General features: G+C 36.5%; 6 protein-coding genes and 1 long non-coding RNA gene across 10 annotated transcripts; 3 read left to right on the top strand and 4 right to left on the bottom strand.

The window, feature by feature from the left end:
- Positions 1-2,356: 2,356 nt before the first annotated feature.
- Positions 2,357-24,338, bottom strand: LOC133867441 (galacturonokinase). Its single transcript, XM_062304207.1, has 14 exons — positions 23,986-24,338; positions 23,430-23,543; positions 23,128-23,199; positions 19,171-19,214; positions 17,919-18,072; positions 15,524-15,589; positions 14,230-14,309; positions 11,499-11,598; positions 8,920-9,071; positions 8,120-8,160; positions 7,990-8,018; positions 6,860-6,929; positions 6,648-6,737; positions 2,357-2,827 (listed from the first exon to the last, which is right to left on the bottom strand). Exons 1-14 carry the CDS (start codon positions 24,160-24,162, stop codon positions 2,583-2,585), a joined length of 1,434 nt encoding a protein of 477 aa, XP_062160191.1. The 5' UTR covers positions 24,163-24,338; the 3' UTR covers positions 2,357-2,582.
- A 10,945-nt stretch (positions 24,339-35,283) lies between these two features.
- Positions 35,284-36,126, bottom strand: LOC133867061 (protein SMALL AUXIN UP-REGULATED RNA 12-like). Its single transcript, XM_062303740.1, has one exon. It carries the CDS (start codon positions 36,033-36,035, stop codon positions 35,562-35,564), a length of 474 nt encoding a protein of 157 aa, XP_062159724.1. The 5' UTR covers positions 36,036-36,126; the 3' UTR covers positions 35,284-35,561.
- A 13,460-nt stretch (positions 36,127-49,586) lies between these two features.
- LOC133865881 (isoamylase 1, chloroplastic) lies at positions 49,587-73,694 on the top strand. Of its 2 annotated transcripts, none has more exons than XM_062302391.1 (18): positions 49,587-50,073; positions 51,436-51,618; positions 51,800-51,892; positions 59,517-59,669; positions 60,630-60,721; positions 61,262-61,403; positions 61,484-61,591; positions 62,787-62,872; positions 65,423-65,494; positions 65,603-65,729; positions 67,487-67,573; positions 68,324-68,416; positions 68,673-68,831; positions 70,316-70,399; positions 71,447-71,527; positions 71,611-71,693; positions 71,796-71,913; positions 72,978-73,694. In XM_062302391.1, the coding sequence occupies exons 1-18, from the start codon at positions 49,699-49,701 to the stop codon at positions 73,239-73,241; spliced, it is 2,400 nt and encodes a 799-aa protein (XP_062158375.1). In that variant the 5' UTR covers positions 49,587-49,698; the 3' UTR covers positions 73,242-73,694. The 2 variants fall into 2 exon arrangements, with proteins under 2 accessions (XP_062158375.1, XP_062158376.1); XM_062302392.1 differs by having other exon boundaries at positions 72,940-73,123.
- A 1,469-nt stretch (positions 73,695-75,163) lies between these two features.
- On the top strand, positions 75,164-76,649 carry LOC133867474 (uncharacterized). The gene is made up of 3 exons (XM_062304253.1): positions 75,164-75,400; positions 75,494-75,698; positions 75,953-76,649. Exons 1-3 carry the CDS (start codon positions 75,290-75,292, stop codon positions 76,327-76,329), a joined length of 693 nt encoding a protein of 230 aa, XP_062160237.1. The 5' UTR covers positions 75,164-75,289; the 3' UTR covers positions 76,330-76,649.
- A 1,619-nt stretch (positions 76,650-78,268) lies between these two features.
- On the bottom strand, positions 78,269-90,742 carry LOC133866665 (ethanolamine-phosphate cytidylyltransferase-like). 3 transcript variants are annotated; one of them, XM_062303268.1, is made up of 10 exons: positions 90,534-90,742; positions 89,467-89,904; positions 83,518-83,753; positions 83,011-83,168; positions 82,358-82,429; positions 81,490-81,557; positions 81,211-81,331; positions 79,612-79,674; positions 79,393-79,515; positions 78,269-78,908 (listed from the first exon to the last, which is right to left on the bottom strand). In XM_062303268.1, exons 2-10 carry the CDS (start codon positions 89,817-89,819, stop codon positions 78,837-78,839), a joined length of 1,266 nt encoding a protein of 421 aa, XP_062159252.1. In that variant the 5' UTR covers positions 89,820-89,904; positions 90,534-90,742; the 3' UTR covers positions 78,269-78,836. The 3 variants fall into 3 exon arrangements, with proteins under 3 accessions (XP_062159252.1, XP_062159250.1, XP_062159251.1); XM_062303266.1 differs by having other exon boundaries at positions 90,529-90,740; XM_062303267.1 differs by lacking the exon at positions 90,534-90,742 and adding an exon at positions 90,360-90,503.
- An 18,108-nt stretch (positions 90,743-108,850) lies between these two features.
- LOC133867342 (uncharacterized) lies at positions 108,851-111,083 on the bottom strand. Its single transcript, XR_009900039.1, has 2 exons — positions 110,497-111,083; positions 108,851-109,421 (listed from the first exon to the last, which is right to left on the bottom strand). It is a non-coding gene; the product is annotated as an uncharacterized LOC133867342 (long non-coding RNA).
- Positions 111,084-113,829: 2,746 nt separating this feature from the next.
- On the top strand, positions 113,830-114,598 carry LOC133866886 (uncharacterized). The gene has a single exon (XM_062303542.1). The coding sequence runs from the start codon at positions 113,850-113,852 to the stop codon at positions 114,378-114,380; it is 531 nt and encodes a 176-aa protein (XP_062159526.1). The 5' UTR covers positions 113,830-113,849; the 3' UTR covers positions 114,381-114,598.
- Positions 114,599-123,693: the final 9,095 nt, after the last annotated feature.

Below are 123,693 nucleotides of genomic sequence, written 5' to 3' on the forward strand. Positions count from 1 at the left end.
CACTACAAACAGCACGATGTCTGCAAAATTAAAGATGGCAAGCTTATCATCATACAATGAAGGTAAGCTTTTATATATATATATATATATATATATATATATATATATATATATATATATATATATATATATATTTTTTTTATGGACTTGAAGTCCAGTACACCTATTAAAATCACAGTACTATTTTGTGCTATGGCCTATGCATGGGAAATGCGTGTATGAGTATGATAGAGACTAGTTTTTATGGACACTCCTGTTTTTATTATTTTATATTATTTTATTTTATTTTTTTGTCTTGTTTGCAATGAAGCAATACTGTACTTCAAAACATGATTTGAATTGGTTATGTACCCACCTATCATGAGACTAATCATGACAAATAATTAGGTTTTTTATTTTTTATTGAAATTTTTAATGCAATATGGATAATGCTCTTGTGCATAAGACCAATGGTTTGGATTGATTATATACTTCCCTATCGTGAGACTAATCATGGTAAACTTGGATGATTATTTTATGAACTGCAATTTTACTAAGGTCCATACGGATAACTGATTTTCTCTATCGGTAAATCATTATTTTGATAGGATACTCAGGACAGTAAAGAAATTGTTAAATACTCTACACTTGATGACTAAGTCTTATCCTCTTGATAGCGAGTCATTTTAAGTCGTATTTAAGTATTTTGCTTTATCATATGTATGAGTTCATTGTGTGTAGAACTCTAGCACAAAATTTTGAGATGAACAATTTGCGTAAAAGTCTATTGTGCATGTGACTATAGCATGAGAAATATGATGACTATATGAGTGCTTTTTTTTTTTAATACATACATAATAAAGTCTTGTTGTGATGGTCTTAGTTTTGGGAAATCAAGGTTTGTCTCTCCCATTATCTACATCAAAACTCTGATGGGGACTAATTATGAAGATCGGTATGAGTCTGTCATTATCAATTTAGCTATCATAAATCTTGATTTGGCTTTGAGGGTTGAGGCACCTGCTGAACTTACTAAGAAAAGTTCAGCTGAAGAGAAGACCTACTATGAACGTTGGGGGCATTCCAATAGGACTTGTCTTATAATTCCAATAAACTACACATACGTGTTGTACATATTCTTACAGAACATATGTTAGCAGATCCGCTAATGAATAGGTTGTCTCCTAGAGTGTTTCAAGAGCATGTGACTCATATAGGTTTATTAGAGTTTTCTGTTCCATTGAGCTAGTGAGAGTTATGTGCAGTTTATTTTTGTGTATTATGACTACTCATTTTGTGTTGTCATGTATTGTTTCGCGCGCATTTGAATGAACTATGACATTGGTGTTGTGATACGAGACATTGTGTATGAATCTCAATTGGCTTCATATGAATATGTAGTGATCACTATTGTACTATTTGTGTTTTACACTTGAATTCTATGTTTTGACCACGTGATTGTAAGTGCTTGTTGTATGTTATGCATCCTCTCGATGTATTATAACTTGTCACTTGCAAACACTTTTGGAAAAGACAATGTTTTGAAATGCATATTTGCGTTTGTTTTGTTTGTAAGTGACTTATGATGTCCAAGTGGAAGACTATTGTATTTACTCCTATTGAGTGGACTAGCATAGTCCCTTTTTATTTTGGGTCCATAATGGGCTAGACATATTATGTAAGCACTTGAAGAAGTCATGTACTCTTACCCTATAAATAAATGGAATTGGCCCATTAGACTTTATTAGGTCATCTGAAAATTAGGGTTGAGAGACTAGACTCCTCCACACACACTACAAACATGACAACGTCTGCAAAATCAAAGATGGCAAACTTATCATCAAACAATGAAGATACGCTTTTATATTGTTTCTCACATGCTATGAAGTAAAATAGATTAATATAGATTATTTCTAACAGAACTCACATGTAGTCCCACATATTCAATTGTGGATTTACAAATTAACATATTCGTATTGATATGACACATTAATAGATTCTTTCAACTAAAATAGATTAATATAAATTATTTCTAACAGAACTCACATGTAGTCCCACATATTCAATTGTGGATTTACAAATTAACATATTCGTATTGATATGACACATTAATAGATTCTTTCAACTTTTCTAACGGTATGAGCTAATTTGTTTTTTTTTTTTTTTTTTTTTTGGCTTACCCCAAAGAGTGAGTAATCACTTTTTAAACTTACGGAGCTATTTGTCAAACACCAAAGTGACAAAAAATGCATTTATTCCTTATATATATATATATATATTGACAAAGCTTCTTCAAACTGAAATGGAAGAATTCTCTAACCTAATCTGTTAAACTAATATGGGTTCAAAATGCATGTGAACCCATATATACATATAATTTGATTCTTGAATAACAATAATAATAATAATGAATTACAGAAGCATATATACTCAACAACACAAGTTGTTTGTTATATTCTTCAATACATATGAAACTAAAGACGTACCGATATATAAAATAAAATAAAAATAAATAAAAAACCCAATACAACCAACCGTATGAATGAAAAATATATTGCAAACTTGACAAAGAATAGATGGAGGAGTAGTTGATCTGATGCTTGTCAGATTACACGAGCAGAATCTGATGCATCGCATATCAAAACCGCTCTTTCTGGGTTGATTTGGGCAGCCAACTTCGGTTGGAGCTTGAAATACTCCTCCCTGACAAATGAAGCAGCTTCAGCTGCATAGTCAGCATCTACAAATGCAACACAGCAACCTCTGAATCCAGCGCCGCTAAACCGCGCCCCATATATGCCAGGAGCCCTCAAAATGATCTCGTACAGTTGAATCAGTGGTTCAGAACCTCAACAATCACAAAAGATTGGATGGTCATTTATTACTTGATAATTCACACCATTTTACAGGCCAAAACAATATAATTAGTACCCATACGGGCAAATCCTGTCATTTCAATCTGAATTCCCCAAAATTTTTAATGGTTGAATTGAGAAAGCATTGAAACAAGATTAAATCTCATTATTAAAATAATATCTAAAGATTTAACTGAATCAACATGAGTCATGAAATATCTGCAAACAAGCCACGATTAAATGAGATTTTGAACTGATTGAACTTTAAAACAGATGCATATAATATATATATATACACACGTGTGTGTGTGTGTGTGTGTGTGTGTGCAGTTGAAAAAACAAAAAATGCACTGTTGCTATGTCATCAACTTATAGCTCTTGGGAAAGTTGCAACAAAAATATTTGAGTTGGTAAGTGTTAGAGGGATGAGGTGTATCGGTGAAGTGTTCCTATGGTCGAAGAAGGATAAGGTGTATTCTAGAAATTGGCAAGGTGTCCATATTCCACAAAAAGAAAAAAGAAAAATACACTTGAGTCTTGACCTTGACTTATTATTTGTGTTACATGTCTCTGGTTTTCCCTTTAATTTATTATCCATTAGCATGATTACTAAAACTCTTCAGTGCTATGTTTTACAATTTCTTTGTGTATATTTTAGGATCTCCAGATGAAGCAGATTATTTGTATGAGGCATGAAGTTGGTGGCATTTATTACCTTGACTTTGCACCTATCTAACTACCTCGGGCACTCCAGTCCTCTCTATCTCCCTTTCAATGTCATTTTCGTTGTGGTCTTCCTTTTTTGAAGCATTAAGTTAAGAATTTTAGTCATGTGTCTTCTTTTCATTGTGAGTTTTGAGAACTTGGCAAACACCGTCATGTTTCCTTCCCTAATAAGCTTCCTATTCGGGTTTCTAGTTCTTTTGAGGTAATACATTCTGATGTATGGGGATCACTAAATGTTGCTTCCAATAAATTTCACTATTTTGTAACATTTGTGGATGATCATTAATCTTGGATCAAGGTGTTATTTTTTATGCAAATCTGAGTTATTGTCTATATTTCAACTTTTTCATAATGAAATTAAAACTCAATTTAAGACGAAAAGTTCCCATCTTGTGGTCTGATAATGCCAAAGAGTAAAAGTCTACTTCTTTGCTACATATTTGTCTAGCAAAGGTATTATCCATCAAACATCTTAAGTTCACTCCATAACAAATTAGTGTAGCCGAACGCAAGAATCATCTTTTATTGGAAGTTACCTGAGCTCTCTTATTTCATATTGCATAATCCCAAATGATTTTGGAGTGATGCAGTTCTTATTGCATGTTATCTCATCAATCGAATGCCGTCCTCTATTCTAGATAGCTCACTCCTCATTCTATATTATTTCCTTCACTCCTTTGTTTTCTTTACCTCTGAAATTTTTTGGGTGTATCTGCTATGTGTATATTCTTGGTCCCGACTTTGATGAACTTGATGCTCGCACTACTAAATGTGTATTTCTTGGTTATTCTCAAATCCAGAAGGAATATCGTTGTTATAGTCCAATTCTAAGACAATACTTCACTAGTGTTAATGTTACGTTCCTTGAGTCTACACCATATTTCTCCGCTATCGCTTCTCGTAGTGATTGTTTATTAGTCACCCTTCTCCGCTCCATTTCCTATCCTGAGTACCTTATCCTGCTCTCCTTCAGAGTCATTGCCTCCACAATCTCCCGTTCCCTTACAAGTATACTCATGTTCCTTGCAGGCACCTGCTCTTATGCCCGCCAATTTCATCATCAATCTTCAAATCCTGTTGCCCCCTCTGGGCCAGAATCGTTGCCTATTGCTCTCCATAAAAGTACCCGCTCTTAATGTCACCAAGCATCCCATTAGTCACTTTGTTTCATCTCACTTATTGTCCACTTCTTTTTCATGCTTTACCTCCCAACTCTCTAGTATCTATATCTCTTAATACAGTTAAAAAATCACTATCTGACCTGGGTTGGAAGAAAGCAATGAAAGTGGAAATGGAGGCTATGTATCAGAATAGAACTTGGGATCTGGTTCCTGTTCCACCTAGCACAAAGATTGGTGATTGCAAGTGGGTGTACAAAGTGAAGTTTAATTTGAATGGCTCCCTTTTGAAAGCATAGTTAGTTGCCAAAGGTTACAAACAAACTTATGGTATTGATTATGAGGAAATATTTTCTCCAGTTGCCAAAATTTCTTTTTTTCATGTGTTGATTTCTCTGGTTGTTAATCTTTGACTGGTCGTTATTTCAGTTGGATGTCAAGAATCCATTTCAACATGGAGACTTACTTGAAGAGGTTTGCATGGAGCAACCACCAGGATTTGTTGCTCATGGGTAGTATCAGGAAAGTGTTTGTAAGCTAAAGAATACCTAGTATGGTTTAAAACAATTAACAAGAGCATGAATTGGAAAAGTCATTGTGGCAATATTGGAATTGGTCATCACAGATGCAAGACAGATCTAGAATTCCATTTCCATACTGATGCAGATGATATTGTGATTACTGGGAATAACTCACGAGGTATTTCTAGATTGAAACAATTTCTGTAGCATCAATTTCATACCAAAGACATTTTTTCAAGCAAACTTAGAAACTTCCTTGGTATTGAGGTTGTTAGGTCTCAAGCAAGTATTAACCTCTCTTACCGGAAATATGTACTTGATTTGTTAGATGAAACTGGCATGTTGGGTGCATGACCTATTAATGTTCCTATCGATCCAAATCAGAAACTTTTGAAAGACGAGAGGGAATTATTTGAAGATCCCAATAAATATCATCGACTAGTTGGAAAGTTGAATTGTTTGGCGTTGGACTGAACCTTGACCTTGCCTTTGGGATGGGTCCTAGCTTTGAACTGAACCTTTGGTTTGAACTTGTAGACGAATCTTCCAACCTGGGGCTTGTGCCATTGGTGGCATGGAAAGGCGCTCCATACGAAAAAGAAAAGAAAGTGGGCAAGACGCCAAGCAAAGACCTTGACGCACGTGACAATTACTAGACCAGATATTTCTTGTGCAACCAATATAGTGAGTCAATTCTTTGACTCTTAAGAGTCCCACATTGTGATGCCATTACTTGTATTGTTCGTTATCTTAAGCAAGCTTCTGGTCTTGGTATATTGTACAAGTGAAATGGGCATCTCAAGGTAGAAGTTTTCATCAATGCAAATTGGACAGTTCTCCCTTGAATAGAAGATCTACCACAGGTCCACAGGGTACTGTACGTTCTTAGGGGGTAATCTAGCTCCTGGAAAAGTAAGAAGCAGATTTTGGTGGGATGATCTAGTGCAAGTGAATTATAGAGCAATGACTCATATTGCAAGTGAACTAACATGGTTACAACATTTTCTTCAGGAAATTCATCTTCCAGCTCTTCTATTCCATTGTTTTGTGATAATCAAGTTGCTTTGCATATTACCTCTAACCCTATGTTTCATAAAAGGTCTAAACATATTGAGGTTGACTGTCATTTCATTTGAGAAAAGATATTGAGTGGAGAGAAGCAGTTCTACTATTAGTTCTGCTTTTATAAGTGGCAAATGGAACCAGCCATAAACAGCTAGCGCTATTCCTAAAAATGCTAATATAAGGAAGACATAAATTGGAGAAATTAAAAAAAAACTAAAAGTAATTATGAAATATGCTTTCAATTTTTTAATTTGTCTTTTACACACACATATAGACTACTTGCAATAGAAACAACGAAAGCGGGAAGAGAGGGGAGAGGGGGGGGGGGGGTGCATGGAGACAATGATGAACAGCAGCTATGAATAAAGGAGATTAGGCTATACCACATTCATAGTTTCTGATAGAACTCAAACCCGATGCTGTAATGAGCTTTCCAAAATCTTCCAACTTGCCCAAAGCCCAAGCTTCAAGTCCTGAAATAATCATTCTCTCAACTAGCTATTAGTTATACGACAAAAAATAAAACAGAAATAAATAGAATCCAAGACTATGTTCACCATAAAATACTATTGAAATCACATTAAAAGGGTTATACCTTTAATAACCCGCATATTCTCTGAGAAATAATGCTCTGCTCTCTTAGCTAGATTGGATTCTAATTGGGACTATTGGATGAGAGAGAAAGAGAGAGATGAGAAACAAATGACAAACTGAATGTAACAAACTATGCTAAGGTAAAATAAACCAGACTTATTGATAAAATAAGGAGTCAATATGGCATGAGGGAACATTATGAAGACATCACCAAAATAACCAAACCAAAAAAAACTAAATGAAGTGAATTTTTAAAGTTCATGTCCGAATAAATGTAATCAATGTAATCAAATATCTCTTTTATTCACAATTTGATATTTTTCAATGTTTGTGAATGTCTCAAAGCTGGACCAATTATTTCAGACTCCTTTTTCTCCTCTCAGCACTTCCCAAAGACTTTTTCGATAGAATGAACTAGAACAGATTGGCACAAGATGAGGAAATGCTCTTACAAAAGAACTTCCATAATTACATTGTTAACCCCTTCAAGCTTTTCACACTTGACAATAATGACAACAGATCTTTTACCTCAGAACCATCACCAACCATAAAGTAGTAAAGGAGATCTCGGAATTGAACAATACAAAATAAGATAAATAGTTTCCATTGTTTTATGCAAATATTTTTGGCCAGAAAGGTCAATGCATTTCGGGTAAATTTGTAGAAGATCCATTTAATGTGCAGTCCAAATTCATCTGGTTCAAGAAACCTAATAATCATTGTAACACCGTTCAGTCAAAGTCTATCTAATGTACCAAATAACAATTTTTCTTTGGTAAATTCTGATAGTTTTACTATATCCTATATTTCGTAGATTAATAGATATATCCTAAACCAACGCTTAATCTATTGTAATGAATGACATTTAGATATTTGAAATTTTATAATAAATGTGTTTCTACATCCATACGTCAATGGCTAACATTCTTTATGCTTGTACCCCAAAAAGAAAGAAAAGTGAAAAAGAATGATGGTTAATCATAAGCAAATATGTGTATTATACGTATACTAAAATGCAAGATTAGTCTTATGTACATATCCATATGCATACACATTTATATCCATATAAAAACCAGAACTTCAAGGAACTAGTATAATCAATGCAAAAACCTCTGACATTGATGTGGTTACCTTGTGAGCTTCATAGGCCTCCGGTTTAACTATTACATTAAGAAAAGGAAAAGGAATCAAAATTAATCTACAAGCAACCAAGAAATAAAATTCTAAAACTTGAGAAGGTTGTCAGGTCAAAATACTTAACCATTTGACAGAAGAGGCTCCATTTTGTGGTTTCCAGAAGCACTGTGGAAAGAAGAAATAATATTATAGTCTAGAACTAGTATACTCTAAGCAGTGTTACGATTTTTCTTGTTCTTATCCCAAACCATAAAAAGCTTCACAACACTAGAGAACCTGAGCACTGATAAAGAAAAGAAGAAGAAGAAGCCGGAAAGCCATTGTATGGACTGCCTGTGCGATCATATGGACCATACAGACAGTTGGTCCAGCCGAATTACCCAACTAGTCTTCTTTGGGTTTGGTTATGAAATTTGACAAAAACCAATTTTTTGATTGTCAGAAGCACCTGAACTCATCCAAAATTTGCTTTCTGGTCGCATTTGGGACAGTTTCAGCAGTCCCTTTGAACTTTGTGAGTGTATTAAAAGTCCATGGTACCTTGGTTTATATCTCGTTATGGTTAGACATCAATTAGTGAGTCCCTTGCCTATTTCCCCTCAATTTCTAATGGAGTTTGGTATGAGATATAGGATGGACAGCAGTTGGTTAATCATTTGAGTTGTGGTTGGTCTGATTGTTTCTGGTTCTGTCAGTTCTTAGGAGATTTACTGGTTAAATGTCTTGTAGAAAAATTGTGCTGTTGTGATTGCTAAGCCCAGAAAGTCTATCAAGGGTTCTTTTTCTGAACTAGATAAATTCACAAAGGTGTTATAAGAGTGTTATAAGATATAGATGAATATTCAGCTGTTCTAAAACAACTAAACAATGCTATAGATTTCTCAAAGTAGCATGTTCTAGAAAAAACAAACAAATAGATCTTACTGCAGAATAATTCTTGCAGCCTCTTGACACTCTGCAACTCGGTCATTATATCCAGGGTTGTTAGTCAAAGCATGCTTCAATCCTGAAAAGGCCAACAGTATTTTGTATGCTTTCTGCAGCTTCGGTGGGTGTACGAGCTTATGTTCTTTGGTCTACAAATGCCAAGAAAGATTCAAAAGACAGCATAATGCTAACAAATAGATGCTAAGAGCATATCTCTTATCTTTCAAAATTGAGGCAGAATAGCATATATCTGTAGTTCAAATTTTAAAGAAATGGCTCAGATTAATGAAAACCCATACTAAAATGCAAAAGAAGTATTTTACCTGTGCGAAAGAGATGCCATACTTTGAGATGTAGACACACACAAGGCACAAATCAGTAAGTATATATATATATATATGCACAGTTAGTACTAGGTCCCACTTTGATTGACTATGGGCTTAGTTACAACCGTATTAATTCGGTGATGCCTAGAGCAAGGAGGTAGTACTATGTTAATTTAGTTTTATCTAATCTTGGAAGTCAGGAGTATTTCTGCAATTATCAGAACTAGATATGATCTATACTTGTAGCCCATGATTCTTATTATGGGTTTCACAAGTTAGTAGCCTTTATTTGGGTTTAGTAGGTAAAAGGCATTAAGTCCAAGTCCTTACTAAGGTTAGGTATAATTTTTTGAGTCTATTTAGTAGACTCCTGTGTAACTACTATACAACTGGATGAAGTGGTAACATGGCAATAAGAATCAGCCCTTGGATTAGCACTTGTTAAAAAAATCAATTGTTGATTCAAGTATTGATTTTTACTGTCACGTCATCCAATTGTATGACAGCATACAAAGAGTTTACTAAATAGCATTACTCTAATTTTATATAAAATGTTTGATGAAACATTTCCAATCCAATAAAGAATGAGTCCATGAGAATTTCATAAAAGAGTACGTTGGAGGATTGTGTTATGTAACTCTATTTGAGGTGCAACGCCGAGAAAATCTAGGTTTGATGCTTTTGTTTATCTTCCCCTTCTCCTTCCCATTTTCTATTTAGTTTTTTAGTAATTTCCCTTCAAATTCCACCCGAGACTAGATCTGATTTTACATGTATTCTTTCTCTAAAATCCTACTCATAAAAACCCCAAACCCTTTATCCATCAATTAGCTTCTAAGCTAACCAAATTCAATTTTACTGTTATTGGGTACTGTTCACAGCACCAGGAACAGCAGCTGACAACTTATGTCTTTTCCGTTTTGCCCTAAAACCAAATCCCTTTCCTTGCCTAAATTCCCAAATAATTTTCCTAGATATCCACCGAAAAACACTAACCTAAACAACCCTAATTTTGCTCAAATGCCTGCTGCAATTAAAAATCCTTCAACCATTAATCCTATTTCCAGCCCCTTAAAACTCTTCAAACTTCAGTCTTTTCCTAACTCAGATTGGGACCATAAACTCTATTCTTCATGGTGCCCATGCTTTAGAACTTAAAAAGGCACAATCATTTTCCCTACCTATCGATTAACCCTAGAAACATCCAGAGCCTGGTATCAAAGCATTTGCCCACTCCCCTACCCCACCTCTCTTCCCTCCCCAAGAGAAAAATCCTGACTCCACCACTTCTTATAATATTATAAATATTATACATCACTTCTCCAAAACTCTAGAGGATGCTTATTAACTATGGACCAATCAAGAGATCCTGAATAGGCTTTTAACCATTAAACTCACATTAACTAAATTCAATTGTTGGAGAAGAAAACAACATAAAAATTGAAGTGTACCAACTTAAGACTTGGTCAAAATAGATGAAACAACAAGAAAGGAAATACAAAGCATGTATTGACCATACTAAGCATAGTGCAGAAATCTCAAAAGAACCTGAATTCTCCAAAGAATAAAATTTGAAAAACCAAAAGCACACGTTGAAAAGGGCTAGAAATTAATTTCTATACACTTAAGATTAAAGTTTGTTAACAGATATTAAATTTTAGGCAAATGATAGATTTTCCTTTTACAATATTTGTTTGTACAATAATTTTTCTATAATTTGAATCATGTATTGAGAATTTTCATGAATTATCTCTACACTCACAGCAATACAAGCAATTTCGGTTTGGGACGTAAAAATTCCCCACCTCATGATCATTCTTAATGCAGCAGCCACAATGCAGGCCTTCTAATTAAAAATAACCCTTATGTTTAGGAGATAACAATAGGTAGACTTCACTGGATCAATACATGAATATGTTAATGGACCTCAGAGTCAACTCAATGCAACTAAAATGAAGAACAAATGACATTTGAGAAAGGTTAGCCAAAAAAAGAAATAAAATAAAAAGAAAAAGAAACATTTGAGGAAGACATAACAAAACAAAACAAGAAAACATACACTGAACTTAATATGCACCCAGAAAAGTTCATATACAAATGTAGGAGCACATAAGACAAACCCAGAACACATCAACATCACAGAAATAGAATCTAACTCTTCACCTAAATAAAATCATCTGTTGTTTCTGAGATAATTTAGATTTATGGTTTTTTAGAACATCTTATATGGCAATAGAGTTTATAATTTACCTTACAGTTCATGCACGTTAGACAACCACGGCTTGAAAGCAATATGGCTGATTGATCCAATATGCCATTTCTCAGACCCAAATATTCATTTTCGATAAGCCTACATTTGCACAAAATTACACTTTAGAAATGGCTAGTATGATTAAACAAATGGGTATTATTTTGATGGTGGCAACTAAATACCGTAAAATACATAATACTGTTGTTCAACAATTTTCTTTTTCTCAAAGCAAAAAGAGGACTTCTCAATACTTACTTAGAGAGAATATATGCAGCCCCTTCATCCCTAAGCTTCCAAGAGAAGCCATGCATTTTTAATTAGCCAAAAGAAGCCATCCATTTTTAATTATCCAAATTAATATTCAGGGTACATTAGGGATATTTCTGCCAATTCTAGTTTGAAGGAGTTTTAGGATTATTGGTCTTTTACTAACATTATTGATTCTCTTAGTTTAACTATATATCTGTAACAAGATGAACGAAAACATAGAAACTTTACAGCATCTAGAGAGTACTCATGATATTATGTAAGTGCTAGAAGTAAGACTTGAGTTGTATAGTAAGATTGAGAGGCGGCTGGCTAGCTGGAAGCGGTTGTATCTGTCGAAGGGTGGTAGAGTTACCCTTATAAAAAGCACTCTCTCTAATCTTCCTAGGTACTTTCTTTCTCTATTCCCTATTCCCTCCAGTGTTTCTAGTCGTATAGAGAAGTTGCATCGAGATTTCTTATGGGGTGGCATAGGTGAAGAATTTAAATTTCATCTGGTTAATTGGTCCAAGGTTTGTTCTCCTATTTCAAATAGCGGTTTGGGCATCCAGAATCTAAGGATTTTCAACAAGGCTCTTTTAGGGAAGTGGTTGTGGCATTATGCCCATGAGAGAAGAGTTTGGTGGAAATCTGTTGTGGATGCAAAGTACAGTTCTACTTGGGCTGGTTGGTGTTCTGTGAACCCCCCTGGGTCACACGGAGTGGGGCTTTGGAAGAATATTAGGAAGGGGTGGAGTTTGCTTTGCAGCCATACCAAACTTATTCTGGGAAATGGATCTAGGATTCGCTTTTGGGACGATGTGTGGTGTAGTGAGGTGCCTCTTAAGGAAGTTTTCCCAGTTTTGTGTGACATAGCGCGTGACAAGGATGCACATGTTGCAGACCATTTGGTTGTGGTGAGCGGGTCCTATCAATGGGATGTTAGCTTCTTTCGAGCGGCCCACGACTAGGAGGTGGATGTATTGGCCTCCTTTTTCTCTTTGCTATACTCTACCAGAGTAGATTGTGATGGGGAAGACCATATCTGGTGGTCTCCTTCCCACAAAGGAAAATTTGATGTTAGATCTTTCTATAAGGCTCTTACTTGCAAAGAGGCTATTCATTTTCCTTGGAAAGTATTTGGCGGACCGAGGTTCCTTTGAAAGTGGTTTTCTTTGCTTGGATGGCAGCGCAAGGGAAGATCCTCACCTTGAACAATCTCAAAAAGAAGCGTGTCATTGTGATTGATAGATGTTGCATGTGCAAATTGAATGGGGAGTCAGTGGATCACCTTCTTCTCCATTGCGAGGTTGCATGCGCTCTATAGAACGCCATCTTTAGTCGCTTCAGTTTGTCTTGGGTTATGCCTCTTCGGGTGATAGATTTATTCGCATGCTGGTGGACGGGTGGTCGCTCTCGGAGGGCAGTCGTGTGGAAGATGGTCCCTTGTTGCCTTTTGTGATGCTTGTGGAGGGAACGCAATGATAGACAGTTCGAGGACAAAGAAAGAACTATTGAGGAACTCATTTCCTTTTTATTTCATTCTTTGTACTCTTGGTCAACTGCGTTCCTCGCACCTTTAGTGTTTAGTTTTAATAATTTCCTTGTTTTGTTTTCTTCTTCCTCTTGATGTCTTTCTTGTATACTTCCTGTGTACTTGATTGCGTTTTACGATTTTTATTAATATTTCTCTTAATATTTCTCTTACTTATCAAAAAAAAAGACTTGAGTTGTACATATCCCAGGTATATGAGTGAAAAAGCTAGACAAAGAGGTGCTTCTTTTGACTATAAAAAGTATTTGCATCTTCCCCTGTAAGCAACGAAGTTTAAAAGTCATTTCATTGTTGAGAATTCTTCTCTTAAATCGGCTTTTTTTTTACCAACAACAACTCTAGTCTTATCTTCCAAGGTGACTGTTTAATGTAAGAGCTTCTAGATTGCAGTGGAGATAGATAAAAGCTATAAGTTAATGGTAAATCTCTAGTATGATTTGGACCCAGGACCTACGCTAACTCCAACCCACTCTTTAAGCCTCAAGTAAAAGCCCAAGGGCAACAAAATCTAAAGATTTATGGTAAATTGGGATCAACTTTTTTTTAAAAAAAAAAAAAAACATAAGTTTTCACTGATAAAAAGTTCATTTTCAAAACTCTTTTGAAAGCCTTTTTTAGGGTGAGCTGTTGGCTTTGAATAAAAGAGGGAACAAGTATTCACATAGTTTGCAACCACTTTGTCTCTCCCTCCATATTATATCTCCCATTTCAACCAATATTTCACGTGTTGGGCCTCACTTATTGTGGGGGGTTTGAGTCCACATGCGAGGAAGAGTTAAAATAAAATAAAATAATTAAATTTTCTTTTTCCTACTAGTTTAAGCTTTTGGGACTACTAATGATTTAATGCATGTATGTGATTTTCAGTTGATAAAATAAGGATAACAGATATAACATGAGAAGTATATTCAGATGTTTAAGAAACCTACTTATCATAGTCAATGTTTTCAGTAGGAGACACCCTTATATTATTTGAACTTTCAAATGCCAGCAGGTAAGCTACGCCAACCTGTCAAACATGTAACTAGATGGATTAACAATTTTGAATACAAAGAAAACGCACTCAAAAGTTTTCAAAGCCAACAGCTATATAGCATTACTGAGGAAATCTTTTACTTTTACTATGTAAGTAGTGATATACAAAGAGGGGCAAGCCACTTTCTCTGAAAGACTCCCACTCTTTTTCTCATCTTATGATTCCACAACATGGTATTAGAGACTAGTGTTTCTCTCTGATCTCTTTGGCCTTGTGTTCAATTCTTAAGGTCGTGCTTTCTATTAACTTCTGCCTTTAGCCTGGCAGAAGGTAGTGAATTCAATTACCCTAGAGTTCACAGTTGGGTTCCCTTCTTGTCACGAGGAGAATAAGCTGGCAAACCAGCAGATTGAGAGAATCCCTAAAGATACATTCTAATAAGCAGTAGAACTAATAAAGAACTTGATTACAACAAGTATTTATAGAGAATTCTTTTCTCCCACTTCCACAAGAAAGGAACAATGCAAATTCCTACTTCAGCCAGGAAAAGGAAACAGGACACAAAAATATAGAAACTGCCTAAAAATTAAAATTAGACCGGACAAGTAAGAGGTGGTTTGCTAATAATTCCTATGTGTCAAATAGTCACCAGCCACACAAGTCACTTGCTATACATCAACTTTGCACGTACAAGGCCTGCATTTGGTTTAAGGTAATTAGGCTGGCCCACGCATCAATGAAGGTCTCATGTGTCTTAGCTTGGCATACACTGTTGGGCCCACTTCTTATTAGCTTAAGCTTCTAGATTAAACCAAAATTGTTAAAAAAAAGAAACCTCATCAACCCTTCCACCTTATGTTTTAGCAGCACGTCATCTTCATCAGCTTCTAATAATAAAGCATTACTTTTGGGTGGGAGCAGTAGGGCAGAAGTTATTGTATTCTACTGGGAAATCATACAGCAAACCTACACACCAAGGCCAACTAAAACTCTTACATAATTAGCTATAGTGTGTTAAACTTGATTTCCTTAATCATAAGCCCTGATTTCCGCACCTCCTCAAAAATAAATAAGTAAATAAAATGAAGATAAGATAGGACAGCTCTATAATTTCTGCTCAGAAAATGAAATTATTTAACTGACATTGTGAATTTTTTTTTTTTCTGTTACAGGATTCTGTAATCTATGAATTTCTCAACTGTCAACATGCTTGAAGAAATGTAAGTAAAAAGAAAACAGAAGCTTACAGCAGCGGAAGAGCTAAGGCCTGAACTGTCAAGACCCTCAGAACCACATATGTATCCTGTGAGACCCTGCAACAATTTCAACAAATAATCTGAAAATTGAATTCCAAAACTGCACAATCTTACAATTGGTGTGTTATTTGTTTTCAAGGATTTTCCGAGAAACTTGACCAACAAATAGTTTTATCACCTGCCTTGAAAAAATCTTCAAGTTCAGAAGCTGGATTCCTAAAGAGGTTCAAATGTCAAGTTCGTATAGCTTTTGATTTGGGCCTGAAAAAATGGCTATGGGATAAATTTGTCCAAAGTCATATCTGTTGTATTGCTCGAGTATGACATCAGGACAAAACCGGATGCCATCTAAAGTTGCTTTCTTGGTCTGGTCTCAGGTGTTGGCTAAAAACTTAGATTGATAATCTTGTTTCTAGATGGTAGATTATTTGAAACAGATGGAATGCAAATTTAGTAAAAACATGAGTCGAAATAAAGGGTTGGTAAGATTAGAAGGTCAAGCGATACCGAAGAGTGATTATTTTTGGTACTGTGGTCAGATTGTACATTAAGATGGAGATATAAATTGAGGATGTTTCTTGTAGAATTAAATGGAGAGATACATTTGGCGAACATTGTGATTGTAGGATACCTATAAAATTAAAGAGATAATTTCCTAGAGTAACAAAAAGCCTATATATGATCTATGGTTCAAAGTATTGGAAAATCAAGAAACATGCTCATAAAATGAGTATAGCAGAGATAAAGATATCAAGATGGATATGTGGCAACGCTAGTAGAGATAGGATAAAGAATGAAGTCACCGTGAGAAGGTGGGGATGGCACTAATTGAAAATAAAACAAGGGGCATATAAAAGATGTTTTGGACATGTACAACTAAGACCCTTTTTGATAAGTACTTTAAAAATTTTGATAAGTACATGTACAACTAAGACCTACGAATGCATTAGTAAGAAAGAGTAATTACTTCAATCTGAAAGTAGTAGAAAGGATATGAGGAGGAAGAAGAAAAACAATGTGGGCAAAAGGTATAAGGAAAGATATGATTGTCAAAGAAGTAACTACAGACATGACCCAAGATAAGGTAGAGTGACATAAAAGAATCTGTGTATCGAAACCCAGTTAGTTGGGTTAAGACTTATTTCGATTGAGTTCAGTTCAGTTCAGTATGTACCTTAACATATGTAAGCTTTTTTGAAACCCAAAAAGTAATAACTCATCATGTTTTCCAGTCTCCTTTCTCTATGATATTTTCCACGTTATACCTTCTTCCCCCGGCCATCTTTTAGAAGATTGGCATCAGTATAAGTTGCCTCCTAACTTCATAGTTTTGTCTTTTGACAATCTTGTTGTCCATTTGGATGAAGTGAGATTGGAAAATGTTATATGATGTGAAGTTTGGTTTAGTGGGAAAAGGCGGATTATTCCCTAGCTGCTCATCAACACTAAGCCAACCTATATCCCAATCATTGTTTTCAAATGTTCGCATATTTTGTTACTTATCAAAAAAAAAATGTTCGCATATTTTGGTCATCTTTAGTTGTTTGCCACCTAGCTTCATTTTTTCTTTAATGCTTACATTTACCTTTTAGACATAGTATGTGAATTTTTGAACTAATGAAATATATTACCTTCCATATTCTAGTTGAAAATAAGCTGATAGAATTGCTACTCTTGAAAAAAAAATTAACTCATTTCCTTCCATAAAATTTATATTCTATCATCACTATTATCCATAAAATTCACAGAAGAATCACTATCATAACCACCAGAAGAGATGAGTTTATAGCGAGAGTTTTTTTTTATATATAAGTAATAAAATTCAACAAAAAGCGCAGAGGGGCGCAACCCTAGTACACAGAAAGTATACGAAAGTGCCCCTTATCAGAGGAAACAAAGAACATGAATGTAAAAACTTAGCGAATATAATACAACTCAGGCTATGCGCTGAGACCCAAACATATAACATATATTATCCAAGTGAATATAACCCTCCAAAACTTAATTAACCTGTTTTCTGAACATTAGAAATACCAAACCTAGTTACAACCAGCATAAAGGAAAGTAACTTGACTATAATTACCATAAAAAGTTTAATTTGCAAATGTTTGCTACCCAAACAACTTAAATGGTAGTTTTACTTTCCACTCAATATTATATCAATAAATAACAATGAACATGAGGCTTACATCCTAATTAGTTTCTCCATATTTTCAGTAGAATAATTATACATATCCCAAAGCAAACATATAGTGCCATAATGTGCGAACGTGCCCTATTTCATTCTTCCTAGTTTCATTACATAAAAGTTTTAAACTACTGTGAAGAACAAGCTTATCATAAACAAATGAAGAAGTTCAAATGAGACCAAAGAAATATCTTTAACCTGCACAAGCTCTTTTTCTCCACGCTTCAGTGCATATACAGCTCCCCTAGCATAATTTCCCCAACTACATTCTTCCTGTGATGTGGAAGAATCATTTGCATAGACCTTGCCATTTTTCCGAATCGTGTGTCTTGGGTGCTGAGTTTCGTCAACTCTATAAGAATCATAACAAAAGGCAAATGAAATTTAATATTGGCCACATTATAAGATGTAATGTCAAGCAAATAAGACAAACATCACAATCATCAATCCTTATTAGCAAAGGAATAGAAGGTCATATGAAATGGGAATTGCAAATGCAGATAACAGAGATTACGATCAACTAACACCATTACGAAGGCACTTTATTATGACATGCAATTGACATTCAAAACACTATAATGCGGAAGCCATTCGTAAAGATCTCCAAAGCCAACATCACATTCACTAATGTATCCACAATAGATCCTACATATCAGAAGAGTAATTTTGGCTAGGTCTAGTTTTATTATAAAAAATTAAGATTCTAATTTTACGTGTATTTAGATATTTTACAGATTTCAGTTGTTTATTTGAAGTTAGTCGTTTTTTACTTATGAGTTTAGTTTAGTTTATTTTATTGTTATTTGGGTCTAGTTTGAGTCTATTTTACAATTGTTAGGAACTCTTTTCCCTTTCTATTTAGGTGTTCTTAGTTTTTCACATTGTATTAGGTTTTTACTTCTATAGTTCTATATAAGTAAGCATTTCAAATACAATTATCGAGATTTATGCTTAATAAACAGCATATTTTGCTTTCTTTAATTGTGAGATTCTACTTAAATCCTTCTACTCCTAGAAGGCCTTCTTGAGATTCCAAGGCTCTCCTCTCCACCTCATCCTCTCCCTACGTTTCTTTAAATTTAGAACCACAACAAGCTTAAACTCATTCTAAAAGTCCTGTTTATAACCCTTAACATAGCCCTCTTCAAAATATCAAATTTATGGTTCGCTATTCTGTTCATGAGTATTGTTAAAGAGCAATCTGACATCACAAAAGAAAAGGCAAAATGTGTGTCAACCAAAATTTTTATCATTGATATGTATCTATCTTGCTAGTAGTGGTCAATTTCATCATTTGCATGGCCTAAACATGTTTGAAACTCAATAAGTTCAAGGAAAGATGCACTAAAAAGATGATAATAATACCATATTAGGAAGGTTGGACTACTGGAACCCAATATAAAAAGCAAACAGAACAATTAAGAAGATGATTATATGAATAGTCCCATACCTGAACCTAACTTCTCCTTTAAATTGTCCTGAACGCAATACAACCTACAACAATCAAATCAGAAAATGTGAAAAATTTGTTGGAAATTTAAAACTCCTGATACATTATGCTTGAGTCGATTATCTCCAAAGAATTTCATTCGATAAAATAGAAGGAAGAAAAAAAAAAAATTAAAAAGACCGTAACAAGGTGAGGCTTCTAGGAAACTTGGATTATCCACAGATATGGATGAGGCTATTCTATGTCGGATTAAATTTGGATAAGTTTTAGTTTCTTTTTCTTTCATAGCTGGCACTAAATGAGGCTTAATTGCTTGACCTTGATACTATACTTAAAATGCTTTGGGTCTTTTCGGGACAGGCTGGTAGATTACCATCAAATCCACTAATAAAGCAGGTCGAGAGCAGATTTTCCCCTTTTACATGGAAGTTCAATATCAAAATGCGTGGCTTTTTGGCACTCTAGTGACGTAAATTTGATATCCAAAATGTTCAAATTTTGATGTGAAAGAAATCAAATCCATAAAATTAGGAATGGAATCTATAATACTGAAAGTAGTATATATATATATATATATTTTTAAGTAATAAAATTGAATAAAAAGCGCAGAGGGGCACAACCCTAGTACACAGGAAGTATACAAAAGTGCCCCTAATCAAAGGAAACAAAAGAACATGAATGTAAAAACTCAACAAACATAATACGACTCGAGCTATGTGCCGAGACCCAAACATATAACATATTAAGCACATTTTGATACAAGTCCACAACCGGTAAATCCACATCTTCAAATAGCCTTACATTCCTCTCACGTCAAAGACCCCACATAACACACAAGGGAACCTGCTTCCAAAGACACATAACATGACCACGACCTAGCGAAGTGCCCCAACCAATCAACAAATCCAGCACTCTTCTTGTCATGACCCACTCCACCCCGAACAAACTATAGAAAGAGCTCCAAACAGCCCGTGCCACATCACAATGAAGTAGAAGGTGATCAATGGATTCTCCATTCTTCTTACACATACAACACCACTCTACCACCACTATTTGACGCCTACGCAAATTGTCATATGTCAAAACCTTTCCTAATACTGCTGTCCACACAAAAAACGCCACCCGCTTCAGACCCTTAACACGTCAAATACCCTTGCAAGGAAAAGAGACCGCCTCTTGACAAGCTAAGGCTCTATAGAAAGTCTTCACTTCAAAGCTCCTCCTCTTAGAAATATTCCACACCAACCTATCACCCTCTCCATGCCGAATCCGAGTAGAATATATCTACTCATAAAAGGAAAGAACCATTCCCACCTCCCAATCATCCATCCTTGTCCTTCTATAAAATATTTAAAAAGTCACCTAAAGATTACAAACAAAATTCAGAAGATCTAAAAATCTAAAAAAGAAGAGACATGTACACCACTGAAAGACAGCATCCACACATACAAATATTGAAAAATAAAGATCTAAGCTCGAGTTCAACACCGTTAAAAGACGGACATTTCCTCTCTCTCTAAATAATCCACATAATGCAAAGACGAGTTGCATTGCATACCAAACTAGTATTATGCAGCCTAAAAAGTCCTCTCCAATCAAAAGACACATCTCTTAACTTCTTGGGAGCCACTATTGAAAACAAAAGGCCACAACTCAATAGCAACTAAGCAATGAAGCAATGGATAATCAGCTAACTCCCAGTTGGATGTACACAAGTTCATTGGAAAAATAATCCTTTTAATGAGGTTATCCAGAGTTAGAATTTGCCCAACTGTCCAGAGAAAAAAAGTTATCTTCTTAGGAACTTTAATACACCAAATACTCTTCCAAGAAAAGTGCACACCACCAGATCATTTTATGCCTTATAAAAAGATGGAACCCCAAACATTTTTTTTTTTTTGATAATTAAAGTATATTTCAAACAAGTGCAGAGGGGTGCAACCCAAAGTACACAGGATGTATACATAAAACTCCTAATTCAAAGAGAAACGAGAGCACATATATAGAAAATCAAAATAAGAACACTCAGACATAGATTGTATCTTCACTCTCCACATAAACAAGGTTTGTATCACCAACTTCTTCAAGTTAATCAAACTAATCTCACAATCTTCAAAACTGCATACATTCCGTTCCTTCCATAGACACCACCATATCCCAAACATATTGTTTCACTAAAGCTTCCAAGATCGCATAACCCCCCCCCCCCCCAAAAAAAAAAAAAAGAAAAAAAAAAGAGTTCAGAATATAGCCCAAGAGAGAATCAACTGGGTCTAATTCCCCATCTTAGAAAGCTCAAACAATTTTGAGATTCCATTAGGGGGCCTTCATGTCTTCTAAGAATCCCAAAACAAGAATTAGAATCATCCTTATCCACAAATATTAGAAACAGATAGGAACTGATTCTTTTATTGCCACATTCCCACACTACAAATCATGCCAAAATCAAACCTTCCTACCATCCTGTACCAAAACTTAGCAAACCCAAAAAACCTCTTTCATCCTACCCTAATACTTTTCCAAAAACTACAACCATAACGCCTCTCACCAAGCCTGTCATCAAATGGCCCCCAGCTCCATTCTACTGTTATTAAGAATCTCCATAACTAAGATTAAGGGTAAAGGAGAAAGCGGACCCCCTGCCTCAACCCTGTAAAACTCCCAAATAAAACACAGTGGCATCTATTAATCAAGATGCAAGAGAAAATCCACTTTTTTTTATTTCTCATCAAAACCAAATCTATAAAGTATTTAAATCAAACTATCACAGTTGACATGATCATAGGACTTCTCAATATCTAGTTCTTCAAGGGAACATGGAATTCAACTTCTTATCATGCAGCAACACATTCATTGGCAATAGGTACTGAGTCCAAAATCTGTCTCCCCTCTTCAAAGCATTTTGGTATCCAAAACCAGCTTCCTCAACATTCTTTTTAGTCTACAGGCCAATATCTTGACCAACAGTTTATACACACTCCCAACCAAGCTGATTGACCAAAACTTCCTGGTGCTTCTAGCCCCCTATTTCTTAGGGTCAAGAGTGATAAACAACGCATTCACAGATTTTTCAAACCTACATGTTTCATGGAATTCTTGAAAGAATCCCATCATGTGTTGCTTGCTCTAATACATTCCAACAATGTTCAAAGAACGCCAAAGCGAAACCATTCGGACCTGGCACTTTGTCCCCCCATCAAATCTCTCTCCAACCACCTCTATACTCGGAACCAATATGGAGAAGTGCAAGCCATCCACCTCGGTCTCCAATAAACTGACTCTTTAGACAGATTACAATAGAACTGAACAATCTCGTCCTTCACTTCTGCCTCATCTGGAAGAACAGTGTCATCAACCTACATTTCTCCAAAAGAATTAACTCTTCTATGCTAGTTCGCCAATCTGGGAAAAAAATTAGTGTTGCTGTCCCCTTCTTTAAGCCAAACTGCCCTGATTTCTGTCACCAAGAATGTATTCCATCTTGGACAGTCTCTCTAATTCTGATTTAAGTTCTTCCCTTGTAAACCGCTTCTCTTGAGACGACTCTTCTCCCCCTTCCTTCATATCCAGATTATGAATAGCAGCCAGAAACTTGCTCCTTCTAACACCAAAATCACCAAAAACCGGCTTGCTCCAAATTTTCAGATCATGTATTAAAGCCTCGAATTCCTGCTACCACGAAGGCCTTGAACCATTCTCGTGCTATTTTTGCAAACCTCTCCGCTTATGACCACATATTTCCAGATCCTTCAACATTTATAAGGCCTCTGCACTTTAGTGGCCTCACATAAATGTGGCAAGTCGGAAGGGACATTGGGTATTTTCACTTGTTGATTATGATGGTGACTCATAGTGCATGCCTAAAATGTCATGTAAATACAAACGAACTGCTGAAATTTCCAAATACCCCTCACCCAATTGTTGACGTTAGCTGTGTAAAGAGTATCTTACTCTTACCTGAGTATCACCAGAAGGAATAAACCCTAAAAGTATTCCCTTATCAATTGTCATGGCTGCAACAGTCCCACCCTGTAAACAGAGGCCAGATAAACATTTGTATGTAAAGAAGTTATAAATATTGAAGTCAACAAAAGGAAAAAGCAACTCAAAAAATGCGACAGTAAAATAAGTTTGTTAATTCTGATGCCAAGTCCTAAAGAGTATATGCTAAACAAACAAGGTTTGAATATATATCTAAACACAGATCACAAGCACATTCTAAACAAACAAGTTCGCAAGCATGAATCATCAAAGCCAACCTGATGATCAATGTGAGCTCCCAATGGACAAATCCGATAAGGAGAGACTACAACTCGAACTTCCTCAACACCTCTCCCAGCCATTTGTGATACAATCTTTTTAATATCATTTAACTGCAGCACATAAGAATAAAAGATGTATCCTTAGCATCACAGAATGAACAGCCAGAGGCCAAATAAGTATGTGTTGATCATGAATCTAGAATGAATAATAAAAAGAATAACGGGAAATGCAGCGAATCTCAAATGAACGCCAGACAAATATCATCGAAGTTCAACCCACATTGAAGAGTTTTACATGGAGTTGTCTGGTTTCAAATTGCTAATAAAACGACCAGCAGCCAGCATTGATGTTCAAGCTGGTGATTTCTAACAGAGCAGTGCTATAAAACCAACAATGCACCATTCAAACAGCAATCAAACTATAATAATGAGCAGATCGGAACGACAACAACGAACCCAGAGTAATAATTCACAAATCAAAGCAAAAGAAAAGAATCCCAATAAGAAAGAAACCACAATGCGGGCGAATATGAAGCAACAGATCAAGAATTACCTCCTCTTCAGATGGCCAAGACAACACACCCATCTTCCCAAATGCAATCCTACTGTTTCCAATCCGATTGTATTTCAAAACGGAACTTGTTTTACAACAATACAAAAAGTAGACTTTCTTTATTGTGGCTGAGACACAGAGAGAGAGAGAGAGAGAGACAGACAGACAGACAGACATTAGAGTGCCAGAAAAAAGCGAAGGAAGTAGACAAAAGGAGAGGGTGGTTAGTGTAGCGGCAAAATCGGTTGAAATGTCAATTGGGTCATTGATCTCTCTCTCTCTTTCTTTTTTTCTTTCTTTCTTTTTGGGTGGCGGGGATAAAACTCTCTGTCTTTAATATCTTCAAAGAAGAATTCCCATTCTTTAGGTGTACATTGTAATACATCGGTGTCTTGTCAATTTTGATAAACATTTTTACCTATTTTTACTCGAATGGATTAAATTTGGAAACAGTTGTCTTTAGGGGTGTTTTTTATTTTTTTAAATTACCACCCCTCCAGTCGGGTGAGTCCTCAGTGTGATGCAACTACTCCCAATCATTTGAGGGGTAATCGATCCACCCCGAATGAGTAGTACAACCAATCTTTTACTTATTTTATCTTTTGAAGTAATGACGTTACTTAGCTGAGTTAGCTCATAGACCTTTTTTAAGGGTTAAATATAAAACTAGTCCCTATACTTTAGATGAATATCAAATCAGTACCCGAATTTTCAAAAGCTATAAAATCAATCCTTATTATGTCTACTTTTGTTAACAGACTATTTTTTCTTGGGCGATTCTTGTTTATGAGTGAAGAATAGTGATTTGTTTTTGAAAAAAAGTAGAGAAGAATAGAGAAATCTCGAAATTTGTGTAATAAATTTTAATTCAATTTTAATTTTTAAAAATTCAATTCTCAAACGTGCCATTAGGCATTTAAGAAAAATCTCGATCCGGCCGACTAATATAAAACAAAGTACGAGAAATAATTTCATCACTTTTAGAAAACTGATTTGACACACACCAAAAGCAAATGGCCTACTTTTATGTTTGTCCCCTTTTTCTTTTTCTTTTTTTCTTTTTTAATGAACCGCCTAAACTCCCTGAATAGCAAGGTAAGTTAAATAATTTCAGACTTTATACACATATTTTTTTTACCTTTTTAATAATAATGTAATTTTTAAAATCTTTATTAAACTTCTATCGATCATTATTAAATTTTGATCAAATTATAATTTTAAAAATCACGTCATTATTAAAAAAATATAAATATGACATCCAAAATTAAAAAAATAAATTGTACCTCCTCGGCATGAAAAGTTTGGCACGTCAACCAGTTGTTTGAAAACATCCAATCAACTGTTTAACAAATGGTGTACCGGACGTAGTATGCATCCGCATCTACTGCATAAATAGAAAAGCTTTACTGAACTAAATAGTAGGCATCCACGGGAAAACAACTACGGAACTACCAATTTCAAACTATGCTCCGCGTGAAATGATTTTGATATTTTTAAGTATTTGATAAGAGCAAAAATAATTGACAACGGGAATTATTTTTAATTTGATCGTAAATCGTTTTTTGAATTTAAACTCTTCATTTTTGCACGCACGTTTGTAAGAATCCGTCACTGCCGAGCATTGAAGTTTGTTGGTAGCCTGACTCTACCACTAAAAATCTCTGAATTTTGGTATCTGATTGTCGAAATTGGATTGCATTGACCAGAATCCAACGACATCGCTAGATTATAACGAACCAAATTCATGCCAAACTAGCTGAAAATGGATTCGTATGGCAGAAATTAGGTCGGATTTGGGGAAACTGGCCGGATCTTTCCATGGTGACTCCTCAACTGAGCAATTCGGATCATGGCTACGGTTTCCGCCAGTTTACAACCGTTCACACTCGGGCAAAGGAGGTTTTGGAAGATATTCTGAAGGTCCATCTCATCATCAGACTCCTTCTGGTGAAAATTTTTGTCCAGCTGCAGAAGGTAGCAAACATGGGGAATCGAAGATGGAGGTGGCCGGCATTTCTGAAAGCCAATCGAAGCCGCCTATTGTGGAGGGAGAAAATAGTGGACGTCAGTACGTTCCATTCGGTTCGAGAAGGACTGTGCAGCACAACATCCGGATATCACGGGCGGGGCGGATGAAGCTGAAAGCATATCAATTCAGGTAGGCCCGTTGATTGAGGAGAAAAAATTATTTGGACCTGTTGGATTGCGGGATTCTCCTTCTGAAGATATCTTTGTTTTCAAAAATTCAAAACATGGTTATCCGGTGGAGGGCAGTTCTGGAAGTTTCAATAAGGGGGGAGTTTCTATTAAATCTGGGCTGGGTTCTGGTGGGCCTTCTCATGATATGGGGTTGGTTAATGTACCGGTGGTCCAAGGGGAAGTAGGCTTGGCTGATCCAATTTTTGTTTCCCCAACTCCTACGATCAAAACAGGGGTGTTTTCAAAAAAAAAAAATCCGGGTCAGTTATCTGTTTGGGAATTGAATTTTTTGAAATCAGAATTTAATTTATGCGAATTTTGATGTTTGATTTTGTGAGATAAAATTTAAAAAAATTTGAAAAAGTTGAATAAAATATGATTTGTTTTCAAAAATAAGTAGAGAAGATTAGAGAAAAATGCTAATTCAACCTTGTTGCCAAACAAAGTGTACTCTAAAGGAAGGATAAAACTTGCCAGGAAGTTTTGGTGGATAATGTTGGTACTAGAATTGGCCAGAAAAGGAGTGTTGTCAATAATGAGGGGATTGGTTTGGTAAAGAAAGGAAGGTTGACAGATGCAGCATCAATAATTAATAAGGCGGCGGCTGAGGCCCAGCTCCATGAGTTGCCTAGCTGAAATTGCCGGGAGCTTGAAAACCAACGGTCAGTTTGTGTGATCTTTGCCGGATGGTGAAGGAAAAGCGTCCCAACATGGTTTTCTTAATGGAAACCAAACTCCAAGCGTGTAGGGTGGAATTTTAAGTTCTTAAAATTCGCTTGGGATTCAATGGTTTATGTTGCGTTAACAGTATTGGAAAAAGCGGTGGTTTAGCTTTGTTTTGGTAGGAATCTTTTCATGTAACTATTCAGAATTACAGTAGGAATCATATTAATGTTGTGGTTCATTCGAATGTATTTGATGTTGACTGGAAGTTTACGGGGTTTATGTGAACCCGGAGGCGTGGAAGAGAAGGGAATCGTGGGCTCTTCTAAGGCATCTTGAGTCTCTCTCCGGGCCCTTGGTTGTGTTGTAGTGATTTCAAGGAGATTATTGATGCATCGGAAAAAAGAGGTGGTGCAAGACGATCAGGTACTTAAAGGGAAGATTTCAAAAGGGCGTTGGAAGATAGCCAGTCGTTGTGTGATATGGGTTTCAACGGATCACGTTTTACATGGTCCAACAAGCGACATGATGATTATTATTTTACAAAGGAGAGACTGGATAGAGTGGTGGCTAACCCAGAACTGGCGTCAATGTTTCCTTTTCTTCTTGTGGATGTTCTTGCTGGAAGAACTTCGGACCATTCTCCTTTATTTATTCTGCTAAAGGGTCACGCTGGTGGGCAACGTAGGAGCAAGAAATTATTCAGATATGAAGCATGGTGGCAGAAAAAGAATGGTTTTGCTAAGGAGATTAAAAAAGTTTGGCAGATGAAGGAAATGAATATCAACACGTGGGGGGTTTTGAAGTCTAAAATCTCTACCACCCAAAAGGTGTGTCTTCAATGGAAACAATCCAACATGGATCCCACGGCTGGCTTAATTGAAAAGAAGACATTGGAGTTAGGTGCTCTTCAAGGGGAGGCCGAAGTTTCTGATTTGGAACATATAGATCTATCACAGAATGAAGTGAATGAGCTAGTTCATCTGGAGGAGCTGAAATGGAGGCAGATGTCCAGGCAGGAATGGCTTAAAAATGGAGATAAGAATTCAAAATTCTTTCATGCTTCGGTTAACCAAAGACGGGCGAATAATGGGACAACTAAAATTCAAGATCCTGGAGGAACGTCCTATTCGGAACTAGCCGAAGTTGTTTAAGCTTTTCTATACTAGCTATTACAGGTCCCTTTTTAGTGCTATGGGGGCCGGAGGAGTGGGGAGCTGCATCTTGGGCATTGAGAGGAAAATAACACCGGAAATGAATGAGGCTGTGCTCCAACCGTGTTCACTTGAGGAAGCTAGTTCGGCGCTGCAGCAAATGGGGCCTTTTAAATCAGCGGGTCTTGATGGTTTTACGGCAGGTTTTTACCAGCAGAATTGGAGTGCAATTGGTGATGAGGTTTGTAGAGCTATATCTTCTTTTAATTTATTAGGGTGGGTTTTATGGATGAGGAGGTTTATGTCCCTTACATCGTTCTTATTCCTAAAAAGAAAAATCCTGCCTCTGTCATTGATTATAGGCCGATTAGCCTTCGTAATGTCCTTTATAAAATGATATTAAAATCACTTCTAAGGTTTTAGCTAATCGCCTTAAAGTTGTTCTCCCATTTATTTATCTTCGAACCAGAATGCATTTATTTCGGGTTGGTTGATTTCGGATAATATTTTAGTAGCTTATGAAACTTTGCATTCTATGCAAACGAGACATTGGGGCAAGACTCGTTTTGTGGCAATAAAACTTGATATGAGCAAGACATATAACAAGGTAGATTGGAATTTTTTTGATTGCACTAACGAGGAGAATGGGGTTTGGAGAAAAACTATGTGGGCTTATTAAGCAATGTATTTCGTCGGTTCGTTTCTCTATTTTTATTATTGGGCAACCTATGAAGAATTTCAAACCGACGAGAGGAATTCTTCAAGGAGATCCAATTTCCCCATATTTTTTTGTTTATTATATGTGCTTAGGCTCTTAGTTCACTCCTCACTCAAGCAGCAAGCTCCGGATTGCTCACAGGGGTTCCTACTTCTCCAAAAAGGCCTCGTTTGAATCATCTTTTCTTTGCAGATAATAATTTGCTGTTTTGTAGGGCTACTTCTCAAGATTGGAAGAGATTATCTAATTTGTTGGAGTGCTATGAAAAGACTTCGGGTCAACAATTGAATAAGGATAAGACCTCTATTTTCTTTAGCTGAACTACAACTCAAGCGGATAAGGAGTGTATTATCCAGTTATTGGGTGTTCCGAGTACCCAAAGGTATGACAAATATCTGGGTCTCCCTGCTCTTATGGGAAAGTCTCGAATGCAGGAATTTCAAAGTATCAAGGATAAAGTATGGAAGCAACTAAATGATTGGAAAATAAAATTTATACCCCAAGCGGGAAAAGAAATTATACTCAAGGAAGTAATTCAAGCAATTCCAACATACAGTATGAGTGTATTCCTGTTACCTTTAGGGCTGTGTGATGAGTGTCAAATATTGTATATTTGGACCCCTTAATTTCCATTGTTAAATCTTTAGTTTTGTTATTTTCTGATTTCTTGGTTAGTTTTAGTGTTTCAATATTTTGCAGGACTTTGAGATAAATTGTAGTATTTTTGTGGCATTTGCAAAGAAGCAGAAGAAGAAGTCTTTAGAGCCATTCAAAGCACGGGTGTTAGGGTTGAATAAAATACAAGAATGTGTTGATTGATATGGTGAGGTGGGTTCTAAAACCTTAGTATTCTTTTTTAATTGTTCTTATTCAATTTTAATTTAGTTTATTATTTTGCTTTATAAAAATTCAAAAAATTCAGCACTAAGTGAAAATATGATTAATTTAATTCGAAATAAATTTTTGCAACGCAATTCCCTACAGAATCGACCTCGAACTTGCACACACTATATTGCAAACGACTTGTGCGCTTGCGAGTACTTTTAAAACTCACATCACTGTGTACGAAGATTAATTCTATGATGCATAAATTTTGGTGGGGACATAACGACAATAAATCCAAGATTCATTGGATAAGTTGGAAGAAGATGAAGTTTCCAAAATCGAAGGAAGGTATGGGATTTCGGGATTTGCGATGTTTCAATAAAGCTTTATTAGCAAAACAGGGATGACGGTTAATCCAGAATCTTGATTGTTTGGCTGGTAAGATTTTAAAGGCGAAATATTTCCCTAGAGGAATTTTTTTGGAGGCTAATTTAGGAAATGTACCTTCTTTTGCATGGCGTAGCATTTTCGGTGCAAAAGATCTTCTTCAAGAAGGTCTTATGTGTAGGATTGGGGATGGTAAACGGGTGAAGATATGGTGGGATAAATGGATTCCACTTCCAACTTCTTATTCAATCCAATCTCCTAGGTTGGTACTTTCAGAGGATGCTTCTGTAAGTGAGCTTATTGATCAGGACTCAAAGCGGTGGAATGGGCAATTAATTATGTCTATTTTCGCGAAAGATGAAGCTGAGGTTATTTTAAAAATTCCTTTAAGTCGATATGGCCATGATGATTTGATGGTATGGAGGGGGACTACTACGGGAGAGTTTTCAATTCGAAGTGCTTATCATGTGGACAAAGAAATGATAGAAGCTTCTAATGAAAATTGCTCTTATCAATGTGACCTCTTTATTATTTGGAAGAGGATTTGGGGATTGAATGTTCCTAATTCCCTAAAAAAAAAATTATGGAAGGCCTGCCATGATACTCCCTACAAGGGATAATTTAAAGCATAGAGGTATTGATCTAGATGCTTCTTGTATTTTTTGTACTTTTGAACGGGAAACTGTGCTGCATATTCTTTGGTCGTGTCCCTCGACTTCTGATGTTTGGGAGGATTGTGGTAAAAAAATACTTAAGTGCTCAAATGCTGGTAATCCGTTTGTGGAAGTTTTGGAATTTATGTTTGATAACTTTATTCTTGAGGATGTTGGAGTTTTTTGCCGAGATTGCACGTAGACTTTGATTTCATCGAAATGATCGATGTTGTGCATGGAGGCTTGTTCAAGTTGTTCACTCACCCGAAGGAAGTTGTATGCATGGCAAAAGGCATGACTGATGATTATCGTAGAGCCCAAGTCGCTGGTAACGTGGAGATGGATTCAGAGAATGTGATTGTGGCTAGTCACTACAAAAAAAAATTGTTTTTTGCCACTTGCAGTTCGCCACATGTATGGTCACTGTACACGTGGCGAACTGTTGGCCACGTGCAAGTGGCCACGTAAATACACGTGGCAGATCCGGGTGACATTAACTACACAGTTGGCCGCGTCTATTAAAATACACGTGGCTAACAATTGGCCGCGTGTATTTTAATACACGCAGCTAAATTTTTTTTTTTTAAAAAAAAAGAAATATATATATATATTTTTTGGGTTAGCCGCGTGTATTTTAATACACGCGGCTAAATGTATTTTTTTAAAAAAAATATATATATATATATATATATATATTTTTTGGGTTAGCTGCGTGTATTTTAATACACGCGGCTAAATGTTTTTTTTTTTTTTTTAAAAAAAAAAATTATATTTTTTTGGGCAACGTATACTTAATATTCTGGAGTTTTTTTTTTTTTTTTTTTCCTTCGACGTCGAGAGTGAGAGAGAGATACAGAGAGTGCGACAGAGAGTGAGAGAGACAGAGAGAGAGACGTCGACGTCGGGAAGGCCGTCGGGAAGGCCGGCCACACGGTGGTCGAGGAGCTGGCCGGTGGTTCGCGCCTGACGGAGAGTTGGCCGATGGTGCGCGTCTGACGGAGAGAGAGAGAGAGAGAGAGAGAGAGAGAGAGAGAGAGAGAGAGAGAGAGAGCGAGAGAGAGAGAGAGAGAGCGAGAGAGAGAGAGAGAGAGAGAGAGAGAGAGAACACTAAGAGAGAGAGCGAGAGGGAGAGAGAGAGCGAGAGAGAGAGAGAGAGAGAGCGAGAGGGAGAGAGAGAGAGAGAGAGAGAGAGAGAGAGAGAACAGAGAGAGAGAGAGAATTGAGAGCTTGAGAGAATATATATATATGATATATTTCAAACTGGTGCAGGTAGGCGCGCGGGACAACTCCCACGCACCTACCTACACCAATTTTGGCCACGTGGCCTAAAGCCACGTGGCCAAATTCTTTTTTATTTACATTTTAAATATATTTTTATTTTATATATATATATTTATATTTTAAATATATTTTCAAAAAAAGTTGGCCACGTATATTTAATACACATGGCCAATTGCAAATATAAATATAAAAAATTAAAAATATATATATAAATATTTTAGCCACGCGTATTTATTACACGTGGCTAATTGGCCACGTGTAATTAATATACGTGGCCAATTGCAAATATAAATATAAAAAATTAAAAAAATATATAAATATTTTAGCCACGCGTATTTATTACACGTGGCCAATTACAAATATAAATATAAAAAATTAAAAAAAATATATAAATATTTTAGCCACGCGTATTGATTACAAGTGGCCAATTAGCCACATGTAATTAATACACGTGGCTAACTGTCATCTAGCCACGTGTATTTATTATACGTGGCTAATTGCATGTTTTTTGTAGTGAGTGTGGCACAATGGATTCCTCCTCCAGTGGGTATGGTGAAGGCAAATTGGGTCGTGGTATTAGATTCTAAAAATGCAAAGCTGGGTTTTGGAGGAACGGTCCGGGATTTTGGTGGAAATGTGAAAGCGGCTGTTTGTCATTCAGTTAATATTGTGGCTGATCCAGTACTTGTTGGGGAGGCTCTTGCTGCTTTATTTATGGTGGAGCCGTGGAGGTTTGTAGGGATAAGGGGCTTCTTCGATCATTTTAGAGGGAGATTCTTTACTTGTGGTGCAGGCTATAAATCATTCAGGGATAAACTGGAGTAGGTATGGGACTGTTATAGAAGATATTCAAGACACTCTAAGAGGAATTCCAGTTCTGGAAAACATGTCATAGTAAACGGCAAGGAAACAGGGCTGCTCACACTTTGGCTCAAGTAGGAGTACAACAGGTTCTTAGTCGTCGTTGGTTTGACTGTAATCCTGAGTTTATTCACACTGTTGTTGCTTCAGAGAATCCATCTCTGATTTTGTAGAGCTGTTTAGGCTATGTTTGATTCACATTTTTAATGAGATATGTATATTTTCTTCAAGAAAAAAGTGTAAATAAAAATGACACCAAACACATTTAAATTTTTTTAGCAATTAACTTGTTAACATTTTGAGATGTGTTCGGTGTCATTCTCTTGTACATCGCTTTTGCAAATCGACAATTAAATCTGTGGGACCCTATGTATAGTGCAAGATAACGAAATCAAACATTTTTCTGACATTTTTGTATAACTAATATGGAAAGAGTAATGCTACTCTTCACACCTATTTATTACACTATCACACTTATTTCAGACCGACTGATGTGACGTGTTTTAAATGACTTTTCATATTTATTACTTAAAACACACCACATATATCATTGTGAAGTTGGTGTAGAGTGTATTTATAAATTAAAAAAAAAAAAATGTGGAGTACTTAAATTGTTTCACACCTAAATTGACTGTGTTTATTAATCATTTTTAGAGAATACATATTTATTTAAAAAAAAAAAAAAAAAAAAATTGGTTTGATGTGGCGTAAAGATAAAAATAATTGTGTATATTTTATTAATATTTTTATTTTAAAAAGGAAAACAAAAGGAATAAGAAAAAAGTTCTATCAAACCAAATAAAATAAAATAAAATAAAATAAAATAAACGTAGAGATAGATAATGCTTAATAGTAATTTTGTAATCTTAATAGGACTTTTTAGACTTTATAATAGACATAGGTTAAAAATGCTTTTAGCCAGTTTTAGGCCGCCTTGGTCACCTTTTTGCAAAAATGGACCTTTACATGTACATCTTCCAAATTGAAAGGAACAATAACATGCCTTGATTGAATTTGAATAAGAAAGTCATTAGAATATTTCATCAATATAGAAATGACAAAGAATTACGTATGCATAATGCATGGTTATGGTTGGTCATTTGAATATATGGGCTCCCCCCACCATCCCCTGAGCTGAACAACTCTGCAGAAAAATCCATAAAACACAAAAAGGCAGATGGGGCCACAAAATTCCAATTCTGCTTATTATTATTTTTTTCAGTCTTTTTCGTGAAGAAGAAAACACAAACTTTAAATAAAGTTTTTTTGTTTTTTTGCCGGGGAAATAATTCACTTGGTTATAAGCTTTGTAGTTGGGTGCATGGACGGAGCTGAGGTGGTTGGTAGGGGCTATGGCTAGGGACGGAGCCAAAACCTTTTATGAGCCAGGGCTAGTGGTTAAAAAAATTTCTTGAAAGGGCCAATAAACTAAATTTTTAGTTTTTTACCTTTTATATATATATATATATATATTTAAAAAAAAAATTCAACCTAATTTTATTTTTAACGAAATTGGGGGGCCGCCCCCCCCCCCCCCACAGGCCATGCCCCCAGTTCATTTGAAAGAAAAAAAAAAAAAATATATATATATATATATATATATATATATATATATATATATATATATATATATAATAAAATTTTTTGTCCTACCCGTCAAAAATGAATTAAAGTATGAGTGCATGTCGAAAATAGATGAGTAAATTTCTCAGCATATTTTTTTGAAAGTTCGTTCTTGAGTGCTGAGAACTTGAGAAGATGGAGATTTAAAAAACAAAAAAAAAAAAAAAAAAAAAAAGTCTTGAGAATATTGATCTTTGCAAGAGTTGAAATATTAATGAAGAAATTTTGGGTTAATAGGCAGTTCAACCACGCCGTGAAAAGCACCGCTCCACCATGGCACCATATTGTTTGCGTAGAGTTGAAAAAAAAAAAAGAAAAAAAAAGGGAAAAAGGTAGAAAAGATTTTTTTTTTTTTTTCAAACACAGAAAAAACTCAAAAAAGACGTTAAAAACTTGAAGATAAAGAAATACCAAATCTACCCAATATATTTTATATTTATACTTTGATTACATATTTTAATTTATTTTTTTATTTGACTCCCTCCCAACCAAATGTCTGGGTCCGTACTTAGTTGGGTGCATCTTTCTAGCTTTCTAGTGAGAGCAGCTGTCAGCTTTTTTATGCAAGAAATAGGAAATTTCTCTTCCCGTGAGACTGTGAGATCCTCCTTTGTGAGTGCTGGGGCTAGAGGAATGGACTTTGTCTCCTTCCTCCTCCCCTCTCCCCTTCTTTCATCTGTACTCTAATTTTTTTCTTCCTTTTTTTTTTCATTTTCTTTCTTTGATTTTTAAGCCAGGTCTACAGTCCCTACCTCCTCCACCATCACCTTCTCGTCCCTTCTCCGTCATCACCACTCCGGTAGATCTTTGGTTTTTTGATATTTTATGACTTCTATGGTTTTTCAGCGCTGAAAAGCATTTTTAACGAAATTATTTATTTTAAAAAAAAAATTATAAAAAAGGAAAATGACATGGGTATTATTAGCAAAGAGCATCAGCATAATATCCTAATTCTCATTACTCTCTAAAATTTCATCATCATCAAAGTAAGCATCAGCATAAGTTTGATGCCCAGAAAAGCCTTAAAAAAGACACAGAGAAAAGTTCAACAACATCTCATTGAAGCCCATCACATGAACATTAAAACTATTTATGATGAGTTCAAGGATGGTTAGAACTAAACCCCCACCCCCACCCCCACCCCTAAAGTGATATTAGATCGTCGTATTGTCTACCAACGTATACATTTCCAAGAAACAATTCAAATCACTGTCAAACCCTAGCTTTCTGCAAGAGAGGAGTACTGACCATGTACGCATACGACGTCGCTTCTCTGCAAGACACAAAACCCAGTTCGGAAACCATCTTCATGAACTCCTCCAATCCAAATCTACCAAATCTACCCTCATCTCTCTCCAAAATCTTCAAAACTTCTGCGAAAAACCCAGCTTCGCAGGGCAGAACCAGACCGCCATTACCCTGATACCCAAACTCTTCCTCGGCTCTCTCCAGCAGACCCACGAACACCGGGAGGTTCAGGAACCGGGTGGGGATCACGAAACGGTTGCGTTCCTGGCCAACGTACACCGCGAGATAACCGGGCGAGGGGCGCCGGTTCGTACCGGAATCGGAGGAGCAGGACGGGTCGGTCCGGAACCGAAGGCTCATGTGCTTCCACCGTTGCACGACTTGCTTAAGCCGCACGATTTGGCGGATCTTATCGACCCTTTTCGCGGTACTCGCCATGAGAGCCAGAGAGAGAGAGGTCTGCTTCTTGAGGAGTTGGAGACAAATTGAAAGTGCCGACTGCCGAGGAAAGGAGGATGGGAAGTACACTTGTGGTACTGAAGAGTACTTATGAATCAAAATTGGACATGAAAAGACTAAATTGCCCTTATGGGATTTTAAATTTTCTGATTTAGGGTTTTTATTAGATGCAACCCATAGTCGTGAGATTTGGCCATTATATATTATGCTGAACTTCTTTTTTTTTACAAATTAAACTCATGATAATGAATTTTGTATGTTAAAGTATCTTAAATATATGGTTGAAATATATTTTGACTTTTTCAAAAAAAAAAAGAAAAAAATATATATATTTTGACTTTTAAAATTAAATTGGGTCTTGTATAAATCATACAAATCGATTAATTTTCAAAACAGGAAAATATGTGAAGGATTTAAAAAATTAAAATAGGAGAATGACCCAAGTGTTCTAAATATTTCTCTATATACTTTAAACTAAATATTCTTTTTTATTGACGAAAGCCAAGTTTTGAACTATTTGCATTAAAATTTTACTTTAATTGAAAAGAAAAAAGAAAAAGTTTGAAAGAGAAAGAACATTAAAAAATAAATAACTTTTATTTTTGGGCTTTTTGTATTTGAAATGCATTAAAACATGCCTTAAGTACTAGTAAAATTTAACATTGTGCGAAGAGTTTGTTAAATTTAACATGCATGTTTTGTAAGTTTTCAATGTGAATGCTCTCAATGTTGGGTGTCTCACCCCTTCCTCTTGTATTTTATTTAATATAATCTCACTTTAAAAAATTAAATTAAATAACACTCTAGTTTCTCTTTCTGTCGGCATGAATTCAAAATCACATATAATGATTTTGAATTATGGCAGAAATTTCCAGATTCTAGCCAGTACGGCCGGAATCCTGTGATGTCGGCGGAATTCGGCCAGTGCCGCGCGGATTCTAGCAATCGAATACCAAAATTTGGAGATCTTCGGCGGTAGATTCAGGCTACCAACAAATTCCAATGCCCAGAGGTAGCGGATTCCCATAAACGAGCGTGTAAGAATAAATAGTTTAAAACTGTAAATCGTTTTCTAAAAATTAAAGAGGCTTTTACGATCAAACCGAAAATGATTTTCGCTGATCATTATTTTTACCTCCACTAAATACTAAAAAATACCAAAAATACTTTATGCCAAAACAAAAGAATAATAAGTTTTTAAGTAACAGAATTGAAGGACGTAATACGCTTGATTAGGAGCGAAAGGACGATATTATTGTTTAGTTAAATATTTTAAATTTTATGAACAAAAATCAAAGTTTAACCAAAATTTAACAACAAAAGAAACGATGGGAAAGAACGAAAGGAGAAGTACGTCTTCAATTCTTAAAATTTGTAGGAAGCTATAAAAATTAGCCTTGAAAAGCAAAGTAAGTCAAATTTTGCTGATTTTCAAAAGAGAAAATTCTACTCGAGGGTACCAAACTTTTATCCTTTTCAAAATAAGGTATCTAAACTTTAAAACTTTTCAATTTAAGGTATTTATTTTTTTGAAAGTCTCAATTAGAGGTCTTTCGTTAGAATTTTTCGTTTAATTCTATCAAAATTTTCATAATACCCCTCTTTTTTCTAGGAAAAAAAAAAAGAAAAAAAAATTGCCATGATCTAGGTTTTGGTTAGAGTTTAATGGAATTTGCAAAAATTTACATGCCTAAATTTTTGAATTTTTTTATATATTTTTTTTAAAAAAATAAACACAAGGGTATCATGAGATTTTGATATAATTTAACGAAAAATCTTAACGGAAGAGCCCTAATTAAGACTTTCTGAAAAATGAATACCTTAAATTGAAACGTTTTGAAATTCAAATACCTTCTTTCAAAAAGGATGAAAATTCAGCACCCTTAAATAAAGTTCTCCATTTTCAAAATCTTGATCATTCAATACAATTAAGACCCCTGTTCTAAAAGAGTACTAGAAAATAAATAATATTATAAATTATATTTTTATCTCATAATTAAGGCAGGCCAAACCTTTGCTTCGGGGTCCATGGCCCGCCCTAAATTTTTCTTAAAGCTATTATAAAATGGTACATTTGGATGAAGTGAACCCTGCAATTGCTAGTGTCTTACGTTGCACCACTCTTTTCATAATTAAAGCCTTTCAATACGAAAACAGATTTTTAAACACTCTTGAGAATAACTTTTTTCTTGTGAAAATGTAGACTAAAAAGCTAATATATTAAGGTCTCGTTTAGTTTGCGAAATGATTATTCCATTAAAAAAATAAATAGCTATTCTTAGGAATAGAAAGTGGCGGAATGGAATGACTATTCATAATCTTTAGTTTGGTAAGAACTCATATATTTTAATTAGAATCTAATCAAAATTACTAAAAAAAACCTCACATTTAAAAAAATAAAAATAAAAAGAAAATCGAATTATAAAAAAAAAACAAAAAAAAAAAAAGAAAAGAAAAAGAAAACCCATGGTCAGTCTCCCACCCATTGGGGTGGTCGGCCGCCCACCAAGAGGCGGGGGTGGCTGCAACCACCCCCGAAGTGGTCTCCGGGAGTGGCTTGGCCACCCCTAAAATATTCATCGGGGGTGGCCGAAGCCAACCGGGAGTGGGCGCGGCCACCCCCAAAAGCTTCGGGGGTGGTCGCCCCACCCCCGGAACACCTCGGTGGTCCACCACTAGGTGTTCTGGGGATGGTGCGGCCACCCCCAGCTCAATGGGTGGCCGGCCAGCCAGTGAAGGGTTTGATTTTTTTTTTTGTTTTTTTTTTAAAAATATATAAAATATAAAATAAATTGTTTTTTTTTTTTTCTGAAAAATATTACATTTATCCCAAGGAATGGCTATTCCTCTCATTTTTTAGAGAAATATGTATTCCTCTTAGTAAATGAATAGTTATTCCCATTGGAATAACTATTATAAATAATAGACCCTACCAAACAAAAGAATGACTATTCCATAGGAATAGTCATTTCATTTCAGGGGTCTATTCCGCGAACCAAACAGGACCTAACACTTTTTCTTTTCTTTTATCCTCGCAATGCTGATGTGACTTTTACAATTATTATTAAATTAAAATTCAATAATAATCCATCATAAATCTAATGATGATTTTAAGAGCCACATCAATTTGAAAGGATAAAAACCTAAAAAGATAGTCCATATTATTACTCATAGTAAATACAAGGATTTAAAAGAAAAGAAACTAATGCTATAATCGATCTAAAAATGAACATTTTCTTAAATATGGAATGCTTAACTAATGCTCCCAATAATCTAAAGATGAGAAATAGTAGAGTTGGAAATCTATGGGAAATATGAAAAGTTAATTAAAAAATTAAAAATAAATTGAGAGATTTGTTACCTAAGTTGGAAAATTGTCAAAATTGGTCTGTGGTCAATGGCTCCGCTTGAGCCCTATGTCGAGTGCAGCTCGAACAGGGCCTCTGTGTCCCACTTGGGTAGGGGTCTAGGGGATAGCTCGAGCGCTTCTACAAGAGAAATGATATACACGTTCTTACCCTTATACTCTTAAATAATTATCATTAAATTTTGAATCTAATAATAATTTTTTTACTGTTTTAACGCCATGATCAGCTGGTCAAAGAGGCCCAATACATAACCAAGAAGGTCGATGGGTGCATTACATTGGCAAACAAGCGTGCTGTGGTTCACTCAGTCCGATGGATTGGACCAGTGTGGTTTTTAAAGGGAGAATGTGTACTATCATTAAATTTAAATTTTGCCATATTTCCTTTTAGAGTTTTGGCATTTTGAAAATGGCATCAACTACTGCTTCATTTGTTTCGACGTATAATGTTTTTCGTCGTAAAATATTTTCAGCGATTGTTCCGTTTGTTTCGGTGTAAAATGATTTCTGAAAAATTATTTCGACATTTTACTTTGTTTAGTAAGGGTGAAAATAATAGTCAACGAAAATCATTTTTAGTTTGATCGTAAAAGCTTTTTTATTTTTTGGAAAAATATTTACGATTTTAAAAACCGTAAATCGTTTTTCGAAATTAAACTTTTCGTCCTTACACTTATGTTTGATATCTGATTGCCGAAATCCGGCAATAGTCGGTCGTCGGAATCCAGGAGGTGCCGAAATCCGGCAACATTCGGCCATAGAAATACTGCCGGCGTTGAAATCCAGCGACATCTAGCCACCGTCGCCAGATGCCGGCGGACTTGATTCCGGCTGAAACTGTCCGGAATCTGGCCATAGTCAAAAGCCGGCCAGATCTGGAGGAATTTGATAGGAATCCAGCCAAACATGCTCGCCAGAATCTGGCAACGGCGACCAGACGTTGCCGAATTTCGGCGGTAGTTGCATTTTCACCTTTCGTAATTTTTTCATGGAAGCCAAACGCCGGAAAATATTTTCGAGAAAATCATTTTTTTCTGAAAAATGATTTCGTCAAAAATATTTTACGATGGAAACCATTTTACGTCGAAACAAAAATCATTTTTTTGAAAATAAAAATAAAAATAATTTTTTTTAAAATAATTCTCAGTGTTTGGCTCATACGAAAAAATCACCAATGACGTAAAATAGAATACAACAATCGTCGCCGGAATACGACCAGTAAGGCCGAAATCCGGCTATATTAGCCGAATTTCGACTGTACTAGGCCATTTCAGGCCAATTTGGCCGGAATTTGGTCTTTTAGAATCCAGCGCCGTTGCCGGATTCCGGCCAATACGGCTCAAATCTAGTCCACATCGCCGGATTCTGGTGACCATCGCTGGAATTTGGCAAATGCTGTTAGATTCTGGCAAACAGATACCAAAATTTGGGGATCTTTAACGGTAGAGTCGAACTACCAACAAACTCCAATACTCGGTGATGGTGAATTCCCACAAACGTGTGTGTAAAAATAAAGAGTTTAAATATAGAAACCGTAAATTGTTTTCCAAAAACTAAAGAGGCTTTTGGTCAAACTGAAAATAATTCCCGTTGACCATTATTTTCGCTCCCACAAAATATTGAAAAATGCCAAAAATATTTTCCAGAAAACATTTTACGCCAAAACAAATTGAGTATAAATTGTAAAAATGTTTTTCATATGCATTTAAGAATTACATACTCTGCTAATTCTCACATTGAAGATGAATATTAGTTTAAGAAAAATGTTATTTCAAATTCTTTGTTTATGCTCTGTTTGTTTCGGCGTAAAATGATTTCGGCATTTTACGGTGTTTAGTAGAGGTGAAAATAATGGTCAACGGAAATCGTTTTCAAAAATTAAACTCTTCGTCCTTACACCCACGTTTGATATCCGGTTGTCGAAATTCAACAATTGTCGGTCGTTGAAATCCAGTCGGCGTCGGAGTCCGGCAACATCCGGTCGTCGGAATCCGGCAACATCCGGGCACCGTCGCCAGATGCCGGCCGAAACTGGTCGGAATATCGTCGGATTCCGGCCATGTTCAGAAGCCGGCCAGATCTAGCCAAAACGGCTGGGATCTGACCGAATCTGGCCAAAATGGCCGGGATCCTACCGGATCCGGTCATTGATCCTGCCGGATCCGAAAGAGACTAGTTGGATCCGGCCATTTTGGCCGGCGTTGCGGATTCCAGCGGCATTTGTCAAACTCTGATTTTCGCATTTCGTAATTTTTTCATGTGAACCAAACGTTAAAAAATATTTTCGAGAAAATAATTATTTCTTAAAATGATTTCGCCGAAAATATTTACGTTGAAACAAACGGAGCATTAATCAAAAGTTTAAACATTCTTCTCTATGTTCTCTTCCGTACATTTAAAAAAAAAAAAAAAAAACTCTGTAGGACCATACCAATAGAAGTTCTCTAGTATAATGGACTGAATTTAAAAAATTTATTCCAAAATTTTAAACCCAATTCGGACGAAATATTTTTGCAAAATAGGCCTCACTTGTTTTTATTTATTTATTAAAATAGGCCTCACTTGTTTTTATTTATAGATTAAAATAGGCCTCACTTGTTATTTTATTTTGTTTTGGGTTCTATTACGCTTTTCGTGCTGACTTCTCACGTGCTCTGAAAAGTTGAAAACATTATTAATTTAATGAACACAATAAAAAAAAAAATCCAAATTTTTCGGAGTTCCGACCCAACGTGAAAGTGAAACAAAAAGATTGTCAAAAGTAGGCTTCATCGGTACTTGTTATACTTTATGGAGTAATCCTCGCATCCTTTTAGATTTTAGGGTTAAATATATTTTTATCTTTATAATTTAAAAAATTTAATTTGTCTTTATATTTCATTTCGTATCACAAATGTCGATGGTATATCGTTTATACCTAAAAATGGATATAGTACTTTTGTGTCAATTTTTCATTCAAAAATTAATTGAAGTTCACGTCAGCATCCTTAAGAAACTGACACATGTTTTATGTCCTATTAAAAATAAAACAATTAAAAAACTAAAAATATTAAAAAAATACTTTTTAGAAAAAAAAATAATAATTAGAGGGGTGGCTCTAACCATCCTTTACTTATTTATTTATTTTTTATTTTAAATTTTTAAATTTGTTTAGTTTTTTAATTTTTTGTTAGGCATAAAGACACGCATCAATTTTTTAAAGCTGGTGATGTGGACTTCCGATAAGTGTTTGGATGAAAATACTATATCCGTCTTTAGCCATAAATGAGATACCATGTGTGATACGAAATTAAGCACATTGGACAAAAATAAAGTTGTTAAACCACATGGGGTCAAAGGTATTTAACTTAAATTTTGCTTTCTAATTTCAATTTTTTTAAAAAAATTAAATAAATAAATCACTTTGAATTCGAAATAAAATCTTCTCAATTTTATTAATTTCATTTGAAATTGATAGTATTTTTTTTTACAATAAAATTTAAAATTAATATAACTAACAGTGTACCTTATGTCAATATTAAAACGTATTTTAAAATTTTAAAATAATGTACACTATGATATGTACAAAATTTAATTATTGATCATAAAACAAATACTAAACCCGAGTATAAAAATTTAGTGTAAAGAGGAACGGTACTTTTTATTATTTATTTATTTTTGTTTTAGGTTATGTTTCGCTTTTCATGTGGCCTTTGACCGGATAGAAAGTTCACCCAATCAGGAGTGGGCATCTCTTTCGCTTCGTACAAAAAAAAAAAATTAATTAATTAATTAATTAATTAATTAATTCAAAGATTACAAAAAGCAAAGAACTAAGCATATTGGTGACCGGAGATTGCATTTGAAATCTTTATTTCCAACTTCCTCGTCTGAATTAATTTCTCCAGGGTGTGTAAAGCTGATGAGTAGATTCCCACTTGTTTGGCTTGGTTTTTTTGCATAGCAGCATGAAAAGCACTTGCAACTCTGGTTTTTTTTTTTTAAAAATTAAATTAAATTTTTCTTAATTTTAGAGAATTAAGTTATTTTTTGTTTTTCTATTCAAATAAACTCCACAACAATTTTTCTTATATTTTTCCTATACCATTTAAATATTTTTTTCAAATAAATGTTAGGGGAAAAAGAAAATCATTTAAATGTTTTGACACATAAATGCTAGAAGAAATAAAGAGGAAAGAAAAAACCTTTTTTTTTTTTTTTAATAAAAAAAATAGATATAGAAGCAAAAGTGCTACCTTATATTTATGAAAATGAATCTAGATTTAGGGAGACTGTTGCTGATGTTCTTTAGTCATTCTGTTAGTTTTTTTTTTTTTAGCGGGTTTTTTTGGTCCTTATTTTGCTGAAGGGAAAAATTAAATTAAATTTCTAAGTTTTCATGGGATTTTAATTTAGTACTTAAATTTTTACTTCTGACCATTAAATCATTAGATTTTTTTAAAAAAAATTTCAAATAGATCCTTCCATCAACTTATGTCATATGATACCAGTTAATTAATGTCACATAATTTTCATTTTTTTTTAATTTTCATTTAAAACGTCATGATAAATTTGTTTTTTTTTTTTTATTTAAAAAAAAAAAAAAAAAAACAAAAACAAAAGAGAGGTAGCTAGCCACGCATGTCCATATGAGATCATTTCTTACGCACGAGTAGCATAATAGATATATAATACCACGCGTGGATGATTTATCAAGTTTTAAATGAGTTAATATAATTGTTTATAAGCATTTAATACATTTTGTCTATTTTAAATTTGCCTATTTGTAGTGGTCAAGAATGAAGATTTCCTTTACTATTAACTTTGTTTCAATTTTCATTATTAATATTTAATAATTGGAAAGGGGCTGCTTCATGCTTGCATTGGTATGGAGAGTAGTTAACGTCGTTTGAGTTCATGATTTCCAAAAGTCCGATTTAAAAAAACTATTTAAAAATATATATAATCACGATATCAAATGAAATGAATAGCATTATTCATAAAAAATAATGGTTAGAATTTAATATTTGTATATTTAACGGTGTACATAATGCTATATCATTTAAATTTTTTAAAAAATGTATTAATATTAATATTATATACATTATTAGATGTATCAATTTTAAATACTGACTATAAAATAAAGAATAATGATTCAATGCCACCTAAATATACAACTTTTCACCATCTTACCTATGTGGCAAGGTGGTCCCCCACTACTTTTTGAATTTTTTTATTTTTTAAAAATAAATTAAAGTGGGGGACCACCTTACTACATAGACAAGGTAGTGAAAAGTTGTATATTTAAGTGGTAGTGAATCATTACTCTAAAATAAATACTTTTTCATTTCATTGAAATGAAATGACGATCCTATTCCGCATGAGACATGTTACGTGCACATCTTTTGTACATCAAAATAGAAAAGTGATGTACAAGAGATGTGCAAAAATCATTTCTCATTCCACATAGGTAACACTTTGTCATTTCTATATTGACAAAGGATTCTGATCGCTTTCTAATTCAAATTCAATGAAGACATCTTCTTGTTCCTTTGAATTTGAAAAATGTACAAGCATTTTGTATTTTGGATTATGATTTTTTTCAAATTATTTTTCCGAATTTGAGATTATTCGGACAGATGATTGTAAAATAACACTTATGAAACCCACTTGACCTGATAAGTGCTTTGGCAGTCTAATTTATTTTGTGTGACAGCTAGCACATTCGCGAAATCGCAATCCTTAACGCACCCTAATTGTCCTAATTTTTTTTTTTCATTCAAATTTAATTGTAAGTTTTTTTTTTTAATAAAAAATATATAGTAAAATTAAATTTGGACCATTAATAAACTATAACACATATGTTATAATTTTTTATACTACCTAAGCTAAATTCAAAAAATATTAAGCCAGTAAGCAATCTAATGTTGTTAAGTACCTTTGTGTACTTCGACCGAGACAAAATCTCTGCATTTCAACTAAATGGTAAATGGTCATCATCAGGGACGGAGGCAGAGAATGTTTTGAGCAGGGGCCAAAGTATTTTGTGCTTTTTTTTTTTTTTTAAAAAAAAAAAAAAAAGTCAAGTATTGTATTTGACTTTTCCATTATCTATAAATAAATTTACATGCTTATATTGAAGTCTTTAAAAAAATAAGAAAAAATATTTGTAAGTCAGAAATTAACAAATTCACATAAAGAACAACAAAATATAAAAGCTTTCACGTGTCAAATTGTCAAATTAATTGTTTAGACTTATAAATTATAATAACTAATATTCTCAATATTTAATAATCATAATATTCAAATTACAAAATCATTTATATTAAGAATTGAGCTTAGAAAACTAACATAAAAAAGTGTGACTTGTCTTGAGTGGTTTTATACTGCTTTTGTATTGCGAAGTAATTATTGTTTTGTACCGTAAAAATTAAATTAAATCAATAATTTTTAAAATTAAAATTTTATAATACTATAAAATAAAAACTAAACAATTAATAATGAGTGGGCAAAGTCCGGACAAATGACTAGTGATTACTCTTATTCTAATTTCACATTTTACGAATCAAGAGTGACAAGTTAGTGCCTAGTGCCTAGTACCTAGTGGTGATAGACACCAGTACACAGTGACTGAGGACATAGACTTCCTGAGTCTTCTAGACTTTATTTTTATTAGTAGTTGTTTTAATCACTTTATTTTTTTTTCTCCTCTTTATTTCTTGTTTTCTCCTCTTTTCTCTTGAGTCTTTTCTCTGACCGACTTACTCTCTAGACTCTTCCTTGGTCCACACTCCAAAGACTTCCTTTTTCCAATTCTTCCAAATTTCCTATCTTCTTCCTCCAAATTTCCGCCACTATCTTCTCAGTTCTGATGATCTTCCTTGCTTTTTTTTCTTTTTTTAATTCTCTTCCCTTGTTTTTTTATCATAGGTTCCCAAATTCCCAATCTCACTCGGCCACTCTCAAACCCAAATCTAAATTGCCATTACCTTGACTAATCTTCTCAGTTCTCATATTTTCTTTTTCAGTTCACCTTATGAGTTATGGCTTATAATGACCAGAATTCCAGAAAAAATGAAAAAAAATACATTGAAGTTAGGGTTTTGAGAACTTACAAAGCTGAGACGAGAGATTGGAACAATATGTTGCCCCCGTCACCAATTGAGATAAAACGAAGCGGAAGCAATCTGCCTACGGCTACTGGCCGACTGCCGGTGGGAATCACAGTCCAGTGACGAAGGAGGTTAGGGGAGAAGTCAGGACCTAGAGGTCGATTGTTTTCAATTTTTGTTCAAATTGTTCTCTAATTTTTTTTGCTTCTGGATTGTAGTAGAGGAATTTTTGTTTGGGCTTTTATGTTTAATTGGGTAATGCAAAAAAATTAGTTGGGTGAGGCCAAATTATTTTAGTGAATAGGGCCAAATTGTTTATTGGTATTTATTGAGAAGGGGCAATGGGCTGAAAATAATTTTTTTTTAAGATTTTTTTTTTAAACCTTATATAAAAAAAAAAAATCAAAAATTTGGGGGGGGGCCATGGCCCCTACCGGCCCCCCCTTTCCTCCGTCTCTGGTCATCATGCCTTTTTCTTTTTTCCTTTTGTCTTTTTTTTTTTTAACAAATAGCATGTGCTATCATTAATTCTGCAAAAAGTTCATAGGCTTACAACTTAAAAGTTCATAGGCTTACAGTTGCCTAAGCATAATACAAATTTTACAAGAATAACATTTAAGCTTCTCTTACAATAATGTTCACTCTCTGAAGAAAAATGGCTGATCTAACAAATAGCCAACAAAAATTCTCATAAAAATTGATCCAAATATAAGCAAGATGTGACCAGAGAAATAAGAGAATAACACAAACACAAACAAACAAAAACACCCAAAACAAGCTGTCGGCAGTGGGAGAAGAAGGCCAAAGACGCCGGACGGCGGCGCTTGTAGGTCACGCCCCATCACCGGTACCACCCAGGAGACAATTCGACCCCGTAGAATTGGTTACTATTGTGCACGGCTTGAAAAAGGCGGAGCGTGGCCCTCACGCGTACCAAAGAGTAGAAAGTTCCAAAGCGCGTGGGTACTACGCGCCGATTACCGACGACCGACAAAAGTAATCAAGCTTGTATGCTCTCATTTTGGAACAAGCCGTGTCTCAAATACAAAAAGAGTAATTCTACTTTCTATACTTATTTATCTTATTTATTTTATACAAATTGATGTGATATGTTTGAAGTGACTTTTTTTTTTTTTTTTTTTTTTTTTTTTTTTTTTTTAAGTGGTTGACATGAAAAATTATTTAAAACATGAAAAGTCAGCTACTATAAAATGTGTATAATAAAAATAGTTTTAAAGAAGAGCTTTACTCATACAAAAATACAGTGATTTCTCACCCAATGCCTCCAATCAGCCTAGTGATTGCACAATTGCACTGCAACCTCCCATGCAGTCCAAATGGATATTTACTACATAGATAAATGTATGTGTAATGCTATATGCAAAGAGTAATGCTACAAAGAGGATTTTAGTCCTCTCAAATGTCATATGTTTTTTAAAATTACCATTGAATTTAATATGATCATTATTGAATTTTGGTCCAATTGTATTGTAAAAGTCACATGACATTTGCGAAGAAGTCCTCCTTTTAGAATTACTTATATGCAAAACTCATATTCATTTTTATTCATAAAAGTGATGTGACTTTTAAAATCATCATTGAATTGTGATAAATCACTATTAAATTTTGATCAAATAATGATTTTAAAAATCACATAACTTTTAAAAAATAAAAAATATATAAAAGTCTTGCATATAACATTACTCTATATGTATTAACATGATAACATCAACGCTCCCCTATGCTCTTCTCCCAACGTCATAGCTCAACCCAAGAAATGTCAAATTTTCTTTTAACAAGTAATAAATATTTAGGAGTGACTTAAGTATACAAGAGGTTATTCCCAAGGGGTAGCTCAATCGGCTGGAAACCACGCCTCATGAAGCAGATATTAGTAGTTCGAATCCCCATCTTCCTCTTATGTGGACATGTTAAAAAAAAAAAAAAAAAAGTATACAAGAGGTTTACAATATTAATAAAAATTTGGCCAGTAAAAATAAGTAAGTGATAAAGATTTATGAGGAATGCTACATGTACTTAAACTTTTACAAATGGAGCCTTACAAAATTATGTGGAGTTTATTCATTAGAGATGATTAAAAAAATTAATAAAAAATAAATACTACGAGTACCAATGAATAAGTTTCACATCATCTTAGTAAAGTTTCATTTGTAAAAGTTTAAGTACATGTAGCATTTCTCAAGATTTATTAGAAAAAAACATACCCAAGCCATTGTTAGAATATATATAATAAGAATATGGGTAATGGTATTTACAAGTCTCCTATTGTGACGACTAATAGAAAAATACTAGTTACATTTGCGCTATTTCCCCAAAAAAATTAGTCAATTTGGAACGTCCATAGAATTGCTTATAAAACATAGTTTCACATAGTAAATAAACAATGCGGAACTTAGTACTCATGAGTATCTTTATAAAGCACACATTTTATGTGGGCTACTCATCTCTTTCCAATATGAGACTGGAGTATTATACCTATCACTTTTTTATCCCCAAATGTGACATAACTTTTAACATCAGCATTAAATTTATGGTAGATTACTATTGGATTTAGATCAAATGATAATTTTAAAAGTCATGTCATATTTGGACAAGGATAACTTTTATGGACAATTTTACCCCTCAAATAACACTAAATTGGACGGGATCCAAATGCGTCACATTTAGGGATGAAATAGGGATACGAGTGTTTTATAGAGTAGCATTACTCTAAGGATATAAATATTTATCATAAATGAGAATTGAATTACCTAAATAAAGCTATTTTATTAGAATTAAATAATGATTGGATTACCTAAACCAAGGAATTTGATTAAGATTTGAATAGATTCAAGTAATTTTGTAAACTCTATCATTGAAATAATGACCCAGCCCGTCTATAACGGTCAGAATCCCAGGTCCAGACCCTGAAACAATTCGAGCTGGACTATGCTGGCCCATCAGGTTTCCGGGCCCAAAGATAAAAGGAGAAATATCATCAAAGAAAGAACTGGTGGTTCCACTAGTATAATATCATATAATATAGCGCCAACGAGAAAGAGAAGACAAAATACAATCCCAGCACTCTCAAAACGAACTCCGTAGGCTTTCAGAATTCAGATCACACTCACTCGCTAATGGACAAGTTTAAACTCTGAGAGTATCTCTTTCGCCGAGCAAGGAAATGGAGTTAGCTCAATGCACTTCCCGCTTGCTATGCGCCGCTAAGCTCAGTCATCGAGAAGCTCGACGGCTAACCAACCCGAAGAGGACGGTCTCGAAGCAAAAGAAAACCGCTCTCGAATTGGAAGCGCGCGTTGGTAGCTCGAGAAGGACTTTGGTGGCTGTGAATGCGAAAGCAAGCGGCGGTGCGGCCGAGTCCGATACTAGCACTGCGGTGGTGACCGGGAAGCCCGAATCGTGGCGGTTTCAAGTGTCCCAAGGCTATCCGATGCCGTTTGGTGCCACGGCTCGCGACGGCGGGGTTAACTTCGCCATTTACTCCGCCAATGCGGTCTCCGCCGTTCTATGCCTGATCAGTCTCTCCGATTTACAGGACGTGAGTTTTAACCGATTTCTCCGTCTTTGCTGTTCTAGTTGTGCTAATATTCCACTTTGCGATGCACCGATTACTAGGACCTTGAATTTGAGTGATTTAATTGGTGAATGGAACCGTATTGCTAAGCTACTAATATCTATAAAGTAGGAAAAATTACTAATTATAATCCTTCCCGAGCGAAGCCATTATGGATATCTTTGCTTATTTGTGATAATTATGATCAAACTGAATGTTGTTGCTCAACTATGTTGCCTCCAAAATGACGGTGCTATCACTGCAAACGGAGTGAATCAACTGACGGTATTAGTGGATGTGTGTGTGAGACGTATTGAATTGAACTTCACTATGATTTTCCTAGTGAAAAAAGAATTTGCATCAAGTTCTTTTTTAGGTGTTTTTGGAGAGGTGAGCTGCATGTTTTTGATTCTCTACTGAAAGGGAGTGTACTTAGTTGGATGTGCAACCGCTCAAACCTCCGTTAGGTGGGGGTCATAAATGCACCAAAAATAGGACTATAAATCATTATAGGTGGTTGAACTTATTTGGAACGAAAGTTTTGAGTAGGACTGGTTAGTCATTATAAAATAGTTTAGGACTCATTAGTTCTTTTGAGGGAAAGTAGGTGTTGGGGTGCAATAGTGCCGCTTTGCTCACGTGGACGACTCTTAGAACATGCTTTGCGGGGTGCGATTTCGAATGCCATAAAAGTTTCTGGCTTCCCTCATTGGACACCAATTGGTTTTTAGATGAGATAGTCAAAGGCCCGATCTAACAAATGATATTAGAGCCAAGGTCATGGGTTCAAGTCGCGGGACCGTCACGTTGAGGGAGGGATTGTTGGGGTGTAACAGTGCCACTCTGCTCATGTGGACGGCTCTTAGAACATGTCTTACGGGGTGCAATTTTGAATGCCATAAAAGGTTTTGGCTTCCCTCACTGGACACCAATTGATTTTCAGATGAGATGTTCAAAGGCCCAATCCAACAGTAACACTTATTTGTTCTCTTCCCAATTATGAATTACGGTATTTTGAAGACAACATATTGTCGTTAAGAACAAAAAGTTATGGATGTATGTCTACTTAATGAAATTTGTGAACCGTTATATATCTTGGAAAACCAACAAATTTTTATGGCCTTATATTATATTTTGTCATTCTAAGGAGTTGTTGCATGTTGTAATCAGCAGTGATATTTTCAAGTTTTGAATTTTACTAGAGCAGCTTTTGAAACAGCTGGGTGTACTTTATTTTGATTAATTTGCTTGATTCTATTTTGAGAACCCTTACTTGATCTTATGGGTCTTTAAGTCTCATGGTTTATTGTGTATGTATAACAAGTTATTGTCATTTACCTGATGCAGAATAAAGTGACTGAGCAGATCTCTCTTGATCCGTTGATTAATAAGACTGGTGATGTCTGGCACGTATTTCTAAAAGGAGACTTCAAAGATATGCTTTATGGCTACAAATTTGATGGAGATTTTTCCCCAGAAGAAGGACATTTCTATGATTCTTCTAGGATTCTATTGGATCCTTATGCAAAAGTAATGGCTTGCATGAGTTATTTAAATTGTTGGTTTTTTTTTTCTTTTCTTTTTCTTAAGTGAGGCAGGTTATTTGCTTCCTATGTCTAGATAGTATGATTTACGCATGATTGTTTTTTTTTTTTCTTAATCCAGGGTTTGCCTTTAAAATGCAATAGACTGATTTCTTTCATTTGTTTAGGCAGTTATAAGCAGAGGGGAGTTTGGTGCTTTGGGACCTGATGGTAACTGCTGGCCCCAAATGGCCTGCATGGTACCTTCTTTTGATGATGAGGTACTATAGCTACATTTACTTCAATAACTGTGGCTTTCTTTTTCTTTTTCTCTCTTTTTTTTTAGAACTATTAATACTTTGTCTATTTTTCTTTATGCTCTTCATTACTGTTGAGGATCTTAAGGCACATATGATATATTTGTTGAAGATTTGCTGAATATTTGATCCACCGTGATTATTGCTTATTTATGTTTATTTGATTACGTTGTAATGCTTTCCATATTAGGTTCTAAGTTTTTTTTTTCCTATTTAACCAATGTGTAGATGTATGGAACAAGACATCAATAAGAATTATTCTCAATTCCTTTTTCTACTTGGTATCAGAGTAGATGTTCTAAATTTGAATTTTGACTTCGTTATTTATCTCAAATTTTAATTAAATATTTCACGTGTTGGGTCTCACCTATTAAAAGAGTGTTTGAGCCCACTAGTGAGGGAGAGTATTAAAGTATTGATTAAATGATTAAATATATCTTTCTATCAGCTAAAACTTTTGGGACAAGTGGTGATTTAGCAATGTTGAACTACTACATAAACATGTGACACTTTTCTGTTTATAATACTCTGTGGTATAGGATCATGATAATTGGTTATAAGATTAATTTAATTAACTAAACTATAAAAGAATTTCATGTAGTCAAAGCAAATACTTAAGAGAAAATTGGATATTGAAATATTAAAGTAAAGCTAAACGTAATTAACGTGTTCTAAACTGGAATATTACAGTAAATATACATTGAGATAAAGTTTAGTTGCTGACATAAGATCCTGGATTTTTTTTAAGGGATTTCAAAATTTGACCTACTGCTGTTCAGGCTTTGTGCTCAGAAAGCTAAGAAATTTTGGTTAAAACAAAAAGATGCTATTGAAGCAGCTGACATCCTTGGTACACTTTGGTATATCTTATCAGCTGTTATTGAATTGGAGTTGAAGCATTATTTTGAATTGCTAATAACGTAAGAGCACCAAAACTTTGCTGGTCCTTTGTGTGGGTAGGGAAAATCTTTATTGAGATGCTTATTAACAACTTACCCTTGATGCTGATTAACCATTTCTAATTGAATTTTTGTCCCTTACTCTCATTTTATTTGTCCTTTTTTTTTTTTGAGATATCTCATAATAGATGTCCACTTTCCAAAATCGATTTTGAGAATCATAGGACTTTCCTAACCTTCCCATATTTTTTGGAAATTAATTACGTGTTAGCTCACGTTAAAGCAATAAATGATGTTCTCTTAAGTAGTTCGTTTCACAATAATGGACAAATAAAATGGGGTTGAGGGAGCATATCATTTTATTCTATTTCCATTTAGTTTTCTCTACTCAAATCTAAGATTCAAGGAATCTTTTTAACAATTGGTGTTGTCAAAATGAGTCTTTCAAAATGGGGCAACTGGAAACAAAATAAAAGATAGAATAAGAAGGGAATTCCTAAGAGGGAAGTTGGATTTTGACCAATTAATGACAGGATGAGTGAAACTTTTGGAAGATGGTTCATCTATGTGCAATTACTAAGATAATGTGGGTCACAGTGGCAAGAACAAACACAATGGCCTTTAACTTTAGGGAAATTTGGTTAAAACTCTATAAGTTTTCACGCGATTTCAATTTACTCCCTTGGGTTTTAAATCTGACTTTTTTAACTCCTTAGATTTTCTATTCATTTCACTTCGTTAATGCCACGCAAGCAGTTTTGTCACCTCACATGCGACATGTTATTTATTTAAATATCAACATTTGAAGAAAAAAGAAAAAAGAAGGGGAGGGCCTCCACCCCCAGGCCCCAATAGTGGGGTGGCTACCCCCTCAGTTGGGGGAGTTTGGGGGCCACTGCTCAGTTGGGGGTGGCCACTCGAGCCATCCCTCCGTTGGGGGGTGGCCGTGTGAGCAACCCCTTCTGCTGGGGGTAGGGGTGGCATTTTCTGATTTTGATTTTTTTTATGAAGTAAAAAAGTATTTTTCCAACATGTGGCATGTGACACGGAATACTACTTAGGTGGCATTTTTTTTTTTGATAAGTAATAATAGTCTTATTGAAAGCGTAAGGCGCCCCTTAGTACACTGGACGTATACAAAAGGAAACACCTAACTAGAAAGAGAAAAACGAACAATAAAATCAGCATAGCTGACTGAAATAGGGTACAAAAAGGCCATTGACCAATTATACAAAGTAAGCAAAAAAGACTCTAACACCTCCTCCAGGGAACCCTCCAAGTTTTCAAAACACCTTCGATTCCTTTCTTTCCACACGCACCAAAAAATGCAAATAGGAACCATCTTCCAAATTGTAGCACTCAGAGGTCTCCCCGACTTCCACTAGCCTGCCAATAGGTCTATCACTCTTCTAGGCATTACCCAAGAAATGCCAAACCGAGAGAATATGTTATTCCACAGAGTTGACGCCACGTCGCAATGTAGAAGAATGTGATCCACAGATTCCCCGTCTCTCTTACATAAACAGCATCTGTCTACAATGATCAAATGCCTCTTCCTAAGATTATCCACAGTAAGGATCTTTCCTAGTGCAGCAGACCAAGTAAAAAAGGCTGCCCTTGGAGGTGCCTGAGTCCGCCACACACACTTCCAAGGGAACCAAGAATCACCAGAGCAAGTCAAAGATCTGAAAAAAGACTTGACCTTGAATAAACCTTTCTTGGAAGCCACCCACCAAAGTCTGTCTGCCCGATCTCTGTTCACTCTGGTTGCATGTAAGACCTGGAAAAAAGAAGCAAACACATCCACTTCCCAATCATGCGCCTCTCTGACAAAGCTCACGTTCCACTGAGTTGAACCGCCCAAAACTTCCACATTGTCTGCCACTGACGCATCCTTCACCCGAGCAATACCAAATAAATCAGGAAAGACTTCTTTCAAAACCGAGTCTCCGCACCACAAGTCATGCCAAAATCTAATCCTTTCCCCGTCCCCCACCTCAAATCTGGTAAAACCGGAGAAGGTCTCCCACCCTTTCCTTATATTCTTCCACAACCCCACTCCAAAAGCCCCTACAAGCTCCTGGGTGCACCAACCACCCCACATGCTACCAAACTTGGAATTTATCACACCTCTCCACCAAGCATCTCTTTCCAACCCAAATTGCCATAACCATTTCCCTAACAAAGCTCGATTGAACATCACCAAATTTCTTATACCCAAACCTCCTTCTGAAATAGGAGTACAGACCTTCGCCCAATTCACCAAATGAAATTTAACCTCTTCACCCAACCCTCCCCATAGAAAGTCTCGATGCAATTTTTCGATCCGAGCCGCAACACTCCCCGGAATAGGGAATAAAGACATATAATAGGTAGGAAGATTGGAAAGGGTGCTCTTAATAAGAGTAACTCTGCCACCCTTGGAAAGATATAACCTTTTCCAACTAGCCAACCGCTTTTCTATCTTCTCAATAACTCCGTCCCATATACGTGTGGACTTATAGGAAGCCCCTAAAGGAAGACCGAGATACTTTGCTGGTAAAGAAACAACCTCACACCCTAGGATGTCTGCTAATCTTTCCCCTTGTTCAACATTCCCCACTGGAATTAAATTGGATTTTGCCAAATTGACCTTCAAACCCGAGATTGCTTCAAACAAAAGAAAAAGACTCCGCAGATTCTGTAACTGAGATGTGCGAGCACTGCAGAAAATCAATGTGTCATCGGCAAACAAAAGATGTGAGATAGAAACATTACCCACTAAGAATCCTTCCAATAAACCCCCATTGACCGCCTGTGTAATCATACGGCTCAAAGCCTCCATAACAAAAACAAACAGCAGGGGTGACAAGGGGTCCCCTTGCCTCAAACCTCGAGAACTACTGAAAAAACCATTAGGAGAGCCATTGACTAGAACCGAAAACCGCGCAGAAGAAATGCATCGAGCTATCCATGAACACCATTTTCCCCCGAAGCCACATCGCCTCAACATATACAAAAGAAAATTCCAATTAACATGGTCATAAGCTTTCTCCAAGTCCATTTTACAAATGACACCTGGTTCCCCTGATCTGACACGGCTGTCAATGCATTCGTTGGCAATAAGGACTGGATCAAGAATCTGTCTCCCTTTGATGAATGCACTCTGGGATTTGGAGATAACCTTCTCCAAGACCCCTTTCAGTCGGTTTGCCAACACTTTGGCAATGATCTTGTAGATGCCTCCCACAAGACTGATAGGTCGGAAGTCTTTGAGAGAGTTAGCTCCAGGAATCTTTGGAATGAGAGAAATAAACGATGTATTCAGACTCTTCTCAAACGCACCTCTCTCATGAAAGTCAGAAAAAACCTCCATAATGTCTGGACTCAATACTTCCCAGCAAGCTTGGAAGAAAGCCATGGAAAAACCATCAGGACCTGGTGCCTTGTCTCCCTTCAATGCGAACACTACCTTCCTAACCTCCTCCTCCTCAAAAGGTCTTTCCAGCCAGCTAGCCTCTGACTCCAGGATAGTGTCAAAGGATAGATCATCCAACGAAGGCCTCCAACTGTACTTCTCAAAAAAGAGAGTATGATAATAGTGAACCGCGTGGTCGCCTATCTCTGTCTGATTAGAAGAGAGTGAATCACCGATCATTAAAGAATCAATAGAATTGTATCTTCTGTTTGAGTTGGCTATAGAATGGAAATATTTAGTACATTTGTCCCCTTCCTTTAACCACGTTACCCTCGACTTTTGCCTCCAACTAATCTCTTCCAACAGAGAAACCCTCTCTAATTCGCTGACAATCTCTGACTTTTTTAGTTGCTCCTCCTCGCCCAAAGCCCTACTACCTTCAATAGAATCAAAGGCCTGAAGCTCTTCAAATAGCTTTCTCTTATTTCTCTCCACGTTACCAAAGACTTCTTCATTCCAAATCTTCAAATGTTGCTTCAGAGCCTTAAGCTTGCAAGCTATAACGAAACTGGGAGTACCTTGAAACGAATAGGAATCCCACCACTGTTTCACCAAACCCACGAACCCATCCGCCTTAAGCCACATATTTTCGAATTTGAATGGCCTTTTACTCCTAGTAGTGTCGCTGCAATCAAGAAGAATTGGAAAATGATCAGAATAAAGGCGGGGAAGTCTCTTCTGGGATTTCACAGAAAACCTAGATTCCCAATCAGGGGAAACAAGAAAACGGTCAATCCTTGACCAAGTGGGAGGGTCGCCAGAGAGAGACCAAGTGAAAGAACCTCCAGCGAGAGGGAAGTCCATCAAGCCCTGATCATAGATAAAAACACCAAAATCCCTCATGCCAGACACACTGCCTTCTCCAGAACGTTCACTAGAAAACCGAGTAATATTAAAATCCCCCCCTATACACCAAGGCAAGATCCACCAATTGAGCATCCCAGCCAGCTCATCCCAGAGCCTCCTCCTATCAATATAGTGATTCGGGCCATACACCCCCGCAAAAGCCCACTCAAATCCGTCTGCAATATTCCTAAAAGAAACTGCAAGCGTGAACTCCCCCAAGCATACATCGACCTTCTCCACCACCCTCTTATCCCACATGATCAAGATACCCCCTGAAGCCCCACAAGAGTCCAAGCTGCACCAATCCACATAATTACATCCCCATATGCTGCGCACAAAGTTTCTCGATGGACTATGAACTTTGGTCTCTTGAAAGCACAAGATGTCCACCTTCCATTCTCTGAGCAAGTTGCTAATCCTTAGGCGTTTACGCCTATTGTTCAACCCCCTCACATTCCAAGATAGAATCTTGGGCTTCATGGCACAACAATGAGACCCCTAGCCCTCCTTTTCCCACGATTAGAGCCAGAGCTCTTAGTATCGTAATTTACAGTTTTGGACGGAAGGAATGAAGTGAAAAACTCAAAAAGGATTTGCCACATAAATAGTTTTGGACGGAAGAAGTGAAGTGAAAAACTCGAAAAACTTAAGGAGCTAAAATTCGAATATAAAAACTGAAGGAGTAAATTGAAATAGCGCGATTACTCAGGGTGTTATTATGAAATTTCCATTAACTTTCTTGGAAAGGTTTTATTTAGAAACGATTGGCAAAAAAAGGATCTTGGAATTGACTTTAACTAGCAGGTTTGTGTTAAGTCACCGTTTATCCCAAAAGCTTAAGTTGATAGGAAATAGTGAATTTAATTATTTTAAATTCTAGCACTACTCTTGATGGGTGAGCCTAGACTCTCCCTCAATAAATGGAACTCAACACATAATTTTAACTAAAATAGGGGTAAATTGTGAAATTAGGGTTTGAATTCAGGATCACTGCTTTAATACCAGGTTAAAATCATTTATCTCAAAAGCTTAAGTTGAGATGAAATAGTGAATTTAATCATTTAATTTACATTCTAACAAAATGTGGTTTGTTGGCTTGAGTTTTATTTTTAAATGTGAAACATTATCAAACCATTAACCTTGAGTGTTGATGCCTATTTATCCAATTTGGGGTCTTTTGAAATAAAATATAGATAGTAAGGGTTTTAACAAAGTTGCACATATACAGACACAAACAGTTACCATGTAGGATCAAATTACACCTAGGTGAAAGTAGCCATTATAACACACTTGATAGCTTGTTTGGGAGTCATAATTATCAAAGCCCACAATTGGATTTTGGCCCCTTTGCTAATCATGCATGCCATAGATCATATTGATTCTGCTGTAATTATATGATGACAAACCCACATTTCTTAACATATGGGTTTAACACTAACATTTTCTATTTTAAGCACTGAATTCATGGGACAACTAATTATCAAAGATGACATGAGCAGAAGTAGTGCAGAAGGAAATGATTGTCAGAGATTTAATGGAGAATATGGCCATAAATACTACTAAATGGTGAAAGAGGAATTTAGGTAGCTTTAATTAGATTGGATTAATGCTTAGTTGAGTTGGAGTTTATGCATGAAACAGCTCATAATCTCTGATTGATGTGATATTTGGCAAGCATGACGGCTCAGGAGAAGATGTAATCTGACAGTTAAAATGACAACTTATTATGCAAAAAGTTAATGAATGATGTGATAATAGCAAGTTTTACACCATTTGTCATTTGATGCAGCATCTTTCTCTCACCTTTCATCTTTATCAAACTAGTGCTTAAACCATAAATGAACTTGGTACTCAGTTGGTCTGTGTGGAATGTCTTCTATGAGAATCTTGGGGCATTCTCTATCTGGCAGTATTCTCTTAAACTTTTACATGCATTGCAACAGTTTGTCTGAGTTCCATTTGCTGGGACTGCATCGGAGGGTGGTTTCAGCCTAGGCTAGCTTGATATAGTCTTTCTGCTTGTTTCCTGACTGCTTAGAATTTTTCTGGCAACCTGTTTCACCATTTCTTTTTCTTTTTTTGGTTTTTGAGTGATACTGAGTTGGGTTTGAGATAAGAAGCTAGAAACTACTGTGAGATCAGCTAATTGATACTCCGTACTTAGTATTTCTGGTAAAAAAAATTTTTGTTTTTACCTCATTAACTTTTGGAAATTAAAACATTAAAGCTGGATTTTCCCCTTCAATTAAAGCTGTAGTGTTAAGTTCTCGTTATTGCAAGAACTGTTTTAGGTAAAGTAGCACTCCTACAAAGAACTTCTAGTGTTACATTACAAATTGTCTCCAATATGAAATTAATTATTTTTTCTCCCATTTCTTGTTTTCAGTTTGACTGGGAAGGAGATTTACCTCTGAAGTACCCACAGAGAGATCTTATTATATATGAAATGCATGTGCGAGGATTTACAAGGCATGAATCCAGCAGGACTAAATTCCCTGGTACATACCTTGGTGTTGTGGAGAAGCTTGATCACTTGAAGGTATGCTCCAGAGAACTAAACCAAACCTGTAAGGCTTTCTAGGAAAGTTTATTAAATAAAGTGAATATTATATGTACTTAAAAGTCCAAAATATATTAGTGCTGACAATCTTATTTTGCAACCTTGTAATATGTTCTTTCTGCAATTACCGTCTAAAAGACTGAAAGGAAAAGGGAAATTATAACTGATCAGTTACCAATAGATGAAGCCTCCATAAGGATTTTGGTGTAGTGTGTTTTTCATTGAGATCAAAATCCATGGTGGATTCAGAGTGAGATACCAAACAGACTCTGCACCCACAAGAAATTTAGGTACATTGTCACGGTGATTGTAACTGTCATAATGATTTTTTGTTTCTCTAGAGAGTAGGGGGCAAGGGACACCAAGGGAAGGAGCAGTCCTGCCATGCATAGGGGAGGAAAAGGGGGGGAGACAAAAGTGTGCTTTACCTTATAAGGCCTACAATGTGGTTGCACTTGGTGATGGTAAGACTTAGTAATGGACGGTGAATGTTTTTTTTCCACCATGCTTTGAGCAGGAGGAAATCTCTCATTTTCCTGTTGATTAGAAAAAGGTGCCCTTATCATAAGAAGCATAAATTAATGGATATGGACAACAATTTGATCCACTCACAGAAAATCTTTAAAAGTTTAGGTTACAGACATGATTGGGATAAGACAACTGATAGATAAATAAGTATATAACTGTACGTATTGAATGTATATTCTGACATCAACTTATGTGAGATTTTGTAACTGTAGCCCATAATTTATTTCAATTAAAATGATTGCTTGAGTACTTATCAAAAAAAAAAAAAAAAAAATGATTGCTTGAGTTATACTTCCAACAACAAAATATATTCGTCTGTTAACAGCTGAACTTCGTTAAAGTCATAATAAAAATGTATGATCATACACTGTTAATTACTGGTGTCTTCAAGAGGTAGTGTTTATCTTGCAGGAACTTGGTATCAACTGTATAGAGTTAATGCCATGTCATGAGTTCAATGAATTGGAGTATTTCAGCTACAACTCTGTCTTGGGTGACCACAAGTACAATGCTTCTACCTTTTTAATTTATAACAATGATGTTTTCAAACTCTAATTTGAAACCTTTTTTTTTCTTTGGTGGCATGCTGCATTTTATTAGTTAGTGTTTGTAGCTGAATAATGAATCACATGTCACAATCTGTGGTTTATACCAGATGGCTAAACCGAGGGTCATGTGGCCATTGACATATGTCATGTCTCAACTGATTATGGGGTCAGGACTTGGTCCCCCCTTTTAGGGTCCATGAGCTTGAACCCATGCTTGTGGTTGTCAACCCATCGTAGCATTGGGTACCTTCTTGGGGTTGGCCATCAGTCTGCAGCATGCTCAAAATAGCATCCCCCCCCTCCCAGCAAAAATAATCTGAAACTGTTAATCTAAAATATTTTATTAATACGACAATGAAAAGAATGCTTTCCCTCAAAATGAGGTAAAAACAACAATTTTGTTTTTGAAATAATGATTTTTTTTAAACAAAATTGAGAAACATGTTGACACATTTTAGTCATATCATTTATAATACAATATCATTTCTTGTCCAGGGTGAACTTTTGGGGGTATTCAACTGTCAATTACTTTTCACCAATGATAAGATATTCATCTCGTGGTATGCATAACTGCGGCCATGATGCAATAAATGAATTCAAGCTGCTTATCAGAGAGGCACATAAAAGAGGAATCGAGGTGGCAACAATTGCAATATGGTTTAGCATTTGTTATTATTATTATTTTTTAAGTTTTCAATTCTAATTCTACTTAAGCAGGTGGTCATGGACGTTGTTTTCAATCACACAGCTGAAGGGAATGAAAATGGCCCCATTTTGTCTTTTAGAGGTGTTGATAATAGTGTCTTTTACATGCTTGCACCTAAGGTATGTCTGTTGAAAACGTTACAATTTGTTTCTGCTAGTCTTGGAAAAAAAACTTTTGGAGAATTTCAATAATACAAACTGCTCCTATATACATTAATCTTTTCTATTCTTTTTTTTTTTTTTTTGAGAGAAGCACATCATTCTAATATTTGTCGTGTTTGTTCAAATTTTATGGTCATTGAATCTATTTGATGAAAAAGTCTATAAATACCTGTAAATTTGGTCAGCTAATGTATGAATAACCGTTACTCTTGTTCAGTGATCAAGAAGAGAGATCTGTGATCAAATCTAATTTCTTGTATTTTATGGGGTTTGATTTGAGAATACTGGACTTATATATTTTACAAAAAGAAGCTGTCTAGATCACGGAGTCCTACTCCTTTGTTAGTGCTTCTTATGAAATTAAGATAGTAAAGAAAACAATTTATATGTTCCGTTTGTGTGTCTATTTACGATAATGTTTCACAAAGCAGTTTAAAAAAAAAAAAAAAAAAACATAAAAAAAAAAAATGTTTTCTAAGGATATGACATGGACCCTATTGCTTTTCTTAAACTGGAGTGGTTGGATGAGATGGAAGTTTTTTGACTAATGTCGTCAAAGATGGTCCATTTGTTGGGCAACCAGCGCATGAAGGCTCCCATTTTGTACCTTCTAGGCTGGTTAAGTTGAACTTTTTTACTACTGTTGTCAAATTGGTCCATTTTGGTTTGGTTCTGTCCATTCTAGCCCATTCAGTTTTTGATAAACATCCTAAGTTTTATTTTCTTCTTCTTCTTCTTCACCTTTTAATTTTTTCTACTTCTTGAGGATTATATACATTTTCAATTTTTCTTTTGCATTTTTTTTTTCCACATGTACGAAATTTACACCAATCTCGTGCCTATTTCTTAGCAGTCAATCCGAGACAAATGAACAGATTAATCACATGTGTCCCAATTTGTTCCAATAAATAAATTAAACCACCTACCAACATGAGTTTGGCCATGTAGGTGTTTAAACATCTAATGTTCATATGCAGAATTGCTTTAAAAGTGCGCCAGTGAGAATTCCATCTCATAGTAAGCTTTAAGCAAGCTTGGGTTGAGAGCTATTTGAAAGCTTTATTACATTTTTTTTTATTTAATTCTATCTTCCTCATTTGATATACCTTTGGATAATTTACTGTGAAATAAACATTCTTTAGTGGTTTTGCAGGGAGAGTTCTATAATTATTCTGGATGTGGTAACACGTTCAATTGCAACAATCCTGTCGTACGTCAATTTATAGTTGACAGCTTAAGGTAGATTTATAAGAACTGTTTATAACAGATATTTTATCCTATGTTATTTTCTCAAGTTTCCTGTTTTATTTGTTTTAGCCAGCAAATATCCAAGGCATTTAAAATATTTTAAATCATAGTTTTATGGGACTATGTTGACTTCTATTGGATATATGTATCCATCTTTTACAGACTTAAAATGCATATATTTACTAAGGCATGCAAGAGAACCTACAGGAGTTATAATAAAAGATACTTTTAGGCAACAACGAGCATTCTTTTACAAAATTATCCTAAATTTTCAGTCTCGATATTTGTACAACAAAAAACTCCTTTGGGTTTTAAAGTCACTGGTTTGATGCATGTTGAGATTTTCCAGTTACACTGGGACGACATGGCTGCAATACTAAGCATAATCCATATGGCTGTGGTGCCAACCTATATATGATCAAAAAAGTTTGTTGTAATTCAGAAATAAAAGTTCTAGTATAACTGAGCCATGACTGGACAACCTAAGAGACTAGAATATGGCATGATGTATGATTTAATAGCCGGGATTTGCGTATTAAGTAATATCAATCATGCCAATCTCTCATCATCTAAAGTTCAGTTTTTTCTTGTATTGTCGCTTATGTGTGTTTCGTTATCATGTAGAATGATAATAATGTTATTTATTTTTTTCTGTTAAACCACGACTTATCCCAAAAGCTTAAGCTTATAGAAAGAGATAGATTTAATCATTTAATCAATACTTTAACACCTTCCCCCTCATGTGTGGGCTCAAACTCCCTTTTAATAGGTGTGACCCAACACGTGAAATGTTTAATTGAAATGGGGGGTGAATTGTGAAGTCAGGATTCGAATTCATGACCTCTAGCTCTGATACTATGTTAAACCATCACTTATCCTAATAGCTTAAGCCTATAAGAAAGAGTAAATTTAATCATTTAATCAATACTTTAAGATTTTCAAACCTTCAGCCATGCCTTGTGTCTAAATATTAGCCATAGGTTGGTGATAGTTGAAAACTTCATCACCAAGTGGTATATATATTGCTTTTGTGGTTCCATTTTCCCAATTTTTCCACAACATCATATCAATATCATATTAATAAAGAAAAATGTTAAAAAAGAATGAAGCATGACTTTTTTAAGGTTTTGGCTTAGTTTCAAGATGAAAAATTTCTTAATATTGCTTCCTAATTTGTATCATCATTGTTCTTTATGGCTTAGGATGCTGGTGAAGCATTATTCAAATTAGGGCAAATTACACTTTGCCCCCCAAACTACAAATTACACTTTGTCCCCCAAATTATCACCCCATTTGCACTCATACCTCTAAAATTTGACTCACTGCAACTTGCCCCTACGAACTATCATTTTGTTTCGAGTTGCACCCCGCGTCAGATTGGGCTGTTAAAGTTGACATAATCTATCACACGTGAGTCTCACGTGACGCAGTCATATGTATGCAATACATATATTATAGGGTAAAATTACACTTTGTAGGGGCGAGTTGCAGTGAGTCAAAGTTTAGAGGTATAAGTGCAAATGGGGTAGTAGTTTTTTTTTTTTTTTTGGGGGTGGGGGGGGGGGAAGGGTGAGGGACAAAAAGAAGCCAAAACAAATTCACTACTTATACTCTTATAGCATTTATATACATTAACTGTAAGATGTGCAAGCCCAAGCTACATCGAATGAATCTTCTTGTGTTGGCCAATGGAGATAGCAATTATATTGAGATATGCATCCATTTTCAGCAAATGAAAAAGGAATACAGTTCAGCTACAAAGTAAAGGATATTTTTCGATAGTAGCTACACTGCTGCTTCGCGGAAATCTCGCGTCCAAGATTCTTAAGTTGGGTCAGCAGCTGCAGGCTTTAGTTTCTTTATAAGATCAAAAAAATTTCCTATGGTGTCCTATGCCATAAATGGACATCGCCGAGATCTTGATGAAGTTGGTGAAAAGCATATCTTCCTGGCACCTTTTCTTTTTTGTATGGTGTCCTATTACATAAATGAATTTGAAGGTCTTCTATAAATAAGCTGTCCAAGACTAATATGCAATACTCTCCTTTGCTGTACTGTGATGTGTGTTTAGTAATAGAAGTGACGACATTTATGAAAACTAGAAAGAAGAAGTAATGTTTATTAAAGTGGAAAAAAGAGAGAGTAGATCTGCAATTCCATAAGAGAGATAATGCTAATATTGCCCTAAAGAAGGCATGGCCTTGGAGCAGTGAAGAATGAAGATACTGAAAAGGAAAAGATTGTCTAATTCAAGTTTGTCGGTGCTTTTGATAAAAAAAAATTGAGTGGTATGCCATTTGATATACTTGAGTCTTGTGCAATGTCATGTTACTTATATGGGTTTTATTCCCTCTCTTCTATCTCTTTCTGAGGTAATGAAGGTGTGTATGATACACACTTCACTGTACCTTGTAACTTCCATTGTTAGTTGCTCATATTTTTTTAGTTTTGAACTTTGTTTCATTTATGTACTTCTGGGTTGCAATCTGTCATCTCTACCATTACATGGAGCTGAAGGTCTCCATATATATTGTGTAACAGATATTGGGTGACAGAAATGCATGTTGATGGATTTCGCTTTGATCTTGCCTCTATTATGACCAGGGGAAGCAGGTTATCTGAGAAAACTATCTGCCAGATCCTCTGTGACCGAGTTTAGTTGTTACTGGAGATTATTTTTTTTCTGAGTCTTTTTTATTTTCTTTCCTTCTTTGTTAACAGTCTCTGGGATGCAATTAATGTGTATGGGAAGCCAATAGAAGGTGACTTGCTGACAACTGGCTCTCCTCTCAGCAGTCCTCCATTAATTGACATGATAAGTACCGATCCAATACTTCGGGGAGTGAAGGTTATTACTATAGATTCCTTTCTTATTTGCCCCCTGCAAATCTTAATCTGTTTTCATCAAGGCTTTCTCTCTCAAAAGTCTAAGACATCTGAGGGCCATGTGAAAATGAATTAACTTGTTTAAATGATGTCAATAACAATTAACAAAAAGATTCATCAGATACTGCTTCAACTTTTATATGTATATGAAGAGAAAGAATTTGCACGTTTCCTTTGGATCATGATGGCTCGGGGAAGCTCTAAATAATCTACCTTTATGGTTTGGCTTAGATTCCATTATGATAAATTTGTAGGTGCAAGCTTGTTAATTGTGTCACTTTGCTAATAGCTTAAGCTTTAGAGATAATTTTTGCTTCCTAAAATGTTACTAGAGCCTTGTTTGATGGAGGGGTCTTTGTTTCAAGCTTTGGCTCCCTTGTTTCTTCTCTTCTATTTGCATGTGCACAGGCCGGCATTCTCTTTAGACCCGTTCTTTTTCAGGTTAGTTAGTGGGTCCTGCTCGTTGAGGAAGAGGGAAAGTGTTTGGTTATATATATATATATATATGGGCGTGTTTCCTAATAGCTTAAGCTTTTAAGAGAGTTTGTTTCTAACAAAATCATCAGATTGAATTTCACCCTTACAAAAGGGATTGTCTCAGAGAGCAGGCCAGGGGGAAGTGGAATGTCTCTCATGAGCATATTAGATACTGATCAGGTGAGAGAAATGGAGAGTAATTCTATTGAGAAACTTTAACTCCATTGATATTTAACTACAAGGTGAGAAAATGAGAGACAACCTTGTAGATGAATTATGATCCAAGAAATGGTTTAGGACAATTTACAGGACTCAACCTATACCATTGGAAGACTTCTAATTAAAATTTATAAATATTAAAAATTTTCTTTTCCATTTTTATCTCCCTATTTTTAGGAATTTTTGGGGTTTTATTTGTGAAAAGAGGTTCCTACTAGGATGCCATATAGGTTGGGCTTCGTTTAATAAGGTTGTTACTTGGAGAATAAGGAATGTAGATCCTATAAATTAGCCTATTGTAGAACGAAACCATTATTCAGTTTTCAATCAAGAACATTTCTTTGAGAATTTTCTCAATTATATGGTGGATTCTAACCCATAACATTACTTTCTCACAGCGGTCCTTGCCGCCATCACCATTCTTTTCCTTAGGATCATGTTCTAGAGATTGGAGAGAGAGTTTAACTTGTAGAATAGGAAGATAAGAATGGCCATTTTGAGTAAAGGTGTGATAAAACAGGTGACATAAAAAGCAAATTGGTATATCCATACTTCTATTGATATTTTATAAAGCATCAATCTGCCATTAATGGAAAGATAATAATTTTATAATATAAAACAAATGTATCGAATTATTAATCAGGTTGCTGGTTAATAGCTTTATGCTGAGAAGATTCCCTATTACCTGCAACGTGCCCAGCTGAAAATGCCCATACACCGTTTCCTCGGCCTTACAGCTGCTGCTTTCAGATGAACTGATTTCTTCGGATTTAGTTGCTCCCATGAAGCATCTTAAATGCATTCATGTTCTTTATTCAGTAGTAATTACTTCATGTTCATTATCTAACAGTTGTTTTATATGGCTTCTGGATTTTTGCTTGAAGCTAGTGTATCAAGTATACCAGCATCTAACTTCCACTGGTTTCAATCATTTATTGGCAGTTATTCTTATCTGTATATCTGCCATGTTGTCAAAAGTGTTACAGCTAAACTTATAACTTATTCTATGCCTATTTCAAGTAGCTTATTGCTGAAGCATGGGATACGGGTGGCCTATACCAAGTTGGCACATTTCCTCACTGGGGTATTTGGTCAGAATGGAATGGGAAGGTCAGAGCAGATATTAAACTGTTGTATTCATTCCACATCTATAATTTACGAAGATATATGCTGACTACTTCTCTGCTTGTTAATCAACTAAGTAAGAATCTCTCACTTTTGTTAACTATTCCAATATAAAGAGTTTTTGCTTGGATTGAACATGCAAACTAGAACCTGAGAATTTCATCCTACATTTATTTGAATTTCTTGAAGAGGTTCACAAAATTATTATTTGTTACAATTCTTTCTCCTTGGTAGGTGTATCTTTAGGTGCAGGACTTGTAATATACTCCTGGGTTAGTGGTCATATGGTGTCCTGACCAGAATAATCTGAAGATTTTATGATAATTGTCCTCAGCACCTTCCAAACAATTCATCTCTCAAAGGCTTTGTAATCCATGCCAGATTTTCAACCTTCCTGGTGTTGGCTTCTCATGCTTTTTAAGATTAGCCTAACTCACCTAAATCAATAGATCTCAAGTTCAGTGCATCCATAGCTTAACAACGGAAAATTTTGGTTACCATTCTTGAGACCTCTTTGAGTTTCAACTGTATAATCTCAATCCTACTCTTCTTCTTCCACTTTTTTAACCTTCTGCTGCTCCTTTCCTCCCAGGCCATTGGCAACTATGCGTGGTGCGGTTCCTAATTCCATAGAACCTCCTAGGCAAAACCATACTTACACTTTTTACATACATTTACCGTGTTGTTCCATAATGTGTGGGTGAGATTTGATATGCATATTCTTTTCAATTTCAGTATCGTGACACAGTGCGGCAGTTTATCAAGGGTACTGATGCCTTTTCCGGGGCTTTTGCTGAATGCCTTTGTGGGAGCTCTAATTTATATCAGGTAACATCGTTGTCTTCCATTTTGTAGCCCATGAAGTCGTTGTCTCCTATGATAATTCTTTTTATTCTCATGAAATTTCCATTTTACAATGTTTCTTTCCATATTATTGTTTAAATTCTGACTTAATAAACCATCTTTTGGAGTGATAGCAAGCTTTGTTTCAATTGATGTGATAAAATTCTATTTTGAAGCATGTAATATTAGGTATGCTGAATATTTTTCTTGAGCAGCTTCCCTTAGTATTTCCTTGAACCAGGGAGGAGGAAGGAAGCCATGGAACAGTATCAACTTTGTATGTGCGCATGATGGTTTTACTTTGGTGGATTTAGTGACTTATAACGACAAACATAACTTGGCAAATGGGGAAGATAACAATGACGGGGAGAATCATAATAATAGCTGGAACTGTGGACAGGTAGATACTTATATACATGAATACTATAATTGTTGCATGTGGATTTGCTTGCTGGATGCTTGGTATTACTCGTGTGTGATAAGGTCACCTACATGAATCCATTTATCTGACATTGGTGTAAGGCATACAAAGTTTCTGTAATGGTTCACCTTTGAAGGCCCCAAAATTGACATGGATGACTTTATTCCGGCCCATAATCAAAATGCATGTGAGTCAATGTGCATTTTATATATGTTCCATAAGACTAGATTTTTCCTTTGAATTCATTGCTTCTTCTTCTTCTTCTTTTTCATGCATATATTTGTATGTTTCTCTGCCTTCTTGTTGAGTTTATACAATGACCGTACAATTGTTTGAATCTTGACATCTTAACATAAATGTATAGTTATATTGATGCAGTACAGCCTTGGAATCCCTAATGGAGTCATATCTATGAGTATCAATTTTGTAAAGAAAATATCAATATTATGATAGTAATAGATTATTGGTCAAAGTAATAACAATAATAGAAATAGTGATTGGTAATGATAATAATTGATGTAAAGAGAAAGAGAATAATGTTACACTTTGTTACCACTTACTAGTTGTTTACGCTTGTTTTTTTTTTGCCCCCTTTTTGTTGAGATTTTGCCAAATTTCAAACTGATTTGCAAATCGCGACCAGATTCTGTATATTTAGAAGTCTGTGGGTCATCTTTAATAACTGAGTATTTTATATCTTGTTATCGTTTGAATGTGTCTGAAGTCCTTAAAAGAAGAAGACTGCAAGAATTTTATCAGAGAGGATATTTTCTCTGAGATGTCCTTAGCAAGAGTAAAGAAAAGGGATGACTTTAGTTGTCAGAGACTTTAGTGATGTAGCATGATCAGGCATCTAACCAAGCAAGCAGATAGTGATCAGTATGTCCTGGGACCATAATGCCTCATTGCTATCCTTTCTATTACTTTTTTGTTTTTTATTTTTCTGTTTGGTGGAAAATCTTCTATGTTGTCTTTCTGTATTTATCTTTTTGTCTCTTTCCCACCTCTTGATCAAAGAAAAATTTATGCTCCTTACATGGTAATGGTATAAAACTGGGGGTGTTTCATTGTTGAATGTTTCTTGAAGTCTGGGTCAAATGAAATATGAAAAGCATCAGTGGACACAAAATTTGTACAAGCTGTTGAACAGATACTTGAAAAGCCACAAAAGGAGGTCAAGAGCATATCATTCTGCAACGTAGTCCTGGACATATATGTTTCAGATTTTCAAAGGGGTTTTGCTTTAGTGAGATAAGTTAGAAGTTAAAAAGCATTTATGAAACATCAATTTAGTACTTCATTCTGAGAGTTTTTTGGTTGTGCCGGCATATGCTTATGTCAATATCTTTTGAAAGATTCTTGCAAATAGTACTATATTCTATTCAATGAGTTGTAAGTTCTGTTGGATATCCTATTACTTGTTGATGCAAGTTCTCATTCTGTTTCTGAAAGCAATTATTTAGGAGGGAGAGTTTGTGAGCAGATCTGTCAAGAAATTAAGGAAGAGACAAATGCGGAATTTCTTCCTCTCCCTCATGGTTTCTCAAGTAAGGTTCAATTTATATAGCCCAATCCGTACTCTTTAACTATATATTCAATCTCTATGATATATGAGTAGCATATGTTACTAGATTGTGTTCTCTTGATTAGTTGCTCTAAGAGACCTAATTTGTCTCCTGCTACCGTTTTTCAAAGTTAAGTCCTTGCAACATCATTCTCTATGTTCATTTTTATTTTTAATTTGGATAGAATCTCATATGTATACTCTTAAGTAAATAATCACTTTTTATCAACTTTTACTTCATTTACCACCAATCCGCATATAGATAGAAAAGTTGATGCTGGAATGGTTTCCACATGTAGAACAGTAATGTTGATAATTCCTCGTATAAACTGTAACTTAGGGGTATTATTCAAGTGATATTGTTCTAGAGTTGAGTATCATGTATTGGAGTTCTGACCTTCGGAAAAGGTTGGATCAACAACTTATGATTATGGTTGTTGGATCACTAAACTGTCTGATTCAGTAATTTTCTTGGACTTGCAAACATGACATTAGAAATTTCCTTTAATGTTTCAAACGAGTCTTTTCTAGTTTGTATATGCTCCTCAGGACCCCACATACACGCACAACTACACTTCATATATATGATTTGTAATCTGCATAGTGCTTTATACATCCTGCAAAATTCTTGTTCTTAGGAGAGTAACTCAGACTGGTATGTATTGCCCCAACATGCTATATTGTTTATGAAAAGAATGACGAGTAATTACTAAAAAGAAAAATAATAAGACAAAAATAATAAATAAAAATCTTGAAAGGAGGTGCTTAGGTTATGCTTGGTAAGGAATAAAATGGACCGGGAATGCAACAATACTCGGTTACTTTTGTTAGTGTTCACAATTTGATATAAATTTCAATGTTCACACAACACGTAGAATGTCATAATATATTGCCCAAATTACCTTCTGTTCTATATCAGACATAAATGTGCTTTAGCTAGTTGTATCTTTTGGGACCAACTTCTGAGCAATTTTTACACAAATGGTACTAAAAATTACACTTTTTCTGACCTTAATTTTTATCTAATCAGGGTGTTCCGATGATATATATGGGTGATGAATACGGTCATACAAAAGGGGGAAACAACAATACATATTGCCACGATAACCATGTGATTCCTCTACACCTTGCCGGTCTCTGTGCTTCTATCAAATCCATTTATTGACTATTTACTGATTTTCAGCTATGTTGCAGCTTAATTACTTTCAGTGGGATAAGAAGGAAGAGTCTTCATCAGACTTTTTCAGATTTTGCTGCCTTATGACCAAATTCCGCCAGTAAGTGCTACTTTATATCATTGACTTTGCTTATGTTGTTAGCTTTCTGATTGACCTTTTTTTTTTAATCTCACTCAACGAATGTGAGTAATGATCTTGCAGTGAATGTGAGTCGCTTGGCTTAAATGAGTTCCCAACAGCAGAGAGGCTGCAGTGGCATGGTCATGCTCCTGGGATGCCAGACTGGTCTGAAACCAGCCGTTTTGTGGCCTTTACACTGGTATGCTTTCTTGTCAACTTCCCTCTCATATTGGTACCGTAGTGCTTTCTCCTCTGGGGTATTGGCTCTGCGAACAGGATAATAGTCTTAGATCCCATTGCTAAGGATAACTAGCTACATTGAACGCAAACCAGAGTCACATTTTTTATTAACCGAGCTTAGTTTACCAAAGTGGATATAAATCAGAAGAATGGTTTGCTTGTTGCATGTAATTCATGTATTAAGTGAAGTCTTGGTAGACACAGTTCCAACAAATCTATGGCATGAATTGTGTTAGATGGTTTTGTTGTTGGTGACATTTTCAATAGGCGCATTCAGGTAATGGATTTAAAGGTTGAAGTAGCCTGGGATGTAGTTTGTTGCTTTGTGACATGTCTTATTTCGGAGGAAGTGAAACTTTGTTTCTAAATTGGAGACGTCAAAAACTTTGCATTGGCTGTAAAGGAAGAAAACCAATCATTTCAACAATTTAAATTTGCCCTATGTCCTGACTAGCTAAGCTGCCCCAAATGTCTGACTAGTCATACCATGGTTACCGGAGAGCAGCTATATACGCTTGTTGACTGTGTGTGTTTTTAAATGAATGGCGATGCTTACCAACATGGCGTAAGGACTAACACACCTTAGTGGCCATTTGTTGTTTCCATCAAAGTTAAACCCTTGCCTTTTGTTGTTACCGTGCATAACAATGATGAATAATATGGAATGAAAAGAGAGAGAGCAAGAAAAAATTAAGACACAGATTTACGTGGTTCGGCAATGTGCATACGTCAATAGGAGTGTGGTAATATTCAATAATGATTTAGGGTTACAACATAACATATTTATAACAAAGCCCTACTGTACGGACAACTGACCACTATTTTGATATTCTCGTATTACTCTCTATGCCTAAGAGAATTTGAGCCACTTATCCGACAGCTTTGCATCTCTCATGTAGTCATGTGAATACACGGAAATTTGGCCTCAGTTTTCTATTTCACTATGTTCTTGCTTTTGACTTTCTATGACTAACATTGTATTCAGTTGAGATGTATCCTCATGAGGCATGAACTTGAACCCAGATTGACTCGGTGAAGGGAGAAATCTATGTTGCCTTCAATTCCAGTCATTTACCTGTTACAATTACATTGCCAGAGCGGCCTGGATTCAGATGGGAGCCCTTGGTGGACACCAGTAAGCCAACACCATTTGACTTCCTCTCCAGCGACATTCCAGAAAGAGATACTGCAGTTAAACAGTATGCTCATTTCCTTGACGGCAACCTGTACCCCATGCTTAGCTATTCTTCCATCATCCTCTTACTTTCTCCTGAAGAAAATGCTTAGCTCAAAGTCCTATGAGGTAATGTGTCGCTCAAAAACCCTACTGCCTTGAAAATAGATCGGCTCCATCAATTTAGTATATATCGAAATTCTTCAATATTTCAATATATATATATATATATATCAAAATCCTTGTATCATAGTCTTGGAGATTAGCAGATCGTGGAGCAGTGAACAGATGTTTCATAAAAATATAGAGATTGCTTATGAAAAGAAAAGAGGAAACAGCTGTCGAAAAAAAAAAAAAAAAATCATACCGAAAAAGGGATGTTCACCTTGTAGGTGTCTTTTTTTTTTGGGCCACACTTGTAGATTTCGCCTATATGTATCATAACAGTATAATTATGCTTTTGTTGGAAAACATCTTGTACGTCTCCATTATGAGAGAAAGAGAAGGCTCAAAGTGACAAATGAAAGCTCAATCAATTGTAAGTGATAGATGGATTTTACTATAAAGGGTGCTAGCCAACTAGGGGTGTGAACCGGAGCTTGTTATTGAATTTCAATAACCGGCTCCGGAACCGGTACTCCGGTTAACCGGGGACCCCGGTTATCTAGACCGGGTAGTGATTTTTTATTTTTTATTTATTTTTTAAATATTTTTTTAGAACATTTTTAACGTGCCCAAAGTTGTGTTCATCTCGACTTCTATCTCACCTTTATTACGGACAAAGACTCTTCATCTTCACTCATAGCTAGAATGGTTGCCACAATCAACATTATCATCAACACCACCATCAGCAACCATGACTACCTCTACTACTCACAAGAGACACCATTACAACTGTCACTCGAACACCCGATATTCTCATGGTTGTCATGTCCGTTGGAGGATGATAATGCCAAATATATATATGCTTATCAAAGAAAAGAAAGGAAAAGAAATGCCCAAGAGGAAAAATGTTTCACCGAGTCACTGACCATCGTTTTGGAGTTTGAAACTGAAGACTACAGAATGGAAGGCACTGCATTACAAGCCATTGCATGGAAAAGATGACTGAATTGATATTAAAGGTGGCAAGTGTAAACAACAGGAAAAGAGAAAACTAAACGACGACGTTCTTCTTTTCTTCAATCTGGTTTCTTCAAATTCAAGCAATTATACGTCGCTTGGCCGAACAACTCCTGGACCTGTTTTAGTTCCGTCTCTGGCACCACCAAACAGAATGAGATTCTTAGATCCAACGATGACAAAACAAATTAACTTTCATTTAACAAGATTAAAAAAAGAAAAAAAAAGAAAAAAAAAAGAAGATTTAAATAACAGATCTAAAAATGAACCAGATTTAAAGAACAGATTTACAAAAAAATGAATTAGATCTAACCTAACCGTCTGCCTCTTTTGCTTCGTTTACAAAAATATTGTAATTGTTTACATTTTTTTTCATAAATCTATATGAATTATTAGTTACTTAGTTATGGTTAAAATTTGATCATTTGAGTTAATTAAATAAATTAATTTAAACCTTCAACAATTTAATCTTGAGTTCATATGTATGTTTTATACAAGTCTATACATTCACTACACAAATACACATAAATACACACGTAGATACATACATATCTATATCAAAATTCACAATTATAATAATTCAAGCTATTCTATCACATTATAAAAATAATTTTCTTTTTATATTTTTAAATGCTAACCGAATTTATACGAATTCAACTAATTTAATAAATCAGCCTATATTTTTATTGATTCGGTTCGTTTTCATATAGCTCGATAGCTTGGCAGTCAATTCACAAAAGAACACGCGTTGGCCATTCACCAGCGGTTCAGCAGCATGTGCACTACTTATTGTTCGGTCCACCGTATAAGACAAGACAAGAAAGAGAGAGAGAGAAAAAGAATTACTTTTTATTTTATTTTATTATTTTTTATAGGCAGAGAATAAGTAAAAAAAAAAAAACGCAATATTTCGGCTTCTGGAGAGGTCTAGAGACAGAAGGCGAGAAGCTTCTCTCTCTCTTTCTCTGGGTCTTTGCCGACTCTTTTATTAGCGCTTTTTGCAATCAGACTGTGCGATTATCTGAATAGGCAAAGTACCATGAACATGATAACGAAGAAGATGAAGAGGAAGGATCTTGAGCTCGACGAGTTCAGCGACGAGTTCTCCGATTTCTCTCTGTCTTCTCCGGCTCGGAAGATTCGCCGCCTCGTACGTTTCCTTTTCCTTCCTTTTTGCGAAGCGTTTTTTTTTTCTTTCTGTCTCCCTGTTAACCCGAATTTTGGGGTTTTTGTGCGTGTTTAGGATGCTGAGTTGCCGCCGATTATGGAGGAAGAGGAGGTGGAGATTCCTCCGGAAGTAGGGGGAGGAGTGACGGAGGATTTGGAACTTCCGTCCAACGAGGAAAGGGCTATTGTTCTCTTCAAACCTGTGAATGCTTCTCTTTTCGGTTCACAACCTTCGAATCTTTCTTTCTCCGTTGATTCTCGTATCATATCTGGCTTTAAGAGTAAGCACCCATTACCCATTTTGCCTCCTCTTTAGTTTAGATACGAAAGTTTTGCTTTTATTATTCACAAAATTATAATAATTAAAACAAGAATTATGGGCTTGCCGATTTCATTTTGTTGGCAATGTAACATGGGTTAGCTCTTTCGATTAGACCCAGATAAATTTTAACTAGCAATTGGACAAGGAAAAGTTTGTGTTGTGCTTGTTATGTTTGTGAAAATGCCGCTTAGAAATTTTTGCACGGTTTGGCAGATCAATTATTTGGGTCGAGCCAGTATGGTCACGTAAAATCAGCTGATGAGGAAGAAGCTATGAGGGACAAGAATGGTGATTGTTTGGCTGTGGTTCCATGGGTTCCTTCTCAGTTTCCTCCTGTACCGGCCACTGAGATTTACGCAATGGACGCTCCTGAGTTGATGGAAGAGGCCGAAGAAATGGAAGCAACGACGATGGATGTTGAAGAAGACAACAACAACAGCAATGCAAGCATGGAGCAAGGGCACCCTAATGTACATGCGTATGGTGGAGTAGCGGGAAGCGATGGCTTGCATCAGTGGCAGCAACAGTACCACTGCATGATACCACAGATTCCCCAGAACACTTCCACTCCCATTACATGGTTCCGGTGAAAGAAAAACATTTTAGTTTTTGTTCGTTTTGGAGAGCAGATCTGAATTGAAAGGTGTAGTAGATGGGATTGGGGGACTGAGAATGGAGCCCCTTTCTTTGATGGCCTTTGGGCTAGTTAGTGTCCTTCAACCAGAAGGCGTTTTGGATGTTGGGAACTCCCTGTAAAAAGAAAGGGAAATAGTGGTGTAAAAAGACGAAAGTGCTGTAATGGGCAACCAATGTAGAAATTAATGTGTTCTCTTTGTTCCCTCATCAGTGGTTTGCGTTCTATTCAAAATTAATGTAGAAATGATCAAGGCTGAGCAAGGTCAATAATCAATATGTTTTCCTGCGGTCATAAGAACATGCTTACCTAATAACTACTGGTAAAGAATTTGTTCTGCTTTATTTTATGATTTCCAACAATTCATGCTCTCTCTGTCAATTGGAAGAGGGAAAAGCCATAATCGAATTGGTATGGGTTTCCTTTCAATAGAGAGGATTGTGAGCATTGATCAATAAGCACTTTGCAGCACTATATTTCATCTATCTAATTCACAATCATGTCCTTTGAAGTCTTCATACAGTTTACTTGGGAGGCAATGAGCCATAGTGAGACCGGCATACTCTTTTTGTAGGTTATATTTCATCTTATAAGTTAGTAGAGAAATATTAGAAATCACATTATTATCTTACTGATTAGTTCATAATACTTCATATCTTAACCAATTTTGGAATGTTTTTATTTTTATTTTTTTCAACAAAAATTAACCAAAGGATCCTGCTCGGAGGTAGTGGAGTTGGTTTGGGGTACCACTTTCCAGTTGAGATGTCCAAGTTCGACTCCCTACACAAGCACCCTGATCTTAACACTTGTTTCTCGTGGGAGGGGGCAAGTATATGGAGTTTACCCCGTTCGAAGGTGGGGTTGGGGTTTCACTGATCTAAAAGTTGGTTGAAACTACTACGTTAACTTTGTAAGAGAAGGATAAACATGTAGTTTTTAACACCTCATGTTAGACGATCTCTAACAACGCTCTAAAACCTCCATATCATATATATTTAGCTAATGAGGCAAAAATCATGCTCAACAACTTATCTTCTCTTTATCAAAAATACATATTTTGTTTTTTGATTAGCTATTTTTAGGCAAGCACTATAGCTTATTTATTCTTTTTTTAATAATTTCTTTTTGCTACGGTCATTTCTCTCTTCTCTCTAAGTAGTTTAAATATAAAAAATAGTGAAAAATAATTTAAAGAAAATAGAGAATGAAATATAAAATATGTTGGACTTTGTATTAAAAAGTGGTAGGTAAAGTAGTAAATGATTTTTTTTTATTAGCTAAAATGCATAACATTGTTGAAGATGCTCTTAGTATTGGTAAAATAGGGAGATAATAGGACAGATTTCTCATGGAAAAAGACAGCCTCCCCAACTGAGAGTTACATGAATCTCCTTGATGCTACCACCCACTTAGAAAGCTCAGTTTTGCTGGTGGCCAACATGGCTTATTGTGCCAACGCAGGCTGGAAGGAGCATAGCTTGACCTAGCAACTATCTCAATAACTCTTCAAGACATGTGCCCTAAGCCCTTGATGTAGCCGATGTATTACAATGAGGATTTCAGTGCAACTCCGCATTGGCATAGAGCGGCCCAAATTGTTAGGAATTTGAGCAGCGATTGTGAGAGTTCATGTAAGACCTAACTGTCCAAATAAATAGTCGGACAACCCAAAATTTACTTAAGATTACTGAGTCTCACATAAACTCTCACAATAGATGTGGATCCCAATACGCATCGGTATTCTTCGTGTGCTATTGATCCAGAGGATCTGATGCAATTGTTGCTTATAATTTGAAGTGGGTATCATTGGTTGCCCAAAGCCATTGTACGATTATACAGTATAATTGAATGCTGCTGAATTTTTCACACCCTGTATCCCTTTGCAACAGAGATAAGAAGAAGAGTTTTGCTCAGTATTATTGCCTTATCATTATCCCTGTACCACAGGTATCTTGGCTTAATGGTTAGGATACATAAACAGCATGGCTTGGAACTCTGTTAGTAAAAGAAATAAATTAAAAAAAAAAAAAAAAAAAAAAAAAAAAAAAAAGCCCTAGCAGAACAGTTTTTTTTAGCTTTTTGGCATGCCGAGTCCTGATATGAACTGAAGCAACTCCCTTCTTGCATAATCCAGTATCTCTCAATGAGACACCCACCACAAAATCAAATGGCATAGGAAAGGAAAGGTAAACACTAGGCCTAAGCTATGTTTATAGATTGGCAAATTGAGAATTTGAGTCCCTATTCTGACATGAGTAACATAAAAAATGTGAAAGGAAATATCATTCCTCCAAGTCTCTCTGATGCACGTATTCTCCTATGTCATTCATTCTTCTGTCCTTCAAGAACAAAAGTACGTGATTTCTCTATGTATTGAACAACATCAGGCAACTCTATGAGGGATAAATGTCGAACATCAACTGTACGGAACTCGGCTGCCGGATCAAATTTGTGTTGGAGCTAGTCTCCTGAGACATACATCTTCTCTGCATAGTATTTCTTCTCACTCTCAGCCTTCTTTGCATTGCGTTTCTGCATTGAAAATAAGATAACAAAACCATAAACAACATTTCTTTTGATAATTGAAACTTGCAAAAGCAAAACAATGCAGGAAAATCAAGCCAAAATTCTTCTGGACACCTAACATTGAATAAATAGTTTGCCCAAGGCCCAATTGGAATGCACAACATGAATAAAAAACATATTAAAAAAGGAACATTAACAAATTAGTTAAAAAATGAAAAGGGGTATAAAAGCATTCCCCTGTCAGAATAGGGACTCAACATTAACACATGAGGATAAAGAAATATTCCAAGACTCCCCCATTCTCCTTCCTTTTCGACACGTGAGATCTGACCTACATGCCCAGTTCGATCAAACCAGCAAATACCTTTCATCAAATGGGTTCATTAATTAATACATTCCCCAACTACATGCATAATTTTCTGATTTGTATTTTTCAGGTCTAAAGAAATTTCTCATGCCATGCAAGCCAAGCAAAAGAATAAGGTCATACCATGTAAGCCTCATGATTGGCAATTATCCTTTCGGCTACTGAAGTCGTGGTTATATTTTTGGGGCTTTCAAGCAACCGGAAAATTCCCATGCTCTTGGGAACCTCAAAAGGATCATTTTCACCCTAAACAATACAAAATCATCACCATCCCCAGTGAATATATAAAATGGGCAATAATAATTGAACATATTCAACTAAAAAAAGCATTCCCCAACTTACAGTCAAGGAGTTGTTCTCAGCAACCGTCCCATGCACAACCAATGAGATGTTGAAAGTTGTAATCTGCTCATGCCAAGAAGAAACACCTTAGACGGTGATGATGATGATAATGGAGATTATAAGAAAGATAACACAGTTCTTCATAAGTGCAATGAGCCCATGACGCTTAAGAGGAAAAGAAAAGGTATACCATGTTACAACAATCATTTTATAATAGAAACCAGAAACATTGAATCTTGATTGTCAAGTTTGGCCAAGTACTAATTTTAGTCATAGACCAAACAAGAAGGAATTCTTTCTTGTCAAAGATACATTAATATGCATGCACACTTCAGGCACCAAATGCCAAATTACTCTTCAACTTTCCTTCTAGGAGCCATGTCGAGCACCATGTCTCATTTTCCACCCCAAACTATGTTAGTGTTGTGTCTGGAGTTAAAGCAGTTCCAAATTAACTTTTAAGTAATAAAGGTTTTATTAAATTACTTATTAGGAGAGATTGAGCTTCAAACTATATTTCGGTTAACAAATACAAACCAATAAGGTTTATATTCTAATTAAACAAAAATTGGCCATGTGAACCTTTCAAGGAAAATGAATCAGGAGGAAGCAGTTTTAGCGCATTAAATGGGATTGTGTGCATGTACACTCAATCAAATAATGCAATAAATGAGAATATTTAGAAGTGGATATCTAGAGTACTTCATGGACATTCACTTCTTAAAAATTAAGATGTTCCCTCCATTTGATAATCAGCAAATTTGGCCTAACATGTGCACCAACTCTTTCCCATAAGTACGACTTGCAGATACTGTCAAGAGCATCCATGATAAACTTTTCCGTGCTAACCAAAAAAAAAATCCTTAAAAGTTCCATGAAGATTTTACAACACATGACATGTAAAAGTAGACACACAACAAATATGGGTGACAAAACATGAGTTGACCATTCCTGACCATTGTGAGAACTTTTAAAGGAGTAGCACAAATATAGGGAATGTTCGTTATTCAGCAAAATAGTTCAAATAAAATATAGTGAGGAAATTAGAAAAGCAATGTGGACAAAAAATAATAACAAGCAGCCCCGATGTCAAGCATTATTGGACATATTGTACTAGCTTTTAAAAGAGTATCAAGATTACAAACTTCATCTCGCATTCACCGACTAGATATGACAACTCATTATGCATATACACTGTTTTTTGTCAAGCATGGATACAGATACCGCAGATAAGCATGTCTTTGTTGTGTATGAACATCATGGTCCAGTTCAGATGTTGGAAAGTTCTACAGTTCTCTGTGTTTTTGTTTAATATTATGCCCTTTTATCTACTCTAACAAGGTACACAAGCATTACATTTTAGACAAATATCAATCAACAATGTTGTCAGCATGTTCACATTCAACCAAATGTCTTATACATCCATAACTACTCCAAGAACACAACATGGTGGGGAACTTCACACAGAAACTGCTTTGCTTGTGCGTAACATCATTTGAGCATACGAGGGGTGCACTCAGAGAAGTTCATTACAGAATACAATAGCAAGATAATCTGATACCTACTATAGAAAATTTGATCAGAAATGAATTTACACACCATGTCCTTTGTAACTTCCCAAGGTGCACCAATGATAACTTCATCAACATAACGGCAAGCCAGCACACTTAGACTACGCTCATGTAGATGCATTATGGGATACTGATTCCCCCTGTTTTCACTGCATGTAACAACTTAAACATCTTCATCGGTTTTTTCCGTTACTATAAGGCAACATACATAGATAATCTAATGTAAACTTCCAAACTCCAAAGCCATGGGAAAGTGGGGAAGTAACCATGAACTTAAGTCAAATCAAGCATAACTAATGGGATATACCTCACAGTCTGGTCTGTGTGAATACCAACCAGTAGAAAATCTCCAAGTTGTCTAGCACTCCTGAGGATCTGAGAGATCACAGAAAAATGATGAGAAGCATATTATAACAAAATGGTGAGGAAGGTTCAATGATATTTTCAAATAGAGAGAGAGAGAGAGAGAGAGAGAGAGAGAACATGTGATGATATATATATATATAAGGCAGAGCCACTTCTTGCGTCCATCCCTGTATGTTAAACCCCATATCCATGCAAGATGCCCCCACCACACGGATCATGTAATTCACGGCTTCACAATGGGGCGTGGCTTCAAAGAATTGTTTGTACCAAAGGGGATTTGAATCTTAGACTTGATGGGGATAACCACCAAATTCCAAGGCCTTTACCACTTAAGCCAACCCCTTGGGGTTTAACATGTGACGATATTCAATCATGCAACTTTTATATGCAAGCAACATTAAGAAACTTATTTGTACCCATATCGAATTTGATGGTGCCAAAGGCAGGCACAAACCATGGAATGCTTCAGAACCAGAGCCATAACAAAACAGGGCTCAGGTATGTGACATGTTAAGAGTGTCTAAAACAATCCCCAATATTGAGGTACAAAGGCAATCATGCAACAATACCTAAGTGATAGGATCCACAAAGCTGCATCATGGCCAAGAGACGATACCAAATTGTCACCTCTCAATAGTATCATCTCCACTTATAACTACATATTTAATTGCAACGAAACCGTAACAACATAAAAAAGTCCAATTAAATGTTGACTTGATGATGTAAGTAACAGCAACAGGAATATACAGAATCACCTATATAATCAAATGAAACAAAGAGATGCAAGCAAGAGCATATGAGAACTTTACCTCAACATGCCCAGCATGAAATAGATCAAATGCCCCATCAATGTACACAATTCGAGCATTTGGCGCAGGCCCCTAACAAATAGAAAACAATGTGTTATATGAGAGAAAAAAAGATCCAGATAGAGGGAAGGGGAAAAATGTAATCACCCAGCTATGTTAACATATTAGGACAAAAGTGATGGTAATAACATACTGAATCCACACAAAGATATAACGTCTAAATGATGTTCTTCATCCCTCCCCGTAAAGAGCCTTTGGTCAATGATTTAATACAAAGCACTGATTCTAATTGAGCCATTGGTTATTATTGCGTAAGTATAATTCTCTTTAATGAACTACCAATTATTCAATAAACTCAGATCGCTCTACAGACGTGTTTAAATATATATTTTTTATATGTATAAAATAACTACTTATATCTTAATGTACTAGAGCACCAATCCCAAAAACGTCTCCACTAAAAAGATTATATATGTGGCTGACAGTTTTTGGAGCTAGAGAGAGAGGGATTCATAGCTATAAAAGATAGATAATTAAATTTTAGCATTTCAAAACATAATCCTAGCTTCTTTTTTGTTTTTTTCTGCTGAACAAAAGGTGGTTATACTTGACAGTCTTTGCATGATAAAAAATGAGAACCCAACCAAATATACCTTGCCATTTGAGAACTGCACAATCCGTCGGGATGTTGGTAGAAATTGCGATATCTGAGCACCCTTAGATTCACTTTCTTTATGAGGTTCTCCATGCAAAGAAGTACCATTAAGATCCTGACAATCTTTTACCTCCCTCACATAAGAGAGTATTCTACCTACATTCAGATGATATATACGGAGATTTAGAAAAAAATAATGAGTTTAATATGGAAAATCTAGAAATTCGAGTGACGATCATATAGAGGCTCAAAAACAGTGAGTCCAGTCTTGAAGTAAACATTTTAAATCATTGAATCATACCCAGAGGATTTGGGAAGAGTAGGGGTACAGAAGAGAGAGAGAGAGAGAGAGAGGAACCACTGCTGCTATCAATCAAATTTCTTCTAGACATGTCCTCATACACACAAGTTCGAATTTATTTGATCAACCGTGTAATGGCAATAGACATGTTGAACACAAACTTCAATGGAATAATTCTGAGATTGATCAAGAGATTCATAGTACCTACAATGTCTGTACTGGAGACACCTTCTGTGCGTTTGATCTGCTTGTAGCGGCCAGCTTTCTTTGCCAAGGCATAAGCATCAGTTCCATCTGGAAGCAGGCAAGGATCGTCACCATGTATAATATAGTCAATCTTATGCTCATTAAAGAGACTGTCCATGAATTTCTCAGTAATTTCATACGGAGCATTGGCTATGACTTCATCTACCCATTTCAACCCGCTAACAAGGGCCAGCCTGGAAAACAGTCCATATAATTTCAAAATAAGCACTAGGTCAACTTCAAACCAGTATGCCTATTGAATTTAAACAGTCTTTCTAATAGACTTTGAATTTCAATAATTTGTATTGATATGTAGTAACGTATATATAGAGAGAGTAAATACATGGTCTTTGGATCAGTTGAGTAAACCTATCTAACATTTGAATTACAAAAATAATCTTATCTAGAGTTTGAACAGAATAGAGTTTGAACAGAATTCAAACTCTCTAATTTAAACATACAGAATCCTATCCTATCTAGTAGTTGGGCGTGATTAGAGTTCTGCACAAGAGAGGAATCTTCACACGAATCTGTACAACATACTTCAGATTTATCTAGACATGCTGAGGTGGAGATGATACGGTTTACAGCCCCCCGCAAGCTAATGGGGACGGAACAAACCATAAGCTTGTCACGTAAAAATGAAAACCGAGCAGAACTGAGACCCTTAGTGAAAATATCCGCAAACTAATCATGAGTGCTAATATATTTGATAGAGATATCACCATTTAACACCTTCTCACGAATAAAATGGTAGTCGACTTCAATATGTTTAGTCCTAGCATGATAAACGGGGTTAGAAGCAAGAGCAAGAGCCCCAATGTTATCACACCATAGGCGAGGAGTCAAAAACAAAGGAATACCAAGATCCTTAAATAACATGCTCAACCAAAATAGATCAGTAGTTGCAAGGGCCATTGCACGATATTCAGCCTCTGTACTTGAACGTACGACCACGGATTGTTTCTTAGCAGTCCAAGAGGTTAGAGAGGATCCCAAAACAATACCAATACCAGTTGTAGAACGACGATCAACTTGATTACCTACCCAATTAGAGTCACAAAAAGCTTGAAGATGCAATGAACCTTTGGTGTACCATAAGCCATGGTCAATAGTCCCTTTAAGATAGTGAAGAACCTGTTTAGCTGCTGTCCAGTGAATAGTAGGAGGAGTATGCATGTGCTGACATAACTGGTTTACAGAAAAAGCTATATCCGGACGTGTTAAGGTACAATATTGCAAAGCACCCACTGTTTGGCGATAGAGAGTAGTATCTTCTGGAGATAAAGGATCACCATCTTTAGTTGACATCTTGGAACCAGCAAGGCAGGGAGAAGAGAATGGCTTAGCACCCATCATTTTGGATCTAGACAGCTAGTTAGAAATATATTTGGCTTGCCGAAGATGTAAACCATGAGAGGACCGAACTGCTTGGATGCCTAAGAAATAACTTAAGTTGCCAAGATCCTTGAGTTTAAAAACCTGCCGAAGCTTAGCAATAACAGATGCAATATGGGAGCTAGAAGTTCCGGTGAACAAGATGTCATCTACATGTATTAAGATGTAAAGATGGATACTGCCCTAATGAAACACAAATAAAGAGCTATCAACAGTGGAGGAAACAAACCCAAGCTCCAGCAATGTCTGAGAGAAGCGGGCAAACCAAGCACGGGGTGCTTGTTTAAGTCCATACAAGGACTTGTGCAATTTGCAAACGTGAGAGGGAAACTAAGCATCAATGAACCCTCTAGGTTGTTCCTTGTAAACTTCTTCCAGCAAGAATCCATAGAGAAAAGCATTAGACACATTCAATTGGCGAATACTCCAATTAAACTAGACTGCAAGAGTCAAAATGACCCGGATTGTAGAAGTTTTAACCACTCGACTGAAAGTTTCTGTGAAGTCCACTCCACTCTCTTGATCAAAACCCTTAGCAACCAACCTTGCCTTATACCGATCAATAGAACTATCTTGTTTCTGCTTGATCTTGTACACACATTTATTCCGGATGATATTATGCTGAGAAGGACGAGGACATAAGGACCACGTTTTATTAGCCAACAGAGCATCAAATTCATCTCCCATGGCAGCACGCCATTCAAGGGACTTCTCGGCTTGGGAGTAGCATGTAGGTTCAAGAGGAAGAGATATGCTGGAGAGTGCACATAACAGATGTTTAGTGGAGAAGAATGAGGTGTAATTAGGAAAGGAATGAGACCTTAAAGTACCGGTCTTGGACCGTGTGACCATAGGATGAGAAGAAAGAGGAGCTGGGGAAGTCATAGACAATGGAGGAATAATAGGATCAATGGATTCGAGAGGTCGGGAAACATCAAGGTGAGGAGAGGATGAAGGAGAACTCGGTAGAGGTGAGTGAGGATCCTGCAATGCAGAAGAAACAACACTGGAAATAGGGAGAGCTGACTCAGAATCCGGCTGCGCAGAAGAAACAGCACTGGGAACAGAAGAAAGCTGCACTGAAGAAGATGAGGTAAAGCTAGGAATAGCAGGAAAAGGAACAGAGTCAACAGGGGCAAGAGGAGATAAGTTATCCTCTTTGGCAGGAAAGCGAGTTTCATCAAACGCAACATGCCTTGACATATACTCCTTACAAGAAATAGGATCTAGACAGCGATACCCACGTTGATTAGAGCTGTATCCTAAAAAGATACAATGTTTACTCCTGAACATTAATTTGTGAGTGGAGTAAGGACGTAACAATGGAAAACAGGAACACCCAAATGAACGAAACAGGGAATAATCCGGACCTTTGTTATAAAGTTTAAAAAACGGTGAAACATCTCCAAGAACGGAAGGAAGGCGGTTGATGATAAAGACAGATGTGACAAAAGCATCAACCCAAAAAAGTGAAGAAAGATGTGACTGAGCAAGCAAAGAGAGACCCATTTCCATGATATGGCGATGCTTACGCTCGGCCACACCATTTTATTGTGGTGTGTGAGGACAAGAGATATGATGGAGTATGCCATGAGTGACCAAAAAATTCTTAAATTGATTAGACATGTATTCACCACCACCATCACATTGAAATTGTTTGATGGAAGAGGAGAATTGATTTTCCACAAGAGACTTAAATTGGACAAAAACCCGAAACACATCTGATTTATTATGGATGGGATACAACCAGGAAAAATCATTGATGAATAAAACGTAATACAAACAATACAAACAACCACCTAAAGACTTTGTAGAACAGGACCAAACATCCGAATGGATGAGATCTAAAGGACATAAAGAGACATGGGGAGAAGGTTGAAATGGGAGCTGCTTGCTTTTGCCAAGTTGACAAGGTTCACAGACACCATCCAAATGCTTAACCCAACTGACCGGAAGTGAAAATTGCTGAACCAAATGAGAAATTACGGGCTGAGAGGCATGACCTAGACGAGAATGCCACACAGCTGTAGAAATCTGGACACCTAAGAAAGTAGTCAAGGCATGCTGCTTATTGACCGAGAAGGACAGCAAATGAAGAGGGTAGAGACCACCTTCACTCCGGCCTTCCAGTAGAGTGATTTTCGTGCGGTTGTCCTTAACAAAGTAATGGGAACCATTGAGGAGAAAAAAAGTCATTATCACGACAAAATTGATTGATGGAAAGAAGATTAGCATAAGCTTGAGGACAATGTAGAACTTTAGAAAGATGAAAGGAAGACTTAGGAGTATGAAAACTCATAGAACCAGTGTTTTGAATGCTCAAACCTATGCCATTCCCCACAGCTACATCATCAGAACCCGAGTAAGGCTGTTGTAAGGACAGATTCTCAAGGTTGGCAGTAATGTGCTGATTTTTGCAGTACTGTCAGCATACCAGGGACCATTCTCAGCAGCTTGATTGGACGTAGCAACCATTGCAGAAAGTTGAGCAGGAGGATGACGGCCTTGGAAGGCATGATCCATCCTATGAAAGGAATCCAACGCTTGGTGACTCAACTTTCCACATATTTGACATGGGGGTTTGGCAAGGAGAGAAGATGAAGTAGGCTGATACTTCGGTGAAGAAGATGTATTCTTCGGACCATTCCAATGCTTGCCAGAAGTTTTAGCCTTGCAGTTGTAGTTGTTGGTAGGAGGCTTGGAGGAGAACATAGCAAACTGATGACTGTCGGCAGTATTGGAAGCAGTTTGGCTATCCAAAAGAAGCTCATGAGAGAGCAATTCATCTTGAAATTCACTAAAAGTGAGAGATTTGTAGCGTGAAGCCACAGATAGTGATGTAACCACAGGGTTGAAGGACGGATGCAGGCCACCAACCACGTAACCAATCAAAGCATCCTCAGCAACCGGCTGACCCACAGCTGCAAGTTGTGCAGAAAACTGCTTAGCAGCTTCAATATATTCAAAGCATCCTTTAGATCCTTGATGAAGACTCTGAAGCTGGTGCTGAAGATGAGAGATCCAGGTCTTGGAATGAGAAGCAAACCGGCTGGAGAGGGAATCCCAAATTTGTTGAGCGCTAGTAACACCAAAAGTGGTTGACATCACTTTCTCAGTGAGAGTGGCATTAAGCCAAGAAAGAACGAATTGATCTTTCTTAGTCCAAAGTAGAAAAGTTGGACTTAGGGTAGCAATAGCTTTCCCTTGGTCATCCAGAACGTACTTGGGAGGGCACGGTTCAGACCCATCCACAAAACCCATCAAGTCGTTGGTCTTCAAAATAGGAGTGACTTGGTTGGACCAAGTGATGTAGTTGGGTCTTTCCAATTTGAAGGTCATAAGCTGGCCAATATTAGGCGGAACAAATTGGACAGCAGAATTGGACGCCATTGAGAGAGTGAAAGAAGAAGAAAAAAAAAAGCGGAAATGTAGAAAAGATCGAAAAATTATGCGTGAGCAGTTTAATGCTCTGATACCATAATAGACTTTGAATTTCAATGATTTGTATTGATATGTAGTAACGTATATATAGAGAGAGTAAATACATGATCTTCGGATTAGTTAAGTAAACCTATCTAACATTTGAATTACAAACATAATCTTATCTAGAGTTTGAACAGAATTCAAACTCTCTAATTTAAACATACAGAATCCTATCCTATCTAGTAGTTAGGCGTGATTAGAGTTCGGCACAAGAGAGGAATCTTCACACGAATCTGTATGAGATACTTCAGATTTATCTAGACATGCTGAGGTGGAGATGATATGGTTTACACTTTCAACTCATAAACTATCCAGAAACTGTCTACCAAATAGATGATAATGAAAATTTTATGATACCAAACCATTGTGGAAATCACTTAAGAAAATCCAATGAATGGTATATGCCAGATTAAAAACACATAGTAGAGCAGAGCCAATTAATACTCATACTCACAGATAATCCTATTCAATGTCCATAAAAATCAAAAGTTATTCTCAGAAGATATTGAGCAGCAAACATGTGTATATATGTTTACATGCACAAACACAGACACACAGACACATGTATATGTAACAAATCAAGGAGTGTTGAGATTTATGTAGGGGTGTAATAGAGCCAATCAAATCTAAGAAGTAAATCCCTAACTTTTTTATAAGTAGATTTCGACTTGGCCACAATTTTCCACACAATTGATAGCCTCAACTTAATTGTTTACCTAAATGATTATCACTTCTTAAGCTGTTGGCCAATAAAATTAACGCTAAAGCTCCACAAACAAGTCTTCAGCGTAATTAAAGCACCATCATAAGCTTCCAAAACATTTGGACAAAACCCATGACAAGATGATCAATAAATGTTCCTGAAAGTTTTTCCACCTTCCTATTTAAGTTGCTCGTAAGTTTTGTTGCCAATTTCAATCAATTCTAAGGTATCAAACAAAACTATAATTCCCCTATAGTAGAAAAACACATAAAATTGAGGTACAAACCAAAACTACAATGGAAGAAAAAAGAAACGAAACATACCTTTCTTCCATGGATAAAACAGGTGGACCCTTATTGGCAATGATTTCCTCATCACTCACAACACCCACCACCAACTCATCCCCCAGAGCCTTGGCTTGCCTCAACGCATTGGCGTGGCCATAATGCATGAGATCAAAACATCCATCCATGTAAACCCGGATACGCTTCTTCCCATGTTTCTTCTTGTGGAAAATCCCAAAATCGGACCCCAAAAACGGCAACGAAGGAACACCAACCCCAGAAAAATAGCTGGTGGACAAGCCGAGCAAGGCCGCTGTGAGCATCAGACCACCAAAGAGGTGTGGGTAGTAGTACACCCCTTCCCATATCCAACTGTTGCTTTCATAGTCCATTGGTCCTACCCTTTCTTCTACTTCTATGATTCAAACTTTTTACTTTGAGCACTATTTGCTCAATAAGAGACACAAACCCTGCAAACTGATACACCAACAGCCAAATCAAATTCATACACACTAGCACAACAATTTGCAATGAACATAACCCAGAGTTAAACAATTTGGTCCCCTTACACTGATTCCAAATTGAACCCAAGTAAATTAGTAGAATTGCAAACAAGTTCAGTGAAACGAATCCCATCGCATAAGTGCAAGAAGCTAAAACAAAAATTGAAAGACGTAGATCTAAGGAGAATGACGGATACGAATTCTAAAAGTAAGTGCAACATGGGAAATTGAATTCATAATTAACTTCTAAATCGAACCCAGAAAAGCCACATGATAACGGGTCAATGTAGGAAAACAAAATTGATATAATATCTCTGCATTACAGAAGCTCAATACAAACTGAATCGAATTAAGATGGAAAAGAAAAAGAAAAAGAAAATATGAATTTCAATTCTCAGCAAATGCAAATCTAAGCAAAAGAAAGCCAACCTGAAATTCACAACCAAAACATGGTTAACAATGACAAACATATGCGGTTTTCTGGGAGCATGAGATATAAGCATGACAATGGAGGGTCATGGAAATGAATGACTTTATGGGGAGCATTGAAATTGTCGAAAAATGAGAAATTGGGAATCGTGTCAGATCGAATCTGTACCTTACTTTCTCGTTTGTGGTTGTCTCTCCTCTTTCCTTTTTCTTTCTTTCTTTCTCAGAGTCTTCTCTCTCTCTCTCTCTGTCGTGTGGATGCAAAGAAAGCATGAGAGAGAGAGAGATAAAGAGTTGTATAGAGAAAGCGCTGTCTTAAAATATCCCTCTCACCTTTACGATGCTTCCGTGTGAGGTAACTGGCGAGCTCTCCTGTAGTCCTGTGTGTCTCTCTCTGTTTTCTACTGCCCCCCAAACCAACGTGCAAGCAAGGCCTCTTCTTCTACCAATTTAGCCATTGAAGAAACAATAAAGTTTTGTAGGAAAGTGACATGTTACACGCATGTATATTTTTTATACACCACATTTTTAAATTATTTATTAAATATATAGGATTTACACTTGGATCATTGTGAATCTCGTAAATTTAATAGTTGATTTAAAAAAGTGATATATAAAAAATGTACAAATAATGTGTAAAAATTATTTCTTAAAATGTTATATTTTATACCTTTACCTGTCACATTCTGACAGTATCTACCAATTTTTAAATTATTTGCTCTTAATAAAAGTTGATAAATATTATCACATCAGTTAAGTATAATAAAGAATGTAGTGTATAACTTTACTGAATTGAGCGCATCCCAGTTTAATATGCTATATTAGAAAGAAACTCTAATTTTTGGATTAATCTTTATTAGCAAGGACACTCAACTTGAAAAATTATTATTATTTTTTTTTTAAAAAAAAGAGGTAAAAGAAAAGTGGGTTGCTCGCGGGTCACCACAAAGTAGGCTAGGGGTGGCTGCGCGGCCACCCCATGGGATAGGGGTGGTGTGCGAGCCACCCCTAAGGTGGTGGTTGGCGCAACCTTTGAGATTGGCTCGAAGGCCACTCCTTTTCTTTTCTTTTAACAAAATAATTTTTTAAAGTTTTTAATATTTAGGCTTAATATTTTATTTTATTTTTTATTAAGAGTGACATGTGTCATCATTTTATAAGTGCTGACATGACACACTAACGAAATCCCAATGAACTAAATTATTATTTGGGCTTATCCTGATGTTTTTTGAATTATTTTTATATCGAAGGAAATGATTTGTAAATTAGGCCAACTACAATGACTGATTTTACATTTTTCCTAAAATATAATATCTATCATTACTTTATTATAAAGATAGAAAAAATCCTAGAAAACAAAATATTTATTAACGACTTCAGTTTTCTATTTTTGTTTTATTTTCTCATACCAAAACATTAACAAATATATATATAATTAAAAATAAAAAAATAAAAAAAAAATAAACCCACATCCCAAGATACGTGGAGCCGACGTACCGCTATTGTTGAATGCGAAATTGAATGTTTGCGACCAAATATTGGAATAAAAGATGATTTTTAAATTTTAAGGATCCATTGACGAAGTCGTTTTCCACTTTAAGAATTTATTGGCACGTGGCCGTTTATGGTTCTCTTCCTTAACCGTGTTAATCAAACGACGTCACTTTCTTTGATATTTTCTTCTGGGGCAGACGCCAGCATTTATTTTTTTTATTTTTTTATTTTTGGTAAATTGCTTATTTTTTCTTGATTGCGTATGAAATTGAAGTTTCTTCTCAACGGAGGCTTCGGAGCTAAGCAACTATCTAAAGCCACCTCTATGATTAAATCCACAACTCACAAATGTGAAAAAACGAATAAAATAAAGAAAAAGAAAAATGCTAATTGGGTTGTAATTTTTTTTAAAAAAAATAGTAATAAAAAGAGATTGATGTTATATAAAGTAGAGTGAAGTTTTAAATTTTTGTATGAAAAAGTAAAAAGAAAAATGTTAAAAAGTAATTAATAGGATATAAAAATTAAAAAGTAAAGAAAGTTTTTTTTTTTTTTTTTAAAGCTCTTATATCATAAAGTATAAAGTTCTGCAAAATCATAGCCACATGATAAGAGGTTATAAACTCATAAATATAAATATAATTTTTTCCTTCTTCTGTTCATTTCTCGTTCAACTCTATCCATATTTTTCAAAAATTTATCATAGAATATGTGATATCCAATGGTAGATTTGAACCAAAGTTGGACAAGAATCGGAAGAATAGTAGGTCGCTTAATATTGGGTAATGCTAGAAGGGGAAAAATGGTAGTCAAACATACTGACTTTTTAATTTCTCGATGTTCAAACATTTCTTTTTCTTTAGACATCCACCCAAACTTTGAAAGAATAGTCAGAGAAGAGTCATAACTCATAAGACGTCAAAGAACGTTCTAATTACCGGAAATTACAATTTGAGATGCCAAAACTACTAGGAAACTACACAAAAAGAACCAGCTTTTCACTCTAACTGGAAGGAAAAGGAAAAAAAAAATACAAAAATAAAAGAGATTAATGAGGAACAAAAAAGATTAGTAAGATCTTATGCCTTTTGTAAATGTCTAAATGACATACGTTTTCTTCGTAATGAGTAATATTTCTTCGTAATGAGTAATATTAGGGATTATCTTTTTATTCTCTCAAGGTTGATATGGTTTCCTAATAAGAATTGGTATATCAATCATAAGAAGGGATGGTCATGTATAATATATACCAAATGAACAATGGAAGATCATTATCCACGCGCTATCAATGTTACATGCACTTTTAAGTGCACATTCTTTGACTTGTCAGTGAAAATTATCATTAGAGTTTGGATGGATTACAATTGAATTATGAATAAATTGTAACTTTCATTGCCATATCAAGAAATACACTTGAAAGTGCATGTAGCATTTATCCTCTTACCTGGTATTAAAAAGAACATAGACCGAGGCTAATAATGGGCCCAGGAGAGATGGTTCATCAAAGAGAAGATGCGGCTGTGATAGGCACGCCTAGGGTGAATGGGCTTTGCATTGCGCTCCCCAAGCTGTGCTGCGAGCAGAGCCTTTCCTTGGCCTCCTCTGCAACTCTCAGCTTCTCCCCCGCCCATGCAGCTCTCGCCTCATTTGCTCCTCCCTCCTCTTGCTCTCTGGCTGCCTCTCCATCTCCCTGTTTCTCCTCCTAAATACATCAACATCTCTTCCTCCTGCCTCATTGTTGTTGGACCCATTTGTTGCTCTCCCAGTATTGGCATAGAATTGTCTACCATGCAATTGCTATTCTACAATAACAAAGGTTTTTTTTTTTTTTTAACTAATGTAGAGGAATTCCTCAAATTCAGTTTATTCAATTAACATTTATCTTTCGAGCATGCGATTTATAAGTACTTAAAATGTACATGAGAATTTCATGATCTAAGTACACATACACATATCATCTCACATGCTTGTTTAATCCTATTAAAAATATATGAGGTAATCGTATTCTTTAAGAACATGTCATATTAATAGTTTGTGTGAGAGAAATTTTTTCCACCTTAATATTAAAGAGAAAACTTTATCCCTCTCTATTTTGCCTAAACGTAGGGTGTCTAGGTTTACTGAATCTACTCCTTTTCTTAAACCACAACCCTTTTTTTTCAATTTTTCTGACTTGTTTTTCTTCTTTGTTTTTAGTGACAAAGTTTCTTTAGTTTAATATATTTTGTCCATTGTACATTATATGAAAGAACAATAAACGTGTGAGCTATAAAGTAAGCTATGGGTGTAATTCCTTTTTGCTAAAGGGGACTCTCTCATCGTTATCCTTGCCATCAATAAAGCCTAATTTATTGGATCTTCTCACCTATCATTGCAGATATCTATAGTCCATCGGTAGGTCCCTCTCCCTCAAAGTTGGACAGCTTCAAAGGTCTCAACGAGAGCATCAAGTTGTCAAACAGGCTGCCTCTCGCCGTGTGTTTAAAAAAGCATTCCAATTTTTATTTTTTAATTTTTATATAGATACATCAAAACTATTACGATGAAAATTTAAAAAACAAAAACAGAAGGGTTTGGGTAACCCAAATTTAAAACTATGAATGAAAGTACGCGGGGGCAATGCTTCCGAAGATGCGAGCTCATTGGCTCGAGACACTGATGCCACAAAGCCGGGATCACCAATAAATGTGATATCACAAGTGTATTGAGTTACAAGGACTCAAACACAAAAATAGAGGTAAAGTGGGGGAGAGGGATACAACAAATAAGCACAATAAAACAAATAAATAAACACACAAATAGCAAGAACAGCAGAAGTCCAGTAGAAGGAGGAGGAGTGGGAGCCATCTGTGACGACGCTTGAAGTACACGTGCCGCCGAGGGGAGGCCTCTCAACAACAGGAAATGCCGGTTTCGCCCGGAACCACCGATGGCCGAAGTGATGGGAGGTTGTGGGAGCAAACGGAGTGGCCACGCGCAGGCCAGAGCGAAGAACGCTCTGGAGCGTGCAAGCCACGTGCTGGGGAGCAGGCGGCGGTGGAAGAACCGGAGACCATCAGTGGAAGCCGGGGACGTCAGAGAACCCGTTGGTGAGGAGTGTGTCGTGTAAAAATCGAAGGAGGAGAGAAGATCTAGATTCGAAAATTTCAATCATAAAACCTTTTCAAAAGTTACAAAGAACACGGTAAGGGACGGAGGAAAAGACCAGATACAGACGCTGTGTGGTGACAAACCAGAAAACATGTAAAGTATTGAAAGGATAGAGGGGTAGATAGAGCTTTTGCCTTATCTCTGGTGGCTTAAAACATCGAAAATGATAGAGGGGTAGATGAAGCTTCTGCCTTATCTCCAGTGGCTTAAAAACCCATAAAAAAAGTAGGATGGATGACGGAAGGTGAGAAGGGTGGACGGTTGGCAGGGAGGATGGAGAGATGAGGTATGGAACAGAGATGGGTGATGGGGAGAGAAGCACAAAGCTTCCCTCCCATGGAGATTTTCACAAAAGACACCAGAGGAATCTAGAAAGAAGGCAAAGAAAAAAAGTTACCACTACTACTTATTTATTTTTTCATTCTCTCTTTCTTCAGGATCAAAATGAGAAAGACTCGCTTTATAACTCTCCCCTTACCTTATTTTACTTGGGAAAAAAATAAAAAGTTCATGCCTCCCGTCTCATTGAACATAACATAGGTCATTGAAAAGATCACGGAGACCCACCGGCCAATCTCATTTCACAAATGGCCAATATGGTCCAGATGACCCTATCCATTTTTCGATGACAAAATACCAATTACAGTTGATAACATTTCTAAAGATACAATAGGGAGTACAAGGAAGCGGTTATTAATCGCTAACCGTATAACCACATAATCACTTTGTAGCCGGTTTGGCAAAAACTGCTAACCCCTACTACCCTAATATATAATACATATTATATAAATGAAAAAAAAAAAAAAAAAACTAATAATATACCAAAATAACGTCATTTTAAAATAGTTTTATAGAAAAGAATTGTTGTTACTATACAAATTTATTAAATGATTGATTATTTATTAAATGATTATTATTTTTCGTCTAAAACACTACATGACCGAAACCATCTATAGTAGGCCCTAAAAAGAGGTTCAATGAATGCCAATAACATCAAAATGGGCTCAAAATGCCGATTTTGAAAGGTGATTATTCTGTAAGGTTTGGACTTCAATAACAGCTAATCGGAGATTATTTTAAAATTGTTAACGGCCTAAGTTGTCCTCGTCTCTGGTAGCATACGGGCATGTTAGTGTTTTTCATGCCGAAAAGATTCTCTTAAGAACACTATTCTTCTCCTTTATGGTTAAGGAAGGATCGGAATCCTTTCCTTTACATTCGAACACAAAGCACTTTAAGATGTATATAACACACAGAATTCTTTACTTTCTGATCTCACCCATACTTGATTACTTTAGTTTTTAGGTTTTTTCTTTTTAAAACAAATAGGAAACGAGTACGAGAGATCAAAAAATGGAAAAGAGGGTAGGCTTTCCACAATAAACCCCAAAAAAGAAAAACAATGCTGAAATTACAAACAAATAATAGAAATTAGGCCAAAAAGAATAAACTGATCCTATGTATCTTGATTACTTTAGTTGAATGGTACAAGATAGGGATAGAGAGGGGGCGGAGACATGTTTCTAAACTAACCCTAAAAAAAAAAAAAAAAAAAAAGTTAATGAAAGCCTGCGACTTGTCACACACAACTCTTCACATTTTTTCATAACGATTGATGTATCGGACGTAAAATGAATATGATAAATAAGTATGATTTGTGTGAAACGGCCGGGGTAGCATTTGTCTATGTATATAATTATGAACTCTTGTGCCACGCTAATTTGCTATGTCAAGTTCTAAGAAATTTGATACTCCGAAATCTCAATTACCATCGTCTCCATTCTAAGTCGCCAAAAAAAAAAAAAAATTTAACGTTAAAAACACTAACAATGAAACTATTGTTTCAAACATACTCTTCAAGTACATACAACAAATTAATAAATTATCAGATCTTTGAATGAAAAAGAAAAAAGAAAAAAGAAAAATTTCACCATATTCTTCTAAGTAGGAGTAGGAAAGCTTCGTGGTTCTGCATAATGGAAGCAACCAGAAATCCTCGCCATCACATAACCCATGAAAGCCACACCAAGAACCGCCCCAATAGCCATAGCCCGACATAAGCTCGCAATTCCAACCCTCCTTTGTTCATGCTCAGCCCTGACGGTCTCCTCCTCCGCCTTTTCCTCAACAAAGCAATTGAAACATCCGGCCGGCATCGAATTTTCTTGGTTTAAATTAAAACCTCCCGAGAATCCCACCAATGCCTTTTCTCCGATCAAACCTTCATAAACAGGGGAGCCCAAGTCAGAAGAAGCCTCCCCATCGTCGTTGAGGCATGACTCGGTGCAAGAACATCTGGATGCGTTGTCATCCTCCACATGGTCAAAAGCAGAGGCTTTGAACTTTACCCACTCCTGGAAGTCGCGCTCCAGTTCCGTGAGTCTCTGTTCAAGGTGTTGCAAATGGTGGGGCTTCGATGGATGGGACGCAACCTCGGCTGAAAGGAGATTTTTGACGAACACGAACTTTTGATGGATTTCTTCGAGGAGAAGTTCGGAACACGGGGTCGTGACGGGGAGAGAGAAGACATGTCTGAGTTCAGATTCGACTTCCTGAAGCTTTTTCCGCAAGATTGAGTATCTCTTTGTCATTTTTTTCTTTTGTTCCCTGTCTATCGATCGGTTATTCTTCTTGTTTTGAAGTTGGCCGGAGACCTATAATTATGGTGCCGAATAACGGTTACAAATTCTGGGAGTTATATGTATGTGACGGTTAAGGATTGGGTTTGGTTTTTGGTCCCTCTTAAATTTTTTAAAAAAAATGTAAAATAAATCTATGTGGTTAGTTTTAAAATAAATTCAAAGATTCTTGAGATATATCAAAATAATAATTTATTTCCTACAATCAAATTTTGTCCACTTACTTAACATATTCCGTTAATATGATACTGAATTAAATATGACATGTATTATAATTTTATTGGTTTTAATGTGTTACACTATTAGAATCTATTAATTTAGTTGACGAAATTTGATTATAGTGAGTAAATTATTTTTTTTTGCATTAATAAGGATTCTAAGTTTATTTTCATTTTCATTTTAATTACAGGTAAACTAAAGAGATTAATTTTACATTTTCCCTTAAATTTAAGTAGGAGGCAAATGGAACATTTTGGAATATATTTCTTCGATTTCTTTTTTGTTTTACCTCTTTTTGGGGGAAGGGGGACTTTCGTTCAATAGCATAGGCTCTCGCAGCACGGCAGGGAGTGGAGCTCTGACGCGGCCTTGGTTTCCAATCGATTGGGCTTGAGGGCAACGCACAGCGGCACATGAGATAGTTTCTGCCCTGGGAACTGAAGGCGAATGCTTAGGCAGATACGAAAGTCTAATTGTCGATGCCCACAATCTCCTGACTTCCTTCCAGTCATGGACTATCAGTTTTGTAAGGAGAGAAGGAAATGAAGTCACGCATCAACTTGCGCGGATGGCTGATTACATACAGAAATATTTGATCATTTTCATCACAATCAAATTCCCGAATGTAAAAAAGAATTCATGAAACCCTAATTTCATAATAATTATATACGGGGGAGCGGCAGAAGGAAGAAATGGAAGATTGGGTACGGAGCATTGTAATAATTATATATCAAAAGGGCATAAGGGGGCGGCTAGAGTGTCAACTCTACCTGAACGTGACCATAGTAACACTTACCTGCTGGTGCTCATCAAGACCGATTGAATCATAACATAGCTTAACACCAGCTCTACCAAAAAATCTAACAGCACTCGAGCCAATGGACAAGCCAATAGTCCCGACTCCCAAGCGATTCCCATTATGGGATTTGACCTTGGAACCTAGCTCTTACTGTGATAATTAACCTGAATGCCACTAGACCACACCTCCCAATCCAGCATTAAGCTTATTAATAAGCTACGATCATTTAACACATCCTTGATACAAAGCATGCAGAGTTTCAGATATAATACACCGACACTTTTCAAAACCAACAAACAGAATTGGATGACACAAAAACCACCTCAATAGATCGTAATATGAGTATAGTTTTTAATCTTTCAGAGCTACATATCTACATACATAACATGCACATGCACATGCACAGAACACTGCCAAATACTGATATGCATACCATTTATGATGAAGTTTTTAGTTTCATCCATTCACAGTGCATCAATGCCATGATTGTTGATATTCTATTGTGAGTTTATTTGAGTCAAATGGATCTAGTACGTACCCTGTTTTAGGGACAAACTAATTTGATCTGGAAAAATAGAAACAGTATTCACATTCTAAGAAGGGAAATGCTATACATTTTTTAACTGTGACAGTAAAAATCATCATTGAATCAAAATTTAATAAAAATCGATAAAAAATCTAATAGTGATATCGAGAAAAAGGTATCTTTTTGATCTCTCTCCATTTTTTTCACTTTCTTCGGTTCCTAACATCTCTGATACCGTAATATGTGTTTACTATTTGTATCTATAAAGCAACTGGACAGAAACACTCAACTGTGGCACAATTAGTCCAGATTCTTTCAGAATCGACTAATTTCTCTAGAGCAGGCTTCTTGCTTGGCTAGGCATTGGGCTTAGGCATTCATTCGGACTTGAAAAGCTGAATCAAGTCAGTTTACTACCCAAATCAACTACTGAGAAAAAGGCAAAGCACTGTGGAAAAAAAAAAACAAAAAGCAAAAAACATACAACGAAAAGTTAAAAATTACATATTTATCTTAATAGAATGATGTAATCATTTCTATCTAAAATTTTATAGTAATTTTCATTGTCACTTCATTTTTTGTTTCTTTTGGCTATCACAATAAAAGATTTTTTACTATTATTGTTTTGTTCTGTTCCTTGTCATAATCTTTATTGTAAAAGCCCATGAGCCTTACTCTCAAAATACGCCTTAAGAAAGGGGGATACTTAACACGCCCCCTCACGTGTGGCACTATTATCCAATCACGTGTATTGCATCAGAGCGGCAGCGGGAGGGAAAGCCAAATCCTCTCTCTAAGACGCCTTAAGAGAGGAGGGGATACCATGGCTTATAAAGTGCCCAGATGAAGGAAATCTTAGCGATGTGGAACACTTTAACACGTCCCCTCACGTGTGGCAACTAATAGCCAAACACGTGGACAACAATGGGAGGGATAGACCCATCATCTCAAGAAACCTGTGGCTCTGATACCATGTAAAAGTTCATGAACCTTACTTACTCTCAAAAGACGCCTTAAGAAAGGGGATACTTAACACGCCCCCTCACGTGTGGCACTATTGTCCAATCACGTGTATTGCATCAGAGCGGCAGCGGGAGGAAAGGCCCAATGATACTATGTAAAAGTCCATGAGTCCTACTCACTCTCAAAAGACGCCTTAAAAAATGGGGATACTTAACATTTATCTTCTATTGGATATCATAATCTTTTGTTCTATGGCCCAGTTTGGCAACCCCCTCTCTTCCCCCTTCCTTTCTCTTTACTTCTCCCAAAAAAGTTAACTTTAAAATATTTTTAATTTTTTTTTACTTTTTATATCATATCAACAATTTTTTATTACTATTCAAATAAAAAAATCTTACTACAATACAAATTTGTTTCACCTTTCTATATATATTATTTTTACTTTATATTATATCAATCACTTTTTACAACTGTTAAAAAAAAAAAAAATTCCCCTCGTACTTGAGGGGAGGGTTACCAAAGGGGGCCTATAATTGTACCATGCTCTCATGTCTGATGTCTCATCTGGCTTTAATCTTCTATAACCTTCTTTCTTTTCACTGTTCTGTTCTATAATTGTACCATGCTCTCTCATGTCTGATGTCTCATATGGCTTTCGCATCAAACCCATTTATTTCTTTTCTAATTTTCTGAATAATAGTCTGTCTATATAAAGCCATATATCCATAGTCTCTAAACAACATCATCCTCCTCCATGAATAAAATCTCTTTCAGCTTGTTACCGTAAAATCATAATTTGAATCCCAATATTTGAAAAAACATGAAGCCAAAACCATCCTACCTCATATCACTTGCTCATCCTCACATGAAAGATGGGAAAATGCAGTAATTCCCATCATTGGAATGGGCGATTTTGGGAACACAGTCCACAGGTATATATTTGTTCTTGAATTATCTTTTATCCATTTTTCATGTGTTCAATTTTAAATTAGTGGCTTCAATCTTTTATTATAATTTTATGAATTAAATCAAGAACAATGTATAATTTTACAGACCCCATGACAATTATTTCCCAAGTTTTCCTTCCAAATTGCCTCTTTAAACCAGTAGATATTGATCAAATCTAGAGATTTTATGAATTTATTATTGTTTATACCAATTCAATTATCATTCCTCATGTCCCACTCAACCTTTCGCTCTCGAATTCTACAATTATTAATATATTATGATTATATGGATGCTTGCTTTCATTTTTTTTTTTTTTTTTTTATACCGAAATTATTTGTATAGTCACTCTTGGTGTTTTTCATTTTGACAAACAGATTGAAATTACTCAACTTCTCACTTGGTTCCATCAATGGTGGAATATCTTTGAAGCTGAATGGGGTTTACATTTCATATCCACAATTATTCAGAATAATTTCAATCCAGAAAAGTTATTGTTCATTTAACGGAATCTGCACTGTTCAAGTCATAATTTTTCAATTATATATGGCACAAAGAAACTCCATTTATTGTGCAGGAAAGTATTTAGTTTTGTTTTTCAGCCATATAGTTAGGGATACAGGTTGAGTTATCACAATTAGCCTTTCTTGCAAGATCAAAATTTCTCTTCCTTTCAAATTTAGACTTCCTTTCATTTTTCCTCTTGCAACAATTATCTCTATCATTTCAAGTATTGTAATTTGCAATTATCATTACCAATATTGTAATCTTCGATTATCACAATTATCATGTAAGTTTTGTTGATTTATAGTCCTATATTCTATTCAATTTTATAATTTCAAATTTTACTCTAGAATTTTGAATTTTATTACAATTGCTTCTTCATTGTTTTTCTCAACCTTTCACTCCCCAATTCTACAATTGTTATGATTATATCTATTAAATTACCATTTGTTTCAAAAACTTAAGCTTATATGAAGAGGTAAATTAAATTTCTTAAGCTTATAGAAAGAGATATGGTTCTAACTCAGGACATCTACTCTGATGCCATGTTAAATCACCACTTATCCCAAAAGATTACGCTTATAGAAATAGATAAATTTAATCACTTAATCCATACTTTAACAAAATCCATGCTTAGGGTCTGTTTAAGTTTGCGATTTCAAAAAGTTCGATTTCAAAATAGCGATTTGAAAATGTGTTATTTATAAAAATAAATAAATAAATAAATAAAATAAAATCCATTTGCCTACTATTTGAAAAAACAGTTTTCAAATTGCAATTTTTTGAAAACGCAATTTTTAAACGAATCATTTTTTCCCGATTTAGTTTAAAATCACACTTTTTATTTATGAAATTGTAAAAGAATGAAGACAATATTCCAAGATTCACAGTATCCTTAAGAAGACTATGATTTGCAATTATGACTCTTTAAAAAGATGATTGTCGTTTGAATTTACAAGTATTAATTGAATTATGGACTAACAGTCGCTAGTGACAATATGGAATTAACCAATTATGTTCTAGGCAATTATCAAGGAATCTACTTTTCAGAACTATATATGATGTGAATAAACTTATAATGCAATGGCAGAATAAAATATAAAAGTTGAAGAAAGAGCAAAATCGTAGACAAAGATTTATGAGTAGTTCGGTGTTGACACCTACTATAACATCCGCTTAAAAACTTGAAAATTATTTTAAAATAATCATTGATGTAAAACCCACAAGGCTTGCAAATATTTCAAAAGCTTTAAAACTTATTTAAATGCATATACTTGTGCATTCATGTACAAGTGTTCCACAAAAAAGTGTTCAAAGATTTTTTAATTTTAGGGTTAGTGACCATTGAACGATCGATCCACCATCTATCAATTGATGCACATCGCGCATTGATTACTCGATTACTTAGCCGATCGATCAATGTTCACCTTCATGGCTTGGGTGAAACTTCCAAAACATGTAGAGTGAGAAGGCTTTACTTAAATATCAAGGATGAACCCTAAATCTTCTTTTCGCTCATTTCAAATACCCGACCCTAAAGAGAGAGAGAGAAAGAGGGCTTCCTGCCTTTCTTTGAGGTTTTTCTCTTCAAAGCTTAGAAAGCTTATACCTTATGGTAATGATTGAGCTAACCCAATCTCTAATCCCCATTTTTTATGTATACCTTTCTGTGTATATTTTCATACCTAAACATACTTAGCTATTTCTTAAGTTACCTGAGTAAATCTAGATTTTTGCATAAAGAGTATGAGTTTTAAACGGTATATGTCATTTTTTACGGCGAAATAGTATGTAAGTATCCATATTTCAATACTTTAAAACATTTTCCAGGATTGATTAGCAATGGATTTTAATTATGAGAAGATTTTATATAGGATTTTTAGTATTAATTCAAAAGACAGAGCATGGATTGATCACATAAAATAAGTTTTTTGTGCTCTCCAATTAATAACAACTTGCGGCATCAAATTGAAATGCCAAAATACTTCAAGCTGAAAACAAAGAGCCTTTCTACACATCCTTCACTCATCCTCCCTTCATCACCCTTTTATAATAAAAATCAATTATTTTAAGAAAAAAATGGTGATGAGGGAATGATGAGTGGAGGATCTTTAGCATTTCCCAAAAACAAATGATCACACCAAAACTAGAGGTCACTATGTTTCGTTTTCCAACATCTTCTTCTCGTTTTCTTTCAAATTAATTTCTCATCTAATAAAAAATTAATAATAATTGAGAATCAAATGAGAAAATAAAAACCATATGATTTTTTTTAGAAACCAGATGTCGAAATCAGAGCCATCGGTAAATTTCGCAAATCCCAGACCAGAAAACACAGAATTCCAATATCTCAAGGGGTCCAGACAAATCAGATCCTTCAAATCTTGAGAAGTCTCTTCAAGAAAATCATGCACAGTTACTGTTTATCCGACATTGTTTAGAATTATTGCTGACAGAGCATCAGATTTTACTATTCACGTTTGACTGTTCATTTGTCATTATTTAGAATTATGGCCGACAAGGAATCTACAATTATTCTGTTTCAGTAATTATGGGGCATCTTTCCTGCTATTATAAAATAAATAAATAAATAAATAAAACAGAATTCTAAAATAAAAAAAATATATATATATATTCTTGCACAATAATATTGCACAATTTAAGCACAACACAAGAACCATAAGTAAGATCCATGTGATGGGTTCCACTCACATAGGTCTCACTCCATGTATCTTGTGTTGTGCACAAGTTGTACAATACTATTATGCAAGAATCACTTCTCCAAAAAGAAATGTTAGGCTTAGTGCTACTGCATATCATTTGTAATTATAAAGAAATTTTTTATTCTATGGTAAAACTCTTCGGACTGAAGAGAAGAACGTATATAGAATTAGATAGGAAATAAAAAACTAAGGTCTTAGCTAAGTTCCATCCGAAATTACCTTTATAATGTCTGAGTTGTTATGATTCAGTTGAACTTTTGTGTTTTGGTGTTTTGATTGTAGCTGAGTTTACAGCTTAGTTGTAGTTCTAGTTTGGAGCTCTTGTTTCCAGTGGAGTGCTTGTACTGCTGAGTTTAGTTTATAAAGCTTTTAATTCATAAAAGGAGAGAGAGATATATAAATGCTAGGCTTATGCCCAATCCCCACACTCCTTTGCCTATATCCTAACGTGACATTACCAAATCATTTTTTTTTCTTCTTTAAAAACAAAGATTAGCATTGGGGTCATTTTTCCCAACGCTCTTTCTCTCTCCTTGAAACTAGTTGGTTGGCCGTTCCTCTCTTTCGGCCATTTTCTTTGCCTGATCGTTCATCTCTCCCACCGGCGTTGTCTCTCTCTACTGTTGGCCCTCTCTCTCTCTCTCTCTCTCTCTCTCTCTCTCTCTCTCATCCAGCTATTCACAACCCTGACCAATCACTTCTCCTCCCTCCAAGACTCCCTCTCTAAGAAATTCCAATCCTTGAAATCCAAAATCCAAGCACTAGAATCCAATTCTCGGAAACCCTCGAATCCCTCTCCAATTGCGAGAATTCACTTCCCAGGCGTGAGTTTGCTACCGTGGCATACATCAAGGAGTAGAGAGAGGCCGCTTTGTCGGAATTCGAGAATCCCATTTCTGCGACAAACGAGCTGTCCAAAACTTTGAAATCCATGTCCTAGAAAATGGACTCCTCAGGCTGTTGAGGTTCATTGTTGATGTAGAAGAAATGTAAAACAAGTGTAGGAGTAACATATTTTAATGGTGATCGAGAATGCCCTGTCATTGATGCCACATTAGGATGTAAGTTAATGTGTGTGGGAACGGGTGTAAGCCTAGCATTTATCAAATAAAAAAGCCTTCCCACCCTCTTTTAACAATCTTTTCAAATCTCCATTGTAATTTGTATTCCTCTCTTAACGGAAAAATCTTTATTTTGGCCTAGTTTGAAACTTTTCATCCCCTCATTTTGGGAGAGGAATTATTTTTTATTGATTGAAAAATATAATTGATGTGATATAAAGCTAAAATAATTTATATGAAAAAGTGAAAAAAATTTGTGTTATAGTAAATTTTTTATTTAAATAGTAATAGAAAAATATTAATATGATATAAAAAATGAAAAAAAATAAAAATAAAAATATTTTAAATTTGATGTTCTTTGAGAGAATTGAAATAATTGAGGGGGAGAGGAATTTCAAACTTATTTTCAGTACTAATTCAAGTAACTTTTACTTCGGAGAAATGTTGTACATAATTCCAAATGTTATTAGATATAAATAGATTATTATCAATTAATTCAAGTCACTTTTACAATATAATTTGATAATTAGACAGTAATACTTAACTTTTAAAAAAAATTAACGGCTGGTTTTTAGTATTTTTTACGATCACCTTATTAATATAACAATTTAATAAAATACATCAAGAAAGAGGAAAACCCCTTGTGCAAGTAAAAGGCAGTATCACTGACATTTCTGATTGCTTGGATTGTAGCAAAAGGATGCGTCTCATCTACTTTCTGGCTCTGTTCTGATATACAATCGTAGCTCTCCTCTCCGTGTCAGATGTCTCCTGTGTCTTTCGCATCAAACCCATTTATTTCTTTCCACTATTTTTTTCTTTTCTTTTTTCTCTGGACAAGAGTCTGTCTATATAATTCATCCATAGTCTCTTAAGGTTGGATATTAGCCCAGCATTTGAAAAACATGAAGCCTAAACCATTGAACCTCATCTCACCTGCACGTCCTCACATGGAAGATGAGAAAATGCAATAATTCCATTCACAGGAATGGGAGGTTTTGGGAACAGGTGTGTATTTATTCTTTGAATTATGCTTTATCTGTTTTTCATGTGTTTTTTTCCTGTTGTTATGTTGACATATCCATTCTGCGGTCTCCGAGGCAATATGGGAAAATGAAATCATGTGAGCTTTGCAAATTTGGTTAACTTCGAAAACTGAAATCCCTATATATATATATATATATATATATAAAAAAAAAAAACTAGTTAAATAAAATGATAACTTGGAAGAGATGTGTAGACTGAGATGAATTCTGCAGAAGTGCTTTCAAGACTTTGTTTTTGATCCTATATTTGAAGTAACACCATTTGTATATGTCAAACTCAAAACAAAGGAACCTTATAATCTACATTAAGGTTAACAAGAGTTAAAAAAGAAAGATATTTTATAATCTACATAAGTGGCTGTATTTTGCCTCCTAATATCACACACTTGGACGCAAAGGGATGTGATTGATAAGCTCAAACGATCAATCAATACCGTCAGCGTATACTGCAGAAGGGCTTGCAAAGCCATTTGTAGGTTGTGTAAAACTATCATCTAATCCACTCAGTCACAAATGTCACACCGTTTTGCGTGGCTGATAGGCTCCAACGATTAGCCCATACCGTCAGCGTATATTGCAGAAGGGCTTGCAAAGTCATTTGTAGGTTGGGTAAAACTATCATTTAACCCACTTAGACGCAGATGCCACACTCGGTTGCCACTCGAAATGGCAACTATTACCCGTGGTTTACAGTTAGCAATGCGTGCCTAATTTATTTTTACAATGCAATTCGCATTATAATTGTGTGCAGTACCTACCATTCTATACTTAGAATACATACTTTATTACAGGAATGTATTGGTGCTATTGATGGCACACATTGCTGTGAAGGTGAGCGGTGCAAATAACACGATATGCCGAGGTAGGAAGCATACAATCACTCAGAACATAATGTATGTGGCGGGCCTAGATCTCTACTTCACTTATGTCTACATTGGTTGGGAGGGGAGTGCGCACAACTCTCGCATTTTTATTATGTGTTAATGATCCGATACTACGCTTCACAACCCCTAAAAAGGTATTATGCCATAAACATATTTCATTAGTAATGTTTGATATGTCATCCTCGTTTTTGTACTTTGCTTAAATTTTCCTGTCAATTTTTATATGCGGTGCAGGTTTCTTCTTCCTCGTGGATTCTGGATATTGTTGCTATTGAGGGTTCTTACCATCGTTTCTTTGTGAACGGTACCATTTGACCACATTTCAACATGGGCAAGAACTTCCCAGGAATACGAGAGAGCTATCTAACTATAAGCACTCATCTCTACAATCCGTGGTTGAACGATCTTTTGGGGTATTGAAGAACTAATTTCCTATCTTAGAAAAATGTTTTCGTACCCACTGCGATACCAGTTGCTATTTATTATTGCATGTTGCACTTTACACAACTTTATTAGAAAGTATTATGGGATGACCAATCCATTATTTCAAGTAGCTATGCGTAGACTAAACCCCTGAGTTGATGTTGATGATCGGCAGGAAGGGGACATGGTGTCTTACGTTACACCTGGGAAACGACCAGACCAATCAGATGTCAATTCAGTTTATATGGAAAAAGTAAGGGATGCAATGGCCTCAAGTATGTGGAATACCTCTAATGGGAACAGTGATACATGGGGGACGAAAACCGTCCCCTATTACTCACTTTTTCATTTTTAAATAAAATAAAAATAAAAATTTGTCCTTTGATGTAACATCAAAAGACAAATTTATATATTTTTTTATTTAAAAAATCAAAAGAGGATGATGGGGGACAGTTATTTGTTCCCCACCTATCATTTTCCCATCTAATGTGACGGGAACCATTAAGTATGCATTTGTGATTTATATGTGGTTTGAACGGAAAACCATTAATTACAAAAATAAAAAATAAAAAATAAAATAAAATTACAAGTAGTTTGAACTTGTTTTTATGAGCAAGTTATTTAGATGTGTTTTGCTATATTTCTTGAAATTATTAAGCTTTTAAGTCTTGGGTAGAAATTGCTAAACTTTGGGATTCCTTTTTTGTTGCTGTTGCTTATTAATGAAGAGAATTCAAGTCCAAATAAATATATATTTCTTAAACCCCAGAACTTTTTTCTTTTTATTTTTTCAGATGTACGGACTCTCTCTTATGAGAGTTTGAAATGCATCAAAGGCAGAAAGAATTGTGAGTTGGATTACGGTAATCCAGCCGAAGAAATTTCTGGTATTGCTTTTAAAATGAAAATTTCAGTTATTGTTTGTAAAATGAAATTTCTGGTATTCATATGTTCATAAATACTCAATACATCAATTTATTTGTGTTTTATTAAAATCTAAATGGATTTTATAATTTTCAATTTAGATCAATTCCCTCTTGTTTCTAATAGGGAATCTGTTTTTATTTGTAATTTTGAGCCCTTTGGATATAAACAATGCAATGATATGAAGCAAATAATGGACACAACAGCCTAAATAACCTTATAGTAGCATTACAATATGTTCAAGGTTTACCATTGTCACAGTAATTTAACAAGAACCAGGGGCACAAATTTGAGATAGTAGCATTACAAAATGATTAATAATTTAATATTATACAAAATTTAAAAGTGCCATAAAACCTATACCTAAAAGGGCAACATCTCTTGATTAACACCTCTAGGTGATATAAGAATACAAATCAGAATTACCACAAGTCCGACGCATAAGCCCCGTAATTCTTTAGTTCCAAATATAACCGACTATCGTTTACGCGGTTCGCTTTCCAACCAGATATTCTTTGTCCGCAACTCTGGTATGATTGTTCGGCTATGTGTATCTATTTCTTTGTCAACCCATTCAAAAAACTTGCAGTGGGTTTCGAACTTAAAGTTTGGGCAATCATAGTACCGTCTTCCTGGGTTTGTCTTTATCCACGATGTTTTCATGTAAGACGTCAAGCCACAATAGCATGTGCACGTCGAGCCTTGGATGTGAGCGGATGAGGATGTTGAAATCTCTGACATCTATGATGGACGGAGACAGGGCTGCCAAGGAAAAAATAAATATCATAAAAAGAAGCATATCTACCTAACATCAATATTTTTAAAAGACAAGCCCAAAGTATTACATATTCAACAAAAGCACCCTTTAGTTGGTTGATAGTACAATATCATCATTATAAAATAGTTATAAAAAAAAATAAAAAATAAAAAATGTAACTTCTAACATTATCACAAACAAAACCCAACTCAAATATATATATGGATTGAGGAACCTTTTCTCATTATTGTTTCTTAAGAGTCACAACCCACTACCTTTTAATATATATATATTCTATTTTTTGTTCATTAAAAGCAGAAATGATATAACGCAAAGAACACGAGATTACAAAAAAATTAGAGGTGCAATTAGAACAAGCCAAGGATTGCTTAAAAGATGTACAATAACAAGCTACCAAGAACCAATTTACTCTGTATTTGCTACTACCGAATATGAGAGAGAAGGATGTGATAACATCTCCTACCAAAACAGAGAGCCCACAAAACAAAACAAAAATCTGCCCTCAATTGGCACAAGCCTTCTATACCCATCTATCTATGGTCTCAAAGAAATAAAGCTATAATGATAACAGATAATATGTAGATGTAAGATGTAAAGGACAAATAAATTGATGACTAGTTGTAAGATATTAGTTGAAACTCATAACACAAACGATTTGTGGAAACAAAACTCTATTTTTCCTCTTACTCAGACTAATCATGTATTGTTAACCCTTGTATCAAACAGTTTATACCAAAATTTGCTACTCAAATCCCTTGATTTTAAATCCTCACATCTAAATGCAACCTTAAATTAAGAAACTAGATACAACTCATGATTTTTCATTACACTAATAGACTAAAAAATTGAATGTACTAATCAACCATTCTCGTTACTCGAATTAATTAGCATGTCCGCCTAACAGCAATAGTGTAAAAAGAAAAAACCATTCAACAGAAGAAGGAAAAACAACCCATTAGACCATTAAGAGTAATCTGCTTAAACTGCTATACAACTGTGATATAGTGATGATTCTCGAGTAAAAGCACAAGACTGGGGTAAGAGAAATGAGAGACAAACCTCAGAATAAATGTGATCGGAATCAAGAGAAGTGTCCTGCGCAGGCAAACCCAAAGCAACACCAATAAAAGACAGCAGGCTGAAGTTCCTTCACAGAGAGCTTACAATTTCTATCCCTATCGAGCTCTTGGAACTTATGGTCCACAAAGTTGCTAAACACCTCCTCAGAACAACCCCAAACGACACCCTAACCCTAAGTCAGAAGAGAGGAGATGAGAGATCTGTAGAGATGAGTACCAAATCTGAGAGAGAGAGGAGATGGAGATCTGAAGAGAGAGTTGATGGCATATCGGTGAGGATTTTGGTTGATGGCATGAAGAATGAGGTGAGAATCACCCCTCGAGTCCTCACGGCACAGCAATCGTTTTTCATGAGGTAACGAAGTTAAAATTGAGAAAATGTCGGGTGAGTGGTCGAAGATGAGATGAGGAGACAATTTGATCGCATGCAAACCAACTTAGGGAAAGGCCCATCTCGTGCTGGAGTGTCAAGTCGACTCTCTAATGCAGTGGTAGATGCCATGGCGATGTTTAACGATTTTTCAGCTAAGCTTAACATCCCTGAGGAAAAATATTAGAGGGCTGCCAAGTACGTCTCTGAAAAAAAATAAAGCGAAGGTGTTCTTAAGTATGACAGCAAACAGAAGAATGGTGGCTAACTCGCCATATTTAGTGGGAGGACTAGTGAAAGTGCATTATCAGAATATGTTCGATGTTTAATTCTATTATGTTCATTTGACTACTGTCACGGCATTTTAGTATTGATTGTTGTTTATGTTGTGCGAATTTGACATCTCGATAACATTCGGCCATAATCGTCGTTATTTTCAGCTTTTATATTATTATTCGCTGCCTCTTTTTTAAATGGTTCATTGCATTATTTACTAATAATTGCCATATGTATGCTTCTGTTATAAACATAATATTATTCAGATATTATGTTGAGTTCATTTGTCACATAAAATGGATGATGGTGGACCGTCACGTAATGATTTCGAACATTGGGAGGATGTATTGGAGGCGTGTTCCGATTCTGATGACTCGTGGGTTGACGATCCTGATTTTGACTATGATTCTATTGCATCGTTGCTTGATAGCGACGACAAAGTATTCAGCAATCGGACATTCTCAAAATTGAATTACATCTAATGCAAATGTACGTTAAGTTAGCTAAGTTGAATTTCCAACTAAATGAAACACAAAGGGCCTCTATACCTCAGAGGACTTCTATGTTAACGGGCCCTATGTGGCTTCATTGGGTGTTGACCAATCTCAACCCTACTTCATGCTATGAGTGATTTTAAATATGGTCCAACATCTTTCTTGCGCTTTGTAATACTTTAAAACAGAATGGCTTCTTACGCATCAATCGATATGTGAAGATAACATAGCAAGTGGTTGTATTTTGCCTTATAATGTCACACTCTCGCACACAAAGAGATGTGGTTGATAGGCTCCAACGATCAACCTACACCATCAACATGTATTCTAGAAGGATTTGCAAAGCCATATGTAGGTTGGGTAATACTATCATACAACCCTCTCAGATGGAGATGCCTCACTCGGTCGTCATTAGAAATGGCGACTATTACCCGTGGTTTTCAGTTCACTTTTCACTCTTCCTCTCTCCTCATTTGTTAGGAGTGGTTGCTTAAAACCAATAAAAAAATTGATATTCATTTAAAATAGAGAAATATTTGGAGAGCTTGATGTAAGAAATTTGTTAAAAGTAGTAGTTAAAATAACAAAAGTAGATTTTTTTTACCTAAAATTTGGTTTAAGTTGGAGAGTTTGTTGGGGATGCTATAAGTATATAGCATTTCTTTTTAACTAATAAAAGCTTTCTAGAGTCATCGGTGCTAAGACACGCCAAACAGGAACAAAATCAGGATTTTCTATCTTGAGGGGTTAAATTATAAATAAAGAATTAAATTTATTTTTAGTAAAGATCAAACCTAGTTTTTAAGCCGAAAAGTATATATATATATATATATATATATATATATATATATATATATATATATATAAACTTTAGAAGAATATTTAAAAACCAAGGGGGCAGGGACGGAGCCATAAAGTATTTTGGGTATGGGCCAAGCCGCCAATACATGAATTACAAATATATTAAAATAGAGGTAGGGGTCAAAGCATGAATAACAAATATATTAAGATTGAAGATGAAATAAATATATAAAAACAAAATTAGCATTAATTTAGTTTTGACAAAAAGAAAAAATTAAACAAACGAAAATATACAAAATAAGCGTTTCGTAATACATCAAATTTCAGCCAAAACACTTATCAAAATAAAATCTGTCGTTTTTTTGAATCATGAAAATCATTTATGATTGAATCTATGCTAATTATTGCAACTTCTCTTTTTGATGTACACTATTAAAGAATTCATCAGAAACTCAACTTCAATTTAGTTGCGAATGGGCCAATGGGCCCATCATTTTTAATTAAATGTTTTAAACTTTTTTCACCCCAGTATAAGATATAATGAATAATGAAAAATTAAATATTTTTCTCAAGGTAATAAATAATGAGATTATAAAATCTAAACTAATTAATTAAAAATAATGATTAAACTTTTTTTATAATCAAAAATTTGAAAAAAATCAAAAACACCTAATTTGTTTGGTTGCTGAGAAAATATAGAAATGGGAAAAGAAAATACTCAAACTTGAGAAAATTTTCTTTCCAAAAAAAAAAAATAAAATTGAGAAAATTTATTTTATTGGCTCAAGGAAATCGAAATTTTGACTCATCTGAACCTAATAACCCTATTGACTTTGTTAAGATGAAGTTCCTATATTTATGGGAAATCAGATAAACATCCAACTCTATGTTACTCGATTACATATCTTTCTTTTTTCAAAATTTTCTTAGCATACAAAATGGGACTTTGTTTGTTGAGAAGGGGGTTTTGGCTAAAAATAATTTTTTTTTTTTAAGAATTTTTTAGAATTTTTTTTTCAAGAAATTGGGGGGCCATGTTTCCTACCGTCCCCTCTTCTGTCACTGCAAGTGGGCCATTGGCCCATTGCCCCACTTAATTTATACACGGGCCTGTCCCTAAAGGCTGATGCTTAAATATGATACTTTTAAAGTCACATCAATTTTATGAGGAAAAAATTAAATTTGATAATGTGAACAAATAAGTTTTACCATAAAGAAAAATGGTTTTTTTTTTTTTTTTTTTTTTTTTTTTTTTTTTTTAAAAAATTTGAATAAAAAAGTTTCTTTAGATCCTTTTAAAATCGTATTTTGGTTTATGTCACCGAGAAATGTTGGGCTTCGTCCACCTAACCCAAAATTGTCGAAAAGCCCAACAGGGCCACCTCAATCTCTATGTGCCACAGTCCTCTTCATTCGCCCAAGTCCCAACCGCAACCGACCAAGAAGAGAGGGATGGCCGTGAAGATACAAAAATGGCTAAGCGTATCGACGCCTCTAAAGCTTGTGACCCGACACGACGGCGTTTTCGTCCAGCGTCTCCTGCACAACGGCCCTGACACCGTGGAAGAGCTCTTAGACCGTCACTTGGTCAAGAAAGAGAAGCCCCTCGACGACGACGAGGCCGAGTTGGAGACTCGGCGTCGACTCACCAACACTCGGCGCGAGGCGCGGAGTCTCTACCGGGACATCCTCCGGGCGACCCGGTTCTTCGCGTGGCCGGACTCGCGGGGCGTCCTCTGGCGAGACGTCCTGAGAGAGAACGCCCGGAAGGAGTTCGAGGAGGCCCGGTTCGAGACCGACCCGGAAATCGTGACCCGATTGCTCATCGGCGGGCGTGATGCTGTGCAGTCAGCTCTCGATAAGCTCGTGGAGAAGCAGAGGCAGCAGATTGAGAGGGATCGCGGCGGTGGGGATCGACGGTGATCGCCGATTCTGATTTCGATCTTCATCTGCAATTGAAATCTTTGTTGTAAGTTGTGCATATGAATTCTATGATCTATTGGTCTTGAATTGGGAAAGGCTTTAATTACATATGATATTGGATTTCGAACCTGGTTTTGTGGGTTCATATCTACACAAACAATTCTGCAATAAAAGTTGAATTTTTTGAATATGCAAAAACCAAATGCATCCTTTGGGCATTTTGACTTTTCAGTGCATAGTGGATTACTGGATCTTCGTCTTCTTCCTCCTGATTTTTGTTTTCTCCATTGGTGTAAAGAGGGTATTTGGTAAGATCAAGAGTTTGATTGCAGATGATGTCTAAGTCTACTGGTTTACATTGCCGTCAGAGTCAGGGGCGGAGCCACACTATGGCTTGGGGGGCTTGGGCCCCCAAGCCAAAGGGCTCCCCAAAAATAAAATAAAAAAAAATCTAAAAAAAAAAAATATATATATATATAACTTTTACCCTTATTCTTTAAAAAATTTGTAGTTTTAACCCTCCCAAATTATTATTTTTCAATTTAGCCTCTCCATAACCTAAAAGCTGACTCCGCCCTGGTCAGAGTAATGCTGCATCTCTTGTGTAACTTATTACTACAACTCTTTTATAACTCGTCTAGGTGTGTCAAATCAAATGTGATTCTCTTTTATAACTCGTCTAGGTGTGTCAAATCAAATGTGATCAGAGCAATGTTACAAGGATTAAAGCACAGAAAACAAAAAAAAAAAAAAAAAAAAAAAAAAAAGAAAGAGAAGAAAGTGTCACTCCAATAACATATCCAAAATGAAAATTACAGTATAAAAAATAAATAATTTTTTGAAATTTATTAACGTATTGAATTTTAAATCCAATAACAATTTTTATTCAATGTTGAATTATTTAATATTTTTTACTTCCACATTAAAAATTAAGAATAATTGCACCGTTAGTCCATGGTTAATCATAATTATTTTTCACTCTCTGTGGTTCAAAAAGTTTATAGAAAGTCCTCGTGGTAAACAATAATTATGAATTACTCCTTGGACCAATTTTTGATCCACTAGGTTAATAGATTCCGTTAGTTAGCCACGCCACACCCAATAGGAAGTCGACATGTGTCCATTACAATAAAAAATATAAAATTTAATAAAAATATAAATAAATAAATAAAATATTTGTTTTAAAAAAAAATAAAAAAAAAAATAAAACAAAGCGGCAGCCACCCCTGGCCAATGGGGGCTGCCGGGCAGGGGATGGCCGCTGGTGGCAGCCACCCCTTTGTATTTTTTTTTTTTCAAAACAAATATTTTTATTTTATTTATTTATATTTTTATTAGATTTTATATTTTTTTATTGAAATCGACACGTGTCGGCTTTCTATTGGGTGTGACGTGGCTGATGTTAGAACAGTTTCTGATATGGTAGTTGATGAACCAGTCGAGCCTATCTTCGCTATCCTGCAAGTAAAACAAACTAGGTCGGGGGGAATCCGACAATCCCACTCCGATGCCTTTGTCAGTTTTTATCTTAGGTGTATATCACTCTTATAATCAGAATGAGCAATCTAAATTACCTGCCCAGTAGTGAGGTATTTATACATGTCGTGTTGCAAGCGATCTGGTTCTTTCGTTGGACCACGTGTCAGGTTTGGAGTGGGATCAGGGCACACGCTTAACAATCGTGGCCAGGTTGGTTTTTTAACCGTCTGGAGATCGTGGAGAATAATGCTTCACGACCACTACTGGAATCTGTTCTCAACCGCCGACGCGATCGTGGTCCAGTCGGTCTTCAACTGCTCTTAGATCGTGGGGACACCTTCCTAAGTAGTAGCGGTCGTGTAGGTAGTGGGGTTTCCTCCCTGGCTGGTACAAGGTCGGTAATTTACCGTCCTTAGCCATATCGTGGAAGTCGGCAAATTACCGCCTTAAATACGTAGACTCGGCTAATTAGCCGAGTATGATTCTGATGGGCCGTGAATCTGGCCCATTGGGCGAGATCGGGATTATTTCCCAACAGTTACCCCCCAATTCCTTTTGCACGACGTAGTTTCGGTAAAAGGAATTTTTCTGTACATTTTTGCCTAGTTCGAAGTAAGCTGGAAGCCGTTAGAAAATCGGGACATTTTGAAAGAGAAGATTTTTTTTATTTTTTTTATTTTTTTTTATTTTTTCGAAATCCGAGCCATCCCAAATAATGGACTTGGTCATCATGAGATTCGAAACCTGCTGTCAAGTCGGTTCATATCCTTGAATCGCAGGGCTATGATTAGGTTGATTTGGGTTGCTATGCTGCGCGTGTCGACACTTGCTGGTTTTTTTTTTGCCGTGACAACTGAATCACGCGCCAGACGCTCGTTGGCTTGTCTTCCGAGGCCAGCTGTAGACCCGACGGTAATAAAATCTTTTATCCCGGTGCATTTAATTAGCGTCTTTTCAGCTACTCTCAGGAGGAGTATATATACCCACCCCTCATTCTCACATTTTACCATTTACTATTCCGTAAAACGTCTCTGAGTTTTCCGGCGAGAATTCTTCTTTCCGGCGAAATTTTCTACTCCCCGATTATCTTCGAGCGGCTTTCCGAGTTGCTTCAAACGTTTCACCGACTTCCTTCAAACATTTCACCGACTTCCTTCAAACATTTTACCGACTTTCTTCAACATTTTACCGACTTCCTTCAAATATTTTACCGACTTTCTTCAAACCCTGAGTCACGCCATGGGTTCTGATTCTGAGTCTGACGGTGCTCAAGTCGGGGGCGACCCTACTCTTGTTCCTCATGAGAACAGATATAGGTCTTTGATTCTGGCCTCTGAGGAGAGACGCCTCCGCCGGAGTTATAGTATTCCGTCCTCCGTAAGCCTTCATTTCCAACATTCCGATCAACTGTCCATTGCCGGCGACGATGTAACCATTACAGAGCGAATGCTGATGGCCGGATGTCGGTTTCCTCTTCCCGGTATAGCTCGGGAATTATTAGTACGGCTTGGGGTGGCTCCCTCCCAAGTAAAGCCGAACGGATGGAGGTACTTGTTCGGCTCTTTTGTTCTCTGGATGACTAAGCTCCAGAAGAGGATGACCATAGACGAGTTTTTCACAATTTACCGAGCTGGTTTCCGCCGAGACGGTACGGTAGAATTTACTGTTCGCAAGAAACCGGCTATCATCCATCTAGCCTGGAGATATTCAAATAATAGAGAGTGGAAGGAGCAAACGTTTCGGGTTTCTGGCCAGTGGGAGAAGCCGGAACAGTTATTATTGCCAGAGGATCAGAGGGTTCCCCGAGAGTGGGGTCGCATGAGAGTCGGGGCGTCGGAAGCCCCTGATCTAAATGATGAGCAAGTCGACAATGTCGACACCATACTAGCCTTTGTGAAGGCTACATCAGCCGAGGATGCTAAGGTGGTGTTGGATTTCGACCACCTTGTTACGAATGAAAATATGCGGAACATGCTCGGGTACGAAATCCCGATTTCCGACCTTCCTTTTCTGAAGGAGAGGAAAGGTAAGGCCCAAAAACCGAGAGAAGATCCTGCGCCTACCATTCTCAAGGGTAAAGAGAAGGTCTCTGACGGACCGAAGAAGTCAAAGGAGCCAAAAGAGGTTCCAAAAACTGTAAAGAAGCTTCTCGCCGATGCCCAACGGATAGGGGCTGAACAGGAAGCTAAAGCCAAAAAGGCCGCAGAAAAGAAGAAAACGGCCGAGAAGAAGAAGGCGGCCGAGAAGAAGGTCGTCGAGAAGCCGGCTGAAAAATCAAAGGCTTTGCAAGAAAGGCCTCAACCAGATGAAGAGGCAGAAAGAGAACCTGTTAGGAAAAGACCGAGGATCGAGGCGGCCCGGTCATACCTCAAGTCGATTGGTTCGGCGGTTAAGGGTATTTCCCTTCGCGTCGATCCTTCGGCAATAGTTGCTTCCGAGGGCACACATCGGAGTACCGAGAAGGAGGGAGCGCCTCAGTGCCCATCCCTAGGCGAAGTGTTAGTACTTCGTGATGAGGCCATTCCCAACTCGGATCCAGTGGCCGCCCTGAATGCCTCTGAGTGCCCACCCCGAAGTACCGAGGAGGAGGCTGAGCCTCAACATTCAACAAGAGGGGAAGTACCGGCTCTTCATAACGAGGACGTGGTCATCACGGAACCCGTGAGCCAAGACGCGATCCTTCCGCCTGTGGTTAGGGAAGAGGTGTTCCAGACCGCCCTTTCTGAAACAGATTCGGCTTTACCCGAGTTGTTGAATGCACGGGTGGAAACCGATACCGAGCCTTGTCAAATATCGCAACCAAGAATGGGCGTTGAGGTTGGTGAAGACACGGGCTCTGCGCAAATAGAGGCCGAGAACACAGCCATAGGGCCAAGTGTTGGACCTATGGTTCAGTCCGTCGCGGAAAGGGCAGGGCCGAGTTCTAGCACGCCTTTCGTCGAGCCTCGACTTGGAGAAGACGGGCCAGTGACGGAACCCACTCGTGATTCCGTTGGGTTCTTTAGGCCGGCCCAGGAGTATGAATTTGACGAGGCTTCTTTGGAAGAGCGTTTAGCTGGGCCAATTATGGACGCGGTTCGGGCTTTGACTCCAGCCGACTATTTGGGGTTAAGTACCGTTGGTTGCATACCGACCGAAGATATGATCGCTTCGTTAGTCCGTCTGCAAACCATGGTAAATTGCCTTTCCCTTTTCTTTTTGTGTTTGGCTTTTGATATTCTGTTTTCTAAGTTTCTTCTTTGCTCGGCAGCAATTGGTGGATACCCTTGCTCTTTATGACCAGCATAGGGATTTCCACCGAAATCAGGTCCCGGTTATGGCCGGACTTCGACAACGGATTTCTGAGCTTGAGCTTGAATTAGCCCGGAAGTTATCCTTGGAATCCGAAGTGGCTCGGTTGAGTAAGCTTCTTGCTGAGCGGGAATCGGAGCTTGCTAGTTATGACGCGCTGATCGCTGACGCCGAGCTCAGGCGAAATGTGGCCGAGGTAGCCAATCATGGTCTATCCGCCCAGCTCGATGCGCGGACTCGCGAACTGTTTGCGCTTAAGGCTCATACGGATGCTGTCGAGGCAAGATACTCGGCCACATCGTGTAGCAATACTGCGTTGCGAGCGGATCTGAGTGCTGCGAAGGCGCAGAGAAGAATCGCCGAAGATGCTCGGCGGGAAGCTGAAGAGGCTAGGAGCACTGCGGGGGAGAAGTTGGAGGCGCTTGAAGAAAAATTGAAGGAAGCCGAATCGGGCTTGCAGGCTGCTCAGGCCGACTTGCAAAAAGCTAAACTGAAGTCCAGCGAGCTGCGGAAGAAGTCTAAGCACTACAAATCGAAGGCTGCTCATTATAAAGCAAAGGCCGATCGGTTTCATAGTCAGATCCTTGCTTTCACCCGAGTTCGAGATCGAACCTGGGTCAATGGGTTTAGCTGGGGTTTCGATTCCCTTAAAGAATTCGTGCTTAACCCTCCGACGCCTTCCCCAAATTTTTTCGGGCTGAATTATACCGACTTTATGGATGTCCCTGAGCAGGCTATCTTGGAGTTACGGGAAATTGGCCGAGACTTGATTCCTGATGTCCCGGACTGGGTTGGTGAAGACGTCGGAACAGCTGATGAAGTGACTGAGCCGGCAGACTTGGGTGCTTCGACTAAGGCCGCTGAAATTGAGGCTCCTGATAGCCCAGCTTCTAGGGAACCGAATACAGATAGGACTTAGCACGCCTTTTGTTTCGGCGTTTTTGTTGACCTCCGCTTTTCCATATTAATAACATTCGGAAATTCTATATTAGTGTTGTATATATTTTACTCTATTTTCTAGCATACTCATACTGTCTTAGGTTTCATACTTAGACAAAATCTTCAAATTTGATTCGGATCTAAGACTTTGACCGGTTTGAATCCCCTCAAGGTGATTCAAAACTCGGCATTGGTCCGGTTTGAATCCCCTCAACGTGATTCAAAACTCGGAGCTTGACCGACTTGAATCCCCTCAACGTGATTCAAGTCTCGGCATTGGTCCGGTTTGAATCCCCTCAACGTGATTCAAAACTCGGAGCTTGACCGACTTGAATCCCCTCAACGTGATTCAAGTCTCGGCATTGGTCCGGTTTGAATCCCCTCAACGTGATTCAAAACTCGGAGCTTGACCGACTTGAATCCCCTCAACGTGATTCAAGTCTCGGCATTGGTCCGGTTTGAATCCCCTCAACGTGATTCAAAACTCGGAGCTTGACCGACTTGAATCCCCTCAACGTGATTCAAGTCTCGGCATTGGTCCGGTTTGAATCCCCTCAACTTGATTCAAAACTCGGAGCTTGACCGACTTGAATCCCCTCAACGTGATTCAAGTCTCGGCATTGGTCCGGTTTGAATCCCCTCAACGTGATTCAAAACTCGGAGCTTGACCGACTTGAATCCCCTCAACGTGATTCAAGTCTCGGCATTGCGAATGTTGTACTCGGATATAATATGCTGTCTGAATCTGCATTTTATTGATAAACATTAAGTCTAAAAATAAACAGATTACATATAATATAAGCGGAATTACATATAATATTTCCGGAGATGCTCGGCATTCCATGGTCTTTGCAGCTTTTTCCCGTTTGTATCTTCAAGATGGTACGCTCCTTTTGGATTGCTTTTAATAACTCGGAATGGCCCTTCCCAGACCGGCCCCAGTTTCCCTTCCGTGGGGTCTTTAGCTGCCGCAGTGATTCTCCGTAACACCCAATCACCATCATTGAACGATCGGGGCCTCACCCTTTTATTATAATACCGAGCTGCCCTTTCTTGATATGCTGAAGTTCTGACTTTCGCATCTCCTCGTTTTTCTTCCAGAAGATCTAGGTGCAGCTTTAATCCTGTGTTGTTGAATCCGGGATTATAGTGCTGAATGCGGAAGCTTGGGGAACCAATTTCGACTGGTATTACTGCTTCGACCCCGAAGGCTAGTGAATAAGGAGTTTCAGAAGTTGCCGAGCTGACTGTCGTCCGGTATGACCACATAACCTCTGGTAGGTATTCTACCCATCCTCCCTTACGCTTCGGGAGTTTTTTCTTCAGTATCGTCACCAGAGTTTTGTTTGTTGCTTCGACCTGCCCATTTGACTGTGGATAGTATACCGACGAGAAAAAATGCCGAATCTTGAGCTCATCGCACCACTCCTGGAATGGCTTGCAGTTGAATTGCGTTCCATTGTCAGTTATTAGGGCGTAAGGTATCCCAAATCTACATATGATTGCCTTCCAGAGGAAATTTTTAATTGCCCCGGTCGTGATAGTCATTAAAGGCTCCGCTTCTGCCCATTTGGTGAAGTAATCTACTGCAACCAACAGGAACCTGCAATTCCCCTTTCCCGTGAGCATGGGCCCTACAATGTCAACCCCCCATTGGGCAAACGGCCACGGTGAAGAAACCGAGCTAAGTTCTGCTGGTGGTTTTGTTTGTAACTTGGCGAACCTTTGGCACTTGTCACACCTTCGGACCATTTCCATTGACTCTTGATTCATCGTCGGCCAATAGTAACCTGCTCGTACAGCCTTGTGTGCCAACATTCTACCCCCCGAGTGACTGCCACAGACTCCCTCATGGATTTCCTTTAACACATAACTGGCCTCAGTTGCCGAGAGGCACTTTAATAATGGGAGTGAATAGCCTCGGCGATATAGAACGTTGTCGACAAGAGTGTATCGTGCTGATTGCATCCGGATTTTCCGAGCCTCCTTCTTGTCATTTGGCAGTTGTCCGTTTTTGAGATATTCGATTACGTACCTTGCCCATTCAGGAATTATGTAGACGTCATCGATCTGCATTACCGGTCCGACATCCTCCACGGAAGGTCTGTCTAAAATGATAACCCGGTGTTTTGAAGCCGAAATTACTTCGTCTGCTGCTGATCCCAGCCGAGCCAATGCGTCAGCTCGTCCATTTTCGGCTCTTGGGATTTGTGTAACCACCACTTGCTCAAAGCTGTCCCAAAAACCCAACACCTTGGCGAGGTACTTTATCATTTTTTCACCTTTGGCCTCAGATCCTCCTTGGATGTGGCCGACAACAACCTGTGAGTCGCTTCGTACTTCGAGGTTTTTTGCTCCTAGATGTTCTGCCAGGCTAAGGCCTGCTATTACCGCTTCGTACTCCGCCTCGTTGTTTGTGGTTGGAAAGTCTAACTTCAATGCCATTGCGATTTCCTCCTTGTCCGGTGTTATCAAGACCACCCCAGCTCCGCTTCGGGAATTCGTGGATGATCCATCCACATAGGCTATCCAGGCTTCTTTCGCAGGCACTTCGTGGCTTTCGGGGAGATTGCTGAATTCGGCTATAAAGTCAGCCAGAACTTGGGCTTTGATGGTGGTTCTTGGATAGAACTCCAGGTCAAATTCTCCGAGTTCCACGGCCCAATTTACTAACCTTCCTGAGAGGTCGGGCTTTTGCAATACTTTCTTCAAAGGATACTCTGTGAGTACCCTTATAGCATGTGCCTGGAAGTATGGTCGCAACCTTCGGGCGGAAGTAATAAGGGCAAAAGCTAATTTCTCAATCCGGGGATACCTTTCCTCGGCCTCGTGTAGCGCCCTACTTGTGAAGTATATCGGCTTTTGCAGTCCGGACTCCTCCCGGACCAAGACCGAGCTAACCGCAGATGGTGACACTGCTAAGTATAGATAGAGAATTTCCCCTTCTTCTGGTGAGCTTAGGAGCGGTGGGTTGGCTAGGTACTCTTTCAAATGTCCGAAAGCCACTTCGCATTCGTCGTTCCAAACAAACGCCTTCCGGAGTATCTTGAAGAAGGGCAAGCATTTATCTGTTGACCGAGAGATGAACCGGTTTAGGGCTGCAATTCTCCCGGTCAATTGTTGCAGTTGCTTTGTTGTACGAGGAGCTTGCATTTCAAGTATAGCTCGGACTTTTTCAGGGTTCGCCTCGATTCCTCTACTCGAGACCATGAATCCCAGAAATTTTCCGGATGAGACACCGAAAGCACATTTCGCCGGGTTTAACTTCATTTGATATCTCCTTAATGTGTCAAAGGTTTCTTCGAGGTCGGTCAGATGGTTGGTTGCTTTTCGGCTTTTTACCAACATGTCATCCACATATACTTCTACATTCCTGCCGATCTGGTCACGGAACATTCTGTTGACTAGCCATTGATAGGTTGCACCGGCATTCTTCAAGCCGAACGGCATCATGTTATAGCAATACAGCCCTCGGTCGGTAATGAAAGAGGTTTTTTCTTTATCGAGTTCGCTCATGTGTATCTGATTATACCCTGAGAAGGCATCCATAAAGCTTAAGAGCTCATGCCCCGAGGTGGAGTCGATAAGGACATCCATCCGGGGG

The sequence above is a fragment of the Alnus glutinosa genome, chromosome 4 (genome assembly GCF_958979055.1).
Source record: "Alnus glutinosa chromosome 4, dhAlnGlut1.1, whole genome shotgun sequence".
Taxonomy (NCBI): Eukaryota; Viridiplantae; Streptophyta; class Magnoliopsida; order Fagales; family Betulaceae; genus Alnus; species Alnus glutinosa.

Excerpts from the sequence above, each read along its gene's own strand:
- LOC133867441 (XM_062304207.1), bottom strand. The coding sequence starts at position 24,162 with ATGTCTGTCTGTCTGTCTGTCTCTCTCTCTCTCTCTCTCTGTGTCTCA. Across the intron at positions 15,590-17,918 it reads GAGAAAAAGAGCTTGTGCAG|GGTCTCACAGGATACATATG; the intron begins GTTAAAGATATT and ends AAATTGTTGCAG. Across the intron at positions 14,310-15,523 it reads GCCTTAGCTCTTCCGCTGCT|GTTGGCGTAGCTTACCTGCT; the intron begins GTAAGCTTCTGT and ends CATGTTTGACAG.
- LOC133867061 (XM_062303740.1), bottom strand. The coding sequence starts at position 36,035 with ATGGCGAGTACCGCGAAAAGGGTCGATAAGATCCGCCAAATCGTGCGG.
- LOC133865881 (XM_062302391.1), top strand. The coding sequence starts at position 49,699 with ATGGAGTTAGCTCAATGCACTTCCCGCTTGCTATGCGCCGCTAAGCTC. Across the intron at positions 67,574-68,323 it reads GGTCAGAATGGAATGGGAAG|TATCGTGACACAGTGCGGCA; the intron begins GTCAGAGCAGAT and ends TTTCAATTTCAG. Across the intron at positions 71,694-71,795 it reads CTTATGACCAAATTCCGCCA|TGAATGTGAGTCGCTTGGCT; the intron begins GTAAGTGCTACT and ends ATGATCTTGCAG.
- LOC133867474 (XM_062304253.1), top strand. The coding sequence starts at position 75,290 with ATGAACATGATAACGAAGAAGATGAAGAGGAAGGATCTTGAGCTCGAC. Across the intron at positions 75,401-75,493 it reads CTCGGAAGATTCGCCGCCTC|GATGCTGAGTTGCCGCCGAT; the intron begins GTACGTTTCCTT and ends GTGCGTGTTTAG. Across the intron at positions 75,699-75,952 it reads TATCATATCTGGCTTTAAGA|ATCAATTATTTGGGTCGAGC; the intron begins GTAAGCACCCAT and ends ACGGTTTGGCAG.
- LOC133866665 (XM_062303268.1), bottom strand. The coding sequence starts at position 89,819 with ATGGACTATGAAAGCAACAGTTGGATATGGGAAGGGGTGTACTACTAC. Across the intron at positions 83,169-83,517 it reads CTCCAGTACAGACATTGTAG|GTAGAATACTCTCTTATGTG; the intron begins GTACTATGAATC and ends ATCTGAATGTAG. Across the intron at positions 82,430-83,010 it reads TGCAGTTCTCAAATGGCAAG|GGGCCTGCGCCAAATGCTCG; the intron begins GTATATTTGGTT and ends TCTATTTGTTAG.
- LOC133866886 (XM_062303542.1), top strand. The coding sequence starts at position 113,850 with ATGTGCCACAGTCCTCTTCATTCGCCCAAGTCCCAACCGCAACCGACC.